The 121,896-nt window shown below is 40.7% G+C and overlaps 1 protein-coding gene and 1 pseudogene across 1 annotated transcript; one reads left to right on the top strand and one right to left on the bottom strand.

Moving 5' to 3' along the window:
- The first annotated feature begins 51,949 nt into the window (after nucleotides 1-51,949).
- rtf1 (RTF1 homolog, Paf1/RNA polymerase II complex component) lies at nucleotides 51,950-119,982 on the top strand. The gene is made up of 18 exons (XM_078233574.1): nucleotides 51,950-52,293; nucleotides 72,407-72,517; nucleotides 80,760-80,907; nucleotides 82,933-83,137; nucleotides 85,607-85,718; nucleotides 86,934-87,045; nucleotides 88,574-88,709; nucleotides 98,731-98,908; nucleotides 99,378-99,460; nucleotides 102,130-102,217; nucleotides 102,542-102,649; nucleotides 103,801-103,878; nucleotides 107,037-107,158; nucleotides 112,972-113,029; nucleotides 114,249-114,326; nucleotides 114,948-115,046; nucleotides 115,907-116,027; nucleotides 118,253-119,982. Exons 1-18 carry the CDS (start codon nucleotides 52,216-52,218, stop codon nucleotides 118,357-118,359), a joined length of 2,022 nt encoding a protein of 673 aa, XP_078089700.1. The 5' UTR covers nucleotides 51,950-52,215; the 3' UTR covers nucleotides 118,360-119,982.
- On the bottom strand, nucleotides 55,701-55,903 carry LOC144507436 (U2 spliceosomal RNA; annotated as a pseudogene).
- Nucleotides 119,983-121,896: the final 1,914 nt, after the last annotated feature.

Raw genomic sequence — 121,896 nt, forward strand, 5'->3', positions numbered from 1 at the left:
AGGGTCTGCTGGGGAGGGTGGGGCAATTGGCACTACGGGGGGCTGGAGATCAGGGCATTTCGGGTGGGGCCGGGGGGGGGGGGCTGCGATCATGCCGTGGTGGGCTTGGAAGAGCAGCACTGTGGGGGCTGTGGGGTTGGTCAGTGATCAAGCTGGCCAGTAAACAGGAGGCTGATAGTTCGCGGCCACTGTGCATGCACAGAATTCCGCTGGTTTCAGCCTCCCGGGTGGGAATAGGCCCCGTTCCCTTGTTTTTAATGTTATTCACGCTGATGGCCTCTGCAGTGCAGAGTGTGGGAGATTCTAGTCTGAACTCCCATTGAAAAAAACCAACCTAAATTATTCCAGTTTTCCCGCGAATTCAACACATAGAATTTCTTTGGGAGAATTCCACTCTAAATCTATGATGAATGGGTTAAATGTTAAATTCACTGGGTATTGTATAATTTAACGGGTTATCATTGCATAAAAAGACTTAGAGGGAGAGGGATGTAGGCCAGCATTTTCTCAAAAAAATTCTAAGTTCCCAATGCGCGGGAAAATGGAAGTAAATCCCGCCGGTCTTTTCAGTGTAGTTTCCAGAATGAATCTCCGACAGTCTGTCCATTACAAAGTGCCCTAGTGGGATTCCCTCTGGAAATCTGTGGGCAGGGCCTATTCCCACCTGAGAGGTTGGCAGCACCTCTGAGTGGGCCACTGCGCATGCGCTGACCTGTCAATGTGGAGATCGGCTCATGCGTACTGGAGCGCATTGCCGGCCTCCCTATCGCTGGTCAACCCGATAGCTGGCCTTCCCTGCAACCCCTCATCGCTGGCCTTCTGACACCCTCACCCCCCCGTCGCTGGATTCCTGGACCTCCCCGGCCTGCCCCGATCTCCCTGACCTCCCCCCCCCCGCCGATCCTGAGGATCAACCACCCCGCCCCCCAATGACCATCCCCGAACCCCCCAAGAGAGTGACCCCCTTCATCAGCCCAGACCCCTCCCCCACCCAGATGGCCAACCCCAATTGCCCTCTTCCCTCCCTTTGTCACCGATCCTTTCGCAGAGTTTCAGAGGGGTCCCCCCTCCCCTGCCCCCACTGATCGGCCTGGCCCCCAATAGGCCCCGCCCCTCTGGCCTCACCCCATTGGCACTGCCCAGTGCTCAGTGGGCATTGCCAGCTTGCCCCTTGGACAGTGAATCATAGAAGCATAGAACCCTTACAGTGTAGAAACATAGAAACATAGAAAAACTACAGCATAAAACAGGCCCTTTGGACCCACAAGTTGTGCCGAACATATCCCTACCTTCTAGGCCTACCTATAACCCTCCATCCTATTAAGTCCCATGTACTCATCCAGGAGTCTCTTAAAAGACCCTATTGAGTTTGCCTCCACCACCACTGATGGCAGCCGATTCCACTCGTCCACCACCCTCTCTGTGAAAAACTTCCCCCTAACATTTCCCCTGTACCTGAAGGAGGCCATACGGCTCATAAAGTCTGCACCGATCACAATCCCACCCGGCCCTATCCCCATAACCCCATGCGTTTACCCTAGCTAGTCCCCCTGACACTAAGGGGCAATTTAGCATGGCCAATCCACCTAACCCACACATCTTTGGACTGTGGGAGGAAACCGGAGCACCTGGAGGAAACCCACGCAGACACGAGGAGAATGTGCAAACTCCACACAGACAATGTCCCAAGCCAGGAATCGAACCTGGGTCCCTGGCACTGTGAGGGAGCAGTACTAACCACTGTGCCACTGTGCCACCCCAGTGCCAGGGGACCAGGTTGGCACTGTCCAAGGGGCATCCCCCCCTTAATCCCAACCTCTGGGAGGGGCCTCAATGGCCTATCTTCCTTCCAGCGGGCTCGGGCTGCCTGTTCCCTGTTAGTGGGGAGCAGGAGTAAACCTCGCTGGAATGAACCACTCCCGGCCAAGGGGAGATGTTAGCAGGCCTGGAGAATTCCGTCATGGGCCCACTAATTGAATGCAAATGCTGATTTCAATATTAAAATCAGCTCCCCGCTGATGTCTGACCTCTTTAAAGGTGAATTGTTTCATACCTAGCTGGTGAGCCAAAGTTATTTACATAAGTAAAAATTAATCGCCCAACGTAGGATTTGGGCTTAAATGGCCCATTAACTTCCAACTGAGCTAGCTAAGAGTTGCTTACATAAAGCCCAACATGCTTCAGACTGGTAAAACTGAAATCACTACTTCTATTTTGCATATCTGCAATGCAACAAGTTTATCCCCAGTCATAAAGTGGAAATCTGAAGTGGGATTTGATGCTCTGCAACCGTGTGTACAACATTGATGGCCCTGCCAGCAAGCAGAACGGAGTCCAGATCAGTTTGCATGTGTTGACAGGCCAAGTCCGCATGAGCAACTGTTCCTAATGCCTTTCCAATCAGAAACAGGAGTTACAGTAATTTAAGAAAGGAGGGAGTGAGGAGGGAATGAGAAGACAGTGAACTATGGGCTGATAAGCCTTACACCAATTGTCAAGAAAATGCAGGAATCTACTGTTAAGAAGTGGTATCAGTGCAATTAGAAAATTATAATATGGTTCAGTAGAGTAATAGATTAATGAAAGGGAAATTACCTTGACAAATCTGCTTGAGTTTCTCTATGGGTGTATCTAGCAGCGTAGATAAATTGGTATATTTAGATTTCAAAAGACATTGGATAAAGAGCCATACAGCAAGTTGTTGCACAAAGTTGTTCCTCTGCCTCATCAGTAAGGTGACTCAAAGTGTGATGCAGCTGGTGGACAAGTAGTCACTCGAAGGAGAGCTTCAGTGTCTTGGAAGCATTTTCTTTGTCCTCCCCTGGAACACTGGTCATTTGAGAGTTGAGAAAACAGGACCTGAAGATAGATTTGAAAAGTTGGACAGTTTTCCTTGGAGAGTAGAAGGCAGAGAGGAGACTTGATAGAGGTATTCAAAACCATGAGTGTCTGGACAAAGTAGAGAGGGAGACAGGATCAAGGACAAAAGAGTTCAGATTAAAAACAAGTGGAAAAAGAAGCAAAACCAACATGAGGAAAAACTTTTTCACAAACAAGTGGTTAAGGTCTGGAATGCACTGCCTGATAGTGTGGCGGAGGCAGGTTCAATGCAGACTTACTAAGGGAATTAAATTGGTATCTGAAAAGAACGAATATACAATGTTCCATGGAGAAGGTGAGAGAATGGCACTAAGTGGATTGTTCATTCAGAGAGCCAATGCAGACATGGCGGGCTGAAGGGCCTCCTTCTGCACTGAAGGAACTCATTAGTCTCCTTACACAACACCTTCCAAACCTATAGCCATGACCATCATGAAGGACAACGACAGCAGATACATGGGAACCCCATGACTTGAAAGTTCCCTGCCAAGGCGCACACCATCTTAACTTGCTGATATTGCCAATCCTTCATTGTTGCTGGGTTGGAATCCTGGAACTCCCATCCTAACAGCACTGTGGGTGTACTTAAATCACATTGACTGCAATGTTTCACGAAGACATCTCACCACCACCTTTTCAAGGGCAATTAGGAATGAGCAATGAATTCTGGCTGAGCCCACATCTCTCGAATTAATTAAAAAAATGTGATTCTGTGATTTTTTTTACCACCTCTATTTTTCTTTATCTATTTCTCACCCTATCTTTTCTGTCTGCTTTCTCTCTTTTTACTTTGCCATTTTCTTCTCTCTAATTTTTCTTAATATCTCTACTTTTTCCGAATTTTCTTTCGCTATTTGCAATCCCTGAATTTTTCTATTTCTCTCTAGTTTTGCCTCTTTTTGCTCTAATTTTTCTATCAATTTCCCCCTTTTTCTGAATTTCTGTATTAAATTTTTCTTCTTTCATGTATTTCTTCATTTTATTTTACCTATTTGTTCTCTCTATTTGTTTCTCTCACTATTCCCTTTCTCCATTCCCTCTCTATTTTCTGGATTATTTTCCTCTCTCTCTTCTCTCCCTCTCTTTATTCTCTATGTCCCTCTCCATTCTCTCTCACCATTCTCTCTCTCTCTTTCTATTCTCTCCCTCTATTTTCTGGATTTTTTTTCTCTCTCTCCATTCTCAATCTCTCCCACTTTATCCCCGCATTGTCTGGATTATTTTTCTCTCTATTCTTGGATTAATTTTCTCTCTCTCTCTCCATTCTCTCTCTCTCTCTATGCTCTCCCTCTCTCTATTCTCTCTCTCCCCCTCTCTATTCACTCCCACCACTCTCTCTCTCTTTCTATATTCTCTCTCTCTCTGTATTCTCTCCCTCTCTCTATTCTCTCTCTCCCTCTCTATTCTCTCCCACCATTTTCTCTCTTTCTATATTTTCTGTCTCTCTCTCTATTCTGTGGATTATTTGCCTTTCTTCCGCACCATTTTCTGTATTATTGTCCTCTCTCACTATTCTCTCTATCCCTTTCTCTATTCTCTCTCTCTCTCTCCATTTTCTCTATCTCTCTATTCTGTCTCTATTTAGATTATTTTCCTCTCTCTATTCTCTAGATTATTTTCCTCTCTCGCCATCCCTCTCTGTATTCTCTCTCTGTCTCTTCTCTGGATAAATTTTCTCTCTTATTCTAGTCTCTGGGTTATTATCTTCATTCTCTCCATTCTCTCTCTCACCCCCTCTACACTCTGCGTTATTTTCCACTCTCTCTCTCTTTTCTCTGGATTATTTTCTCTCTCTAATCTCTGGATTATTCTCTCTCTCTATACTCTGGATTATTTTCTCTCTCTATTCTCTGGATTATTTGCTCTCTCTATTCTCTGGATTATTCTCTCTCTATTCTCTGGATTATATTCTCTCGCCATTTGGATTAATTTATCTCTCTCTCAATTCATTGGATTATTTTCTCTCTCTATTCTCTGGATCATATTCTCTCTCTATTCTCTGGATTATTTTCTCTCGCTATCCTCTGGATTATTTTCTCTCTCTCTATACTCTGGATTATTTTCTCTCTCTATTCTGTGGATTATTTTCTCTCTCTATTCTCTGGATTGTTCTCTCTCTCTATTGTCTGGATTATTCCCTCTCTCTATTTCCTGGACTATTTTCTCTCTCTATTCTCTGCATTAATTTCTCTCTCTCTGTTCTATGGATTATTTTCTCTCTCTCTATTCTCTGGATTATTTTCTCTCTCTCTATTCTCTGGATTATTTTCACACTCTATTCTCTGGATTATTCTCTCTCTCTCTATTCTCTGGATTATTCTCTCTCTCTATTCTCTGGATTATTTTCTCTCTCCCTATTCTCTTGATTATTCGCTCTCCCTGTTCTCTGGATTATTTTCTCTCTCTCTATTGTCTTGATAATTCTCTCTCCCTTTTCTCTGGATTATGTTCTCTTTCTATTCCCTGGATTATTTTTTCTCTCTCTCTATTCTCTGGATTATTTTCTCACACTATTCTCTGGATTATTTTCTCTCCCATTTCTCTGGATCATTTTCTCTCTCTCCGTATTCTCTGGATTAATTTCTCTCTCTCTATTCTCTGGATTATTCTCCCTCCGTATTCTCTACATTATTCTCTCTCCCTATTCTCTGGATTATTTTCACACTCTATTCTCTGGATTATTTTCTCTCTCTCTATTCTCTTGATTCTTCTCTCTCACTGTTGTCTGGATTATTCTCTCTCTCTCTATTCTCCGGATTATTTTCTCTCTCTCTATTCTCTTGATTATTCGCGCTCCCTGTTCTCTGGATTATTTTCTCTCTCGCTATTGTCTTGATAATTCTCTCTCCCTTTTCTCTGGATTATGTTCTCTTTCTATTCCCTGGATTATTTTCTCTCTCTCTATTTTCGTAATTATTCTCTCTCCCTATTCTCTGGATTATTTTCTCTCTCTCTCTATTCTCTGGATTATTTTCTCCCTCTCTCTATTCTCTGAATTATTTTCTCACTCCATTCTCTGGATCATTTTCTCTCTCTATTCTCTGGATTATTTTCTCTTTCTCCCTATTCTCTGAATAATTTTCTCTGTCTCTATTCTCTGGATTATTTTCTCTTTCTCCCTATTCTCTGGATTATTTTCTCTGTCTCTATTCTCTTGATTATTCTCTCTCCCTATTCTCTGGATTATTTTCTCTCTCTATTCTCTGGATTATTCTCTCTCCCTATTCTCTGGATTAATTTCTCTCTCTCTATTCCCTGGATTATTTTCCCTCTCTCTATTCTCGGGATTATTCTCTCTCTCTATTCTCTGGATTATTTTCTCTCTCTATTCTGTGGATTATGTTCACACTCTATTCTCTGGATTATTTTCTCTCTCTATTCTCTGGATTGTTCTCTCTCTCTATTGTCTGGATTATTCCCTCTCTCTATTTCCTGGACTATTTTCTCTCTCTATTCTCTGCATTAATTTCTCTCTCTCTGTTCTATGGATTATTTCCTCTCTCCCTATTCTCTGGATTATATTCTCTCTCTCTCTATTCTCTGGATTATTTTCTCCCTCTCTCTATTCTCTGGGTTATTTTCTCATTCCATTCTCTGGATTATTTTCTCACTCTATTCTCTGGATTATTTTCTCTCTCTATTCTCTGGATTATTTTCTCTTTCTCCCTATTCTCTGAATAATTTTCTCTGTCTCTATTCTCTGGATTATTTTCTCTTTCTCCCTATTCTCTGGATTATTTTCTCTGTCTCTATTCTCTTGGTTATTCTCTCTCCCTATTCTCTGGATTATTTTCTCTCTCTATTCTCTGGATTATTCTCTCTCCCTATTCTCTGGATTAATTTCTCTCTCTCTATTCCCTGGATTATTTTCCCTCTCTATTCTCTGGATTATTCTCTCTCCCTATTCTCTGGATTAATTTCTCTCTCTCTATTCTCTGGATTATTTTCTCTTTCTCCCTATTCTCTGGATTATTTTCTCTGTCTCTATTCTCTTGATTATTCTCTCTCTCTATTCTCTGGATTATTCTCTCTCTCTATTCGCTGGATTATTTTCTCTCTCTATTCTGTGGATTATGTTCACACTCTATTCTCTGGATTATTTTCTCTCTCTATTCTCTGGATTGTTCTCTCTCTCTATTCTCTGGATTATTCCCTCTCTCTATTTCCTGGTCTATTTTCTCTCCATATTTTCTGGATTAATTTCTCTCTCTCTATTCTATGGATTATTTTCTCTCTCTCTATTCTCTGGATTATTTTCTCTCTCTCTATTCTCTGGATTATTTTCTCTCTCTCTATTCTCTTGATTATTCTCTCTCACTGTTGTCTGGATTATTCTCTCTCTCTCTATTCTCTCGATTATTTTCTCTCTCTCTCTTCTCTTGATTATTCGCTCTCCCTGTTCTCTGGATTATTTTCTCTCTCTCTATTGTCTTGATAATTCTCTCTCCCTTTTCTCTGGATTATGTTCTCTTTCTATTCCCTGGATTATTTTCTCTCCCTCTATTTTCGTAATTATTATCTCTCTCTATTCTCTGGATTATTTTCTCTCTCTCTCTATTCTCTGGATTATTTTCTCACACTATTCTCTGGATTATTTTCTCTCCCATTTCTCTGGATTATTTTCTCTCTCTCTGTATTCTCTGGATTAATTTCTCTCTCTCTATTCTCTGGATTATTCTCCCTCCCTATTCTCTAAATTATTCTCTCTCCCTATTCTCTGGATTATTTTCACACTCTATTCTCTGGATTATTTTCTCTCTCTCTATTCTCTTGATTCTTCTCTCTCACTGTTGTCTGGATTATTCTCTCTCTCTCTATTCTCTGGATTATTTTCTCTCTCCCTATTCTCTTGATTATTCTCTCTCCCTGTTCTCTGGATTATTTTCTCTCTCTCTCTCTATTCTCTGGATTATTTTCTCACTCCATTCTCTGGATTATTTTCTCTCTCTCTATTCCCTGGATTATTTTCCCTCTCTCTATTCTCTGGATTATTTTCTCTCTCTCTATTGTCTTGATAATTCTCTCTCCCTTTTCTCTGGATTATGTTCTCTTTCTATTCCCTGGATTATTTTCTCTCTCTCTATTTTTGTAATTATTCTCTCTCCCTATTCTCTGGATTATTTTCTCTCTCTCTCTATTCTCTGGATTATTTCCTCACTCCATTCACTGTATTATTTTCTCTCTCTCTCTATTCCCTGGATTATTTTCCCTCTCTCTATTCTCTGGATTATTTTCTCTTTCTCCCTATTCTCTGTATTATTTGCTCTGTCTCTATTCTCTGGATTATTCTCTCTCTCTATTTTCGTAATTATTCTCTCTCCCTATTCTCTGGATTATTTTCTCTCTCTCTATTCCCTGGATTATTTTCTCTCTCTCTATTCTCTGGAGTATTTTCTCTCTCTCTCTATTCTCTGGATTATTTTCTCTCTCTCTCTATTCGCTGGATTATTTTCTCCCTCTCTCTATTCTCTGGGTTATTTTCTCACTCCATTCTCTGGATTATTTTCTCTCTCTATTCTCTGGATTATTTTCTCTTTCTCCCTATTCTCTGAATAATTTTCTCTGTCTCTATTCTCTGGATTATTTTCTCTTTCTCCCTATTCTCTGGATTATTTTCTCTGTCTCTATTCTCTGGATTATTTTCTCTCTCTATTTTCGTAATTATTCTCTCTCCCTATTCTCTGGATTATTTTCACACTCTATTCCCTGGATTATTTTCTCTCTCTATTCTCTTGATTATTCTCTCTCACTGTTGTCTGCATTATTCTCTCTCTCTCTATTCTCTGGATTATTTTCTCTCGCTATCCTCTGGATTATTTTCTCTCTCTCTATACTCTGGATTATTTTCTCTCTCTATTCTGTGGATTATTTTCTCTCTCTATTCTCTGGATTGTTCTCTCTCTCTATTGTCTGGATTATTCCCTCTCTCTATTTCCTGGACTATTTTCTCTCTCTATTCTCTGCATTAATTTCTCTCTCTCTGTTCTATGGATTATTTTCTCTCTCTCTATTCTCTGGATTATTTTCTCTCTCTCTATTCTCTGGATTATTTTCACACTCTATTCTCTGGATTATTCTCTCTCTCTCTATTCTCTGGATTATTCTCTCTCTCTATTCTCTGGATTATTTTCTCTCTCCCTATTCTCTTGATTATTCGCTCTCCCTGTTCTCTGGATTATTTTCTCTCTCTCTATTGTCTTGATAATTCTCTCTCCCTTTTCTCTGGATTATGTTCTCTTTCTATTCCCTGGATTATTTTTTCTCTCTCTCTATTCTCTGGATTATTTTCTCACACTATTCTCTGGATTATTTTCTCTCCCATTTCTCTGGATTATTTTCTCTCTCTCCGTATTCTCTGGATTAATTTCTCTCTCTCTATTCTCTGGATTATTCTCCCTCCGTATTCTCTACATTATTCTCTCTCCCTATTCTCTGGATTATTTTCACACTCTATTCTCTGGATTATTTTCTCTCTCTCTATTCTCTTGATTCTTCTCTCTCACTGTTGTCTGGATTATTCTCTCTCTCTCTATTCTCCGGATTATTTTCTCTCTCCCTATTCTCTTGATTATTCGCGCTCCCTGTTCTCTGGATTATTTTCTCTCTCGCTATTGTCTTGATAATTCTCTCTCCCTTTTCTCTGGATTATGTTCTCTTTCTATTCCCTGGATTATTTTCTCTCTCTCTATTTTCGTAATTATTCTCTCTCCCTATTCTCTGGATTATTTTCTCTCTCTCTCTATTCTCTGGATTATTTTCTCCCTCTCTCTATTCTCCGAATTATTTTCTCACTCCATTCTCTGGATCATTTTCTCTCTCTATTCTCTGGATTATTTTCTCTTTCTCCCTATTCTCTGAATTATTTTCTCTGTCTCTATTCTCTGGATTATTTTCTCTTTCTCCCTATCCTCTGGATTATTTTCTCTGTCTCTATTCTCTTGATTATTCTCTCTCCCTATTCTCTGGATTATTTTCTCTCTCTATTCTCTGGATTATTCTCTCTCCCTATTCTCTGGATTAATTTCTCTCTCTCTATTCCCTGGATTATTTTCCCTCTCTCTATTCTCGGGATTATTCTCTCTCTCTATTCTCTGGATTATTTTCTCTCTCTATTCTGTGGATTATGTTCACACTCTATTCTCTGGATTATTTTCTCTCTCTATTCTCTGGATTGTTCTCTCTCTCTATTGTCTGGATTATTCCCTCTCTCTATTTCCTGGACTATTTTCTCTCTCTATTCTCTGCATTAATTTCTCTCTCTCTGTTCTATGGATTATTTCCTCTCTCTCTATTCTCTGGATTATTTTCTCTCTCTCTATTCTCCAGATTATTTTCACACTCTATTCTCTGGATTATTTTCTCTCTCTCTATTGTCTTGATTATTCTCTCTCACTGTTGTCTGGATTATTCTCTCTCTCTCTATTCTCTGGCTTATTTTCTCTCTCTCTATTCTCTTGATTATTCGCTCTCCCTATTCTCTGGATTATTTTCTCTCTCTCTATTGTCTTGATAATTCTCTCTCCCTTTTATCTGGATTATGTTCTCTTTCTATTCCCTGGATTATTTTCTCTCTCTCTATTTTCGTAATTATTATCTCTCCCTATTCTCTGGATTATTTTCTCTCTCTCTCTATTCTCTGGATTATTTTCTCTCCCATTTCTCTGGATTATTTTCTCTCTCTCCGTATTCTCTGGATTAATTTCTCTCTCTCTATTCTATGGATTATTCTCCCTCCGTATTCTCTACATTATTCTCTCTCCCTATTCTCTGGATTATTTTCACACTCTATTCTCTGGATTATTTTCTCTCTCTCTATTCTCTTGATTCTTCTCTCTCACTGTTGTCTGGATTATTCTCTCTCTCTCTATTCTCTGGATTATTTTTTCTCTCTCTCTATTCTCTTGATTATTCGCTCTGCCTGTTCTCTGGATTATTTTCTCTCTCTCTATTGTCTTGATAATTCTCTCTCCCTTTTCTCTGCATTATGTTCTCTTTCTATTCCCTGGATTATTTTCTCTCTCTCTATTTTCGTAATTATTCTCATTCCCTATTCTCTGGATTATTTTCTCTCTCTCTCTATTCTCTGGATTATTTTCTCCCTCTCTCTATTCTCTGGGTTATTTTCTCATTCTATTCTCTGGATTATTTTCTCTCTCTATTCTCTGGATTATTTTCTCTTTCTCCCTATTCTCTGGATTATTTTCTCTGTCTCTATTCTCTTGATTATTCTCTCTCCCTATTCTCTGGATTATTTTCTCTCCCTATTCTCTGGATTATTCTCTCTCTCTATTCTCTGGATTATTTTCTCTCTCTATTCTGTGGATTATGTTCACACTCTATTCGCTGGATTATTTTCTCTCTCCATTCTCTGGATTGTTCTCTCTCTCTATTGTCTGGATTATTCCCTCTCTCTATTTCCTGGACTATTTTCTCTCCCTATTCTCTGGATTAATTTCTCTCTCTCTATTCTATGGTTTATTTTCTCTCTCTCTATTCTCTGGATTATTTTCTCTCTCTCGATTCTCTGGATTATTTTCACACTCTATTCTCTGGATTATTTTCTCTCTCTCTATTCTCTTGATTATTCTCTCTCACTGTTGTCTGGATTATTCTCTCTCTCTCTATTCTCTGGCTTATTTTCTCTCTCTCTATTCTCTTGATTATTCTCTCTCCCTGTTCTCTGGATTATTTTCTCTCCCTCTATTCTCTTGATTATTCTCTCTCACTGTTGTCTGGATTATTCTCTCTCTCTCTATTCTCTGGATTATTTTCTCTCTCTCTATTGTCTTGATAATTCTCTCTCCCTTTTCTCTGGATTATGTTCTCTTTCTATTCCCTGGATTATTTTCTCTCTCTCTATTTTCGTAATTATTATCTCTCCCTATTCTCTGGATTATTTTCTCTCTCTCTCTATTCTCTGGATTATTTTCTCACACTATTCTCTGGATTATTTTCTCTCCCATTTCTCTGGATTATTTTCTCTCTCTCCGTATTCTCTGGATTAATTTCTCTCTCTCTATTCTCTGGATTATTCTCCCTCCATATTCTCTAAATTATTCTCTCTCCCTATTCTCTGGATTATTTTCACACTCTATTCTCTGGATTATTTTCTCTCTCTCTATTCTCTTGATTATTCGCTCTCCCTGTTCTCTGGATTATTTTCTCTCTCTCTATTGTCTCGATAATTCTCTCTCCCTTTTCTCTGGATTATGTTCTCTTTCTATTCCCTGGATTATTTTCTCTCTCTATTTTCGTAATTATTCTCTCTCCCTATTCTCCGGATTATTTTCTCTCTCTCTTTATTCTCTGGATTATTTTCTCACTCCATTCTCTGGATTATTTTCTCTCTCTCTATTCGCTGGATTATTTTCCCTCTCTCTATTCTCTGGATTATTTTCTCTCTCTCTATTGTCTTGATAATTCTCTCTCCCTTTCCTCTGGATTATGTTCTCTTTCTATTCCCTGGATTATTTTCTCTCTCTCTATTTTCGTAATTATTCTCTCTCCCTATTCTCTGGATTATTTTCTCCCTCTCTCTATTCTCTGGATTATTTCCTCACTCCATTCACTGTATTATTTTCTCTCTCTCTATTCCCTGGATTATTTTCCCTCTCTCTATTCTCTGGATTATTTTCTCTTTCTCCCTATTCTCTGTATTATTTGCTCTGTCTCTATTCTCTGGATAATTTTCTCCCTCTCTCTATTCTCTGGACTATTCTCTCTCTCTATTCCCTGGATTATTTTCCCTCTCTCTATTCTCTGGATTATTCTCTCTCTCTATTCTCTGGATTATTTTCTCTCTCTATTCTGTGGATTATGTTCACAATCTATTCTCTGGATTATTTTCTCTCTCTCTATTTTCGTAATTATTATCTCTCTCTATTCTCTGGATTATTTTCTCTCTCTCTCTATTCTCTGGATTATTTTCTCACACTATTCTCTGGATTATTTTCTCTCTCTCCGTATTCTCTGCATTAATTTCTCTCTCTCTATTCTCTGGATTATTCTCCCTCCGTATTCTCTACATTATTCTCTCTCCCTATTCTCTGGATTATTTTCACACTCTATTCTCTGGATTATTTTCTCTCTCTCTATTCTCTTGATTATTCTCTCTCACTGTTGTCTGGATTATTCTCTCTCTCTCTATTCTCTGGATTATTTTCTCTCTCTATATTCTCTTGATTATTCGCTCTCCCTGTTCTATGGATTATTTTCTCACTCTCTATTGTCTTGATAATTCTCTCTCCCTTTTCTCTGCATTATGTTCTCTTTCTATTCCCTGGATTATTTTCTCTCTCTCTATTTTCGTAATTATTATCTCTCTCTATTATCTGGATTATTTTCTCTCTCTCTCTATTCTCTGGATTATTTTCTCACTCTATTCTCTGGATTATTTTCTCTCCCATTTCTCTGGATTATTTTCTCTCTCTCCGTATTCTCTGGATTAATTTCTCTCTCTCTATTCTCTGCATTATTCTCCCTCCGTATTCTCTAAATTATTCTCTCTCCCTATTCTCTGGATTATTTTCACACTCTATTCTCTGGATTATTTTCTCTCTCTCGATTCTCTTGATTATTCTCTCTCACTGATGTCTGGATTATTTTCTCTCTCCCTATTCTCTTGATTATTCGCTCTCCCTGTTCTCTGGATTATTTTCTCTCTCTCCATTGTCTCGATAATTCTCTCTCCCTTTTCTCTGGATTATGTTCTCTTTCTATTCCCTGGATTATTTTCTCTCTCTCTATTTTCGTAATTATTCTCTCTCCCTATTCTCTGGATTATTTTCTCTCTCTCTCTCTATTCTCTGGATTATTTTCTCACTCCATTCTCTGGATTATTTTCTCTCTCTCTATTCATTGGATTATTTTCCCTCTCTCTATTCTCTGGATTATTTTCTCTCTCTCTATTGTCTTGATAATTCTCTCTCCCTTTTCTCTGGATTATGTTCTCTTTCTATTCCCTGGATTATTTTCTCTCTCTCTATTCTCTTGATTATTCGCTCTCCCTGTTCTCTGGATTATTTTCTCTCTCTCTATTGTCTCGATAATTCTCTCTCCCTTTTCTCTGGATTATGTTCTCTTTCTATTCCCTGGATTATTTTCTCTCTCTCTATTTTTGTAATTATTCTCTCTCCCTATTCTCTGGATTATTTTCTCCCTCTCTCTATTCTCTGGATTATTTCCTCACTCCATTCACTGTATTATTCTCTCGCTCTCTATTCTCTGGATTATTTTCTCTCTCTCTATTCTCTTGATTATTCGCTCTCCCTGTTCTCTGGATTATTTTCTCTCTCTCTATTGTCTCGATAATTCTCTCTCCCTTTTCTCTGGATTAGGTTCTCTTTCTATTCCCTGGATTATTTTCTCTCTCTCTATTTTCGTAATTATTCTCTCTCCCTATTCTCTGGATTATTTTCTCCCTCTCTCTATTCTCTGGATTATTTCCTCACTCCATTCACTGTATTATTTTCTCTCTCTCTATTCCCTGGATTATTTTCCCTCTCTCTATTCTCTAGATTATTTTCTCTTTCTCCCTATTCCCTGTATTATTTGCTCTGTCTCTATTCTCTGGATTATTCTCTCTCTCTATTTTCGTAATTATTCTCTCTCCCTATTCTCTGGATTATTTTCTCTCTCTCTCTATTCTCTGGATTATTCTCTCTCTCTATTCCCTGGATTATTTTCTCTCTCTCTATTCTCTGGAGTATTTTCTCTCTCTCTCTATTCTCTGGATTATTTTCTCTCTCTCTCTATTCTCTGGATTATTTTATCCCTCTCTCTATTCTCTGGGTTATTTTCTCACTCCATTCTCTGGATTATTTTCTCTCTCTATTCTCTGGATTATTTTCTCTCTCTATTCTCTGGATTATTTTCTCTTTCTCCCTATTCTCTGAATAATTTTCTCTGTCTCTATTCTCCGGATTATTTTCTCTTCCTCCCTATTCTCTGGATTATTTTCTCTGTCTCTATTCTCTGGATTATTTTCTCTCTCTCTATTCTCTTGATTATTTTCTCTCTCTATTCTCTGGATTATTCTCTCTCCCTATTCTCTGGATTATTTTCTCTCTCTATTCTCTGGATTATTCTCTCTCCCTATTCTCTGGATTAATTTCTCTCTCTCTATTCCCTGGATTATTTTCCCTCTGTCTATTCTCTGGATTATTCTCTCTCTCTATTCTCTGGATTATTTTCTCTCTCCATTCTCTGGATTGTTCTCTCTCTCTATTGTCTGGATTATTCCCTCTCTCTATTTCCTGGACTATTTTCTCTCCCTATTCTCTGGATTTATTTCTCTCTCTCTATTCTATGGATTATTTTCTCTCTCTCTATTCTCTGGATTATTTTCTCTCTCTCTATTCTCTGGATTATTTTCACACTCTATTCTCTGGATAATTTTCTCTCTCTCTATTCTCTTGATTATTCGCTCTCCCTGTTCTCTGGATTATTTTCTCTCTCTCTATTGTCTTGATAATTCTCTCTCCGTTTTCTCTGGATTATGTTCTCTCTCTATTCTCTGGATTATTTTCTCACACGGTACGGTAGCGGCACGGTAGCACAGTGGTTAGCACTGCTGCTTCACAGCTCCAGGGTCCCGGGTTCGATTCCCGGCTCGGGTCACTGTCTGTGTGGAGTTTGCACATTCTCCTCGTGTCTGCGTGGGTTTCCTCCGGGTGCTCCGGTTTCCTCCCACAGTCCAAAGATGTGCGGGTTAGGTTGATTGGCCAGGTTAAAAATTGTCCCTTAGAGTCCTGGGATGCGTAGGTTAGAGGGATTAGCGGGTAAAAATATGTGGGGGTAGGGCCTGGGTGGGATTGTGGTCGGTGCAGACTCGATGGGCCGAATGGCCTCCTTCTGCACTGTAGGGTTTCTATGTTTCTATATTCTCTGGATTATTTTCTCTCCCATTTCTCTGGATTATTTTCTCTCTCTCCGTATTCTCTGGATTAATTTCTCTCTCTCTATTCTCTGGATTATTCTCCCTCCGTATTCTCTAAATTATTCTCTCTCCCTATTCTCTGGATTATTTTCACACTCTATTCTCTGGATTATTTTCTCTCTCTACTCTCTTGAATATTCTCTTTCACTGTTGTCTGGATTATTCTCTCTCTCCCTATTCTCTGGATTATTTTCTCTCTCTCTATTCTCTTGATTATTCGCTCTCCCTGTTCTCTGGATTATTTTCTCTCTCTCTATTGTCTCCATAATTCTCTCTCCCTTTTCTCTGGATTATGTTCTCTTTCTATTCCCTGGATTATTTTCTCTCTCTCCATTTTCGTAATTATTCTCTCTCCCTATACTCTGGATTATTTTCTCCCTCTATTCTCTGGATTATTTTCTCACTCCATTCTCTGGATTATTTTCTCTCTCTCTATTCCCTGGATTATTCTCCCTCTCTCTATTCTCTGGATTATTTTCTCCCTCTCTCTATTCTCTGGATTATTTTCTCACTCCATTCTCTGGATTATTTTCTCTCTCTCTATTCCCTGGATTATTTTCCCTCTCTCTATTCTCTGTATTATTTGCTCTCTCTATTCTCTGGATTATTCTCTCTCTCTATTCTCTGGATTATTCTCTCTCTCTATTCTCTGGATTATTCTCTCTCTCTATTCTCTGGATTATTCTCCCTCTCTATTATATGGATTATTTTCACACTCTATTCTCTGGATTATTTTCTCTCTCTATTTTCTGGATTATTCTCTCTCTCTATTCTCTGGATTATTCTCTCTCTCTATTCTCTGGATTATTCTATCTCTCTATTCTCTGGAATAAAAACTATTTCCTCGGGTGGATGGAGCTATTACGAGGGGGCAAAACTATAGAGTTCGTGGTGGGACATACAGGAAGGATATCAGAGGTAGGTTCTTTACGCAGACAGTGGTTGGGTGTGGAATGGACTGCCTGCAGTGATAGTGGAGTCAGACACTTTAGGAACATTTAAGCGGTTATTGGATAGGCACATGGAGCACACCTGGATGATAGGGAGTGGGATAGCTTGATCTTGGTTTCAGATAAAGCTCGGCACAACATCGTGGGCCGAAGGGCCTGTTCTGTGCTGCACTGTTCTATGTTCTATGTTCTATTATTTTCTCTCTCTCTATTCTCTTGATAATTCTCACTCCGTATTCTCTGTCTTATTTTCTCTCTCTATTCTGTGGATTATTTTCTCTCTCTCTATTCGCTGGATTATTCTCTCTCCCTGTTCTCTGGATTATTTTCTCTCTCCCTGTTTTCTTGATTATTCTCTCTCCCTATTCTCTGGATTATTTTCTCTCTCTATTCTCTGGATTATTTTCTCTTTCTCCCTATTCTCTGAATAATATTCTCTGTCTCTATTCTCTGGATTATTTTCTCTTTCTCCCTATTCTCTGGATTATTTTCCCTGTCTCTATTCTCTGGATTATTTTCTCTCTCACTATTCTCTTGATTATTTTCTCTCTCTATTCTCTGGATTATTCTCTCTCCCTATTCTCTGGATTATTTTCTCTCTCTATTCTCTGGATTATTCTCTCTCCCTATTCTCTGGATTAATTTCTCTCTCTCTATTCACTGGATTATTTTCCCTCTCTCTATTCTCTGGATTATTCTCTCTCTCTATTCTCTGGATTATCTTCTCTCTCTATTCTGTGGATTATGATCACACTCTATTCTCTGGATTATTTTCTCTCTCTATTCTCTGGATTGTTCTCTCTCTCTATTGTCTGGATTATTCCCTCTCTCTATTTCCTGGACTATTTTCTCTCCCTATTCTCTGGATTAATTTCTCTCTCTCTATTCTATGGATTATTTTCTCTCTCTCTATTCTCTGGATTATTTTCTCTCTCTCTATTCTATGGATTATTTTCACACTATTCCCTGGATTATTCTCTCTCTCTCTATTCTCTGGATTATTTTCTCTCTCTCTATTCTCTTGATTATTCGCTCTCCCTGTTCTCTGGATTATTTTCTCTCTCTCTATTGTCTTGATAATTCTCTCTCCCTTTTCTCTGCATTATGTTCTTTTTCTATTCCCTGGATTATTTTCTCTCTCTGTATTTTCGTAATTATTCTCTCTCCCTATTCTCTGGATTATTTTCTCTCTCTCTCTGTTCTCTGGATTATTTTCTCCCTCTCTCTATTCTCTGGGTTATTTTCTCACTCCATTCTCTGGATTATTTTCTCTCTCTATTCTCTGGATTATTTTCTCTCTCTATTCTCTGGATTATTTTCTCTCTCTCTATTCTCTTGATTATTCGCTCTCTCTGTTCTCTGGATTATTTTCTCTCTCTCTATTGTCTTGATAATTCTCTCTCCCTTTTCTCTGCATTATGTTCTTTTTCTATTCCCTGGATTATTTTCTCTCTCTATTTTCGTAATTATTATCTCTCCCTATTCTCTGGATTATTTTCTCTCTCTCTCTATTCTCTGGATTATTTTCTCACACTATTCTCTGGATTATTTTCTCTCCCATTTCTCTGGATTATTTTCTCTCTCTCCGTATTCTCTGGATTAATTTCTCTCTCTCTCTATTCTCTGGATTATTCTCCCTCCGTATTCTCTACATTATTCTCTCTCCCTATTCTCTGGATTATTTTCACACTCTATTCTCTGGATTATTTTCTCTCTCTCTATTCTCTTGATTATTCTCTCTCACTGTTGTCTGGATTATTCTCTCTCTCCCTGTTCTCTGGATTATTTTCTCTCTCTATTCTCTGGATTATTTTCTCTTTCTCCCTATTCTCTGAATAATTTTCTCTGTCTCTATTCTCCGGATTATTTTCTCTTCCTCCCTATTCTCTGGATTATTTTCTCTGTCTCTATTCTCTGGATTATTTTCTCTCTCTCTATTCTCTTGATTATTTTCTCTCTCTATTCTCTGGATTATTCTCTCTCCCTATTCTCTGGATTATTTTCTCTCTCTATTCTCTGGATTATTCTCTCTCCCTATTCTCTGGATTAATTTCTCTCTCTCTATTCCCTGGATTATTTTCCCTCTGTCTATTCTCTGGATTATTCTCTCTCTCTATTCTCTGGATTATTTTCTCTCTCCATTCTCTGGATTGTTCTCTCTCTCTATTGTCTGGATTATTCCCTCTCTCTATTTCCTGGACTATTTTCTCTCCCTATTCTCTGGATTTATTTCTCTCTCTCTATTCTATGGATTATTTTCTCTCTCTCTATTCTCTGGATTATTTTCTCTCTCTCTATTCTCTGGATTATTTTCACACTCTATTCTCTGGATAATTTTCTCTCTCTCTATTCTCTTGATTATTCGCTCTCCCTGTTCTCTGGATTATTTTCTCTCTCTCTATTGTCTTGATAATTCTCTCTCCGTTTTCTCTGGATTATGTTCTCTCTCTATTCTCTGGATTATTTTCTCACACGGTACGGTAGCGGCACGGTAGCACAGTGGTTAGCACTGCTGCTTCACAGCTCCAGGGTCCCGGGTTCGATTCCCGGCTCGGGTCACTGTCTGTGTGGAGTTTGCACATTCTCCTCGTGTCTGCGTGGGTTTCCTCCGGGTGCTCCGGTTTCCTCCCACAGTCCAAAGATGTGCGGGTTAGGTTGATTGGCCAGGTTAAAAATTGTCCCTTAGAGTCCTGGGATGCGTAGGTTAGAGGGATTAGCGGGTAAAAATATGTGGGGGTAGGGCCTGGGTGGGATTGTGGTCGGTGCAGACTCGATGGGCCGAATGGCCTCCTTCTGCACTGTAGGGTTTCTATGTTTCTATATTCTCTGGATTATTTTCTCTCCCATTTCTCTGGATTATTTTCTCTCTCTCCGTATTCTCTGGATTAATTTCTCTCTCTCTATTCTCTGGATTATTCTCCCTCCGTATTCTCTAAATTATTCTCTCTCCCTATTCTCTGGATTATTTTCACACTCTATTCTCTGGATTATTTTCTCTCTCTACTCTCTTGAATATTCTCTTTCACTGTTGTCTGGATTATTCTCTCTCTCCCTATTCTCTGGATTATTTTCTCTCTCTCTATTCTCTTGATTATTCGCTCTCCCTGTTCTCTGGATTATTTTCTCTCTCTCTATTGTCTCCATAATTCTCTCTCCCTTTTCTCTGGATTATGTTCTCTTTCTATTCCCTGGATTATTTTCTCTCTCTCCATTTTCGTAATTATTCTCTCTCCCTATACTCTGGATTATTTTCTCCCTCTATTCTCTGGATTATTTTCTCACTCCATTCTCTGGATTATTTTCTCTCTCTCTATTCCCTGGATTATTCTCCCTCTCTCTATTCTCTGGATTATTTTCTCCCTCTCTCTATTCTCTGGATTATTTTCTCACTCCATTCTCTGGATTATTTTCTCTCTCTCTATTCCCTGGATTATTTTCCCTCTCTCTATTCTCTGTATTATTTGCTCTCTCTATTCTCTGGATTATTCTCTCTCTCTATTCTCTGGATTATTCTCTCTCTCTATTCTCTGGATTATTCTCTCTCTCTATTCTCTGGATTATTCTCCCTCTCTATTATATGGATTATTTTCACACTCTATTCTCTGGATTATTTTCTCTCTCTATTTTCTGGATTATTCTCTCTCTCTATTCTCTGGATTATTCTCTCTCTCTATTCTCTGGATTATTCTATCTCTCTATTCTCTGGAATAAAAACTATTTCCTCGGGTGGATGGAGCTATTACGAGGGGGCAAAACTATAGAGTTCGTGGTGGGACATACAGGAAGGATATCAGAGGTAGGTTCTTTACGCAGACAGTGGTTGGGTGTGGAATGGACTGCCTGCAGTGATAGTGGAGTCAGACACTTTAGGAACATTTAAGCGGTTATTGGATAGGCACATGGAGCACACCTGGATGATAGGGAGTGGGATAGCTTGATCTTGGTTTCAGATAAAGCTCGGCACAACATCGTGGGCCGAAGGGCCTGTTCTGTGCTGCACTGTTCTATGTTCTATGTTCTATTATTTTCTCTCTCTCTATTCTCTTGATAATTCTCACTCCGTATTCTCTGTCTTATTTTCTCTCTCTATTCTGTGGATTATTTTCTCTCTCTCTATTCGCTGGATTATTCTCTCTCCCTGTTCTCTGGATTATTTTCTCTCTCCCTGTTTTCTTGATTATTCTCTCTCCCTATTCTCTGGATTATTTTCTCTCTCTATTCTCTGGATTATTTTCTCTTTCTCCCTATTCTCTGAATAATATTCTCTGTCTCTATTCTCTGGATTATTTTCTCTTTCTCCCTATTCTCTGGATTATTTTCCCTGTCTCTATTCTCTGGATTATTTTCTCTCTCACTATTCTCTTGATTATTTTCTCTCTCTATTCTCTGGATTATTCTCTCTCCCTATTCTCTGGATTATTTTCTCTCTCTATTCTCTGGATTATTCTCTCTCCCTATTCTCTGGATTAATTTCTCTCTCTCTATTCACTGGATTATTTTCCCTCTCTCTATTCTCTGGATTATTCTCTCTCTCTATTCTCTGGATTATCTTCTCTCTCTATTCTGTGGATTATGATCACACTCTATTCTCTGGATTATTTTCTCTCTCTATTCTCTGGATTGTTCTCTCTCTCTATTGTCTGGATTATTCCCTCTCTCTATTTCCTGGACTATTTTCTCTCCCTATTCTCTGGATTAATTTCTCTCTCTCTATTCTATGGATTATTTTCTCTCTCTCTATTCTCTGGATTATTTTCTCTCTCTCTATTCTATGGATTATTTTCACACTATTCCCTGGATTATTCTCTCTCTCTCTATTCTCTGGATTATTTTCTCTCTCTCTATTCTCTTGATTATTCGCTCTCCCTGTTCTCTGGATTATTTTCTCTCTCTCTATTGTCTTGATAATTCTCTCTCCCTTTTCTCTGCATTATGTTCTTTTTCTATTCCCTGGATTATTTTCTCTCTCTGTATTTTCGTAATTATTCTCTCTCCCTATTCTCTGGATTATTTTCTCTCTCTCTCTGTTCTCTGGATTATTTTCTCCCTCTCTCTATTCTCTGGGTTATTTTCTCACTCCATTCTCTGGATTATTTTCTCTCTCTATTCTCTGGATTATTTTCTCTCTCTATTCTCTGGATTATTTTCTCTCTCTCTATTCTCTTGATTATTCGCTCTCTCTGTTCTCTGGATTATTTTCTCTCTCTCTATTGTCTTGATAATTCTCTCTCCCTTTTCTCTGCATTATGTTCTTTTTCTATTCCCTGGATTATTTTCTCTCTCTATTTTCGTAATTATTATCTCTCCCTATTCTCTGGATTATTTTCTCTCTCTCTCTATTCTCTGGATTATTTTCTCACACTATTCTCTGGATTATTTTCTCTCCCATTTCTCTGGATTATTTTCTCTCTCTCCGTATTCTCTGGATTAATTTCTCTCTCTCTCTATTCTCTGGATTATTCTCCCTCCGTATTCTCTACATTATTCTCTCTCCCTATTCTCTGGATTATTTTCACACTCTATTCTCTGGATTATTTTCTCTCTCTCTATTCTCTTGATTATTCTCTCTCACTGTTGTCTGGATTATTCTCTCTCTCCCTGTTCTCTGGATTATTTTCTCTCTCTCTCTATTCTCTGGATTATTTTCTCACTCCATTCTCTGGATTACTTTCTCTCTCTATTCCCTGGATTATTTTCCCTCTCTCTATTCTCTGGATTATTTTCTCTCTCTCTATTGTCTTGATAATTCTCTCTCCCTTTTCTCTGGATTATGTTCTCTTTCTATTCCCTGGATTATTTTCTCTCTCTGTATTTTCGTAATTATTCTCTCTCCCGATTCTCTGGATTATTTTCTCTCTCTCTCTGTTGTCTGGATTATTTTCTCCCTCTCTCTATTCTCTGGGTTATTTTCTCACTCCATTCTCTGGATAATTTTCTCTCTCTATTCTCTGGATTATTTTCTCTCTCTATTCTCTGGATTATTTTCTCTTTCTCCCTATTCTCTGGATTATTTTCTCTGTCTCTATTCTCTGGATTATTTTCTCTCTCTCTATTCTCTTGATTATTTTCTCTCTCTATTCTCTGGATTATTCTCTCTCCCTATTCTCTGGATTATTTTCTCTCTCTATTCTCTGGATTATTCTCTCTCCCTATTCTCTGTCTTAATTTCTCTCTCTCTATTCCCTGGATTATTTTCCCTCTCTCTATTCTCTGGATTATTCTCTCTCTCTATTCTCTGGATTATTTTCTCACTCTATTCAGTGGATTATGTTCACACTCTATTCTCTGCATTATTTTCTCTCTCTATTCTCTGGATTGTTCTCTCTCTCTATTGTCTGGATTATTCCCTCTCTCTATTTCCTGGACTATTTTCTCTCCCTATTCTCTGGATTAATTTCTCTCTCTCTATTCTATGGATTAATTTCTCTCTCTCTATTCTATGGATTATTCTCCCTCCGTATTCTCTACATTATTCTCTCTCCCTATTCTCTGGATTATTTTCACACTCTATTCTCTGGATTATTTTCTCTCTCTCTATTCTCTTGATTCTTCTCTCTCACTGTTGTCTGGATTATTCTCTCTCTCTCTATTCTCTGGATTATTTTCTCTCTCCCTATTCTCTTGATTATTCGCTCTCCCTGTTCTCTGGATTATTTTCTCTCTCTCTCTATTCTCTGGATTATTTTCTCACTCCATTCTCTGGATTACTTTCTCTCTCTATTCCCTGGATTATTTTCCCTCTCCCTTTTCTCTGGATTATGTTCTCTTTCTATTCCCTGGATTATTTTCTCTCTCTGAATTTTCGTAATTATTCTCTCTCCCTATTCTCTGGATTATTTTCTCTCTCTCTCTGTTGTCTGGATTATTTTCTCCCTCTCTCTATTCTCTGGGTTATTTTCTCACTCCATTCTCTGGATAATTTTCTCTCTCTATTCTCTGGATTATTTTCTCTCTCTATTCTCTGGATTATTTTCTCTTTCTCCCTATTATCTGAATAATTTTCTCTGTCTCTATTCTCTGGATTATTTTCTCTTTCTCCCTATTCTCTGGATTATTTTCTCTGTCTCTATTCTCTGGATTATTTTCTCTCTCTCTATTCTCTTGATTATTTTCTCTCTCTATTCTCTGGATTATTCTCTCTCCCTATTCTCTGGATTATTTTCTCTCTCTATTCTCTGGATTATTCTCTCTCCCTATTCTCTGCCTTAATTTCTCTCTCTCTATTCCCTGGATTATTTTCCCTCTCTCTATTCTCTGGATTATTCTCTCTCTCTATTCTCTGGATTATTTTCTCACTCTATTCTGTGGATTATGTTCACACTCTATTCTCTGGATTATTTTCTCTCTCTATTCTCTGGATTGTTCTCTCTCTCTATTGTCTGGATTATTCCCTCTCTCTATTTCCTGGACTATTTTCTCTCCCTATTCTCTGGATTAATTTCTCTCTCTCTATTCTATGGATTAATTTCTCTCTCTCTATTCTCTGGATTATTCTCCCTCCGTATTCTCTACATTATTCTCTCTCCCTATTCTCTGGATTATTTTCACACTCTATTCTCTGGATTATTTTCTCTCTCTCTATTCTCTTGATTCTTCTCTCTCACTGTTGTCTGGATTATTCTCTCTCTCTCTATTCTCTGGATTATTTTCTCACTCCATTCTCTGGATTACTTTCTCTCTCTATTCCCTGGATTATTTTCCCTCTCTCTATTCTCTGGATTATTTTCTCTCTCTCTATTGTCTTGATAATTCTCTCTCCCTTTTCTCTGGATTATGTTCTCTTTCTATTCCCTGGATTATTTTCTCTCTCTGTATTTTCGTAATTATTCTCTCTCCCTATTCTCTGGATTATTTTCTCTCTCTCTCTGTTGTCTGGATTATTTTCTCCCTCTCTCTATTCTCTGGGTTATTTTCTCACGATGTGGAGATGCCGGCGTTGGACTGGGGTAAACACAGTAAGAAGTTTAACAACACCAGGTTAAAGTCCAACAGGTTTATTTGGTAGCAAAAGCCACACAAGCTTTCGAGGCTCTGAGCCCCTTCTTCAGGTGAGTAGGAATTCTGTTCACAAACAGAACTTATAAGACACAGACTCAATTTACATGAATAATGGTTGGAATGCGAATACTTACAACTAATCCAGTCTTTAAGAACCACTCCCATTGTTTTGTTTCTTAAAGACTGGATTAGTTGTAAGTATTCGCATTCCAACCATTATTCATGTAAATTGAGTCTGTGTCTTATAAGTTCTGTTTGTGAACAGAATTCCTACTCACCTGAAGAAGGGGCTCAGAGCCTCGAAAGCTTGTGTGGCTTTTGCTACCAAATAAACCTGTTGGACTTTAACCTGGTGTTGTTAAACTTCTTACTTTATTTTCTCACTCCATTCTCTGGATAATTTTCTCTCTCTATTCTCTGGATTATTTTCTCTCTCTATTCTCTGGATTATTTTCTCTTTCTCCCTATTATCTGAATAATTTTCTCTGTCTCTATTCTCTGGATTATTTTCTCTTTCTCCCTATTCTCTGGATTATTTTCTCTGTCTCTATTCTCTGGATTATTTTCTCTCTCTCTATTCTCTTGATTATTTTCTCTCTCTATTCTCTGGATTATTCTCTCTCCCTATTCTCTGGATTATTTTCTCTCTCTATTCTCTGGATTATTCTCTCTCCCTATTCTCTGTCTTAATTTCTCTCTCTCTATTCCCTGGATTATTTTCCCTCTCTCTATTCTCTGGATTATTCTCTCTCTCTATTCTCTGGATTATTTTCTCACTCTATTCTGTGGATTATGTTCACACTCTATTCTCTGGATTATTTTCTCTCTCTATTCTCTGGATTGTTCTCTCTCTCTATTGTCTGGATTATTCCCTCTCTCTATTTCCTGGACTATTTTCTCTCCCTATTCTCTGGATTAATTTCTCTCTCTCTATTCTATGGATTAATTTCTCTCTCTCTATTCTCTGGATTATTTTCACACTCTATTCTCTGGATTATTTTCTCTCTCTCTATTCTCTTGATTCTTCTCTCTCACTGTTGTCTGGATTATTCTCTCTCTCTCTATTCTCTGGATTATTTTCTCTCTCTCTATTCTCTTGATTATTCGCTCTGCCTGTTCTCTGGATTATTTTCTCTCTCTCTATTGTCTTGATAATTCTCTCTCCCTTTTCTCTGGATTATGTTCTCTTTCTATTCCCTGGATTATTTTCTCTCTCTCTATTTTCGTAATTATTCTCATTCCCTATTCTCTGGATTATTTTCTCTCTCTCTCTATTCTCTGGATTATTTTCTCCCTCTCTCTATTCTCTGGGTTATTTTCTCATTCTATTCTCTGGATTATTTTCTCTCTCTATTCTCTGGATTATTTTCTCTTTCTCCCTATTCTCTGGATTATTTTCTCTGTCTCTATTCTCTTGATTATTCTCTCTCCCTATTCTCTGGATTATTTTCTCTCCCTATTCTCTGGATTATTCTCTCTCTCTATTCTCTGGATTATTTTCTCTCTCTATTCTGTGGATTATGTTCACACTCTATTCGCTGGATTATTTTCTCTCTCCATTCTCTGGATTGTTCTCTCTCTCTATTGTCTGGATTATTCCCTCTCTCTATTTCCTGGACTATTTTCTCTCCCTATTCTCTGGATTAATTTCTCTCTCTCTATTCTATGGTTTATTTTCTCTCTCTCGATTCTCTGGATTATTTTCACACTCTATTCTCTGGATTATTTTCTCTCTCTCTATTCTCTTGATTATTCTCTCTCACTGTTGTCTGGATTATTCTCTCTCTCTCTATTCTCTGGCTTATTTTCTCTCTCTCTATTCTCTTGATTATTCTCTCTCCCTGTTCTCTGTATTATTTTCTCTCTCTCTATTCTCTTGATTCTTCTCTCTCACTGTTGTCTGGATTATTCTCTCTCTCTCTATTCTCTGGATTATTTTCTCTCTCCCTATCCTCTTGATTATTCGCTCTCCCTGTTCTCTGGATTATTTTCTCTCTCTCTCTATTCTCTGGATTATTTTCTCACTCCATTCTCTGGATTACTTTCTCTCTCTATTCCCTGGATTATTTTCCCTCTCTCTATTCTCTGTATTATTTTCTCTCTCTCTATTGTCTTGATAATTCTCTCTCCCTTTTCTCTGGATTATGTTCTCTTTCTATTCCCTGGATTATTTTCTCTCTCTGTATTTTTGTAATTATTCTCTCTCCCTATTCTCTGGATTATTTTCTCTCTCTCTCTGTTGTCTGGATTATTTTCTCCCTCTCTCTATTCTCTGGGTTATTTTCTCACTCCATTCTCTGGATAATTTTCTCTCTCTATTCTCTGGATTATTTTCTCTCTCTATTCTCTGGATTATTTTCTCTTTCTCCCTATTATCTGAATAATTTTCTCTGTCTCTATTCTCTGGATTATTTTCTCTTTCTCCCTATTCTCTGGATTATTTTCTCTGTCTCTATTCTCTGGATTATTTTCTCTCTCTCTATTCTCTTGATTATTTTCTCTCTCTATTCTCTGGATTATTCTCTCTCCCTATTCTCTGGATTATTTTCTCTCTCTATTCTCTGGATTATTCTCTCTCCCTATTCTCTGTCTTAATTTCTCTCTCACTATTCCCTGGATTATTTTCCCTCTCTCTATTCTCTGGATTATTCTCTCTCTCTATTCTCTGGATTATTTTCTCACTCTATTCTGTGGATTATGTTCACACTCTATTCTCTGGATTATTTTCTCTCGCTATTCTCTGGATTGTTCTCTCTCTCTATTGTCTGGATTATTCCCTCTCTCTATTTCCTGGACTATTTTCTCTCCCTATTCTCTGGATTAATTTCTCTCTCTCTATTCTATGGATTATTTTCTCTCTCTCTATTCTCTGGATTATTTTCTCTCTCTCTATTCTCTTGATTATTCTCTCTCACTGTTGTCTGGATTATTCTCTCTCTCTCTATTCTCTGGCTTATTTTCTCTCTCTCTATTCTCTTGATTATTCGCTCTCCCTGTTCTCTGGATTATTTTCTCTCTCTCTATTGTCCTGATAATTCTCTCTCCCTTTTCTCTGGATTATGTTCTCTTTCTATTCCCTGGATTATTTTCTCTCTCTCTATTTTCGTAATTATTATCTCTCCCCATTCTCTGGATTATTTTCTCTCTCTATTCTCTGGATTATTTTCTCTCTCTCTAGTCTCTGGATTATTTTCTCTCCCATTTCTCTGGACTATTTTCTCTCTCTCCGTATTCTCTGGATTAATTTCTTTCTCTCTATTCTCTGGATTATTCTCCCTCCGTATTCTCTAAATTATTCTCTCTCCCTATTCTGTGGATTATTCTCTCTCCGTATTCTCGAAATTATTCTCTCTCCCTATTCTCTGCATTATTCTCTCTCTCTATTCTCTGGATTATTTTCTCTCTCTATTCTGTGGATTATGTTCACACTCTATTCTCTGGATTATTTTCTCTCTCTATTCTCTGGATTGTTCTCTCTCTCTATTGTCTGGACTATTCCCTCTCTCTCTTTCCTGGACTATTTTCTCTCTCTATTCTCTGCATTAATTTCTCTCTCTCTGTTCTCTGGATCATTCTCTCTCACTGTTGTCAGGAGTATTCTCTCTCTCTCTATTCTCTCGATTATTTTCTCTCTCTCTATTCTCTTGATTATTCGCTCTCCCTGTTCTCTGGATTATTTTCTCTCTCTCTCTTGTCTTGATAATTCTCTCTCCCTTTTCTCTGGATTATGTTCTCTTTCTATTCCCTGGATTAATTTCTCTCTCTCTATTTTCGTAATTATTCTCTCTCCCTATTCTCTGGATTATTTTCTCCCTCTCTCTATTCTCTGGATTATTTTCTCACTCCATTCTCTGGATTATTTTCTCTCTCTATTCCCTGGATTATTTTCCCTCTCTCTATTCTCTGGATTATTTTCTCCCTCTCTGTATTCTCTGGGTTATTTTCTCACTCCATTCTCTGGATTATTTTCTATCTCTATTCTCCGGATTATTTTCTCTTTCTCCCTATTCTGTGGATTATTTTCTCTGTCTCTATTCTCTGGATTATTTTCTCTGTCTCTATTCTCTGGATTATTTTCTCTTCCTCCCTATTCTCTGGATTATTTTCTCTGTCTCTATTCTCTGGATTATTTTCTCTCTCTCTATTCTCTTGATTATTTTCTCTCTCTATTCTCTGGATTATTCTCTCTCCCTATTCACTGGATTATTCTCTCTCTCTATTCCCTGGATTATTTTCTCTCTCTCTATTCTCTGGAGTATTTTCTCTCTCTCTCTATTGTCTGGGTTATTTTCTCTCTCTATTCTCCGGATTATTTTCTCTCTCTATTCTCTGGATTATTCTCTCTCTATTCTCTGGATTATTATCTCTCTCTCTATTCTCTGGATTATTCTCTCTCTCTATTCTCTGGATTATTCTCTCTCTCTATTCTCTGGATTATTTTCTCTCTCCCTATTCTCTGGATTAGTCTCCCTCTCTATTCTCTGGATTATTTTCTCTTTCTCCCTATTCTCTGGATTATTTTCTCTGTCTCTATTCCCTTGATTATTTTCTCTCTCTATTCTCTGGATTATTCTCTCTCCCTATTCTCTGGATTATTTTCTCTCTCTATTCCCTGGATTATTTTCCCTCTCTCTATTCTCTGGATGATTTTCTCTCTCCCTATTCTCTGGATTATTCTCCCTCTCTATTCTCTGGATTATTTTCTCTCTCTATTCTCTGGATTATTTTCTCTCTCTATTCTCTGGATTATTCTCTGTCTCTATTCTCTGGATTATTCTCCCTCTCTATTCTCTGGATTAAAGACTATTTCCTCGGGTGGATGGAGCTATTACGAGGGGGCATAACTATAGGGTTCGTGGTGGGACATACAGGAAGGATATCAGAGGTAGGTTCTTTACGCAGACAGTGGTTGGGTGTGGAATGGACTGCCTGCAGTGATAGTGGAGTCAGACACTTTAGGAACATTTAAGCGGTTATTGGATAGGCACATGGAGCACACCAGGATGATAGGGAGTGGGATAGCTTGATCTTGGTTTCAGATAAAGCTCGGCACAACATCGTGGGCCGAAGGGCCTGTTCTGTGCTGTACTGTGCTATGTTCTATGTTCTATTGTTTTCTCTCTCTCTATTCTCTTGATTATTCTCTCTCCGTATTCTCTGGCTTATTTTCTCTCTCTATTCTGTGGATTATTTTCTCTCTCTATTCTCTGGTTTATTTTCTCTCTCTCTATTCTCTGGAGTATTTTCTCTCTCTCTCTATTGTCTGGCTTATTTTCTCTCTCTATTCTGTGGATTATTTTCTCTCTCTCTATTCGCTGGATTATTCTCTCTCCCTGTTCTCAGGATTATTTTCCCTCTCCCTGTTTTCTTGATATTTCTCTCTCCCTATTCTCTGGATTATTTTCTCTCTCTATTCTCTGGATTATTTTCTCTTTCTCCCTATTCTCTGGATTATTTTCTCTGTCTCTATTCTCTGGATTATTTTCTCTTTCTCCCTATTCTCTGGATTATTTTCTCTGTCTCTATTCTCTGGATTATTTTCTCTCTCTCTATTCTCTTGATTATTTTCTCTCTCTATTCTCTGGATTATTCTCTCTCCCTATTCTCTGGATTATTTTCTCTCTCTATTCTCTGGATTATTCTCTCTCCCTATTCTCTGGATTAATTTCTCTCTCTCTATTCCCTGGATTATTTTCCCTCTCTCTATTCTCTGGATTATTCTCTCTCTCTATTCTCTGGATTATTTTCTCTCTCTATTCTCTGGATTGTTCTCTCTCTCTATTGTCCGGATTATTCCCTCTCTCTATTTCCTGGACTATTTTCTCTCGCTATTCTCTGGATTATTTTCTCTCACTCTATTCTCTGGATTATTTTCTCTCTCTCTATTCTAGGGATTATTTTCACACTCTATTCTCTGGATTATTTTCTCTCTCTCTATTCTCTTGATTATTCTCTCTCACTGTTGTCTGGATTATTCTCTCTCTCTCTATTCTCTGGCTTATTTTCCCTCTCTCTATTCTCTTGATTATTCGCTCTCCCTGTTCTCTGGATTATTTTCTCTCTCTCTATTGTCTTGATAATTCTCTCTCCCTTTTCTCTGCATTATGTTCTCTTTCTATTCCCTGGATTATTTTCTCTCTCTCTATTTTCGTAATTATTATCTCTCCCTATTCTCTGGATTATTTTCTCTCTCTCTCTATTCTCTGGATTATTTTCTCTCCCATTTCTCTGGATTATTTTCTCTCTCTCCGTATTCTCTCGATTAATTTCTCTCTCTCTATTCTCTGGATTATTCTCCCTCCGTATTCTCTAAATTATTCTCTCTCCCTATTCTCTGGATTATTTTCACACTCTATTCTCTGGATTATTTTCTCTCCCTCTATTCTCTTGATTATTCTCTCTCACTGTTGTCTGGATTATTCTCTCTCTCTCTATGCTCTGGATTATTTTGTCTCTCTCTATTCTCTTGATTATTCGCTCTCCCTGTTCTCTGGATTATTTTCTCTCTCTCTATTGTCTTGATAATTCTCTCTCCCATTTCACTGGATTATGTTCTCTTTCTATTCCCTGGATTATTTTCTCTCTCTCTATTTTCGTAATTATTCTCTCTCCCTATTCTCTTGATTATTTTCTCTCTCTCTCTATTCTCTGGATTATTTTCTCACTCCATTCTCTGGATTATTTTCTCTCTCTCTATTCCCTGGATTATTTTCCCTCTCTCTATTCTCTGGATTATTTTCTCTCTCTCTATTGTCTTGATAATTCTCTCTCCCTTTTCTCTGGATTATGTTCTCTTTCTATTCCCTGGATTATTTTCTCTCTCTCTATTGTCTTGATAATTCTCTCTCCCTTTTCTCTGGATTATTCTCTCTTTCTATTCTCTGGATTATTCTCTCTCCCTATTCTCTGGATTATTTTCTCTCTCTTTTCTCTGGATTATTCTCTCTCCCTATTCTCTGGATTAATTTCTCTCTCTCTGTTCTATGGATTATTTTCTCTCTCCCTATTCTCTGGATTATTTTCTCTCTCTCTCTATTCTCTGGATTATTTTCTCCCTCTCTCTATTCTCTGGGTTATTTTCTCACTCCATTCTCTGGATTATTTTCTCTCTCTATTCTCTGGATTATTTTCTCTCTCTATTCTCTGGATTATTTTCTCTTTCTCCCTATTCTCTGAATAATTTTCTCTGTCTCTATTCTCTGGATTATTTTCTCTTTCTCCCTCTTCTCTGGATTATTTTCTCTGTCTCTATTCTCTGGATTATTTTCCCTCTCTCTATTCTCTGGATTATTCTCTCTCTCTATTCTCTGGATTATTTTCTCTCTCCATTTGGATTAATTTCTCTCTCTCTCTATTCATTGCATTATTTTCTCTCTCTCTATTCTCTGGATTATTTTCTCTCTCTATTCTCTGGATCATATTCTCTCTCTATTCTCTGGATTATTTTCTCTCGCTATCCTCTGGATTATTTTCTCTCTCTCTATACTCTGGATTATTTTCTCTCTCTATTCTCTGGATTATTTTCTCTCTCTATTCTCTGGATTGTTCTCTCTCTCTATTGTCTGGATTATTCCCTCTCTCTATTTCCTGGACTATTTTCTCTCTCTATTCTCTGCATTAATTTCTCTCTCTCTGTTCTATGGATTATTTTCTCTCTCTCTATTCTCTGGATTAATTTCTCTCTCTCTATTCTAGGGATTATTTTCACACTCTATTCTCTGGATTATTTTCTCTCTCTCTATTCTCTTGATTATTCTCTCTCGCTGTTGTCTGGATTATTCTCTCTCTCTCTATTCTCTGGATTATTTTCTCTCCCTCTATTCTCTTGATTATTCGCTCTCCCTGTTCTCTGGATTATTTTCCCTCTCTCTATTGACTTGATAATTCTCTCTCCCTTTTCTGTGGATTATGTTCTCTTTCTATTCCCTGGATTATTTTCGCTCTCTCTATTTTCGTAATTGTTCTCTCTCCCTATTCTCTGGATTATTTTGTCTCTCTCTCTATTCTCTGGATTATTTTCTCACTCCATTCTCTGGATTATTTTCTCTCTCTCTATTCCCTGGATTATTTTCTCTCTCTCTCTATTCTCTGGATTATTCTCTCTCCCTATTCTCTGGATTATTTTCTCTCTCTTTTCTCTGGATTATTCTCTCTCCCTATTCTCTGGATTAATTTCTCTCTCTCTGTTCGATGGATTATTTTCTCTCTCCCTATTCTCTGGATTATTTTCTCTCTCTCTCTATTCTCTGGATTATTTTCTCCCTCTCTCTATTCTCTGGGTTATTTTCTCACTCCATTCTCTGGATTATTTTCTCTCTCTATTCTCTGGATTATTTTCTCTCTCTATTCTCTGGATTATTTTCTCTCTCTATTCTCTGGATTATTTTCTCTCTCTATTCTCTGGATTATTTTCTCTCTCTATTCTCTGGATTATTTTCTCTCTCTATTCTCTGGATTATTTTCTCTGTCTCTATTCTCTGGATTATTTTCTCTCTCTCTATTCTCTGGATTATTTTCTCTCTCTATTCTCTGGATTATTCTCTCTCCCTATTCTCTGGATTATTGTCCCTCTCTCTATTCTCTGGATTATTCTCTCTCTCTATTCTCTGGATTATTTTCTCTCTCCATTTGGATTAATTTCTCTCTCTCTCTCTATTCATTGCATTATTTTCTCTCTCTCTATTCTCTGGATTATTTTCTCTCTCTATTCTCTGGATCATATTCTCTCTCTATTCTCTGGATTATTTTCTCTCGCTATCCTCTGGATTATTTTCTCTCTCTCTATACTCTGGATTATTTTCTCTCTCTATTCTCTGGATTATTTTCTCTCTCTATTCTCTGGATTGTTCTCTCTCTCTATTGTCTGGATTATTCCCTCTCTCTATTCCCTGGACTATTTTCTCTCCCTATTCTCTGGATTAATTTCTCTCTCTCTATTCTATGGATTATTTTCTCTCTCTCTATTCTCTGGATTATTTTCTCTCTCTCTATTCTATGGATTATTTTCACACTATTCCCTGGATTATTCTCTCTCTCTCTATTCTCTGGATTATTTTCACACTCTATTCTCTGGATTATTTTCTCTCCCTCTATTCTCTGGATTATTCTCTCTCTCTCTATTCTCTGGATTATTTTCTCTCTCTCTATTCTCTTGATTATTCGCTCTCCCTGTTCTCTGGATTATTTTCTCTCTCTCTATTGTCTTGATAATTCTCTCTCCCTTTTCTCTGCATTATGTTCTTTTTCTATTCCCTGGATTATTTTCTCTCTCTGTATTTTCGTAATTATTCTCTCTCCCTATTCTCTGGATTATTTTCTCTCTCTCTCTATTCTCTGGATTATTCTCTCTCCCTATTCTCTGGATTATTTTCTCTCTCTTTTCTCTGGATTATTCTCTCTCCCTATTTTCTGCATTAATTTCTCTCTCTCTGTTCTATGGATTATTTTCTCTCTCTCTATTCTCTGGATTAATTTCTCTCTCTCTATTCTAGGGATTATTTTCACACTCTATTCTCTGGATTATTTTCTCTCTCTCTATTCTCTTGATTATTCGCTCTCCCTGTTCTCTGGATTATTTTCTCTCTCTCTATTGACTTGATAATTCTCTCTCCCTTTTCTGTGGATTATGTTCTCTTTCTATTCCCTGGATTATTTTCGCTCTCTCTATTTTCGTAATTATTCTCTCTCCCTATTCTCTGGATTATTTTGTCTCTCTCTCTATTCTCTGGATTATTTTCTCACTCCATTCTCTGGATTATTTTCTCTCTCTCTATTCCCTGGATTATTTTCTCTCTCTCTATTCTCTTGATTATTCTCTCTCACTGTTGTCTGGATTATTCTCTCTCTCTCTATTCTCTGGCTTATGTTCTCTCTCTCTATTCTCTTGATTATTCTCTCTCCCTTTTCTCTGGATTATATTCTCTTTCTATTCCCTGGATTAATTTCTCTCTCTCTATTTTCATAATTATTATCTCTCCCTATTCTCTGGGTTATTTTCTCTCTCTCTCTATTCTCTGGATTATTTTCCCTCTCTCTATTCTCTGGATTATTTTCTCTCTCTCTATTGTCTTGATAATTCTCTCTCCCTTTTCTCTGGATTATGTTCTCTTTCTATTCCCTGGATTATTTTCTCTCTCTCTATTGTCTTGATAATTCTCTCTCCCTTTTCTCTGGATTATTCTCTCTTTCTATTCTCTGGATTATTCTCTCTCCCTATTCTCTGGATTATTTTCTCTCTCTTTTCTCTGGATTATTCTCTCTCCCTATTCTCTGGATTAATTTCTCTCTCTCTGTTCTATGGATTATTTTCTCTCTCCCTATTCTCTGGATTATTTTCTCTCTCTCTCTATTCTCTGGATTATTTTCTCCCTCTCTCTATTCTCTGGGTTATTTTCTCACTCCATTCTCTGGATTATTTTCTCTCTCTATTCTCTGGATTATTTTCTCTCTCTATTCTCTGGATTATTTTCTCTTTCTCCCTATTCTCTGAATAATTTTCTCTGTCTCTATTCTCTGGATTATTTTCTCTTTCTCCCTCTTCTCTGGATTATTTTCTCTGTCTCTATTCTCTGGATTATTTTCCCTCTCTCTATTCTCTGGATTATTCTCTCTCTCTATTCTCTGGATTATTTTCTCTCTCCATTTGGATTAATTTCTCTCTCTCTCTATTCATTGCATTATTTTCTCTCTCTCTATTCTCTGGATTATTTTCTCTCTCTATTCTCTGGATCATATTCTCTCTCTATTCTCTGGATTATTTTCTCTCGCTATCCTCTGGATTATTTTCTCTCTCTCTATACTCTGGATTATTTTCTCTCTCTATTCTCTGGATTATTTTCTCTCTCTATTCTCTGGATTGTTCTCTCTCTCTATTGTCTGGATTATTCCCTCTCTCTATTTCCTGGACTATTTTCTCTCTCTATTCTCTGCATTAATTTCTCTCTCTCTGTTCTATGGATTATTTTCTCTCTCTCTATTCTCTGGATTAATTTCTCTCTCTCTATTCTAGGGATTATTTTCACACTCTATTCTCTGGATTATTTTCTCTCTCTCTATTCTCTTGATTATTCTCTCTCGCTGTTGTCTGGATTATTCTCTCTCTCTCTATTCTCTGGATTATTTTCTCTCCCTCTATTCTCTTGATTATTCGCTCTCCCTGTTCTCTGGATTATTTTCCCTCTCTCTATTGACTTGATAATTCTCTCTCCCTTTTCTGTGGATTATGTTCTCTTTCTATTCCCTGGATTATTTTCGCTCTCTCTATTTTCGTAATTGTTCTCTCTCCCTATTCTCTGGATTATTTTGTCTCTCTCTCTATTCTCTGGATTATTTTCTCACTCCATTCTCTGGATTATTTTCTCTCTCTCTATTCCCTGGATTATTTTCTCTCTCTCTCTATTCTCTGGATTATTCTCTCTCCCTATTCTCTGGATTATTTTCTCTCTCTTTTCTCTGGATTATTCTCTCTCCCTATTCTCTGGATTAATTTCTCTCTCTCTGTTCGATGGATTATTTTCTCTCTCCCTATTCTCTGGATTATTTTCTCTCTCTCTCTATTCTCTGGATTATTTTCTCCCTCTCTCTATTCTCTGGGTTATTTTCTCACTCCATTCTCTGGATTATTTTCTCTCTCTATTCTCTGGATTATTTTCTCTCTCTATTCTCTGGATTATTTTCTCTCTCTATTCTCTGGATTATTTTCTCTCTCTATTCTCTGGATTATTTTCTCTCTCTATTCTCTGGATTATTTTCTCTCTCTATTCTCTGGATTATTTTCTCTCTCTATTCTCTGGATTATTTTCTCTGTCTCTATTCTCTGGATTATTTTCTCTCTCTCTATTCTCTGGATTATTTTCTCTCTCTATTCTCTGGATTATTCTCTCTCCCTATTCTCTGGATTATTGTCCCTCTCTCTATTCTCTGGATTATTCTCTCTCTCTATTCTCTGGATTATTTTCTCTCTCCATTTGGATTAATTTCTCTCTCTCTCTCTATTCATTGCATTATTTTCTCTCTCTCTATTCTCTGGATTATTTTCTCTCTCTATTCTCTGGATCATATTCTCTCTCTATTCTCTGGATTATTTTCTCTCGCTATCCTCTGGATTATTTTCTCTCTCTCTATACTCTGGATTATTTTCTCTCTCTATTCTCTGGATTATTTTCTCTCTCTATTCTCTGGATTGTTCTCTCTCTCTATTGTCTGGATTATTCCCTCTCTCTATTCCCTGGACTATTTTCTCTCCCTATTCTCTGGATTAATTTCTCTCTCTCTATTCTATGGATTATTTTCTCTCTCTCTATTCTCTGGATTATTTTCTCTCTCTCTATTCTATGGATTATTTTCACACTATTCCCTGGATTATTCTCTCTCTCTCTATTCTCTGGATTATTTTCACACTCTATTCTCTGGATTATTTTCTCTCCCTCTATTCTCTGGATTATTCTCTCTCTCTCTATTCTCTGGATTATTTTCTCTCTCTCTATTCTCTTGATTATTCGCTCTCCCTGTTCTCTGGATTATTTTCTCTCTCTCTATTGTCTTGATAATTCTCTCTCCCTTTTCTCTGCATTATGTTCTTTTTCTATTCCCTGGATTATTTTCTCTCTCTGTATTTTCGTAATTATTCTCTCTCCCTATTCTCTGGATTATTTTCTCTCTCTCTCTATTCTCTGGATTATTCTCTCTCCCTATTCTCTGGATTATTTTCTCTCTCTTTTCTCTGGATTATTCTCTCTCCCTATTCTCTGCATTAATTTCTCTCTCTCTGTTCTATGGATTATTTTCTCTCTCTCTATTCTCTGGATTAATTTCTCTCTCTCTATTCTAGGGATTATTTTCACACTCTATTCTCTGGATTATTTTCTCTCTCTCTATTCTCTTGATTATTCGCTCTCCCTGTTCTCTGGATTATTTTCTCTCTCTCTATTGACTTGATAATTCTCTCTCCCTTTTCTGTGGATTATGTTCTCTTTCTATTCCCTGGATTATTTTCGCTCTCTCTATTTTCGTAATTATTCTCTCTCCCTATTCTCTGGATTATTTTGTCTCTCTCTCTATTCTCTGGATTATTTTCTCACTCCATTCTCTGGATTATTTTCTCTCTCTCTATTCCCTGGATTATTTTCTCTCTCTCTATTCTCTTGATTATTCTCTCTCACTGTTGTCTGGATTATTCTCTCTCTCTCTATTCTCTGGCTTATGTTCTCTCTCTCTATTCTCTTGATTATTCTCTCTCCCTTTTCTCTGGATTATATTCTCTTTCTATTCCCTGGATTAATTTCTCTCTCTCTATTTTCATAATTATTATCTCTCCCTATTCTCTGGGTTATTTTCTCTCTCTCTCTATTCTCTGGATTATTTTCTCACACTATTCTCTGGATTATTTTCTCTCCCATTTCTCTGGATTATTTTCTCTCCCTCCGTATTCTCTGGATTAATTTCTCTCTCTCTACTCTCTGGCTTATTCTCCCTCCGTATTCTCTACATTATTCTCTCTCCCTATTCTCTGGATTATTTTCACACTCTATTCTCTGGATTATTTTCTCTCTCTCTATTCTCTTGATTATTCGCTCTCCCTGTTCTCTGGATTATTTTCTCTCTCTCTATTCCCTGGATTATTTTCCCTCTCTCTCTTCTCTGGATTATTCTCTCTCTCTATTCTCTGGATTATTTTCTGTTTCTATTCCCTGGATTATTTTCTCTCTCTCTATTTTCGTAATTATTCTCTCTCCCTATTCTCTGGATTATTTTCTCTCTCTCTATTCTCTTGATTATTTTCTCTCTCTATTCTCTGGATTATTCTCTCTTCCTATTCTCTGGATTATTTTCTCTCTCTATTCTCTGGATTATTCTCTCTCCCTATTCTCTGGATTAATTTCTCTCTCTCTATTCCCTGGATTATTTTCCCTCTCTCTATTCTCTGGATTATTCTCTCTCTCTATTCTCTGGATTATTTTCTCTCTCTATTCTGTGGATTATGTTCACACTCTATTCTCTGGATTATTTTCTCTCTCTATTTTCTGGATTTTTCTCTCTCCCTATTCTCTGGATTAATTTCTCTCTCTCTGTTCTATGGATTATTTTCTCTCTCTCTATTCTCTGGATTATTCTCTCTCCCTATTCTCTGGATTATTTTCTCTCTCTCTATTCTCTTGATTATTTTCTCTCTCTATTCTCTGGATTATTCCCTCTTCCTATTCTCTGGATTATTTTCGCTCTCTATTCTCTGGATTATTCTCTCTCCCTATTCTCTGGATTAATTTCTCTCTCTCTATTCTATGGATTATTTTCTCTCTCTCTATTCTCTGGATTATTTTCTATCTCTCTATTCTCTGGATTATTTTCACACTCTATTCTCTGGTTTATTTTCTCTCTCTCTATTCTCTTGATTATTCTCTCTCTGTATTCTCTGTCTTATTTTCTCTCTCTCTATTCTCTTGATTATTCGCTCTCCCTGTTCTCTGGATTATTTTCTCTCTCTCTATTGTCTTGATAATTCTCTCTCCCTTTTCTCTGCATTATGTTCTCTTTCTATTCCCTGGATTATTTTCTCTCTCTCTATTTTCGTAATTATTATCTCTCCCTATTCTCTGGATTATTTTCTCTCCCATTTCTCTGGATTATTTTCTCTCTCTCCGCATTCTCTGGATTAATTTGTCTCTCTCTATTCTCTGGATTATTCTCCCTCCGTATTCTCTAAATTATTCTCTCTCCCTATTCTCTGGATTATTTTTACACTCTATTCTCTGGATTATTTTCTCTCTCTCTATTCTCTTGATTATTCTCTCTCACTGTTGTCCGGATTATTCTCTCTCTCTATTCTCTTGATTATTCGCTCTCCCTTTTCTCTGCATTATGTTCTCTTTCTATTCCCTGGATTATTTTCTCTCTCTCTATTTTCGTAATTATTCTCTCTCCCTATTCTCCGGATTATTTTCACACTCTATTCTCTGGATTATTATCACACTCTATTCTCTTGATTATTCTCTCTCTCTATTCTCTGGATTATTCTCTCTCCCTATTCTCTGGATTATTTTCTCTCTCTATTCTCTGGATTGTTCTCTCTCCCTATTCTCTGGATAAATTTCTCTCTCTATTCTCCTGGACTATTTTCTCTCCCTATTCTCTGGATTAATTTCGCTCTCTGTATTGTATGGATTATTTTCTCTCTCTCTATTCTCTGGATTATTTTCTCTCTCTCTATTCTCTGGATTATTTTCACACTCTATTCTCTGGATTATTTTCTCTCTCTCTATTCTCTTGATTCCTCTCTCTCACTGTTGTCCGGATTATTCTCTCTCTCTCTATTCTCTTGATTATTCGCTCTCCCTTTTCTCTGGATTATGTTCTCTTTCTATTCCCTGGATTATTTTCTCTCTCTCTATTTTCGTAATTATTCTCTCTCCCTATTCTCTGGATTATTTTCTCTCTCTCTCTATTCTCTGCATTATTTTCTCTCTCTCTATTCTCTGGATTATTCTCTCTCCCTATTCTCTGGATTATTTTCTCTCTCTTTTCTCTGGATTATTCTCTCTCCCTATTCTCTGGATTAATTTCTCTCTCTCTGTTCTATGGATTATTTTCTCTCTCTCTATTCTCTGGATTATTCTCTCTCTCTATTCTCTGGATTATTTTCTCTCTCTATTTTCTGGATTTTTCTCTCTCTCTATTCTCTTGATTATTCGCTCTCCCTGTTCTCTGGATTATTTTCTCTCTCTCTATTCTCTGGATTATTTTCTCTCTCTATTTTCTGGATTTTTCTCTCTCTCTATTCTCTTGATTATTCGCTCTCCCTGTTCTCTGGATTATTTTCTCTCTCTCTATTGTCTTGATAATTCTCTCTCCCTTTTCTCTGGATTATGTTCTGTTTCTATTCCCTGGATTATTTTCTCTCTCTCTATTTTCGTAATTATTCTCTCTCCCTATTCTCTGGATTATTTTCTCTCTCTCTATTCTCTTGATTATTTTCTCTCTATTCTCTGGATTATTCCCTCTTCCTATTCTCTGGATTATTTTCGCTCTCTATTCTCTGGATTATTCTCTCTCTCTATTGTCTGGATTATTCCCTGTCTCTATTTCCTGGACTATTTTCTCTCCCTATTCTCTGGATTAATTTCTCTCTCTCTATTCTATGGATTATTTTCTCTCTCTCTATTCTCTGGATTATTTTCTCTCTCTCTATTCTCTGGATTATTTTCACCCTCTATTCTCCGGATTATTTTCTCTCTCTCTATTCTCTTGATTATTCTCTCTCACTGTTGTCTGGATTATTCTCTCTCTCTCTATTCTCTTGATTATTCGCTCTCCCTGTTCTCTGGATTATTTTCTCTCTCTCTATTGTCTTGATAATTCTCTCTCCCTTTTCTCTGCATTATGTTCTCTTTCTATTCCCTGGATTATTTTCTCTCTCTCTATTTTCGTAATTATTATCTCTCCCTATTCTCTGGATTATTTTCTCTCTCTCTCTATTCTCTGGATTATTTTCTCACACTATTCTCTGGATTATTTTCTCTCTCTCCATATTCTCTGGATTAAATTCTCTCTCTCTTTTCTCTGGATTATTCTCCCTCCGTATTCTCTACATTATTCTCTCTCCCTATTCTCTGGATTATTTTCTCTCTCTCCGTATTCTCTGGGTTAATTTCTCTCTCTCTATTCTCTGGATTATTCTCCCTCCGTATTCTCGAAATTATTCTCTCTCCCTATTCTCTGGATTATTTTCACACTCTATTCTCTGGATTATTTTCTCTCTCTCTATTCTCTTGATTATTCTCTCTCACTGTTGTCTGGATTATTCTCTCTCTCTCTATTCTCTGCATTATTTTCTCTCTCTCTATTCTCTTGATTATTCGCTCTCCCTGTTCTCTGGATTATTTTCTCTCTCTCTATTGTCTTGATAATTCTCTCTCCCTTTTCTCTGGATTATGTTCTCTTTCTATTCCCTGGATTATTTTCTCTCTCTCTATTTTTGTAATTATTCTCTCTCCCTATTCTCTGGATTATTTTCTCTCTCTCTCTATTCTCTGGATTATTTTCTCACTCAATTCTCTGGATTATTTTCTCTCTCTCTATTCCCTGGATTATTTTCCCTCTCTCTATTCTCTGGATTATTTTCTCTTTTTCCCTATTCTCTGGATTATTTGCTCTGTCTCTATTCTCTGGATTATTTTCTCTCTCTATTCTCTGGATTATTCTCTCTCTCTATTTTCGTAATTATTCTCTCTCCCAAATCTCTGGATTATTTTCTCTCTCTCTCTATTCTCTGGATTATTCTCTCTCCCTATTCTCTGGATTATTCTCTCTCTCTATTCCCTGGATTATTTTCTCTCTCTCTATTCTCTGGAGTATTTTCTCTCTCTCTCTATTGTCTGGATTATTTTCTCTCTCTATTCTCTGGATTATTCTCTCTCTCTATTTGCTGGATTATTCTCTCTCTCTATTCTCTGAATTATTCTCTCTCTCTATTCTCTGGATTATTCTCTCTCTCTATTCTCTGGATTATTTTCTCTCTCCCTATTCTCTGGATTATTCTCCCTCTCTATTCTCTGGATTATTCTCTCTCACTGTTGTCTGGATTATTCTCTCACTCTCTATTCTCTGGCTTATTTTCTCTCTCTCTATTCTCCTGATTATTCGCTCTCCCTGTTCTCTGGATTATTTTCTCTCTCTCTATTGTCTTGATAATTCTCTCTCCCTTTTCTCTGGATTAGGTTCTCTTTCTATTCCCTGGATTATTTTCTCTCTCTCTATTTTCGTAATTATTCTCTCTCCCTATTCTCTGGATTAATTTCTCTCTCTCTCTCTATTCTCTGGATTATTTTCTCACTCAATTCTCTGGATTATTTTCTCTCTCTCTATTCCCTGGATTATTTTCCCTCTCTCTATTCTCTGGATTATTTTCTCTTTCTCCCTATTCTCTGGCTTATTTGCCCTGTCTCTATTCTCTGGATTATTCTCTCTCTCTATTTTCGTAATTATTCTCTCTCCCTATTCTCTGGATTATTTTCTCTCTCTCTCTATTCTCTGGATTATTTTCTCTGTCTCTATTCTCTGGATTATTTTCTCTCTCTCTATTCTCTTGATTATTTTCTCTCTCTACTGTCTTGGTAATTCTCTCTCCCTATTCTCTGGATTATTCTCTCTCTCTATTCCCTGGATTATTTTCTCTCTCTCTATTCTCTGGAGTATTTTCTCTCTCTCTCTATTGTCTGGATTATTTTCTCTCTCTATTCTCTGAATTATTCCCTCTCTCTCTATTCTCTGGATTATTTTCTCTCTCTATTCTCCGGATTATTTTCTCTCTCTATTCTCTGGATTATTCTCTCTCTCTATTCTCTGGATTATTCTCTCTCTCTCTATTCTCTGGATTATTCTCTCTCTCTATTCTCTGGATTATTCTCTCTCTCTATTCTCTGGATTATTTTCTCTCTCCCTATTCTCTGGATTATTCTCCCTCTCTATTCTCTGGATTATTTTCTCTCTCTATTCTATGGGTTATTTTCACACTCTATTCTCTGGATTATTTTCTCTCTCTATTCTCTGGATTATTCTCTCTCTCTATTCTCTGGATTATTCTCTCTCTCTATTCTCTGGATTAAAGACTATTTCCTCGGGTGAATGGAGCTATTACGAGGGGGCATAACTATAGGGTTCGTGGTGGGACATACAGGAAGGATATCAGAGGTAGGTTCTTTACGCAGACAGTGGTTGGGTGTGGAATGGACTGCCTGCAGTGATAGTGGAGTCAGACACTTTAGGAACATTTAAGTGGTTATTGGATAGGCACATGGAGCACACCAGGATGATAGGGAGTGGGATAGCTTGATCTTGGTTTCAGATAAAGCTCGGCACAACATCGTGGGCCGAAGGGCCTGTTCTGTGCTGTACTGTTCTAAGTTCTATGTTCTATTATTTTCTCTCTCTCTATTCTCTTGATAATTCTCACTCCGTATTCTCTGTCTTATTTTCTCTCTCTATTCTGTGGATTATTTTCTCTCTCTCTATTCGCTGGATTATTCTCTCTCCCTGTTCTCTGGATTATTTTCTCTCTCTATTCCCTGGATTATTTTCTCCCTCTCTCTATTCTCTGGGTTATTTTCTCACTCCATTCTCTGGGTTATTTTCTCTCTCTATTCTCTGGATTATTTTCTCTTTCTCCCTATTCTCTGGATAATTTTCTCTGTCTCTATTCTCTGGATTATTTTCTCTTCCTCCCTATTCTCTGGATTATTTTCTCTCTCTCTATTCTCTGGATTATTTTCTCTCTCTCTATTCTCTTGATTGTTTTCTCTCTCTATTCTCTGGATTATTCTCTCTCCCTATTCACCGGATTATTCTCTCTCTCTATTCCCTGGATTATTTTCTCTCTCTCTATTCTCTGGAGTATTTTCTCTCTCTCTATTGTCTGGATTATTTTCTCTCTCTATTCTCTGAATTATTCCCTCTCTCTCTATTCGCTGGATTATTTTCTCTCTCTATCCTCTGGATTATTCTCTATTCTCTCTCTCTCTATTCTCTGGATTATTGTCTCCCTCTATTCTTTGTATTATTTTCTCTCTCCCTATTCTCTGGATTATTCTCCCTCTCTATTCTCTGGATTATTTTCTCTCTCTATTCTATGGATTATTTTCACACTCTATTCTCTGGATTATTTTCTCTCTCTATTCTCTGGATTATTGTCTCCCTCTATTCTTTGGATTATTTTCTCTCTCCCTATTCTCTGGATTATTCTCCCTCTCTATTCTCTGGATTATTTTCTCTCTCTATTCTATGGATTATTTTCACACTCTATTCTCTGGATTATTTTCTCTCTCTCTATTCTCTGGATTATTGTCTCCCTCTATTCTCTGGATTATTTTCTCTCTCTATTCTCTGGATTATTCTCTCTCTCCATTCTCTGGATTATTCTCTCTCTCTATTCTCTGGATTAAAGACTATTTCCTCGGGTGGATGGAGCTATTACGAGGGGGCATAACTATAGGGTTCGTGGTGGGACATACAGGAAGAATATCAGAGGTAGGTTCTTTACGCAGACAGTGGTTGGGGTGTGGAATGGACTGCCTGCAGTGATAGTGGAGTCAGACACTTTAGGAACATTTAAGCGGTTATTGGATAGGCACATGGAGCACACCAGGATGATAGGGAGTGGGATAGCTTGATCTTGGTTTCAGATAAAGCTCGGCACAACATCGTGGGCCGAAGGGCCTGTTCTGCGCTGTACTGTTCTATGTTCTATTATTTTCTCTCTCACTATTCTCTTGATTATTCTCTCTCCGTATTCTCTGGCTTATTTTCTCTCTCTATTCTGTGGATTATTTTCTCTCTCTCTATTCGCTGGATTATTCTCTCTCCCTGTTCTCTGGATTAATTTCTCTCTCCCTGTTTTCTTCATTATTCTCTCTCCCTATTCTCTGGATTATTTTCTCTCTCTATTCTCTGGATTATTTTCTCTCTCTCTATTCTCTGGAGTATTTTCTCTCTCTCTCTATTGTCAGGATTATTTTCTCTCTCTATTCTCTGAATTATTCCCTCTCTCTCTATTCTCTGGATTATTTTCTCTCTCTATTCTCCGGATTATTTTCTCTCTCTATTCTCTGGATTATTCTCTCTCTCTATTCTCTGGATTATTCTCTCTCTCTCTATTCTCTGGATTATTCTCTCTCTCTATTCTCTGGATTATTCTCTCTCTCTATTCTCTGGATTATTTTCTCTCTCCCTATTCCCTGGATTATTTTCACACTCTATTCGCTGGATTATTTTCTCTCTCTATTGTCTGGATTATTCTCTCTCTCTATTGTCTGGATTATTCCCTCTCTCTCTTTCCTGGACTATTTTCTCTCTCTATTCGCTGCATTAATTTATCTCTCTCTGTTCTATGGATTATTTTCTCTCACTCTATTCTCTCGATTATTTTCTCTCTCTCTATTCTCTGGATTATTTTCACACTCTATTCTCTGGATTATTTTCTCTCTCTCGATTATCTGGATTATTCCCTCACTCTCTTTCCTGGACTATTTTCTCTCTCTATTCGCTGCATTAATTTATCTCTCTCTGTTCTCTGGATTAATTTCTCTCTCTCTATTCCCTGGATTATTTTCCCTCTCTCTATTCTCTGGATTATTCTCTCTCTCTATTCTCTGGATTATTTCCTCTCTCTATTCTGTGGATTATGTTCACACTCTATTCTCTGGATTATTTTCTCTCTCTATTCTCTGGATTGTTCTCTCTCTCTCTATTGTCTGGATTATTCCCTCACTCTATTTCCTGGACTATTTTCTCTCTCTATTCTCTGGATTAATTTCTCTCTCTCTATTCTATGGATTATTTTCTCTCTCTCTATTCTCTGGATTATTTTCTGTCTCTCTATTCTCTGGATTATTTTCTCTCTCTCTATTCTCTGGATTATTCTCTCTCACTGTTGTCTGGATTATCCTCTCTCTCTCTATTCTCTGGCATATTTTCTCTCTCTCTATTCTCTTGATTGTTCGCTCTCCCTATTCTCTGGATTATTTTCTCTCTCTCTATTGTCTTGATAATTCTCTCTCCCTTTTCTCTGGATTATGTTCTCTTTCTATTCCCTGGATTATTTTCTCTCTCTCTATTTTCATAATTATTATCTCTCCCAATTCTCTGGATTATTTTCCCTCTCTCTCTATTCTCTGGATTATTTTCTCACACTATTCTCTGGATTATTTTCTTTCCCATTTCTCTGGATTATTTTCTCTCTCTCCGTATTCTCTGGATTAATTTCTCTCTCTCTATTCTGTGGATTATTCTCGCTCCGTATTCTCTAAATTATTGTCTCTCCCTATTCTCTGGATTATTTTCACACTCTATTCTCTGGATTATTTTCTCTCTCTCTATTCTCTTGATTATTCTCTCTCACTGTTGTCTGGATTATTCTCTCTCTCTCTATTCTCTGGATTATTTTCTCTCTCTCTATTCTCTTGATTATTCGCTCTCCCTGTTCTCTGGATTATTTTTTCTCTCTCTATTGTCTTGATAATTCTCTCTCCCTTTTCTCTGGATTATGTTCTCTTTCTATTCCCTGAATTATTTTCTCTCTCTCTATTTTCGTAATTATTCTCTCTCCCTATTCTCTGGATTATTTTCTCTCTCTCTCTATTCTCTGGATTATTTTCTCACTCCATTCTCTGGATTATTTTCTCTCTCTCTTCTCTGGATTATTCTCTCTCCCTATTCTCTGGATTAATTTCTCTCTCTCTATTCCCTGGATTATTTTCCCTCTCTCTATTCTCTGGATTATTCTCTCTCTCTATTCTCTGGATTATTTTCTCTCTCTATTCTGTGGATTATGTTCACACTCTATTCTCTGGATTATTTTCTCTCTCTATTCTCTGGATTGTTCTCTCTCTCTCTATTGTCTGGATTATTCCCTCACTCTATTTCCTGGACTATTTTCTCTCTCTATTCTCTGGATTAATTTCTCTCTCTCTATTCTATGGATTATTTTCTCTCTCTCTATTCTCTGGATTATTCTCTCTCACTGTTGTCTGGATTATCCTCTCTCTCTCTATTCTCTGGCTTATTTTCTCTCTCTCTATTCTCTTGATTGTTCGCTCTCCCTATTCTCTGGATTATTTTCTCTCTCTCTATTGTCTTGATAATTCTCTCTCCCTTTTCTCTGGATTATGTTCTCTTTCTATTCCCTGGATTATTTTCTCTCTCTCTATTTTCATAATTATTATCTCTCCCAATTCTCTGGATTATTTTCCCTCTCTCTCTATTCTCTGGATTATTTTCTCACACTATTCTCTGGATTATTTTCTTTCCCATTTCTCTGGATTATTTTCTCTCTCTCCGTATTCTCTGGATTAATTTCTCTCTCTCTATTCTGTGGATTATTCTCCCTCCGTATTCTCTACATTATTCTCTCTCCCTATTCTCTGGATTATTTTCACACTCTATTCTCTGGATTATTTTCTCTCTCTCTATTCTCTTGATTATTCTGTCTCACTGTTGTCTGGATTATTCTCTCTCTCTCTATTCTCTGGATTATTTTCTCTCTCTCTATTCTTTTGATTATTCGCTCCCCCTGTTCTCTGGATTATTTTTTCTCTCTCTGTTGTCTTGATAATTCTCTCTCCCTTTTCTCTGGATTATGTTCTCTTTCTATTCCCTGGATTATTTTCTCTCTCTCTATTTTCGTAATTATTCTCTCTCCCTATTCTCTGGATTATTTTGTCTCTCTCTCTATTCTCTGGATTATTTTCTCACTCCATTCTCTGGATTATTTTCTCTCTCACTATTCCCTGGATTATTTTCCCTCTCTCTATTCTCTGGATTATTTTCTCTTTCTCCCTATTCTCTGGATTATTTGCTCTGTCTCTATTCTCTGGATTATTTTCTCTCTCTATTCTCTGGATTATTCTCTATCTCTATTTTCGTAATTATTCTCTCTCCCTATTCTCTGGATTATTTTCTCTCTCTCTCTATTCTCTGGATTATTCTCTCTCCCTATTCCCTGGATTATTCTCTCTCTCTATTCCCTGGATTATTTTCTCTCCCTCTATTCTCTGGAGTATTTTCTCTCTCTCTCTATTGCCTGGATTATTTTCTCTCTCTATTCTCTGAATTATTCCCTCTCTCTCTATTCTCTGGATTATTTTCTCTCTCTATTCTATGGATTATGTTCTCTCTCTATTCTCTGGATTATTCTCTCTCTCTATTCTGTGGATTATTCTCTCTCTCTATTCTCTGGATTATTCTCTCTCTCTATTCTCTGGATTATTCTCACACTCTATTCTCTGGATTATTTTCTCTCTCCCAATTCTCTGGATTATTCTCCCTCTCTATTCTCTGGATTATTTTCTCTCTCTATTCTGTGGATTATGTTCACACTCTATTCTCTGGATTATTTTCTCTCTCTATTCTCTGGATTGTTCTCTCTCTCTCTATTGTCTGGATTATTCCCTCACTCTATTTCCTGGACTATTTTCTCTCTATATTCTCTGGATTAATTTCTCTCTCTCTATTCTATGGATTATTTTCTCTCTCTCTATTCTCTGGATTATTCTCTCTCACTGTTGTCTGGATTATCCTCTCTCTCTCTATTCTCTGGCTTATTTTCTCTCTCTCTATTCTCTTGATTGTTCGCTCTCCCTATTCTCTGGATTATTTTCTCTCTCTCTATTGTCTTGATAATTCTCTCTCCCTTTTCTCTGGATTATGTTCTCTTTCTATTCCCTGGATTATTTTCTCTCTCTCTATTTTCATAATTATTATCTCTCCCAATTCTCTGGATTATTTTCCCTCTCTCTCTATTCTCTGGATTATTTTCTCACACTATTCTCTGGATTATTTTCTTTCCCATTTCTCTGGATTATTTTCTCTCTCTCCGTATTCTCTGGATTAATTTCTCTCTCTCTATTCTGTGGATTATTCTCCCTCCGTATTCTCTACATTATTCTCTCTCCCTATTCTCTGGATTATTTTCACACTCTATTCTCTGGATTATTTTCTCTCTCTCTATTCTCTTGATTATTCTGTCTCACTGTTGTCTGGATTATTCTCTCTCTCTCTATTCTCTGGATTATTTTCTCTCTCTCTATTCTCTTGATTATTCGCTCCCCCTGTTCTCTGGATTATTTTTTCTCTCTCTGTTGTCTTGATAATTCTCTCTCCCTTTTCTCTGGATTATGTTCTCTTTCTATTCCCTGGATTATTTTCTCTCTCTCTATTTTCGTAATTATTCTCTCTCCCTATTCTCTGGATTATTTTCTCTCTCTCTCTATTCTCTGGATTATTTTCTCACTCCATTCTCTGGATTATTTTCTCCCTCTCTATTCCCTGGATTATTTTCCCTCTCTCTATTCTCTGGATTATTTTCTCTTTCTCCCTATTCTCTGGATTATTTGCTCTGTCTCTATTCTCTGGATTATTTTCTCTCTCTATTCTCTGGATTATTCTCTATCTCTATTTTCGTAATTATTCTCTCTCCCTATTCTCTGGATTATTTTCTCTCTCTCTCTATTCTCTGGATTATTCTCTCTCCCTATTCCCTGGATTATTCTCTCTCTCTATTCCCTGGATTATTTTCTCTCCCTCTATTCTCTGGAGTATTTTCTCTCTCTCTCTATTGCCTGGATTATTTTCTCTCTCTATTCTCTGAATTATTCCCTCTCCCTCTATTCTCTGGATTATTTTCTCTCTCTATTCTATGGATTATGTTCTCTCTCTATTCTCTGGATTATTCTCTCTCTCTATTCTGTGGATTATTCTCTCTCTCTATTCTCTGGATTATTCTCTCTCTCTATTCTCTGGATTATTCTCACACTCTATTCTCTGGATTATTTTCTCTCTCCCAATTCTCTGGATTATTCTCCCTCTCTATTCTCTGGATTATTTTCTCTCTCTATTCTATGGATTATTTTCACACTCTATTCTCTGGATTATTTTCTTTCTCTATTCTCTGGATTATTCTCTCTCCCTATTCTCTGGATTAAAGACTATTTCCTCGGGTGGATGGAGCTATTACGAGGGGGCATAACTATAGGGTTCGTGGTGGGACATACAGGAAGGATATCAGAGGTAGGTTCTTTACGCAGGCAGTGGTTGGGTATGGAATGGACTGCCTGCAGTGATAGTGGAGTCAGACACTTTAGGAACATTTAAGCGGTTATTGGATAGGCACATGGAGCACACCAGGATGATAGGGAGTGGGATAGCTTGATCTTGGTTTCAGATAAAGCTCGGCACAACATCGTGGGCCGAAGGGCCTGTTCTGTGCTGTACTGTTCTATGTTCTATTATTTTCTCTCTCTCTATTCTCTTGATTATTCTCTCTCCGTATTCTCTGCCTTATTTTCTCTCTCTATTCTGTGGATTATTTTCTCTCTCTCTATTCGCTGGATTATTCTCTCTCCCTGTTCTCTGGATTATTTTCTCTCTCCCTGTTTTCTTGATTATTCTCTCTCCCTATTCTCTGGATTATTTTCTCTCTCTATTCTCTGGATTATTTTCTCTCTCTCTATTCTCTGGAGTATTTTCTCTCTCTCTATTGTCTGGATTATTTTCTCTCTCTATTCTCTGGATTATTCTCTCTCCCTATTCTCGAAATTATTCTCTCTCCCTATTCTCTGCATTATTCTCTCTCTCTATTCTCTGGATTATTTTCTCTCTCTCTATTCTCTTGATTATTCTCTCTCCCTGTTCTCTGGATTATATCCTCTCTCTCTCTACTCTCTGGATTATTTTCTCACTCTATTCTCTGGATTATTTTCTCTCTCCCTATTCTCTGGATTATTTTCTCTCTCTCTCTACTCTCTGGATTATTTTCTCACTCTATTCCCTGGATTATTTTCTCTCTCTCTATTCTCAGGATTATTTTCTCTCTCTATTCTCTGGTGTATTTTCTCTCTCTCTATTCTCTGTATTATTTTCTCTCTCTCTATTCTGTTGATTATTCTCGCTCCCTTTTCTCTGGATTATTTTTCTCTCTCTATTCTCTGGATTATTTTCTCTCTCTCTATTCTCTGGATTATTCTCTCTCCCTATTCTCTGGATTATTTTCTCTCTCTCTCTATTCTCTGGATTATTCACTCTCCCTATTCTCTGGAGCATTTTCTCTCTCTCTCTATTGTCTGGATTATTTTCTCTCTATTCTCTGGATTATTTTCTCTCTCTCTATTCTCTGGATTATTCTCTCTCTCTATTCTCTGGATTATTTTCTCTCTCTCTATTCTCTGGATTATTCTCTCTCCCTATTCTCTGGAGTATTTTCTCTCTCTCTCTATTGTCTGGATTATTTTCTCTCTCTATTCTCTGGATTGTTTTCTCTCCGTATTCTCTAAATTATTCTCTCTCCCCATTCTCTGGATTATTTTCTCTCTATTATCTGAATTATTCGCTCTCTCTATTCTCTGGATTATTTTCTCTCTCTATTCTCTAGATTATTCTCTCTCTCTATTCTCTGGATTATTTTCTCTTTCTATTCTCTGGATTATTTTCTCTTTCTATTCTCTGGATTATTTTCTCTCTCTCTATTCTCTTGATTATCCTCTCTCCGTATTCTCTAAATTATTCTCTCTCTCTATTTGGTTTATTTTCTCCCTCTATTCTGTGGATTATTCTCTCTCTCTATTCTCTGGATTATTTTTCTCCCCTTCACTTATTGTGATGACGTCATTCCGTATGCTAATTAGGGGCTCCGTCTCTCCCGCACATGCGCAGTGGCGGTCTCGGGTTATTGTGCGACTGGAGCCTGCGGCCTGCAGCGCGGCTCTGACAGCAGAGCCAGCGGCCCCAGTCCGGCCGTGCCTTGCCCTCTGATCGCGGGGCTCACTGTCGCAGTCCGTCGCCACCCTCTTTCCACAGCGACTCTTCGTCTGTCAACCCGGTTTCGCCGGATTTATTGTGTGGCTCCCGGCCCGGTCCGGTCCAAGTGTCCGCTACCGGGGCCCACTTCCCGTCCCTGCACCCGGCCCCGCCATGGTGAAGAAGCGGAAGGGTCGGATCGTCATCGACTCGGACAGTGACGACAGCGGCAGCGAGGAGAACCTGGACCAGGTGAGGGCCCGAGGTGGGCGGAGAGACATCAGGGACAGGGAGAGGGCAATGCTAGGGGAGGAGGGGGGGGCAGGGAGAGGGCAATGCCGGGGGAGGAGGGGGGGGGGCAGGGAGAGGGCAATGCCGGGGGAGGAGGGGGGGGGGGGCAGGGAGAGGGCAATGCCGGGGGAGGAGGGGGGGGGCAGGGAGAGGGCAATGCCGGGGGAGGAGGGGGGGGGCAGGGAGAGGGCAATGCCGGGGGAGGAGGGGGGGGGGCAGGGAGAGGGCAATGCCGGGGGAGGAGGGGGGGGGGCAGGGAGAGGGCAATGCCGGGGGAGGAGGGGGAGGGCAGGGAGAGGGCAATGCCGGGGGAGGAGGGGGGGGCAGGGAGAGGGCAATGCCGGGGGAGGTAGGGAGAGGGCAATGCCGGGGGAGGAGGGGGGGCAGGGAGAGGGCAATGCCGGGGGAGGAGGGGGGGCAGGGAGAGGGCAATGCCGGGGGAGGAGGGGGGGCAGGGAGAGGGCAATGCCGGGGGAGGGGGGGCGAGGAGAGGGCAATGCCGGGGGAGGGGGGGCGAGGAGAGGGCAATGCCGGGGGAGGGGGACAGGGAGAGGGCAATGGTGGGGGGTATGGAAAAGTAATTGAGGAAGCAAAGGGCGGTGGTGTGGTTGGGGGAAGGGAATGGTGGGTGTGTGGTTGGGGGAAGGGAATGGTGGGTGTGTGGTTGGGGGAAGGGAATGGTGGGTGTGTGGTTGGGGGAAGGGAATGGTGGGTGTGTGGTTGGGGGAAGGGAATGGCGGGTGTGTGGTGGGGGAAGGGAATGGCGGGTGTGTGGTGGGGGAAGGGAATGGCGGCGGTGTGGTTGGGGGAAGGGAATGGCGGCGGTGTGGTTGGGGAAGGGAATGGCGGGGGTGTGGTGGGGGAAGGGAATGGCGGGGGTGTGGTTGGGGGAAGGGAATGGCGGGGGTGTGGTGGGGGAAGGGAATGGCGGGGGTGTGGTGGGGGAAGGGAATGGCGGGGGTGTGGTGGGGGAAGGGAATGGCGGGGGTGTGGTGGGGGAAGGGAATGGCGGGGGTGTGGTGGGGAATGGAGTGGTGGGGGAAGGGAATAGGTATGGATTGGTGGGCATGAGGGGGAGATGGTGGGGTTGGAGGACGTGGGGAAAGGGAATGTGGGGAGTGGTAGAGGGTGACAGTTGTGGGAAATGAACCAGTGCAATTGATGATTGACAGGTGGGCGATGGGGGGTACATCTGGCATGACTGGCGTTGTGGTTTTTTGAGATCATTTAGAGGGACAGGCAGACGCTAGGGTAGACTGATTGTCGGATTGATTATGACCTTACCTCATGGTCCCTTTTGAGATTGAAGGTGTCCACCCATGAACTCTTGTTGTGAATGACCTACATTTCCTAGCGTTTGGAAGAAACACATCATTCACATGTTTGATCTAACTGGCTGTAGGTCAAGCAATATTTCTGTTTAGCAATTCTAATCCTTTTAAACCCCTCCATGGCCTCACCCCTCCCTATATTTCTGTACAAGCCTTTGAGATATCTACCATCATCTAATTGTGGGATATTGAGGATCCCTGATTCTAATCACTCTACCATTGCTGCCATCCTTCATCTGCTGTAGGCCCTAAGATCTGACATTTTCTCCCTTAACTTTTCCACCTCTATCTTGTTTTCCTCTTTTAAAATGCTCCTTAAAACCTGCCATCTGACCTATTATCTTCTTATGTGGCTCAGTGTCGTATTTTATTTTAAAATGCTCCTGTGAACAGTGTTGAGATGTTCAATTACGTTTAAGGTGCTGTTTAAGTATAAATTATTCTTGAATGAGCGAGATGATTGAATTAAAACATCAAAAAAAATGAAAGAAGTTTGACAGGGCAGATGCTGAGAAAATGTTTTCCTGACTGTGGAATCGAGAAGATGTGGTCACAGTCTGAAAAGAAAAGGTTGGCTATTTAAGACTGAGCTGAGAAGCAATTTCTTCATTGAGGGTTGTGAATCTTTGAAATTCTCTACCCAAGGAGGTTGTGGATGCTCAGTTGTTGTGTACTTAAAATAGAGGTTGATAGATTTTTTGGGACAGTGCAGGAAGATGGAGCTGAGGTAGGTCAGCCATTATCTTGTTGAATAGTAGAGCAAGCTCGAGGAGATAGAACAGTACAGCACAGTACAGGCCCTTCGGCCCACGATGTTGTGCCGAACCTTTCCGAAACCAAGATCAAGCAATCTTGGGGCAGCACGGTAGCACAGTGGTTAGCACTGCTGCTTCACAGGACCTGGGTTCGATTCCCGGCTTGGGTCACTGTCTGTGTGGAGTTTGCACATTTTCCTCGTGTCTGCGTGGGTTTCCTCCGGGTACTCCGGTTTCCTCCCACAGTCCAAAGATGTGCAGGTTAGGTTGATTGGCCATGCTAAAATTGCCCCTTAGTATCCTGAGATGTGTAGGTTAGAGGGATTAGTGGGTAAATATGTAGGGATATGGGGGTAGGGCCTGGGTGGGATTGTGGTCGGTGCAGACTCAATGGGCCAAATGGCCTCTTTCTACATTGTAGGGTTTCTATGATTTCTATCCCACTCCCTATCATTCTAGTGTGCTCCATGTGCCTATTCCAATAACTGCTTGAAAGTTCCTAAAGTGTCCGACTCCACTATCACAGCAGGCAGTCCATTCCACACCCCAACTACTCTCTGAGTAAAGAACCTACCTCGGACATCCCTCCTATATCTTCCACCACGAACCTTACAGTTATGCCCCCTAGTAACAGCTACATCCACCTGAGGAAATAGTCTCTGAACGTCCACTCTATCTATCCCCCTCATCATCTGATAAACCTCTATTAAGTCGTCTCTCAACCTCCTCCGCTCTAAAGAGAAAAGCCCTAGCTCCCTCAACCTTTCCTCATAAGACCTACCCTCCAACAGTGCTTTCACATCCTTACAGTGAGGTGACCAGAACTGCACACAATATTCCAAATGTGGTCTCACCAAGGTCCTGTACAGTTGCAGCATAACCCCACGGCTCTTAAATTCAAACCCACTGTTAATAAACGCTAACACACTCTAGACCTTTTTCACGGCACAGATAAATGGCAAGCTGTTCCAATTTCTTTGTGTTTTGTTTTGAGGGCCTCTCTTCTTACAGTGCATTTCTACCTGTGGATTTGTCCAAAGATCTATACTTGACCCTCTGCTTCTTCACCCACATGCTGCCCTTTGGTGACCTCTTTCCAACATATCAGTCACCCAGGTCTCTCTCTATGCCTCTGTTGCCTCTTATCAGACTTTTTAAAAATACTTTTCCAATTCAATCAAATCAAATCCAATTCAAAGTCTCAACAAGTTGAGACATTTCAGATCCAGGCTGACAAGACAGGGCAAGCGACCAAATCACCCTGTCCTGGGCCTGATCTCCATGAGCCAAGTTGATTGGAGGAGCAAAGCAACACCTCCTCCAAGACTTGAGCTCATTTGCATCTTAGCCAAAAGGCCGAGATGCAGCTTTTAAAAATTGCTTCATATGAAACATATGAAGCTTCAATGTAACCCAATGACCTCAACCAAGTGCAGCATCCAATCCATACTACACTTGATCTTAGCCAAAAGGCCGAGAAGTGAGATGCATAAATTCCTCCAGTGAAATAGTGGGACGACTGAAGCCATTGTCTTTGGCTCCACCACAAACTTTTAACCATTTCCACAAATTCCATCCCCCTTCTCTTGTTCCAGGTTAAAGCTGACAGTTTGCCATGTCTAAGTTGTATTTGATCCAGAGCTGAGCAGATCCTATACGCCACAGACACTGCCTGATTTCATCTTTTGAGTGGGCCTGGTGGCACAGTGGTTAGCACTGCTGCCTCACTGCACCCAGGGCCCAGTGACCTGGATTTGATTCCCAGCTTGAGTCACCGTCTGTGTGGAGTCTGCACATTCACCCCGTGTCTGCATTGGTTTGCTCCTGGTGAGCCGTTTTCCTCCCAGAGTTGGAAAGACATTCTGCTTAGGTGCATTGGCCATGCTAAATTCTTCCTCAGTATACCCGAACAGGTGTCGGAGTGAAGCGACTAGGGCATTTTCGCAGTAACTTCGTTTCAGTGTTAATGTAAGTCTACTTGTGACTAATAAATAAAAACTTAAACTTTTCCTCAGCCCATCTGCTGTTGAAACCTTCATTAATGTTTTTTGTCACCTCCAGACTTGACTAATTCCATCCTCCGTGCTCTGTCCATTTCAGTTCATGATGTGGACCTGTGTTTAACCTGTGCTTAACCCTCTCTCCACTCTCATTGTCTGTACCTTTAAGACTTGATTACCTGTAAAAACTCTCATTCCAACCATTATCTTGTAAATTGAGTTTGTGTCTATATATGCCCTGTTTGTGAACACAACTCCCGCTCACCTGATGACGGGGCGGTGCTCCGAAAGCTTGTGGCTTGTGCTACCAAATAAACCTGTTGGACTTTAACCTGGTGTTGTGAGACTTACCATTTCAGTTCAGCCAGTATCCTTCTATCCGTATCCTATCCTGCACCACGTCCACACAGTTGAGTCTTCACTGATGCTTCAAATTAATTATTTCTTGTGTTTAAAACCCTTCATGGCACCTCGAGCCTTACAACTCTCCTCCCTCCCAGACCTTTCAAGAACTTGTGTTCCTCTGATACCAGCCTCACCTACTTCCACACATTTTTTGCCCCACCATTGAGGCCAACTGCTTTGGCCTCAACCTTTGGAATTCCTTTCCTAAAACCGCTTAACTCATTAGCATATCTCATTAAAACTCACTTCTTTAACCAGTCCTTTACTTGTTCCTCTCAATCTCTCCTCCTTTAGCTTGGCACTCATTTCTTTCTTTATCCCTCTGAACATCCTTGGGATTTTTTTATGTTGAAGGTGCTGTATTAAAGGTTTTGTCTTGCTGTCTGTCAGATGGTATTAGATGAGCAGAAATCTCTAATTAAATATTGGGAGGAGTAGAACCATTATCTTTGTACCCTATTTCCTAGCCACTGACTTCATCTCTCTGCCCTGCTCATTGTCTTGGGGGTAAACCAGGCTGTTGCCTCGTTTAATAGGTCATCCTATTTGACCCTGAGCTCAGCTTCTGATCCCATATTCTCTCCACCAAGGCATGTACTCTCTAACATCACTTACGTATTCCTTTTTTCTTTAAATCCATCATTGCTGGTCTGTACCCTTCAGTCTAGGCATTAAGCATTAGAACTCCCTCCTAAATGCTCCTCCTTCGAGGGGCTTTTGGTCACCTGTCCTAATCTCTCTGTGGCTCCATGCCAAATTGTCTGATTACGCTCTATGTCCCAAGTGTCTTGGGACATTTTACTATGTTTAAAGGTGCGTGTTGTTTCAATGCAAGGTCCTTGCATTGCATGCAGTATTATGCCTCACATCTGTGGTGGGTAAGTTGTTGGAAGGTATTTTGAGAGACGGGATCTACAGGCATTTAGAGACGCAAGGACTGATTAGGGACAATCAGCATGGTTTTGAGTGGAAAATCATGTCTTACAAATTTGATTGAGTTTTCTGAAGGGGTAACCAAGAAGGTAGATGAAGGCAGTGCAGTTGATGTTGTTTACATGGACTTTAGCAAGGCCTTTGACAGGGTACCGCATGGTAGGTTGTTGCATAAGGTTAAATCTCACGGGATCCAAGGTGAGGTATCTAAATGGATACAAAATTGGCTTCTTGACAGAAGGTGGTTGTAGAGGGTTGTTTTTCAAACTGGAGGCCTGTGACCAGCGGTGTGCCTCAGGGATCAGTGCTGGGTCCACTGTTATTTGTCATTTATATTAATGATTTTAATGAGAATATAGGAGGCATGCTTAGTAAGTTTGCAGATGACACCAAGATCAGTGGCATAGTGGACAGTGAAGAAAGTTATCTCCGATTGCAATGAGATCTTGATCAATTGGGCCAGTGGACTGACGAATTCTGGTCACCTCACTATAAGAAGGATGTGGAAGCGCTGGAAAGAGTGCAGAGGAGATTTACCAGGATGCTGCCTGGTTTGGAGGGTAGGTCTTATGAGGAAAGGTTGAGGGAGCTAGGGCTGTTCTCTCTGGAGCGGAGGAGGCTGAGGGGAGACTTAATAGAGGTTTATAAAATGATGAAGGGGATAGATAGAGTGAACGTTCAAAGACTATTTCCTCGGGTGGATGGAGCTATTACAAGGGGGCATAACTATAGGGTTCGTGGTGGGAGATATAGGAAGGATATCAGAGGTAGGTTCTTTACGCAGAGAGTGGTTGGGGTGTGGAATGGACTGCCTGCAGTGATAGTGGAGTCAGACACTTTAGGAACATTTAAGCGGTTATTGGATAGGCACATGGAGCACACCAGGATGATAGGGAGTGGGATAGCTTGATCTTGGTTTCACATAAAGCTTGGCACAACATCGTGGGCCGAAGGGCTTGTTCTGTGCTGTACTGTTCTATGTTCTAATAGGGAGTTGATATAATTGCGCAGTTGGTGTTACGTGAGATACATAAATCCAGTTTGAGGCTGAATTTGTATTTATTGTAGCTTTGGAAATGTGTTGAAAGTGATGCTGTGTGGTTACTTTGGGTTCATTTGGTAATATTTGAATGCACAATGGTAACTAACCCATCCACAATGCTGGAAGTAAAGGTGACAAGTGTTTTTTTTATTGCCACCCTGTTCTGATTTTTCTTTTCTGAAGAAATTATTGCTTTGGAGAACTGCGGTTTTCTAGCACCTCTTACACATGAGCTTTGCTTGACCCGTGAGAGGGTTGTTGGTTCCTGAGTCATATCTGATGTCCATATACACATACACTGGACTTACATGTGTAATGATAACAGGAGCCCATTGTACCAATTACATACCATCGGCACTTGTGAAATCTATGCGGCATTGGCTCCAGATTAACTGTTTGATCTGAATGATCAGTCGTTACCAGCTGTTTGTGAGTTAGAGATGTGTTAGCTTGCTGAGTTCTCTCATGGAATCTGCAGCAACTGATTGTGTATCAGAAATAGCTGATGAGGTATTACAGCTGATAGCTTAGGAAAGATTGAAAAAGTTGTTTCTTTGGATAAAGGAGTCTTCAGATTCCTAGTGTAATGGGGTGTTAATAAACTCTAAGACTTGTTGTTGTATCTGCTGGAGGTTTTGGGCTTGGTTCAGTTGCCTCAAATCATGTCGAGAGTTTGCGCTCCAGTCCAAGATCCAAGAGCAGTACCAAGAGGGTGCTGTGGGGTCACGGATGCCACCTTTTGGATGAGATGTTTATGGTTGAGATCCTGTTTCCCTTTGAGCAGTTCAAGTGGATATTACAGATCAAATTGGTGTTACATGAAGAGCTAAATGCTCTCTGTTGTGGCCTTGTCTTTTTCTTTCATAACCAACAAAACCAGATTAACTGGTCATTCATTCATTGTGGGTATTTCCTGTTTTCTGCTAATTCTTCTGTTTCTAGGAGACATAAGCCATCAGATTTCCTATGCTCACTGTTAATGGTCAATTGACTGAACAAGGGACACCCACATCATTAGGGAAATGTGACATTACACTGTACCATTGGGACTTTTTTTTCAGGCAACTTTCCTCATTGTTAATTCCCTACCTCTGATTAATTAAAGTGTTTGACTCAGTTAACAAATGGTGTCAGCAGTCAGTGTTAACATCACTAGCACATCTCCTGTAATGTTGATTGTACACTGTTCCCTAACCATGTTCCCAAAAAGTAATACCGGAAGCATGTATGGCGCATGAGGAAAAATCAGACAACTTCACCATATGATAGGCCATTCAACCCATCATTTCAGTGCTGGCTTTACGGCAACAACCTAATATTCAGAATCACAGAATACTACAGTGCAGAAGAGGCTCTTTGGCTCATCAAGTCTGCACTGACGCATGAAAGGCCCTGACCTGCCCACCTAATCCCACTTGACAGAATCACAGAATACTACAGTGCAGAAGATATTTATCCAGCCTTTCCTTAAAGGATCTCTGCCTAACCACTCAAAACATTCCAAGCTGCCAAAAACCCTTCAGTGTAAAGAAATCTCTCTTAACTTATCGCCTCACTCTGTGGTAAATTTCAGTAGATGACACCATCACCAGAGGAAACTTGTTCACTACCAAAACTGTTGATCAATTTCCTCTTTGTTTGTTCAAGTGGGAACAGTCTTGTATCTCAAGTCTCTCCTCTTAACAATAATTTCTCATCCCTGGAATCAACCTGGTGAACCTATACTGTCCATGCTCCATTGCTTTGACTTGGTTTTTAGGTTGGAAGTACCCAAAACAGCACCCTGACTATTACCAAGTGCAAATTTCTTGCTCCCTCTTTGCTCTTGTGCTTTTTGCCCCTGTTTTTATATAAATAGATGAAGTGGATGAAGCAAAACTCTTAATATCACTTGCAAATTTCCCTTGACACAATACATTTAGAATGTGGTCTATCGCGCTTTCAATATTTTTCTGTTGCTCTTTGTGTTTTTCAATCTCTCTTTAGCCTTTCTTTCTGTGTGTCTTTATTTCCCCACTTCTAAAAAGGAACAGAGTAGATCTTTCAGCCCCTGACACCTGTGCCAGGAGAATAGAGTCCAGGTGGTTGGTAATGGGCCCTGCTCTCCGCTGCTTAGACCTGGCACTAATTCTTACTTTCCTTTAACCTTTTCCCTCTTTCATTCTGCTTTCATTTCACACTCAATAAAACAACGTAAATACTGTCTAGATAAAGGTTTTCAATTCATCTTCTTGCTTTTCTTGATTTTGGGAAATAATAGCAGAAACTGCTAGAATCAAAAGGAAAACATTGAACTGATTGAAGGTTAAAAGATAAAGCTTAATCTGAAAGCATGTCAAAGTTTATGAAGGGCACTGAATAAAGGTACTTCATAAATAACATTGTGGAGTCAGTGTAGGCAAATATAACAGCTAGTTACATACTCCACAAACAGCAATGAGATAATTATCAGTTGATATGTTTTGTTAATGGTAATTGAGGGAAGAATGTTGGCTGGGACCTGGAGAACGTCATCTACCGCTGTTGGTTATAGTACACCTGCCCAATCACCGACTTTTCAGAGAGTCTGACATCTTCTAATAACTTTAAGGGATCAAAAGAAAATGGATAAATGTTATCAATTTTGAATGCGATTTCAGAAACTGAAGAGATAAAAACTCAAGTTTCAGCTCGCTTTCATAGAGTTGAATAGAATGTCTAGCACGGAAAACAGGCCATTCAGCTCCAATTCCAAAGATGTCAGCCTTTCACCACATCTTTCTGTTTCATTTACTCTCATGTATTTCTCTAGTTTCCTTTTGAAAGCATCTAAATTGTTTTCTTTCTGCGATAGCAAATTCTGCATTGTAACTCCTCTAAATAAAAACATTTCTCCTTATTGAATTCGTTAGTATCTATCTTGTAATTATGGACCCTAGATTTGGACTCACATCTATTCAACCTGTTCACAATTTTAAAGACACCTAAGAGGTCAACCCAGGCCTTCTCTTTTCTAAAGAAAAAATGCCCAGATATGTTCAATCCCTCTGCTTTCATGCCATCCCTGTAAATCTTCCTTGCACTTTCCCCAGTACTTCTAGTAATATGGAGACCAGAACTCTGTTTAATACTGAATACAGTGTAACCAGGATTGAATAAAAGTTTAACATTTAAATCCCATACTCTTGAAATAAACTCCAGTACTTTGTTAATTGCTGACCTGCAATGCTGCTTTTACAAACAAATGAGTTAGGAGCAAGTGTAGGCTATTCAGCCCCTTGAACCTGCTCTGCCGTTTAATAATGGCTGATCTGACTGTAAGCACAACCCTACATTTCTGCCTAACCCTGAGAACTTTATGCACTCTTGTTAATCAAGAATCTATCAAGTTCTGACTTAAAAACATTCATAGGTTCTGCTTCTACCAGCTTTTGAGGAAGAGTTCTAAAGACACTCAAACCTCAGAGAAAAAAATTCTTCTGATCTGTCTTAAATGACTGATCCCTATTTTTAAATAGTGACCCCTTGTTCTAGATTCTCCCACAAGAGGAAACATCCTCTCCACATCCACCCTGTCAAGATCCCTCAGGATCTTAAAGGTTTCAATCAAGTTGATTCTTACACTTCTAAACTCCAGCAAATACAAGTCCTAACCTGTCCAACCTTTCCTCATAACACAACCTGCTCATTCCTGGTATCAGTCTAGTAAACCTTCTCTCTAAACTGCCAATGCATTCACGTTAAATAAGGAGACCAGAGCTGTAAAAGTACTCCAGAAATAGTCTTCACCAGTGCCCTATTTCTGTAATAAACTCTTCTCACAATAAACAATAACAGATAATTGGATTTCCCAGATCCCTTTGCATCTGAGTTCTGCAAACTCTCACCACTTAGATAAGTTTTTTTATTCTTCCTGCCAAAATGGACCATTTTATATTTGCCCACATAATACTCCATTTACCTGATCAATGTCCTCTTCACAAGTTACTTTGCTACCAATCGTTGTGTTGTTAGCAGATTTTGCAAACATATGTTCAGTTCCTTCATCCAAGTCATTTATATAAATTGTAAAAAGTTGAGACCCCACACTGATCCCTGTGACACACCATTCATTACGTTCTACCAACCAATTACCCATTTATGCCAACAGTTTCCTGTTAGCTGGTTAATATCCATCCATGCCAATGTGTTACCCTCTACACCATGAACTTTTATGTTCCACAATAAAATTTGATATGGTGCATTATCAAATGTCTTCTTGAAATCTTAAGTACAGTACATCCACCCTTTATGTGCAACACATGTGACCTGTTCAACAAACTCCAATAAATTGGTTAAATATGGCTTCCTTTTCACAAAACCACTATGCCTGATGGTCATTAATTTTTCTGAGTACATCTTTAATAATAGCTTAAACATTTTCCCTATGACAGATGTTAGGCTAACTGACCTGTAGTTTCCTGCTTTCAGTATTCCTCCCTTTTTGAGTAAAGGAATTACGTTTGCTATTTCCCAATCGAATGGCACCTTCACTGAATCTAGAGAATTTTGGAAAATTAAAACTAATGCATCAACTATTTCACTAGCCACTTCTTTCAAGAACCTAGGATGAAGTCCATCTGGGCCTAGGGATTTTAATTGTTCACCTATATCATTAAGTCCAGTTTTTGATAATCAGCTTCTTGTTTTTGAAAGAATAACTGGCATTTCTGTTATTGAATTGCATCACATCACATTTATCTGTTAAAGTTCAATTGTTACTTAACTGTTCAGCCAACAAATTTCTTGTGTCCCTAGCCACACTGGCTATACTACCCAAGCTCTGAGTTTTTGATAGTTACTTGTTCCTGATTCCCAAACAATTAATGTAGATTATGAATAGCAGTTTATTAATAAAATAACAGCTGGCCCATGTGGAATGCTGCTTTCTACCTTTATCCAATCTGAATACTGTAACAACTCTTTACCCTTTAATTTTGGCCAGTTTCCTATTCATTCAGCTGTTTGTTCCCACATTTGTTCCCCTGATCCCACATGCCCTAATCTTAGTCATGAGCCAACTGTATGGTACCTTATCAAGGGTCTTTGATTCATGGGACACATAATACCTGAGGTCTGGAGCTTATAATTACTGAAAGATTGCTTAAAAGTAAATGAGAAATGCAAACATAGGAAAATACCACAAGTACATGCAGACAAGACACAATATAATATATTGAGTAATATATGATTTAATATATTGATCAATTTCCTGTGGTATTGCCACAAGGAGTGAAGGTTAATTACTGTCATAAGGTGAAGCAAGGTTAGAGGGTGGTATAATTGGATCAAGGCATTGCATGGATTCAATTCCCATTCTAAAGTCGTACCCTCAGTCATCTTTGCGTAATACTTCAATTTTACTTTAAGTTAAATATGAAGGCATTTGGGAAGCAGAGAGGTGAAGTAGAGGAGGACACATTGAAGATCTGGTAACCTGCAGGTGGAAGTGTGACCAGTTTACATGGACAGCTTCCATTCTAAATATGGACATGGTGTGCGAGTAGGATAGAATCGTAGTAGTGAGCTAACAAAAGTATGACATTAGGAAATGAGGTTTTGCAGATAGGCGATGCATGCAGATTTAAGCTTTTTAATATTAAACATGGATCGATGGAGATAATTTTGTACTTTTAAGACATAAATGAAGTTGAATGTAATGTGGTCTGTGGCTGGTTGAGGAGGCATCAAGGAGAGGACTGTAGGCTTGTCATTTTGTGGGTAGGGGCTTTTGGAACAGTGTGATTCTGTAAAATATGCTGTAGGTCTCTATCCTTTCTGTTGGGACAGATGTCAGTTGCTAGATTCACATTGCAATATTAACACAGAGTCTGTCACATTTTTATATTTTTGACTTAACTGAAAGTTCTGAGCTGTACCATTCTAGATTTTGCCTTTCCAAACCAAGATTGTGTCTGCAGAAAGCATTGAGTTGTGTTACATTGAAGAATGGTAATGGTAGATATCACACTGTCACTTTCTAATAACAACCCTGGTGTGTGCAGCTCTGTAAGAAGTTTAACAACACCAGGTTAAAGTCCAACAGGTTTATTTGGTAGCAAAAGCCACACAAGCTTTCGGAGCTCCAAGCCTCTTCTTCAGGTGAGTGGGAATTCTGTTCACAAACAGGGCATATAAAGACACAAACTCAATTTACATGAATAATGGTTGGAATGCGAATACTTACAGCTAATCAAGTCTTTAAGATATTGTTTATATCTTAAAGACTTGATTAGCTGTAAGTATTCGCATTCCAACCATTATTCATGTAAATTGAGTTTGTGTCTTTATATGCCCTGTTTGTGAACTCACCTGAAGAAGAGGCTTGGAGCTCCGAAAGCTTGTGTGGCTTTTGCTATCAAATAAACCTGTTGGACTTTAACCTGGTGTTGTTAAACTTCTTACTGTGTTTACCCCAGTCCAACGTCGGCATCTCCACATCGTGTGCAGCTCTGTCACTGTATGAAATGAGCGCAGTACCAGTGGGTACAAGTATCTCAGTGGACAGTACTAAGGTACAATAGTGGTGGGGGTATAGGTCTGTCCATGTTTTTACTGAGTTTTGGTCTGTTACTATAGATGCAAGTGTAGTTTGGTAATTACAGGTCTTGCCCATGCAATACTGTAGGATCTGTGAACCCTGTTCCACTGTAACACCATATTATCAGTGTGAAAGGAAGTATTGAATTTATAAATGCAGGAAAAGCTCCCCAAAGGCTTGGTTGTTTTGTGGATTGAAATGAGCGATACAGACCAGACTAGCATGTGCTGACTTCTGGTGTCAGCTGGCACCGTTGTGGTGTTGTAATTAACTGAGGGAAAATAAGCAGAGTTCCTGTGCTCCACAGTCTGGCCTCACATTAATATGCACCTTGGTGACAAACCACATGCAACTTATCATCCTTGAACTGTAGCCCATCAACGATGTGTGCCAGCAGTTCGGAGAGAAGAAACTTGGAACACTCACCTATTTTCAAACATATAGGGAAGCGTTGGTGCGAGTGCTTATTCATTGTTAGAACGTTGGAGCTGTTGCTAGGTTTCTATGAATGGCTGACTATTCTGCTTGGTAAGAGTTTTAACAACAGGTTAAAGCTTGGTAAAACTCTTACTGTATTTACCCCATCCAACGCCGGCATCTCCACATCATATTCTGCTTGGAGCAGCAAAGGTTAATGGAAGTGTTCAAAAGAGACCTGTTTCCACTGACAGGTGGGCTGACAACCAGAGGATGCAATAGGTAAATAAATGTATAGATAAAGGAACCAGGGAGATGATGAGTATTTTTTTTACATGGTGTTGTTATGATCTGGAATACAATGCCTTAAAAGGGTAGAAGAACCAAATTTATTAAATTCTTGAAGGATAAAAAACTCAAGACTGTGGGAGGCAAGATCAGGGTAGTGGGACTAATTGGGTAGCTATTTCAAAGAACTCCAATGGTTCGAATGGCCACCTTCTGTGCTGTTTGATTGTATACTGGTTTAGCTCTGAGACATCTGTTTGTAATTTTCTCAAGCTGAGTGTGTTTTTGATTCTAAACTGCAGGTTATACCACATGTACAAAGCTGTTTCCTGCCATAGCTATAGGCTAATAACTGTCACTGTAAGAAGTAAAGTCTTTATGGCACTGATAGCTGAACTAGTAAACAACAACTCCAGGGATCATTGCTGTCGACAGTACTGTCAAGTGACACTTGCACCACAATAATTTGCTCACAGATGCTCAGTTGGGTTCCACGGGGGCCACCCGGTGCATTACAGCCATGGTCCAAATATGGACAAAAGAGGTGCGAATGATTGTCCTTGACATCAAGGCAGCATTTGATTGATTGACGGGGCTCCTTGATGCCACTAAATTAAAGTCAGTGGGAATCAGGGGTTTGTGAAAACTCCACTGGTTGGACTCCTAGCATAAATGTTGTGGTCATGGAGGTCAATAATCTCAATCCCATGATATTACTGTAGGAGTTCCTCCAGGCAGTACCCTCCACCCAACTGTGTTCAGTCACTTCATCAGTGCCTATCCCTCCGTCATAAGGTCAGAATTGGGGATGTTCGCTAATGAGGTTCACCATTTGCAACTCCTCAGATACTGAAACAGTCTGTTCAAATGCAGCAAGACCTAACAACAGTCAGGCTTGGGTTGATAAGTGACATCCGTGTTACACAAGTACACAAATGATCACCTCCGACAGGAGATAATCTAACATCTCCCCATGACATTCAATGTCATTGCCATTGCTGAATCCCCCATCAGCATCCTGGGGTTGTCATTAATCAGAAACTGAACTGGACTAGCCTCATAAATACTGTGGCTATAAGAGCAGGTTAGAGGCTGGAAATTCTGAGGCGAGTAACTCCTTGACTCACCAAAACCTATCCAGCATCTACAAGGTACAGCTCTAACAAACTCGAGAAGCTTGACCCCATCCAGGACAAAACAGTCTGCTTGATCAAGACACAATTCACCAATCTAAACATTCAGTCCCTTCAGCACAGTGTGTACTATATTCAAGATACTATCAAGGCTTGTTTGACAGCATCTTCCAAACCCACGACCTCTACCACCGAGAAGAACAAGGGTAGCAGATGCTTTGGAACTGTATCACTGTTCCTTTTTAATGTCACTGGATTGAAATCTTGGAACTCCGTTTAATAACAGTGGGTATACTTGTGTCATATGGACTCCAGCAGTTCAAGAGCTCGCCATCACTTTCTCAAAGATAATTAGGGGTGGCACGGTGGCGCAGTGGTTAGCACTCCTGCAGGGATCCGGGTTCAATTTCGGCCTTAGATGACTCTGGAGTTTGCATGTTCTCCCCGTGTCTGCATGGGTTTCCTCCTGGTTCTCCGGTTTCCTCCCAAGGTCCAAAGACATGCAGGTTAGGTGGATCGGTCATGCTAAATTGACCCTTAGTGTCCCAAGATGTGTAGGTTAGGGGGATTAGTGGGGTAAATGTGTGGGGTTACAAGGAGAGGCTGTGATACTCTGAGTTGGTGCAGACTCGATGGGCTGAATGGCCTCTTCTGCACTGTAGGAATTCTATTATTCTATGAATTAAAGATCAGAAACAAAATGCTGGCCATGTGACCAGCATTCCAAGAACCATGAAAGAATGAAAAAAGTAACTGGACCTCAGCTATATACAATCTTTAATAATTTAGATGAAGGTACTGAATGTAACATATCCAAATTTTCTGGTGATACAAAGTTAGGTGGGACAATAAGCAGTAAAGAGGATGCAAAAATCTGCAGAGGTTGAGTGAGTGAACAAGAACGTGGCAAATGGAATGTCATGTAAATTGTGAAGCTATCCATTTTGATAGGAAAAATAAGAAAATAGTATTTTTTTAAATTGAGAGAAATTGGAAAATGTTTGCATTTGGATGGAGCGTTATATCCAAACTGCAGAATTAACTTGGAGATGTGGCAAGCAATTAGGTAGGCAAATGGTGCATTAGCTTTTGTTGCTATGGATTGCAGTACAAGCGTAAATAAACCTTCCTGCAATTATACAGGGCATTGGTGAGGCCACACCAGGACTACTGTTTTGTTCTTGTTACCTAAGGAAGGACATCCTTGCCCTAGAAGGGGTGCAAGGAATATTCACTATACATTCAAGAATTTGGAAGAATTAAAGGTGATCTAATTGATAGGTATGAAATTCTGAAGGGCTTGATTGGGTAAAGCTGAGAATATTTCCTGGTTGTTGAGTTTAGAATGCAGGATCGTGGTGTCAGAATAAGGAGTTGACCATTTAGGACTGAGATGAGGAGTAGTTACTTCATTATGGATTTTTTGAATTTTCTGTTGAGGTCTGTGATCCTCAGTTGTTGAGTATATTCAAGAGTGAGATCATAGAGTTTTATGGTAAAATTGAATTAAGAGATATTGGGATAGTGTAGGGCAGTGGATTGGAGGTAGAAAATTAACTATGATCTTACTGAATGGCTTGAAGGACTAAGTGGCCTATTGCATCTATTTTCTGTGTTCCTATTGTGGCTTAATATAAAAATAAATCATTGGCTGTTACACAGGTGGTGTAAGCACCAACCAGTCTGGAAAGGAGAGAATGGATAGGGTGAACATTTTTTTCTATGAACTAACGCCTTGATAAACAAGATTTTGAGGAGGGTTGAGGTGAGAGAGAATTCTAGAACTAAGAAATCGGATGGGCCTGTCATGGTCAGAAAGGCAAGGTTGGTACAGGACTGGAGGAGGTTATGATAATCAGATGAACTAAGACCACAGGATTTTAAAGATGAGGAAAAGAAGGGGTTGGGAAGCCAGTGAGAATAGACTGGTTGAGTTGAATTTAGTGCACTACACGGTATGGTCAGCAGAAGTTAAGGTGATCGAGGAAAGGCTAGTGAAGATGGTGTTGGAATACACAAGTCTGGCAGTGATGAAAGAAAGGTCTTGGGTTTCTGTAGCGTCTTGCATGTCGTCTCTTTCATACGGCAAATTAAGTAGTTTGAAGTGAAGTCATTATTGTAGTGTTGGAATGTGCAGGATCCAGTTTGTGCACAGCATTGTTCCACAAGCAGCAATGACATAATGAACAGATCATTTCTTTAGATGTTGGAGGAGAGAGAGATATTGGTTACCATACCATGGAGAACTCTGTCCTTCAAATCTGTCATGGGATTTTTACACCCTTTTGAGTGGGCAAACAATGCCTCTGTTTAACCTTGTTCAGGAGGAAATAAGCAGTTGGTCCAGGGTAACAATATTAAAGAGCTTCTGAGGTGTCATCAGCCAGCTGAGTTCTGCCTCTATAGTGGCGGCTTGTAAATGTCTAAAGTCTGAGAAATCTAGGTGATGGGGTAAGGTCCATAGAGCAGGGAAAGGTTGAAGTGAATAGGAGAGAAATTTTAAACGATTGGAGATTTCGGAGGGTGGAGCGCTAGATAGGCAGTTGTGTTGATTTAAGTTCTTGCGAAAGAGTTAATGCAGGAATCTTAATTCCCACGCAGTGAGGCTAGAGGGAGGAGCCCTGGAAACCTAAGAAACAAGAGGGAAGTTCAGAAGTCCAATTTACTCTAATATTATCATTAAACATCCTTTAAAAATAGGGGAAGTGGGGCTTTTGTGTGGGATGGGGGGAGGGGAGCTTCACTAAGTCTTCTGTCACTGGGGAATATGGAGAACTCGGTTGAAACTTACATGATTATATCATAAAATCCCTACAGTGCATTCAGCCCATAAACTCTGCACTCATTCACCAACAGTGCATCTTAACCAAGCCCTGTCCCCATAACTCCAGATATTTACCCTGCTAATTCCCCTAACCTAGGGGACACTAAGGGACAATTTATCATTGCCAGTCAGACTTAGCTGTATGTCTTTGGACTGTGGGAGGAAACTGGAGCACCTGGAGAGAACACAGGGAGAACATGCAAACTCCGCACAGTTACCCAAGGCCGAAATTGTACCCGGTTCACTGACGCTGAGGCAGTAGTGCTAAAACCACTATGCTACTGTAACATTTTTACAAAGTGCTTTAAAAATCCAGATTTTTGTATTGTGATATATGTGCACTTTAATAATTATAGACTGAATGTTACTAAATAGCCAAAGTACTAGTGGCAGTCAAATAAATGTAACCACTTTGGCATCACTTAAACAGATGAGCTGGAATGGTTTCAAGTACTCAAAGTCAATATATCCTTTTGGATGGGCACTGTATATCGATTGGACTGTTAAGTGAATCAAGATAAAACTCATTGAAGGAATTGATGGATACAGGGAGGTCCTGCTGGGCTGAAAACAAGCCAAAGATCGTACTTTCAAAATCAAAAATGAAACAAAACAAGCCAAGGCTGTTGTTACAGGCCCAATTGCTATTTGTCAGTAACTAGCAATTAGCAAATTATAGGAATCAATTTAGAGATATATCTACATATGAAAATGAAGCTATTTTAAGTAACAGCCAGCATGGTTTTGGAGGATCTGTTTTCTATAGCAGCCTCTTATTTCAGAAAGTGACATCCCAAGTGGGCATTGGGAATGTACTGTCATTACCACTGCCCCCTACCACAGCTCTAACCCACTTAGTCTCCATAACTGCTGTTACTGAACAAATCCCTGTCTCGGGGCGTCTTAACGTAGTGACCTATGCATAAAACCTAGAACTAAGAGTCATTTACAACACACGGAGACCATTTGATCCATCAAATTCATGCTGGCTCTCTGTAATGCAATTTCGTCAGTCCCATTCCCCTGATCAACCTTCGTAGCCCTGCAAATTTATTTCCTTCAAGTACCTATCCAATTTCCTTTTGAAATAATTGTTTCCACTGTTGCCACCCTTTTAGGCAGTGTTCCAAGTCATAGAATCATAGAAACGCTACAGCACAGAAAGAAGCCATTCGGTCCATCGAGTCTGCGCCGACCACAATCCCACCCAAGCCCTATTCCCATTTCCCTATATATTTACCCACTAATCCCTCTAACCTACGCATCTCAGGACACTAAGGGCAATTTTACCATAGCCAATCAACCTCACCCGCACATCTTTGGACTGTGGGAGGAAACCGGAGCACCCGGAGGAAACCCACGCAGACACGAGGAGAATGTGCAAACTCCACACAGACAGTGACCCAAGCCGGGAATCGAACCCAGGTCCCTGGAGCCGTGAAGCAGCAGTGCTAACCACTGTGCTACCGTGCCGCCCATTACCACACTGCGTAAAAAAAATTCTTCCTCTGATTTCCCCTGCATCTCTTGTCCAAAATCTTACATCTGTGTCCTCTGGTCTTTGTACCATCAGCTAATGGGTCTACCTTATCTAAACCTGTCATTATCTTGTACTCCTCTATTAGATGCCCTTCAACCTCCTTTGCTGTAAGGAGGAGAACCCCAGTCTTTCCAACCAAACCATGTAACCAAAACTCACTATCCCTGGAACCATTCTGGTAACTCTCCACATCCTGTCAAGGGCCTTCACATCTTTCTTAAAGTACACTGACATGGAGACACTATGGTCTACCACTCCAATCCAAAAAAAAACGCCCCTAGCATGACTTGCTGCCATAGAAAGGTTATGGCACAGAAAAAAAGCATCCAGCCTATTGTGTCCGTGTTGCCCAAAAGAGGGAGGAAAATGAAATTAGCAGCTCATTTTACTCCCACTTTCCAGCACCTGGTCTGTAGCCTTGCAGGTTACAGCACTTCAGGTACAGGTCCAGTTCCTTTTAATTTGGGCAGTGATTTCCAGACGCACACCATCCTCTGGGTGAAAAAGTTTTTCCTCGTCCCCTTTAATCCATATATCAATCACCTTAAATCTGTGCTCCCTGGTAATTGGCTCCTCAGCTGGGGAAATGGGTGTTGGAAATAGAGTCTGTTGAGTCAGTTGGGGAGAGAGTGTGGGTGAGGCATGTTAGAAGAGGGGCTTGTGGGGAGAGGGGCTTCACTCAGCCTTCTGTCACCAGAGGATACAGAGAGCTTGGCTGAAATTTTTGTATTTATATGATATATGTATACATGCACTTTAATTATAGACTGAATATTACTACACTCTTTTATTGCTCTTTTGTTTTTGGTACTGTTAACTGATTTAATGTGACTCTTGACTCAATCAGGAGCTGCTGTCATTGGCTAAGAGGAAGCGGAGTGAGCCAGAGCAGCAGGAGCAGCAAGCAAGCAAACCGTCGGCATCATCAGATTCAGAAACCTCGGACAGCGGCGATGAGGTGAGACATGTACCCTTAATAACCCTGTCAAATGCTGAGAGAGATGTAAGTTACTAGATGTGAATGTTTGTAGCCTTGCAGGTTACAGCACTTCAGGTACAGGTCCAGTTCCTTTTAATTTGGGCATTGATTTCCAGACGCACACCATCCTCTGGGTGAAAAAGTTTTTCCTCGTCCCCTTTAATCCATATATCAATCACCTTAAATCTGTGCTCCCTGGTAATTGGCCCCTCAGCTGGGGGAAACAGGTGTTGGAAATAGGGTCTGTTGAGTCAGTTGGGGAGAACGTGTGGGTGAGGCATGTTAGAAGAGGGGGGAGGGGTGGTGGTGGGAGGTAATTCCTTTGTGTGTTACAATAAAACCATGTGAAAGAGAGAGGTTCAGAGCATCTGTCCCAGTGTGCTGATCCCATCTAGTACAACCTTCATCCTTTCTCTCCCTCCCTGCTATTAGAACTGAAAAGACAGTACATTCATGACTTTGATCTTCATGTGGATTGGGAAAACCTAATTGGCAGAGGTAGCCATGAGAAATAAAGCTTAGTGTATTTGGGACAGTTTCCCAGAACAATATATTGTGGATCACCAGAGATCTGGCTATTTTGTATCTGGTGATTTGTAATGAAGTGAGTTTAATAAACAACCTCAGAATAAAAGATCCTCTTGGAAACAGTAACCATAACATGGTAGAATTGGGTATTCAATTTGGGTCAGATATAACTGCTAAACTTAAATTAGGTTAATTACAAAGGAATGAGGGCAGAGTTGGCTGGAGTAGACTGGGAAAGGAGTTTAGCATAAAAGACAGTTGATCAGCAATGGGAGACGTTTATGAAAATAGTTCATGACTCAAAACAAATATATATTGCAGTGAGAAAGAAGGATTCCAGGAAGAGGATAAGTCAACCGTGGTTAACCAAGGAAGTTGAGAATAGTATTAAACTGATAGGAAATAAAACATCTAATGTGACAAAGATTAGTGGTAAGCCAGAGGATTGGGAAAATTTTAACAAGCAACAAAAAAAGACCAAAAAATAATGAGGGAGAAGATAAACTGAGGCTAAACTAACAAGTAATATAAAAATGGACAGTGAGAGCTTCTTTAAGTATATAAAAAGGAGAGAGGCCAAAGTGAACATAGGCCCTTAGAGAAATAGATTGGGGAAATAATAATGGAGAACCAGGAAACAGCTGAGGAGCTAAATAATGGTGGAAGACACTAATGGCATTCCCAAAATAAATAATCAAGGGCAGAAGTGGGGGAGGAAATAAATACAATTACTATCACCAGAGAAAAAGTACGAGGGAAACTAATGGGCTATAGGCTGATAACTTCCCTGGACCTGATGGGTTGCATCCTAGGATATTTAAGGAAGTAGCTACAGAGATAGTGGATGTACTGAGTAATCTTTCAAGAATCCATAAATTCTAGTGAAGCCCTAGAAGATTGGAAAACTGCCCATGTAACACCCTTATTCAAAAAGGGAGGAAGTCAAAAAAGGTAACTATAGGCCAGTTAGCTTAACATGTGGCATTGGGAAAATGTTAGAGTCCACTATAAAGAATATAATAGCAGAGCATTTAGAAATGCATAATATAATCAAGCAGAACGAGCATAGCTTCATGAAGGGGAAATCATGTCATAGGGACATAGGAATTAGGAGCAGAAGTAGGCGAATTCAACCTTTTGAGCCTGCTCTGCCATTCAATCAGATCATGGCTGATCTCCCTGTCTGATCAACTTATTAGAATTCTTTGAGGTGGAGCAGAAGGGGAACCAGTAGATGTAATATACTTGTATTTCCAAAAGATTCTCTAAGGTACCTCATAAAGGCTACTTAAGATAAGAGCCCATGGTGTTGGTAGTATATTAGCATGGATAGAGGATTGGCTAACTAATAAAATGATGTGGAGATGCCGGCATTGGACTGGGGTAAGCACAGTAAGAAGTCTCACAACACCAGGTTAAAGTCCAACAGTCTAACTCCAACAAGAAGGAGTGACATTTCGAAAGCTTGTGTAACTAATAGAAGACAGAGTTAGGATAAGAGGGGCATTTTCAGGATGGCAACCTGTAACTGCTGGATTGCCACAAGGATCAATGCGAGGGCCACAATATTATTAATAGCTTGGGTGAGGGTAGTGAATGTCCTATTGTCAAATTTGACACAGAGAGGTGGGAAGGCAAGTGGTGAAGATTCTACAGAGGGATACAGACAGGTTAGGTGAGTGGATGAAAGCTTGGCAAATGGAATATAATGTAGGAAAATGTGAAGGTATGCACTTTGGTAGGCAGAATAAAGTAGTTGAATGTTATTTATTGAAAAGTGTTCTGCAAGCTTCTGAAAACTCTATATCTAGCTGAAAACTCCAAAGCTGTCTGTACTCTTAGCAAGTATCTTTGTGATTGCTAACTATTTAAAAGTGAGTTTAAAAGTAAGAAGAATGTTGTTTATTTGGAACTGTAATAGTAAGAAGTTTGAAATTAGTTGTTTTGTTTCAACTGTTGAGAATTAAGCTGCTTGATTTTGTTGGAGTTATACTTAATCTATGTTATAAATAAAGGTTGTTTTGACAAAAGATTCCATATTTGTCAGTAGAATTACTCCTGGAGCAGAGTATCCTTTCCTCGCATTTATGCCAAAATAGAAAAATTGTTGGGATCTAGTCCAGTTTCCTAATAAACCTTGGGGTTCTGGTCCCGCACCCTAACAATGCAGTCCCAGGCTGCTCTGACCAACCAACTGACAGCTCTGATGGAAATCTTAATGCAGGTCTCTCCTGAATTGGGAGTATCTCTGAAAGATTTTCTGTACCTTCCTCTTCTCAAAGAGAGATACAGAAAAGTTCCCAGAGATATTAGAGAACCAAGAGACTTGTGAAAATTAGGAACTGAAAGAAATAGTATTAATAAAGATTTGGTACTGGATAAATTAATTGGGTTGAAGGTTGAAACATCCCTGGACCAGGTGAGCTACAACCCAGAGTGTTGAGTGAGATGGCTATAGCAATAGTGGATTCACTGGTTGTCTTTCAAAATTCTATAGATTCTGGAAAGATTCATGCAGACGGGAAAGTAGCAAATGTAGTCCCACTATTTAAGAAAGGAGGAAGAGAGAAAACAGAACTACAGACTTGTTTGTTTGACATCATTAGTGGGAAGAAAGATGTGATAACTAGACACTTGGAGAATAATGATTGGGCAGAATTTAGGAAAGGGAAATCATGTTTGACAAACTTGGAGTTTTTTGAGGATGTTACCTGTGAAATGGATGAAGGAGAACCAGTGAATCCACTATTGCTATAGCCACCTCACTCAACACTCTGGGTTGTAGCTCACCTCGTCCAGGGGATGTATCAACCTTCAATCCAATTAATTTATCCAGTACCAAATCTTTATTAATACTATTTTTTTCAGTTCCTAATTTTCACAAGTCCCTTGCTTCTCTAATATCTCTGGGAACTTTTCTGTATCTCTTTGAGAAGAGGAAGGTACAGAAAATCTTTCAGAGATACTCCCAAGTCAGTGTTTAGATTGTCAGAAGGCTTTTGATAAGGTCCCACATAGGAGATTAGTAAATGAAATTAGAACTCATGGGATTGGGGGTATACACTGGTATGGATTGAAAATTGGTTAAGACAGGAAATAGTAGGAATAAACGGGCCATTCTCAGAATGTTGGGTTGTTACTCGTGGGATACCACAAGGATCAATTCTGGGGCTACAGCTGTTCACCATCTATATAAATGATTAGGATGTGTGGGCCAAATGTAATGTTTCCAAATTTGTTGTTGACGCAAAATTAAGTGGGAATGTAAGTTGTGAGAAGAATGAAGTAGACTTCAAGGAGATTTGGACAGCCTTAGTGAGTGGGCAAGAACATGGTGAATGGAATCAAGTTGGTGGAGTGGCCAGATAGGTAGCAGATGATGTTCAGTGCGGAGAAGCGTGAGGTAATGCATTCTGGTAGGAAGAACATGGACAGGCAATATAAACGAAAAGGTACAATTCTTAAGGGGCTGCAGGAGCAGAGGGACTCGGGTGCATATGTGCATAAATCATTGAATTGGCTGGGTTGGTGGAGAGAGCAATTAATAAAGCATATAATATTCTGGGATTTATTAATAGGGGCATAGAGTCCAAGTGCAAGGAGGTTATGCTGAACTTATACAAGATCTCAGAACTTAGATCTCAGCTGGCGTATTGTGTACAATTCCGGGTGCCATACTATAAGAGCGATGTGAACGCATTGTAGAGAGTGGATAGAACCATTGAATGCCTACAGTGCAGAAAGTCTGCACTGACTCTCCGAAAGAACATCTCAGCCAGGCCCTTCCCTCCTATCCCTAAGGATGCTAAGGAACAATTTAGCATGGCCAGTGCACCCAACCTGTACATCTTTGGACTGTGGGAGGAAACCAGAGCACCCGGAAACAGGGGGAGAACATGCAAACTTCACACAGTCACCCAGGTTTGGAATCCAACCCAATTCTCTGGCACAGTGTAACCACCAGTGCTAACCACCATCCCTCCATGCAGAAGAGGTTTACAAGAATGGTTCCAGTGATGAGAAGTTCCAGTTATGAGGACAGATCAGAGGGGTTTGGACTGTTCTCCTTGGAGAGAAGAAAGCTGAGAGGAGACTTGATAGAGGTGTTCAAGATCATGAGGGGACTGAACAGAGTAGCAGGCAGAAACTGTTCCCTTTAGTAAAAGGATCGAGGAAGAGAGGGCACAGATTTAAAATGTTTGCAAAAGAAGCAAATGCGATTTGAGAGAGAAAAAACATTTTCACACAGCGAGTGGTTTGGGTCTGGAATGCACTATCTGGAAGTGTGTTGGAGGCAGGTTTGATCGAGGCATTCAAGAGAAAATTAAATGATTATTTGAATAGAAATAATGTGCAAGGGTATGGGGAAAAGATATGAAACTGTCACAAAATCATAATGCCCACTTGGAGAGCTGTTGCAGACACGAAGGGTCGAATGACCTCCTGCGCCATAGTGATTCTGTAGAATATGTGAATAAGTGTGAAGTTATCCACTTCAGAACAAAAAAAGGCAGAATGTTTCTTAAATGGTGAGAGATTGGGAAGTGTAGAAGTTCCAAGGACCTTGTTCAGTCACTAAAGCCAGCTTGAAAGTGCAACAAACAATTGGTATGTTGGCCTTCATCACAAGGGGGATTTGAGTATAGGATAAAGATCCCTTGCCGCAACTCTGTAGAGCCATAATGAGATTGCACCTGGAGTATTGTATATAGTTTTGGTCTCCTTATTTAAGGAAGGATATACTCACCATAGAGGGAATGCAATGAAGATTGACCAGGCAAATCCCTGAGTTGGTGGCATTGTCTTATGAGAGAATGAGGAAGCTGGGCTTGTATTCTATAGAGGTTTGAAGAATAAAAGGTGCTCTCATTGAAACTTGCAAAATTCTTCCAGGGTGTTACATGGTAGATGTGGATAGGATGTTTCCCCTGACTGGTGGGTTTAGAACCAGGAGACATAGTCTCAAAGTAGGGGGCAAGCCCTTTAAGACTGAGATGAGGAGGAATTTCTTCACTGAGCGTGGTGAATCTTTGGAATTTTGTACCCCAAAGGGCTGTGGAAGCTCAACCATTGAACGTGTTCAAGATAGAAATTGATAGACTTCTGCATATTAGTGACATCAAACGATATGGGATCAGTGAAGAGAAATGGATGATTTGGATGAGAATATAGGAGGCATGGTTAGTAAGTTTGCAGATGACACCAAGATTAGTGACTTTGTGGATAGTGAAGAAAGTTATCTCTGATTGCAACGGGATCTTGATCAATTGGGCCAGTGGGCTGACGAATGGCAGATGGAGTTTAATTTAGATAAATGCGAGGCGATGCATTTTGGTAGATTGAACCAGGGCAAGACTTACTCAGTTAATGGTAGGTTGTTGGGGAGAGTTACAGAACAAGGAGATCTAGGGGTACATGTCCATAGATCCTTGAAAGTGGATTCAGAGATGGACAGAGTGGTAAAGAAGGCATTCAGCATGCTTGGTTTCATCGATCAGAACATTGAATACAGGAGTTGGGACGTCTTGTTGAAGTTGTACAAGACATTGGTAAGGCCATACTTGGAATATTGTGTATAGTTCTGGTCACCCTATTATAGAAAGGATATTATTAAACTAGAAAGAGTGCAGGAAAGATTTACTAGGATGCTACCAGGACTTGATGGTTTGAGTTATAAGGAGAGGCTGGATAGACTGGGACTTTTTTCTCTGGAGCATAGAAGGCTGAGAGGTGATCTTATAGAGGTCTATAAAATAATGAGGGGCATAGATCAGCTAGATAGTCAATATCTTTTCCCAAAGGTAGGGGAGTCTAAAACTAGTGGGCATAGGTTTAAGGTGAGAGGGGAGAGATACAAAAGTGTCCAGAGGGGCAATTTTTTCAGTGGCTGAGCAGGCTTGACGGTCTGAATGGCCTACTTCTGCTCTGATGTTCCTATGACTTATTTCCCTGAGCATGGGATGGGGGACTTGTATAGGTGATTCGAGTGGCAGGCAAGAAAGCGCTTGGAATCGAAGTCTCCCTGCGAAGCATTTCTTGGCTTCTAGCCACTGCATTAGTTCACTCATACAAAAGGGACAGAGGAATTGCAGAGTCCACATGAGGTCACAGGATGTGCAGGATTTCATGATGCTAAACTATCTGTATGTGCCATGTGGTCACAGCTGAGCACAGAAGGTACTCCTCTGTACCACTGGTTGGCTCTTGTTTGTCTCCTTTTAACAGTCCTTGCACAAAGTTGCATAAAGAGAAGTGTAGAAATTCATTAGAGGTCTGCAGTTAATCAAATTTCAGTTGTCAAACAGCAAGTGGTGAGCATTGAAGAGTAGTCACTTTGGGGTGTAATTCCAATTAACAAGTGAATATTAGCTCAGCATGCTGAGAGCACTGGTTTCAGTATAATGTACCTTTTCCCATTCTGAGTTTCAGCAACTGGTACATTTGTATAAGTACTGGGACTTGGCAGCGTTTCACCCAAGGGGCTAATGGAATTCGTGTTTTGTCTGACTGCTGCCTGTAGGATCTTGCAGACACATTTGACCACTCCCGGTCCACTTCTGAGTTTATGCCATGTAAGGCCACAAGATGATTGGAGTCAGAAATGAAGAAATGTCTTTGCCTAGTCAACATATTCCTGTCTAAATGTTGAAACACATTGTTAATATAGAGGGAGCTTTACTCTGAATCTAACCTGTGCTGTACTTGAGCAAAGAGAATATTTGGACATGGTGTTCTTGCCATTTTTAAGACAGAAAAATATAGTTTTAACCTGTAAAAGTTTACACAGGCCCTGGTCCCCCCATGCCAACCCTATAGTTAAAAAAGTCCACCAACGCCTCTACTTTCTCAGAAGACTAAAGAAATTTGGCATGTCAGCTACAACTCTCTCCAACTTTTACAGATGTACTATAGGAAGCATTCTTTCTGGTTGTATCACAGCTTGGTATGGCTCCTGCTCTGCCCAAGACCGCAAGGAACTACAAAAGGTCGTGAATGTAGCCCAATCCATCACGCAAACCAGCTTCCCATCCATTGACTCTGTCTACACTTCCTGCTGCCTTGGCAAAACAGCCAGCATAATTAAGGACCCCATGCACCCCGGACATTCTCTCTTCCACCTTCTTCCATCGGGAAAAAATACAAAAGTCTGAGGTCACGTACCAACCGACTCAAGGACAGCTTTTTCCCTGCTGCTGTCAGACTTTTGAATGGACTTACCTTGCATTAAGTTGATCTTTCTCTACAACGTAGCTATGACTGTAACACATTCTGCACTGTCTCGTTTCCTTCTCTATAAACGGTCTTAAGGCCATTAACAGGAACATTACAAAACCAAGTCACATGTTTTGTCTGAATAGCGCGCAAGAAACAATACTTTTCACCATGTAAATACATGTGACAAATTAAATCAAACCAAACAGAGCAGAACACTGGAATCTAATAGTATGCTGTCATGATAGCTCTTAACTAAATCCTCCATTACAAATTGCAATGAATCTTAATGTTGCAGCTGTGATTTCAAGCTAGTTTTAAGTTAAGTGGAAGATCCCAGTAGCAGAAAGTTAAAGCCTATTTTCTACATAGAAATGGTGTTTTCCATGCATCTGCAAGGGCTGCACTGCCTGGGACCTGTATCAGAGGGTGCTTATATCACTAACTGGTGTTTACGTTAACAGTGCATTTTTCATTTCAGTGGACAGTGGGAGGCAGCAAAACCAAAAAGAAGGGAAAAGGTAAGGGTGTGGAGAAGAAGCCGGCCACCAAGAGAGCGGTGAACAAGGCGGCATCATCTGGCAGCTCAGCTGAAGACAGTTCTGGTGATAGCTCTGCACCAGAAGAAGGTAAGCCATTAGAATTCTTCAGTAAATTACACCCACATTTGGCCATAATTAATGGCTGTCCACTGCAGGCAACCCTGTTTGCTACTAAATAGTCCATTTTAAGCTACAATTAATGAGAATAATTCATATAGTGCAGCAGTGCTGCTGACTTGTGGAAATTTCCATTCCTGCACTGTTGTAGGTACATACATCGCTTTTAGCTTGTTGGTCTGGTTACAGGAGGGTAGTAATGAACTAATTTCTGACCCTTTATCACTCATGCAGAGATGGCACAGGGGCATGGGATTGAGTGGAAATGATTAGAGCTTAGTAGGGTGCAGGGGTATGGATGGAAAGGGGTAGAGGCCAGTGGAATACATTGACGATGGCAATTCACCAAACCAAGGGAGAGCCCACCTTTAATGTAAAAGTAAAATACTGTGGTGCTGGAAATCTGAAATAAAAACAGAAATGCTGGAAAATCTCAGCAGCTCTGGCAGCATCTGTGGAGAGAGAAAGAGTTAACATTTCGAATTCATATGCCTTCAGAGCTGAGCTTAACAACAACAACATTTATATAGTGCTTTTAACATCTTAAGGCCATGAACAGGAACATTACAAAACCAAGTCACATGAGGGGATGATATCAGCGACTAAAAGTCTGATCAAAGAGGTAGGTTTTAAGTAGCATCTTAAAGGAGGCGCGAGAGACAGAGAAGTTTTGGGAGGAAATTCTATGACTTGGGCACTAGGCAGCTGCCAGTAGTGGAGCAATGTCGGTCTGGGATTTGCAAGAGGTCAGAATTGGAGGAACTCAGATGTGGGGATAGTTGTCGGGCTAGCTGTGGTTACGGGGTGAAGATGGTCTGGATTTTGTAGCCAGCAATGAAGGCATGTGTTCAAAAGTGAGCTCTGAAAGCTAACAAAGATTTGGCAGAATCTAGAGGGCAGGCATCCTCTATTCTGATCATTCAAATGTTGTACCTACTACAGGTGATTTGAATTTAACACCAGGATAAGCAGCACACAATCACAAACCTTAAAAAAAGGCACAGCGGTTAGCACTTCCGCATCACAATGCCAGGGACCTGCGTTCAATTCTGGCCTTGGGTGACTGTCTGTGTGGAGTTTGCACGTTCTCCCCGTGTCTGTGTGGGTGTCCTCCAGGTGCTCTGGTTTCCACCCACAATCCAAAGATATGCAGGTTAGGTGGATTGGCCATGCTAAATTGTCCTTGGTGTCGGGGATCAGCAGGGTAAATACTTGGGGTTACAGGAATAGGGCCTGGGTGGGCTGCTCTGTCAGAGTCAGTGCAGACTCAATGGGCTGATTGACCTCCTTTTGCACTATAGGGGTTCTATTCCATGATTTCATGTTTATGAAATTAGTTTTTCAGGCTCAGAGTGCTTGTGACTTAGTATGAAAAATTGAGTAACTTTTGATTGAACAAGTTTAACCTTATATAATATAAAAACAGAGTTAATGTTTCGAGTCCGATGTGACTCCTGTTCAGAAATGAGTCAGATTGAACTTAAAACATTAACATTTCCTCAATCCATGGACACTGCCAGATCTGCGGAGTTATTTCTCAGCACTTGCTGTTTTATTTCAGATCTCCAGCATCTGCAGTATTTTGCTGTTATTTAAGTTTAACCGTAATGGTCTCCACAGCAAGAAAAGTGATAAATAGTTAAAGTTCACAACAAAGTAGAGATTTCTAAATGATTCAGTCTGTGAAGACTGCAACAGCTCACATTGCAGGGCATCACCAACGTCAGCTTCCAGATTTCCACATTTAACTACGCTTGTATGGACGTCACAAATGCTGTCACTTCTACAAAGTAATAACTGAGTGTGTTGACAGCCTTGCTGTTATTATTGCAATTCTGAGCCATTGCTTTTCCACACTGAAGTTGCTATATAAATGTAGGATTTTATTCCACCACACCCTCCACTCCTCCCCACCCAACTGAATCCCACCTCCATCCTTCTACTTCACTTGTGTAGATGGTCCTCGGAGACTGAGTCTTGTGTTTGAAATTTCAGGGGAAGTTTCTGATTCAGAGAGCAGTAGCTCATCTTCAAGCTCTGAGTCTTCGTCCTCATCAGAGGAGGAGGAGTTTCACGATGGCTATGATGATGACTTCATGGGCGATGAAGAAGACCGAGCAAGATTGGAACAAATGACCGAGAAAGAAAGAGAGCAGGAGCTCTATAATCGGATAGAGAAAAGAGAGGTGCTGAGGAGGAGGTGAGATTTTGTACCAGAGATTCTGATTGACTACATGGAGTAATGTGTTTTGGTACAGGCACTTGATTATCTCAGAATTTCTGGAACTTCTAGAGTTTGCTTTCTTATTCAATCGCAGAACACAGTTTTTGTGGTTGTACAAACCTCATAGTTACTAGGGTGTCACGGTGGGTGGCATAGTGGTTGCCACTGCTGCCTCAGCACCAGGAACCTGGGTTCAATTCTGACTTTGGGTGATTGTGTGGAGTTTGCATGTTCTCCCCATGTCTGCATGGTGGGTGCTCCCTCAATCCAAAGATGTGCAGGTTAGGTGGATTGGTCATGCTAAATTAGTGTCCCAAAATATGTAGGTTCAGGGGATTAGCGAGGTAAATACGTGGGGTTACAGGAATAGGCTGGGAGAAGGGGAGGTAAGATGGTGAGTTGGTACAGACAAGATGAGCCTGCATCGTAGTGATTGTGATTAATTAATGTTAACTCCTTAAGAGGATTCAAGGTTGTTTTGTGAAGTTTCCTAAGGAAGTAACACATGGTAGTTGCAGCAAGTGCTCGCACAAGCTGGGTTATGAGAATATCTTGCCGAAGCATTTTGTGTAATGACTCATTCAGCTGACTGACAGTTTGGGTATGTGGCAAATGGTCTGTGTGGCATTAAATGCAAGTTCCAGCTACCATCCTCTGTTTGTGCTGAGTGAGCTAATCTCACCCAAGCAGCAGTTAACAAAGAACAATACAGCACAGGAACAGGCCCTTCGGCCCTCCAAGCCCGCGCTGCTCCCTGGTCCAAACTAGACCATTCTTTTGTATCCCTCCATTCCCACTCCATTCATATGGCTGTCTAGATAAGTCTTAAACGTTCCCAGTGTGTCCGCCTCCACCACCTTGCCTGGCAGCGCATTCCAGGCCCCCACCACCCTCTGTGTAAAATATGTCCGTCTGATATCTGTGTTAAACCTCCCCCCCTTCACCTTGAACCTATGACCCCTCGTGAACGTCACCACCGACCTGGGGAAAAGCTTCCCGCCTTTCATAATTTTATACACTATGCCTTTCATAATTTTATACAGTTGGAGCTTTACACTTGGCCAAAGCGCCCCTATGTGGGAAGAGAGCAATTTGGCTTTGCATAGTGCCCATGTGTGGGCATTGGGTGAAAATATGGTTATTCAGTGCACCAGTCACATATGTACTGATTTATCCCTCCACTGCTGTGATGTTGAGACCAACTGTAAAACCACTATACCCAACAACTACTTGCATTTGTATAGCATTTTTAATGCTATAAAAATTTGTAAGTGCTTCAGAGGAGTGGTATGAAACAAATTGACAGAGCCATATAAGGAGATATCGGGCAGCTAACCAAAAGTTTGGGAAAGAAGGTAGGTTTTAAGGAGGAAAGTGGAGAGATTTAGTAAGGATTTTCCAGATCTTGGGGCCGAGAGAGCTGAAGGCACAGCCACCAATGTTGAAGCAAAGAAAATCTGGGCTGCACAAGAGACCAGAATTTGAAGGTGCATGGAGATCTTGGAAAGTGGATGACTGGAGAAAATTAACAAGGGACAATCCCACAGACGATTTTGGGAATCGGGATGAGAATATTAAAATTGATGTATTGTCAGAAAGGGAGCCATTATAGGTCAGGGAATGGGATTTGACAATAGTCAGGGTACAGGGAACACTGCTTTTTGGGAGCTTAATTTTATGGTTGGTGCCTGGTGGGAAGCCAGCCAAAACAACATTCGATTGGTCAAGTCTAAAGGGAACCGACGGGAGTGAGGATTTCAGCAGCAGATGTGCTGAGGATGATAAGCAGGTCATCTCGGTGACCTTGGATAAGCTGGACTGTGCGTTTTGGTTATATCCCATCTACACCAATGATATCAGACATCAAAAGTTAGCCCTTTCAACCAGTGCTTTTTCTATTGATAATTGCTAGATAAAATGTGGGGCGGCACGGTAGCACAGTGGTTAGCACTGCTGCTTCACAGCTCCAGGGACCTGGGTTCGAATCCCGGCTCGGGTCACTGTCTGTGTTGAGTTTGCACATTCTCCTCGTGTCTGCGTGGGTTTCCTCCGGGTGCTCCGGTTTCCTCCCACAGTCCAAAGATGTGCGGGTTAGGTTGATTGGCCATGCTAAAATTGCCCCTTAGTGTCCTGGGATGCGTAGATTAGAGGGATTAGCGGGTAAAATATATAGGGATGTGGGGGTAGGGCCTGGGTGGGATTGTGGTCGGTGCAGACTCGATGGGCCGAATGGCCTCTTTCTGTACTGTAGGGTTTCTATGATTCTATGAAAATTGCATACTAATTGAGTTGGATTGAAACTGAGCGGGAGAGAGAGTTATCACCTTGGCTGTTGTTGAGATTTGTTTCATATCCTGTGCTGTGCATGGTACAGATTAGCTCGGTTTAGTTCGGTGTGAAGTTGGAAATTCAGCTGTTATTCAAATGGTTCTTCAAATTTGCCAGGTTTGAAATTGAAAAGAAGTTGAAGGCAGCAAAGAAGAAAGAAAAGAAAGAGAAGAAGAAGAAGATGGAGGAAGAGCGGGAGAAGAAGATGCAGCAAATTCAAGAGTCTCAGGTATTCTGATTTTAGTACTGTCCACTTTGTGTTCTCCCTCCAATTTTTCTGCAACCCACTACAAAAGGAGGTTGGGCCCCCACTTTATCTCCTTGGGTTCACTGTGATTTGATCTCTGGCTCAGCACTGTCCATTTAACCACTCTTCCTACAGCTGATGCCCACGCATTTTTTCATACGAAGTACCACCCTCCCTCCCAGCATCCTGTCACCAGATGGTGCTTGCTACTCCATTGTTTTGGTGCTTGGGTGTGTTTTAAGAGAACATTGCTAAATGTGTGGGGTGGGTCATTCTCTATGTGTGAAAGAGGACAGTGAGGGATTTTTCTTCGCTGACAAATGACGTACTTCAAAAATTGTTATATTTTGAGAGAGCAACTTGACATTACATAATGTGAGCATCGTTCGCATTCATTGTTTATCCATTGTTGTCCTTAAGATGATGATAATGACCTGCTGTCTTGAACGCTGCAGTCTCTGTGGCATAGGGAGATCTAGGATTTTGACCCAAGGACAGTTAAGGAACAATTATGTATTTCCAAGTCAGGATAATGTGCGACTTGTAGATAATCTTGCAGGTAGTAGTGTTCCCATGCACTTGATGGTTTTGTCCTTCCAGGTGGCAGCGCTCACTGGCTTGGAAGGTGATGTCAAAGGAGCTTTGCTGCAGTGCATCTTGGAGATAGTACACATATGCTCAGTGGTAGATGGAGTAATGTTTAAGATGATGGGTGGAGTGTCAACCAAGCAGACTACTTTGTACTAAGTTGCACCCATCTAAGTGAAGTGTAACTGCTTCAGTTCCCTCTGATAACTGTTCTGAACCATTTGGGTCAGGAAGCCCTAAGCTCTGTGATCTTAACATAAGAGATTGCACAGCACTGGCCTCAAGTGTCTGGAAGGAAGCAAGTTAGCTCAGGTTACCTGCCCTGCGGCTGCAAGATCTATTCCTTCATGGTAGAGCAGCCCGCAATTACTATCCGGATTCGCAAATTGAGGATGGGCACGAGGACAAACGTTTGAGGATGGGTGAGCATCTTTGGGACTGTTAACTAGTAGGAGGCAGCAACTTCAGGGAAGAAAGGACTATTTTAATTTATAGTTTTAAGGATATGGAGCTGCTGAAGATTTGCTACTCAGTAAAAGTCAGTACCATTGACAGATAAAGAAATGAGTGTGTCTCATGCACCAGACTGAAATTTTTTTGTCACTTCAGGTGATGTCACACAATAAAGAGCGGCGGTCAAGAAGGGATGAGAAACAGGACAAGAAGTCTCAGGCAATGGAGGAATTGAAAGCTGAACGAGAGAAAAAGAAAAACAAAACAGGTGAGAAATGCAGTGATTACAGATGAGCAGGCTGATAATCCAGGATGAGATTCAATGGGCCAGAGGTTTTGATGAAGGCTGAACCGTGCAATCTTTTATTTTTCAGATTTATTCTAAATTACCTTGAATGTGTTGCTTCAAATTATAACATTCTGTGGAAGGGAGTCCAACTCAATCTCGTTCTCTTTCTGTCCCTCCCTTATGCGCACAATTTTTAAAATCCAACTTTAAGGATCCTCTGTGCAATTTTATTTTGTTCAGCTTTAGTGAGCAGCTCCATTCATCTAAGGGGAGCTGTAAGCAGCCTAGCCAGCTTGTTCTCCATCACTGGTGGAGCCTAAGTAAGATAGGACAGTTTCTCTTTCTCTTTCCATCCCCTTCCCCCCACTATTAAGTACTTCCGTAGAGCTGCCTTGCTATTGCTGAATTCCAATAGCAATTTAAATTTATTTGGCTCTAACAGGGGTGAACATCCCTGACCACTTCAGTGATAGACAAAAAATCTAGCATGATCTAGTGATGGATAACAATCGAGTTGTGCCCTTGGCCTTCAGGAGGCAAAGTTGGGGAGAGTGAAGGTTTTGCTTCTGGCCAAGCATATCAGAGGGAGTAATTAAGCCGTAGGTGTATTGTAGCAAATGGAGGGGTTAGCTGTGATCATGAGTAGGAAACTATAGAGTGAGACGAGTTTGGGGAAAGAATTCTGATGAAAGAACAAAAGGCATCAAGTAGATATTGAATTCATTGAGGACGAGAAATTGCTTAGTGCAAAGGCTTGGGAGGGGTAACTTGTGGAGAAGCCTGGGTGGGGTACAGAAGAGAAGGATTCTGAGGAAGCGAGTGGGACATGTGGGCATGAGAGTGAGTGTCAGAGGAGTAAAGGATGAGATGATGTGTGATTTGATGATGAAAACCATTGCAGCAGTTTGGGTAGGGCAGATGATAAAGCAAAGGACTTGAATTTATATCCTGCCTCACACAACCTTTGGTCAACCCAAAGCAGTTTCCTGACTATTAAATGATTTTACAGTATGGTCACTATTGTAATGTAGAAAAGTATAGCCAAGCAGGGAGAAGTCAGTCAGAGAGAAGGTGTCACCTTCCACAACCAAGTTTTAATCAAGATCAAAAAGTCTGTGCAATATTCCGTAGTGAGGTTGAGGGGTCCAAGTGCATCATTTGTCAGGTAACAGACACTATGGAGGGAGATGCAAAGAAGGATAGTAATTGTTGATCCATTGGTAGAGCCTGGGTGATAGTGGTGGAAAGGAAGTTAGTGAATTTAGTCCCCAGCGGGCATTCTACATGGAAAGATGGGTGAAAGGAGGGTAGGGCACCTGTTTCAGTTGGGCCATCAAAGAATGTTGAGAGGCATATCCAGGGGCATCTTGTGACACAGTATCCGAGAAGAGAAAGAAAAAGACGGGGTGACTATGACAAAAGTGAGCACCTGCAGGAGAGTAAACTGTTCTTCTGAAAGTTAGTGCCAAAAGTGAGTCTGGAGTTTGAATAATCTTGTTTATTTCAGCTGAACTGTTGGCCAGGAAACAGCCGTTAAAAGCCAGCGAGGTTTATTCTGACGATGAAGAGGAGGAGGAGGAAGAACAGTCCAGTGTGAAAAGTGATCGGTCGTCTAGGTCGTCGTCTTCTGATGAGGAGGAAGAGTAAGTTCTTAATATGACTGCAATTTATTTGCAATGAACATCTTTGTGTAACTAGGATCTTAAACTGAATTATTGTGGGTGATTATATTCTTCAGGGCAAGTTTCACTGCTCTGTAATGAAGTTGACCACTGCATGGAATGAACATTGCCCCTTCGCCTGAAGTTTTGGAATGGGAGGGCATGTAAATCAATGGAGCAGGGGCCAGTTCTGTTGCCCAGCAAGATCTGGTGATAAATGGCTTCAATAGTTGTGTACCAGATATGTTTATGTTTATATAAGTAGCCTTCTGACTTGACAGGGAACATGTGTCCTGGGTGGTGGGTGTGAGTGTTGGTGAATATTTTGCTGGGGGCAGAATCATCAGAGGTTGAAATGTGGAAGAGCTTCATGAAATCATCACTTGCAGAGAAATTGTGGTGAATGGTTGGTGATAGAATGGGAAGTTAGTTGTTTGAAAGTTGCAAGGGACTTGGTGGGAGAGAGATTTTTCAAGGTAGATGGAGTTGGAGGGAAGGGGGGAGTTGCATGGGATTGATGATTGTGTACAATCAGAACCATGGGAATGAGGAGGTCAAGGGGATGTGCCTGAATATAGATGGGAAGGTTTTATAGAAGTTATCATGTCATAGAGGTTTACAGCATGGAAACAGGCCTTTCGGCCCAACTTGTCCATGCTGCTCTTTTTTTTAAACCCCTGAGCTAGTCCCAATTACCTGCATTTGGTCCACATCCCTCTATACTTATCTTACCCATGTAATTGTCTCGACACTTTTTAAAAGACAAAATTGTGCCTGCCTCTGCTACCTCTGGCAGCTTGTTGCAGACACTCACCACCCTCTGTGAATAAATTGCCCCTCTGGACCCTTTTGTATGTCTCCCCTCTCACCTTAAACCTATACCCTCTAAAACAAAGAACAATACAGTTTTAGATTCCCCTACCTTTAAGAAAAGATATTGACTATCTAGCTAATCTATGCCCCTCATTATTTTATAGACCTCTATAAGATCACCAGTCAGCTTCCTACGCTCCACAGAAAAACGTCCCAGTCTATCCAACCTCTCCTTATAACTCAAACCATCAAGTCCCGGAAGCATCCTAGTAAATCTCTTTACTCTTTCTAGTTTAATAATATCCTTTCTATAATAGGGTGACCAGAACTGTACACAGTATTCCAAGTGTGGCCGTACCAATGTCTTGTACAACTTCAACAAGATGTCCCAACTCCTGCATTCAATATCCTTACCAATGAAACCAAGCATGCCGAATGCCTCCTTCACCACTCTGTCCACCTGTGACTCCACTTTCAAGGAGCTATGAACTTGTATCCCTAGTTCTGAACTCTCCCCAACATCCATTAACTGAGCAAGTCGTGCCCTGGTTCGATTGACCAAAATGCATCACATCGCATTTATCTACTTTAAACTCCATCTGCCATTCGTCAGCCCACTGGCCCAATTGATCGAAATCCCATTGCAATCCTCCTTCATTGTCCACTATGCCACCAATCTTGGTATCATAGAACATAGAACATTACAGCGCAGTACAGGCCCATCGGCCCTGTATGTTGTGCCGACCTGTGAAACCAATCTAAAGCCCATCTAACCTACACTATTCCAATATCATTCATATGTTTATCCAATGACCCTTTAAATGCCCTTAATGTTGACGAGTCCACTACTGTTGCAGGCAGGGCATTCCATGCCCTTACTACTCTCTCAGTAAAGAACCTACCTCTGACATCTGTCCTATATCTATCACTCCTCAATTTAAAGCTATGTCCCCTCGTGCTAACCATCACCATCCGAGGAAAAAGGCTTACACTGTCCACCCTATCTAATCCTCTGATCATCTTGTATGCCTCTATTAAGTCACCTCTTAACCTTCTCTCTAATGAAAACAGCCTGAAGTCGCTCAGCCTTTCCTCATAAGACCTTCCCACCATACCAGGCAACATCCTGGTAAATCTCCTCTGCACCCTTTCCAATGCTTCCACATCCTTCCTATAATGCGGCGACTAGAACTGTACGCAATACTCCAAGTGCGGCCGCACCAGAGTTTTGTACAGCTGCAACATGACAATCATGGCTCCGAAACTCAATCCCTCTACCAATAAAAGCTAACACACCGTACGCCGTCTTAACAACCCTATCAACCTGGGTGCCAACGTTCAGGGATCTATGCACATGGACACCGAGATCTCTCTGCTCATCCACACTACCAAGTATCTTACCATTAGCCCAGTACTCTGTATTCTTGTTACTCCTTCCAAAGTGAATCACTTCACGCTTTTGCATGGTAGCACAGTGGTTAGCACTGCTGCTTCACAGCTCCAGGGTCCCGGGTTCGATTCCCGGCTCGGGTCACTGTCTGTGTGGAGTTTGCACATTCTCCTCGTGTCTGCATGGGTTTCCTCCGGGTGCTCCGGTTTCCTCCCACAGTCCAAAGATGTGGGGGTTAGGTTGATTGGCCAGGTTAAAAATTGCCCCTTAGAGTCCTGGGATGCATAGGTTAGAGGGATTAGCGGGTAAATATGTGGGGGTAGGGCCTGGGTGGGATTGTGGTCAGTGCAGACTCGATGGGCCAAATGGCCTCCTTCTGCACTGTAGGGTTTTTATGATTTCTATGAAACTGATAGCCAAGTTCCGCACACATGAGGACGGCCTAAACCAGGATGTTGGATTTATGTCACATTATCAGTAACCCCCACAGCTTGCCTCCTGGACTTGCAGGCTGTCCTGTCAGGAGACAATACACATCTCTTTAACCTGTGCTCAATGCTCCCTCCACCCACATTGTCTGTATCTTTAAGATCTGGCTGGTTGTCGGGATTCGCATTCTAATCAGTATTCTGTAACTTGATTTTTGAGTCTCTGTGCCCTGCTTGAGAGCACATTTCCACTCCATCAGACGAAGGAGCAGCGCTCCGAAAGCTAATGGTGTTTGCTACCAAATAAACCTGTTGGACTTTAACCTGGTGTTGTTAAAACTCTTATTCTGTCATCAAGCCAATTTTGTATCCATTTAGCTACCTCACCCTGGATCCCTTGAGATTTAACCTTATGCAACATCTACCATGTGGTACCTTGTCAAAGGTCTTGCGTCCACGCAGACAACATCAACTGCACTGCCCTCATCTACCTTCTTGGTTACCCCTTCAAAAAACTCAATTAAATTTGTGAGACATGATTTTCCATTCACAAAGCCATGCTGACTGTCCCTAATCAATCCTTGCGTCTCTAAATGCCTGTAGATCCTGTCTCTCAAAATATCTTCCAACAACTTATCCACCACAGATGTGAGGCTCACCGGCCCGTAGTTCCCAGGCTTTTCCCTGCAGCCCTTTTTAAACAAAGGCACAACATTTGCCACCATCCAATCTTCAGGTACCTCATCTGTGACTATCGATGATTCAAATATCTCTGCTAGGGGACCCGCAGTTTCCTCCCTAGCCTCCCACAATGACCTGGGATACATTTCATAAGGTCCCGGGGATTTATCTACCTTGATGCGCTTTAAGACTTCCAACACCACTACCTCTGTAATATGTACACTCCTCAAGACATCACTATTTATTTTCCCAAGTTCCCTAACATCCATATTTTTCTCAACAGTAAATACTGATCAGAAATATTCATTTAGGATCTCACCCATCTCTTGTGGATCTGCACATAGATGACTTTGTTGATCCTTAAGAGGCCCTACCCTCTCCCTAGTTACTGTTTTGGCCTTAATGTATTTGTAGAAGCTCTTTGGATTTTCCTTTGCCTTCTTTGCCAAAACAATATCAAAGAACAAAGAAAATTACAGCACAGGAACAGGTCTTTCGGCCCTCCAAGTCTGCACCAACCATGCTGCCTGACTGAACTAAAACCCCCTACCCTTCTGGACACCATATCCCTCTATTCCCATCCTATTCGTGCATTTGTCCAGATGCCCCTTAAAACTCACTATCGCATCTGCTTCCACTATCTCCCCCGGCAGCGAGTTCCAGGCACCCACCACCCTCTGTGTAAAAAACAAAACTTGCCTCGTACATCTCCTTTAAACCTCGCCCCTCGCATCTTAAACCTATGCCTCTGAATAATTGACTCTCCCACCCTGGGAAAAGCTTCTGACTATCCACTTTGTACATGCCCCTCATAATCTTGTAGACTTTTATCAGGTCACCCCTGAACCTCCATCATTCCAGTGAAAACAAACCAAGTTTCTCCAACCTCTCCTCATAGCTAATGCCCTCCATACCAGGCAACATCCTGGTAAATCTTTTCTGTACCTTCTCCAAAGCCTCCACATCTTTCTGGTAGTGTGGCAGCCAGAATTGAACACTATATTCCAAGTGTAGCCTAACTAAGATTCTATAAAGCTGCAACATGACTTGCCAATTTTTAAACTCAGTGTCCTGGCCGATGAAGGCAAGCATGCCTTCTTGACTGCCTTCTCACCTGCGTTGCCACTTTCAGCCACCTGTGTACCATCCCTCTGCCTATCAATACTTTGAAGGGTTCTGCCATTTACTGTATATTTCCTGTCTGTATTAGATCTTCCAAAATGCATTATCTCTCATTTGTCTGGATTAAACTCCATCTGCCATCTCTCCGCCCGAGCCTCCAACTGATCTATATCCTGCTGTATCCTCTGATGGTCCTCATCGCTATCCGCAAATCCACTAATCTTTGTGTCGTCCGCAAACGTACTAATCAAACCAGTTACATTTTCCTTCAAATCATTTATATATATTACAAACAGCAAAGGTCCCAGCACTGATCCCTGAGGAACGCCACTTGTCACAGCTCTCCATTCAGAAACGCACTCTTCCACTGCTACCCTCTGTCTTCTATGACCGAGCCAGTTCTGTATCCACCTTGCCAGCTCATCTCTGATCCCATGCGACATCACCTTCTGCACCAGTCTGCCATGAGGGACATTGTCAAAGGTCTTACTGAAGTCCATGTCGACAACATCCACTGCCCTACCCTCATCAATCATCTTAGTCACTTCCTCAAAAAACTCTATCAAGTTAGCGAGACATGACCTCCCCTTCACAAAACCATGTTGCCTCTCGATAATATGTCCACTTATTTCCAAGTGGGAGTAAGTCCTGTCTTGAAGATTCCTCTCCAATAATTTCCCTTCTACTGACATAAGGCTCATCAGCCTGTAATTACCTGGATTATTTTTGCTACCCTTAAACAAAGGAACAACATTGGCTATTCTCCAATCCTCTGGGAACTCCCCTGTAGCTAGTGAGGATACAAAGATTTCTCTTGGGGCCCCAGCAATTTCCTCCCTTGCCTCTCTCAGTATTTTGGGGTATATCAGGCCCTGGGGACTTGTCTACCTTAATGTTTCTCAAGAACCTCAATACCACCTCCTTTTTGATCTCAATATGACTCAATCTACACACCCTTTCCCAGTTTCGTCATCCACCAAGTCCTTCTCTGGTGAATACTGACGCAAAGTACTCATTTAATATCTCGCCCATTTCCTCTGGCTCCACGCATAGATTCCCTCCCCAGTCTGTGAGTGGGCCAACCCTCTCCCTAGCTACCCTCTTGTTCTTTATATATGTATAAAAAGCCTTGGGATTTTCCTTAATCCCGCTGGCCAATGATTTTTCGTGACCCCTTTTAGCCCTCCTTACTTCCTGCTTAAGTTTCTTTCTACTTTCCTTGTATTCCACACTTGCTTCGTGTGTTCCCAGCCTTCTACCCTTGACAAATGCTTCCTTTTTCTCTTTGACTAGGCTCACAATATCTCGTTATCCAAGGTTCCCAAAACTTGACATACTTATCCTTCATCCTTACAGGAATGTGCTGGTTCTGAATCCCTAACAACTTACACTTGAAAGCCTCCCACTTGCCAGATGTTGATTTGCCCTCAAACATCAGCCCCCAATTTACATTCTTCAGTTCCTGCCTAATATTGTTGTTATTAGCCTTCCCCCAGTTTAGCACCTTAACTTAAGGACTACATTTTTCTTTATCCATCAGTACGTTAAAGCTTACTGAATTGTAGTCACTGTTCCTGAACTGCTCTCCTATTGAAACGTCGACCAACATGGCTGGACTCATTCCCCAATACCAGGTCCAGTATGGCCCCTTCCCTAGTTGGACTATCTACATACTGTTTCAAGAAGCCCTCCTGGATGCTCCTTACAAACTCTGCCCCATCCACGCCCCAGCACTAAGTGAGTCCCAGTCAATATAGGGGAAGTTAAAATCTCCCACCACAACAACCCTGTTACTTTTACACCGTGCCAAAATCTGCCTACATATCTGTTCCTCTGTCTCCCGCTGGCTGTTGCGTGCCTTGTAGTAAACCTTGTAGTTCATTGTGACTACACCCTTCCTATTCCTGAGCTCTACCCATATTGCCTCGCTGTGTGACTCTGCGAGGTGTCCTCCCGCAGTACAGCTGTGATATTCTCCTTAACCAGTAGTGCAACTCCCCCACCCTTTTACATCCCCCTCTATCCCGCCTGAAACATCTGTATCCTGGAATGTTAAGCTGCCACTTCTGTCCTCTTAACCAAGTCTCTGTAGTAGCAATAACAACATAGTTCCGAATATTAATCCAAGCTCTAAGTTCATCTGCCTTACCTGTTACAGTTCTTGTATTGAAACAAATGTACTTCAGTCTACCACACCCTCTTTGATTAGCAACCACACCCTGCCTGCTCTTTCTCTGAGTCTTAGTGGCCCTACTCTCTGGTTCCCCTTCAGTTAATTCACCTTTGCTTTGGCTCCCACCCCCCTGCCAAACTAGTTAAGTCCTTCCGTGACATTAGCAAGCCTGCCGGCCAGAATATTTATGCCGTTCCAGTTTAGATGCAACCCGTCCTTCTTGTACAGGTCCCACCTGCCCCGGAAGAGACCCCAATGGTCCAGATATCTGAAACCCTCCCTCCTGCACCAGCTGTTTAGCCATGTGTTGAGCTGCACATCTTCCAATTCCTAGTACAGGGAGTAATCCCTAGAGGTCCTGTTTTTTAACTTTCTACCTAACTCCCTAAACTGCATTCCCCTTTTTGCCCTCCTGATTTCTCTCTTAACTCTACTCCTGTACCCCCTATACTCTTCAAGGGATTCACTTGATCCCAGCTGCTCTATGCACGTCATGTGCCTCCTCCTTCCTCTTGACCAGGGCCTCTATATTCCGAGTCGTTCAGGGTTCCCTACTTCTACCAGCCTTGCCCTTCACTCTGAGGAATGTGCTTACCCTGAACCCTGGTTAACACACTTTTGAAAGCCTCCAACTTACCAGACGTCCCTTTGCCTTCCCACAGAGTCCCCCAATTAACTTTTGAAAGTTCCTGCCTGATACCATCAAAATTGGACTTGCCCCAATTTAGAATTTTAACTTTTGGGCCAGACCTATCAGTCTCCATAGTTATCTTGAAACTAATAGAACTATGGTCACTGGTCCCAAAGTAATCCCTCACTAACACTTCTGTCACCTGCCCTTCCTTATTACCCAAGAGGAGGTCAAGTTTTGCCCCCTCTCTAGTCAGGCCATCCACATACTGAATGAGAAATTCCTCCTGAATACACTCAACAAATTTCTCTCCATCCAACCCTCTACTACTATGGCTGTCCCAGTCAATGTTGGGAAAGTTAAAATCCCCAACTATTTTTCTTGGAGCTATCTGTACTCTCCTTACATATTTGCTCCTCAATTTGCCGCGGACTATTTGGAGGCCTATAGTACAACCCTATCAAAGTGATTTTCCCCTTATTTCTCAGTTCTACCCATATAGACCCTGGATATTTGCCCCCTCAGTACTGCTGTGATGTTTTCCTGAACCAAAAGTGCAACTCCCCCTCCCCTCTCACCTCTTGTTCTATCTTTCCTATAGCATCTGCACCCTGGAACATTGAGCTGCCAGTCCTGTCCCTCTCTTAGCCATGTTTCAGTAATTGCTATAATATTCCAGTCCCATGTACCCATCCATGCCCTGAATGCATCTGCCTTGCCCGTCAGGCCTCTTACATTGAAATAAATGCAGTTTAATCTGGACTTCTCTTGCCCCCTGCTATGCTTTTGCCTGATCTGTGGTGCTAGGATTACTGACACTGCCTTTACTATTTAATGTGCTCTCTTTAACTTCGGTGCTGTCCTCAACCTTCTCTTCTGTCTCCCTACTGCTTTGGGTCCCACCCCCCCTACCAAACTAGTTTAAACCCTCCCAAGTGGCTCTAGCAAATCTCCCCACCAGGATATTAGTCCCCCTCCAGTTCAGGTGTAACCCATCCCTATTGAACAGGTCACCCCTTCCCCAGAAGAGATCCTCTGCACCAGCTCTCAAGCCACGCATTCATCTGCCTAATCTTCCTATTCCTACTCTCACTAGCAAATGGCACCAGTAGTAGTTCAGAACTTACTACCTTCGAGGTCCTGCACTTTAGCCTTCTACCTAACTCTCTCTATTCACACTTCACTACCTCATTCCTTTTCCTACCTATTTCGTTGGTACCAATATATACAATGACCCTGGCTGCTCATCCTCCCACTTAAGAATGTCCTGCAACCGCTCAGAGACGTCCTTAATCCTGGCACCAGGGAGGCAACACACCATTCTGGAGTCTCAATCACGGCCACAGAAATGCCTATCTGTGCCTCTAACTAGCGAGTCCCCTATTACTACTGCTCGCTTGCTCTTTGCCCGATCCTGCTGTACAGCAAAACCAGGTGTGGTGCCACAGGCCTGGCTGCTGCTGGTATCTTCCCCTGACAGACTATCCCCCTCAAAAGTATCCAAAACGGTATACCTGTTTGAAAGGGGAATAGCCACAGGAGACACTCGCACTACCCGCCTACCTCTCCTGGCGGTCACCCATCTACCTGACTGAACCTGTGGTGTGACAATCTCACTGTAACTAGTGTCTATCACACTCTCTGCTTCCTGTATGCTCCACAGTGCATCCATCTGCCGCTACAACCGAACAATGCGGTCTGAGGAGTTGTAACTGGCCACATTTCCTGCAGACAAAGTTGTCAGGTAGACTAGATTGCTCCCTAATTTCCCACATCTGGCAGGAGGAGCATACCACTGCCGTAACTGCCATACCTCCCTTACACAGGTAAAAGGATAAGAGAATCTCAACTCACCTTTCCCTTGCTTGTGGTCCTCCTGACGTCTTTTTTTGGTTAGAGAAGGAGGTAGGGAGGGAAACACTGAAGTAGTGTTTGGGGTTTAGCTGTCCCTTTTCAACAGCTCCTCCATGCCCTTGATGGGAGGGCAGTGAATTTGGACGAAAGACAGCCAGGGAGTAAAGATGAAAATTGAAATCAGCGACAATGGGTTGGCACCCAATGCAGAGCCTAATGGAGGAAAATAATAAAGATATCTTGGTGTTGGATCTGACAAATAAAGGAGAGTTGATGGAAGGTAGCTGGGGAGACTTCCGTGAAGGCCATGGCTAGCCAAGCTTCATTTCACATCAGCAGTAAGGCTGGGGAGATTGTAAGAGCCTTGTTCACAAGGGAGTCGCACTTGATGATCTTCCCGCGGATCCAAGGAACCTGTAGTGTTTGGGGTGAGGAGGATGGGAAAGAGGTTGTTGCGGGCAACATCCAGCAAGTACACTGGATGGGAATGACAGTGCGAGGAGGGGACGGGCTGGTCAGCCCTGTAGAGTATGCAAGAGAAGCATGGAGCATATCTGAGCTCTTAATGAAAGGGCCTGTGATGGTGACAGGAGAGAAAGAAGAAGGAACTCTAGTGATGCTTCTATTATTTTGTGCACATCTTTGAGAAGTAGTGATGTGGTTTTGTTAATCTAGATTTGTATACTGACAGTATAGTGGTAGGACAATTTCAAACCCAGAAGCGATGTGAAGCTGAACCTGATTCTACCCTCACCACGCACATTTAATGGATTCAAGGGAAGCAGTTGGAAGAGGCAACCTGGTTGATATTCTGTGATTGGAAATGGTGTTGTGATACTTGCTGTGTCGAGTGCTAATATGAGAATTTCAGTTCATTGTTGCTGAGATTAACTTTGTTTTTATTTGGACAGAAAAGAGGAAGTTCCAGCCAAGTCACTTCCGGTCACTTTGCCAGAGGAACTCAATAAAATCAGACTTTCACGATATAAGCTGGAGCGATGGTGTCACATGCCCTTCTTTTCCAAAACAGCAGTTGGTTGCTTTGTCCGCATTGGCATTGGAAACAGCAATGGGAAGCCAGTATACAGGGCAAGTATGGAGTTGTAGCTGATGGTGTATTACATCAATGTGGTGCTAAGATGAATGATGGTCAACGTCTAGGGTCAGTATGCAGCAGGATGTAGTCGCTGCCACACACCTTTCACCCTTGTACCACTCCGTGCTTTCTCAATTTTTATGTCACTGTTTCATTCATTTCATGGTCATGCTTCTCTGAATTTTCCTTCTGGACTCTTAAGTAACACATGCTTCCTTCCTCCTGTCAGCATCGTCACTCAATTGTAGTCAAGACTTATTGCACCATGTCTGCTCTATCTTACTTCTTACTGAAACTGAAAAACTCACTTTAACATTCCCTACAGGCTTTTGAGATGCAAGCTTGGCATTAGTTAGTTCATCTCTTTTACTGTTGTCTACCCTGGTGTACCCTGCAATTAAGATTCCTGACATACGCTAGTACATGCGTGGTTGGTAGTTGTAAATATATCTTTGTTTCCAGGTCGCAGAAATCACTGGTGTTGTAGAAACTGGAAAGGTCTATCAACTGGGCAGTTCAAGAACAAACAAAGGCCTGCAGTTACGGTAGGTACCAGGAAGGGAATGGTCCCTTCATTCCTATTGAACACATTTTATTCTGCCAGCTTCTTTCCAGTGCTGCAAATTGCTGTAAATAATTGCTGGTAGAGTGTGGTTTGATGGATAGAATCAACTCTCTGATCCTGTAATAGAGTAACCACTCCTCACAAATCAGCCAAATCACTTTAGGGCAGCCTAAAAGTAAATTTGGTATTGCAGCCAAACTGAAACCGATCCTTCACCAAAAATAGGCACAGATTCTTTGCAGCTGAGATGAAGGAATAATGTAATGGGGTGGTTAAGGTAATTAGAGTTAATAAGGTAGATGGCGAGAAATAATTTCTTCTAAGAAAATCCAGAACAACAGGGCGTAACCTTAAAATTAGAGCTAGGCTGTTAGGAAGGAACTTCACACACAGGATAGTGCCCCCATTATCACCCATAAAAAGAGCTTTTGAGGCTGCAGAGCAATTGAAAATGATGGAATGGGGCTTGAGGGGGTGAATGACCACTTCCTGTTTATGTCACAAAAATCAGAATCTGAAAACAAATCTGTAAAGTAATTAGTTACATTAAATATAAAAATACAATGAGCACTGATCCTTGTACTTCAAACCAAACTTCTTAACTGAACCTTCTTTGTACATCCATTTAACTCAAGTTGGTTACTTATCAGAAATTGGAAGATTAACCACTTGGGCTGAGTACTATTTCAAAGATTTGTATAAGGGTTGAGATTTTTCGTGCTCTCTGCTTCTGTCAAGGATTTCCCTTAAAATCTTCTCTTACTGGAGTACTACATCTAAAACTCTCCCTGAACAAAGAAAAGTACAGCATAGAAATAGGCCCTTCGGTCCTTCCAGCCCATGCCAATCATGATGGCCCTAACTAAACTAAAAGAAACCTTCTGCCCTTGCTGGGTCCATATCTCTCTATTCCCTCCATATTATGTACCCATTCAGATGCCTCTTAAGTGTTGCTAATGTGCCTGATTCCACCATCACCTCTGGCAGTGTATTCCAGGCACCCACCATTCTGCATGAAAAACCTCCCTTGCGCATCTCGCTTGAATTTTTCCCCTCTCCCTTGAACATGTGCCCCCTTGTAATCCCTGGGGAAAAGCCTCTGACTATCCACCCTGTCTATGCCTCTCATGATTTTGTAGACCTCTATCAGGCTTCCCCTCCGCCTCTGTCTTTTTAGTAAAAACAATCGTAGTTTATTCAACCTCTCCTCATAGCCAATGCCTTTGAGATCAGGCAACATCCTGGTGAACCTTCTTTGCACTCTCTCCAAAGCTTTCATGTCCTTCTGGTAGCGTGGTGACCAGAACTGCATCAATACACCAAATGCGGTCTCACTTTTAAGAGTCATTGAAACTCTTTTAGCCTGCACAGAATTTCACCTGAACCTTTGCACGAAAGAGATGTTTTCTGCAGCAAGCTTTTTCTAAAACTAAAATTCTGTTCGAGACCAGAGCCACACCCATTATCTGCTCATCCTTGTAATTGAATCCTGTAACCCTTTTCTGATTGTTTATCTCCCAGGCAACTTGGCCATATGATCAGTTATTGGAAGCAAGGTGCTTTCACAGAAATCATGGAGAGGAACCTAATTCTTAAAGGGCACATCCCCATGACATGAAATGTAGTTCTTTTTCCCCTCCAAAAGCACATGGATCAACACACATCCCCTCTCAAAAAAAGACATGGCTGAAGTAAGGGTTTAAAAAAAATACTGCGCATTTTAACATCATAAACTCATGGCACCTATCTTGTATGCGATCAACACAATAATCCCCTCTCCATAGTTCGTTCAATTGTGATCCCAGGTCCTAAATCCAAAGGTGATAACGTCTAAGCAGATGGAGAGATTGACCAACACTTGTAGCATATAAATAAAGTTTATAAGTTTCGGTGTTCTACAGCAGCTGTACATATTTTTGACAGTTTCTCGGAACTTGGGACACAGGCAGAGAGTAAATTCCTCCTCTTGATCCATAAATTTATCTTTTATATATACAAATAGTCTTTTTACTTCAGGCCAATAGACTAACTCAAAGGGACCGAAACCTGTTGATTCATGACTTGCATCCCTAATTGCAAACAATAAAAATGAAATTCATCTATCCAAGTCCTTTGGATATTCAAGGGAATAAGCTTTGATCTTTGTTTTTAAAGTTTGATGGCATCTTTCCAATGCCCTCGTCATTGTGGGTGCAGTTGATTTAAGTTGTTTTATTCTTAAACTGCACAGAATTTCTTGGAATACCCATGAAACAAATTTTGAATCGTGGTTGGATTGAATTTCGCTGGGAAATCTATACTTGGTGAAAAACTGAATTCACCTTTCATTTACCATCCTCGCAGTAATATTTTTTAAGGGAGGGATCTCTGGGGACTTTATGGTCAAATCCATGATAGTGTGGTTTCGGGCAAGGATCCCACAGATTCACTAAATGATTCATTGAAACTGAATATAGGGATCAGTGGAACTGGCTTAATTAATGGCTGGAGTTTTCCAACCATTTGACATGTGTGACAAGTCTTGCAGAAGTCAACCGCACCAATTTCAGTACTTCCCGGATTAACTGCAAGTAGCAGTGATACAAGTACAGTGATACAAGTCCACCTACTTTTGCCTCTTTTGATAAGTGTGTTTTTTGTCTTTTGCAGACATGGCTCAGATGAACGGGTGTTTCGTCTCGAGTTTGTGTCAAACCAAGAGTTCACAGAAACAGAGTTCATGAAATGGAGGGAGACGGTGAGTTGTGGGGGATTTGTTAGTTTTGGTTTTGTGTATCTAAAATGAAGAATGTGATGGAATTGTCGCAGTTGGTGAGCTGCAAGACCAATGTCTTAACACAACCTTGTGCGCTGGTACTGGAAAGATTTACATGCAAGATAGAAATTGCTTAATGACATTAGGGCCCCTGCTACAAAAGCCTTTGGAAAGTATACAGGGTAACTGCTGGTTTTCAGCCCTGCTTATTGCTCAAACCGGGTTGGAGGAATTATGTTATGTAGTCCCAGGGCAGCAAGTCCAGAGTCTCATCAAGATAGCTTAACTTGAGTCCCATTATTACAGATAATGATGGGAGGAATGCAGTTACCAACCATGGATGAAGTCAACAAGAAGGAGCAGCAGATCAAACAGGCACTGGAGTACAAATTCAATGACCGTGACATTGAAGAGGTATGTTACTTATCAAGAGCCAACTCGGCGGGCAAAATCATTAAATGCCATTTTCAATCCCCGTTATTATTTGGTTTGTGGTTAAATGCATTCCACTCAGGTGAAATCCACACTTTACCCATTATCCCCATCAAAGAGATTACTAACCACTTAATGATTCCTGGTCATTTTATGAAAGGGTGCAGCAGAGTGCATTGCCAACGTTGTGTCTGACCTTGTTCCATATTTCACAGTATCTACTGTAGCCTCTGAGATTGCAAACCTAATGCTAGAGTTAGAGCATTTCATCCTGTTGGTGTGAGTGGTTCATTTCAAGTTGGTCCCATACAACCAGAAGATGGTATAACCTCCATTGGTCTGGGCTTGATTTGACTCTGAGTCAAAAGGTGACTGACCAATGTTTAATGCATAAGTTCTTGGGGTTGCTACTGCAACATTAAACTATTTGAACACATTGTAAAACATGTGGACCGCAAATAACAGTCAGATTAACATGTTTTATTAGACTTGACAGAAAAACAGGGATTATGGAATTCTCCTGGTTTCTATACCTCAATACTAATACAGGTACTGAATTTACGAACACAAGGCTCAAAGGTGGCACGTTGGCATAGTGGTTAGCACTGCTGTCTCACATCGTCAGGGACCCAGTTTTAATTTCCGACTAAGGTTACTGTCTGTGCGGAGTTTGCATGTTCTCCCCGTGTCTGCATGATTTCCTCCGGATGCTCCAATTTCCTCCTACAATCCGAAAGACGTACTGGTTAGGTGCATTGGCCTTGAAAAATTCTCCCTCTGTACCTGAACAGGTGCCGGAGTGTGGTAACTAGGGGATTTTCACAGTAACTTCATTGCAGTGTTAATTTAAGTCTACTTGTGATACAAATAAATAATAAATTTTGTGAGGAATGAAAAAGTGTTGGAAAAGCTAAGCAGGTCTGGTAGTATCTGTCGAGAGTGTTAAATTTCTGAGTCAAATTTGAAACTTCAAATTGAAGTGTTGTGGGGAATTGACTATTATGAGAGACTATTTGGACAATGGAGATTTTGACAATATTTAGAGAAGCTTAACACTTGGTGGAGCTGTCAAAACTGAGAGTAATAGTCATGTTTTTGCCCTTGTTGAGCAGTTCTGTTCTGTTCTGTTGCAGATTGTGAAGGAAAAAGACCGATTCAGGAAAGCACCTTCCAATTACGCTATGAAAAAGACTCAGCTTATGAAAGAAAAGGTGAGTGACATGATGTATATGTGGATGTGTGTGTTACTTTTTGTACATGGTATGTCACTCAGTTTGTCTGGGGTTTGGGGATGCAGGGATAATTGGGTTGTGGAGCAAAGGATGAAAACAGGAAAACTAAGTGGGGTGATGTGAGGATAGATGAGATGGAGGGGAGGAAAGAGTAGAGGATGTAGAGAAGAGGAACTATCTTCTAAAGGGACCATCTGGATTGATAGTACCTCAGCTTGAGAAGTTTGTTTGGGATGTGAGTTGACCAAGGCTAAGAAGGTCAGAATAAGAGTATAGACAATTTTTAAAAAATCGTTGCTGGAAAACTCATCAGAGACTGGGGGTTAAGGGGTGGAAAAGATCTGTAGGGCTTCCAAACCCAAGTGTTGTAATCATGTAAAGTTGGGATTAGAGGTCGGACTAGGGGCACATAATTTGGTTTGAACTTTGAAGTCATTTATCTATTTTTATACTCCATTATATATTTTCATTATAAACGTCTGCCCTCGCCCTCCATTGCATTAAATTTAAAAGCTTCATCTTTGAATCTCTACACAGCCCCACTGTTTTCCTTCTCTAACCTTACACCTCTCCCAGCACTTTTGTCTTCCGATCCTGCCCTTAGTTTCATTCTTTGGAACTCCTTCCCTAAACCTCTTCGCGTCTGTTTATTTCTCTCTCAACCTTTCAAAACTTTTTCAAAGCCCTCCTTTCTAACCTGGCGTTTGATCACCCTGTCCTCATGCCTTGCACTCTGGTTTGCATTCCCCTTCCACTCACTTTAGTTTGTGCAATACCTCAGGACATTGAAGTATTGTGTAGATGCAAGTTATAATTTGCTTTTACACCAGAATTGTGTGGTTTTGTAATGATGAGTGTGTTACAAATGTAACTTTGTATTAAAATTCAGGTAATGATGGCCCCTTCTTGCCCCCCCACCCTTGTCACTTTGGATGACAAACTGTTTATTTTTACTGGAGGCTGAGCTGTACTCGCGCGGCAGTACCTTTGGTGATCCACACAATGTGTTGGTAAATTAAACTCTCTCAAGATTCGCTGTACATCTTTTGTCAGGTGGTTTGTGAGAAATTATCTTTTCTTTTTGTGCCTTACTTTGTGCAGTGCCACATTTTGTCACTACTGTTGCACCAGTTCCTCCGGGTAAGTTGCAAATAGTTATGTACAGGAAAAGACTAAAGCACCGCAGACAGGCTTTCCCTGAGATGTTTGTTGTCTCTCTGTCTTCACCTTCTGCCCAAGATTGTGGCTCATCATTTCTAAGGAGCTCAAGCCTCTGGCACAGATATTCTACAATCGTAGAATCCCCAGCTCTTGAGTTATTTGCTCTCAACCCCCGAGGTTAACCACTCTTTCGTAATGAACTGTTTGCTTTATTGGTATTGGGGTGGGGAGAGAAAGAGGCCTGTAGGAAAATTGTGGAAATGAAGTCAGATTAGCTTGACTACTTTGTGTTGGCACCGTCAAACTTTTATCCTGATGTTTTCAGAAAACTCATTTTCTCAAAATTGCATGTGCTAGTGTTGATACGTTCAGATGCCTCAGTTATCAGGGAACTAAGCTGAGAGACAGGAGACGAGGCTATTAAACCAGGTCAAGAGCTATCTTGGGAACCAAGCTGAGGGGCATAAAATGGCCTTTTGCAGTCTAACAGATAATTTGTGTTACACTGCTTTCCTTGGATATACCTGTCCAAAACACGGCTCCTTATGGCAAGTTCAGTTTGTTGAAGTGAATCTTTTGCAGAGAATGACAAAAGACCCCAAGTCGCACTCAAATCAGGTCAGTGGTGCTGTAAGATGTTCCATTGATTAAGGTTTGCACATGACAGAGAAGTTTTTCGGGTCTATTGGATAGAATCACAGATTACTACAGTGCAAAAAGAGGTCCTTCGGCCCATCGAGTCCGCACCGACACATGAAATGTCCTGACCTGCCCACCTAATCTCACTTAACAGCACTTGGCACATGGCCTTGAATGTTATGGTATGCCAAATACTCATCCAGTTACTTTTTAAAGAATGTGAGGCATCGTGCCTCCACCACCCTCCCAGGCAGCGCATTTCAGACTGTCACCATCCTCTGAGTAAAAAGGTTTTTCCTCAAATCGCCCCTAAACCTTCCACCTCTCACTCTTAACTTGTGTCCCTTCATAACTGACCCTTCAACTAAGGGAAACAGCTGCTCCCTATCCACCCTGTCCATGCCCCTCATAATCTTGAACACCTCAATCAGATCGCCCCTCAGTCTTCTCTGCTGCAATGAGAACAACAGAAGCCTATCCAACTTCTCTTCATAACTTAAATGTTCCATCCCAGGCAGCATGCTGGTGAATCCCCTCTGTACCCCTTCTAGTGTGTTCACGTCCTTTCTATAATGTGGCAACCAGAACTGCACACAGTATTCCAGCTGTGGCCTCACCAAAGTTCTAAACAACTCCATCATGACCCCTCTGCTTTTGTAATCTATACCCCGATGGATAAAGGCCACCCTATTCACCTGCCTTTCTGCCTTCAGAGATCTGTGGACAAACACGCCATGGTCCCTTTGTTCTTTGGAACTTCCCAGTGTCAGACCTTTCATAGTATACTTCCTTGTCAAATTTCTCCTTCCAAAGTGCGTAGGTTGTCAAATTGCACAGAATTATCAATTCTGTGAAGCAATGTTCCTTGTAATTTTTTTGTTCCTTTCATTTCAGTGCGAGGCAAGTTTAATTTTTTTTTGCATGGCTGCACATATCTGTTATCTAAAATGGGGACATCTTGTGAGCAGCTTGCGCGATGCTTGTGCATCCAAGCATGTGCACATCTTAGAGGAGACTGGAATCCCTTTTGCAAAATAATGAATAGACACTCATTTTAAAGCCATGGTGAGAAGGGAAGCTCCATGGCTGATGGGGAGATTAGCCCCCCTCGCACTGTAGCACAGAAATGCATTCAGGCTAGTTTCCCCAACTGATGCTCCTTTATGTTCTGAGCACATCTTTGTTTGTTTAGATAGCCATATGATAGTTTCCCTGCCAATTCATGTTACAGCTCTTGGTCAGAGTCTGTCTTTAGTTTGGAGTCTTACAGTACCAATATATACCGATACCCATTATCTCCACTCTAGTAATCCCTCGTTCCCTCCTTTTCTCTTAAGGCAATGGCAGAAGAAGCGGGTGAGCCAGATAAGGCACGACAAATCCAGGATCAGCTGAATGAACTAGAAGAACGGGCAGAGGCCCTCGATAGACTTCGCACCAAAAACATCTCTGCCATCAGGTGTGCCTTTCACAACCTCAATCAGGATGTCCCCAAAGTGTGCAGTTGTACTGTAGGAAATATGGCAACCAATTTGTATACAGTAAGCTCCCACAAGCGCAAGTTAAATAATTGACCAGATAAGATGTTTGTTATATTGGTTGAGGGATAAATGGTCTGGACAACCAGACTCCTCTCTGAATAGTGTCATGTGTTGTTTTACACCCACCTGAGAAGGCAGACAGGGTCTGGCTTTTAACGTCTCATCAAATGACCTCATTTCTGACAGTGCAGCACTCACTCAGTTCCTGCTCTGGGATGTCTACCTAATTTGATTTTTTAAATTTGTTCTTGGGATGTGGCAATACCAGTATTTATTGCTCGTCCCTAATTGTCCCCTAGATTTTGGTGGTGAGTTCCAGAACTTTGACCCAGCAGCAGATGCATTTCCAAGTCAGGTTGGTGAGTGGCTTTGAGGGGGAACTTACAGGTGGTGGTGTTTCCATGCATCCACTGCCCTTGTCATTCTAGATGGTAGAGGTTGCAGATTTTGAAGGTGCTTTTGAAGGCAGCATAGCGAGTTGCATCTTCTAGATGATGCACGCTGCCCCAGTGGTGGAGAAAGCGAATGTTTAAGTTACTGGATGTGACGTCAATCAAGAGGACTGCTTTGCCTTGGATAGTGTTGGACTTCTTGTGTTGTTGGAGCTGCACTCATTCAGGCATGTGGAACATATTCTATTACACTTTTGATTTGTGTTCATAGATGACTGGGAAGTCAGGAGGTGAGTTACTGCAGAATCCCAAGCCTCTGACCTCTTGTAGCCACAGTATTTAATTAGCTGGTCTGGATCAGTGCCTGGTCAATGGTAACTTGCAGGATGTTGATGGTGGGGATTTGCTGATGTAAATACCAGTGGATGTCAAGAGCAATGGTTGGATTTTCTCTTGTTGAAAATGGTCATTGCCTGGCGCTTGTGCAAAATGTTACTTAACAGTCCAAGTCTGAACATTATCCAGATCCTGCTGCACATGGCTTCAGCATCTAAGGAGTGTGGATGATGCTGAACACTGATATCATTATTAATCAAACCATCGATAACCTCATGTTTGAAGGAAGGTCGTTGATGAAGTAGCTCAAGATGGTTGGCATAGGGCACTATAACCATAGAATCTCCACAATGCAGAAAGAGCCCATGTGGCCTATCGAGTCTGCACCAACTCTCCAAAAGAATATCTCACCCAGAACCTCCCTTCCATTCTATCCTTGTAACCCAGCCACGGCCAACACAACCAACCTGCACATCTTTGGACTGTGGGAGGAAACCCATGCAGACATGGGGAGAACGTGCAAACTCCAAACAGACAGTCTCCCGAGCCCGTAATCGAACCCAGCTCCCTTGCACTGAGTGGCAGCAGTGCTACCCACTATGCTGCCTATCTTGAGGAACTTCTACAGTGATGTCCTGGAGCTGAGATGAATAGCCTCCATCTTTCTTTGGTCATGACTTCAACCAGTGGAGAACTTTCCCCCGATTCCATTAGCTCTCGTTTTCTTAGTGTTCCTTGATGCCACGCTTGGTTTAATGCTGCCTTGATGTCAAGGCAGATACTGTCACCTCACCTGCTCAAGTCTGTGGAGAGGGGCTTGAACCACACAATCTCCTGACTCAGCCGGAAGAGTGCAGCTCATTGAGCAATGACTAACACCTGAACTGACACTGACTGCACTGGAGGAAGTTATTTAGAAATGGAATGGCTCCAGGCCTCTCAAACATTGTGAGCAGCTGATACATACAGAACAATAAGGACCTAGCTTGTAACCCTCACCTGTAGCTCAAATCAAAGTTCGTTAATCTCCATGCTAGGTTACAGAAAGGATAAATCAGCCGCTATACTCAGTCCTGATTATCTAATGAATCCTGCAAGGAGGTCTATGTGGGGACATTGGACAAGGACAGTACGGGGCTTGACTGTGATGGCCTTGTCCCCAGTTATTAAACCCAGAAGCACTTGCTGCTTAGGGTACTAGTCTGTGACTAAGGATTATGAAATCATACCCCAGCATCAGCCAATGTATTCACAGTAGAAAAAGAGAATGAATTAAGTGTCAAAAATTCAGTATTTTCTATGAATAGTCCATGTGAACTCATGTCCAGTTAAATTCATCTGCACTTTTGTAACATAGTTACCTATTTAAACCTACTTCCTTTAATTTGTTGCAGTTTTCCTGAGTATTGACTACCCACTGCCCCCCACCCACCCAAATTTGGTGTTGTCTGCAAATTTAGAAATTGTGTTTTTAGTCCAAACTTCAGATTGTTGATGTAACTTGTGAACAGCTGTGGTCCCAGCACTGATCCTTTTGGAACACCACTTCCCACCTTCTGACAATCTGGAAAAAACTATTCTACACTCCCATTCTCTGCTTTCTGTCTTGAACTAGTCAGACTCCACATTCTCTGACCTTTGTTAGGCACTTTATGAAGGTTTTTTGAAAATCCAGGTAAATTACATCAGGATAACTATTGTTTATTCTGTTATTTCAAAAACACAGGTTTGGTTAAGTAAGATTTTTTTCCTTTTGAAACCCACGATTTTCGTTATTTTTCCTCATTTGAGGTATTCTTGTGTTCTGTCAATTAGCAGGAATTCCATTATTTTTCCTACCACTGAAGTTCAGCTAACTGGTCTATAACCAGGCTTAGATCTTCCAAATAGCGGTAATGCTGTCCTTGAGGTTTTTCTTGATCTGACGATACTACCCATTTCTTCAGGGATCTTCTCTCCGGCTGCAGCTGGAATGGGCTGCGCAGCATCTCCTGGGAGCATAGTCCAGTGAGCGTAGTAGAATTGGGGGAAAAGAGGCTGTGCCTCCTTTTTATTGCAGTAGTTCTGTACTCAAAGTCCAAGTCCTTTTAATAAATGAATGAATGGGCTAGTGAGTGGGTGAGTAAAGGGAAACTATGTGGATGAGGGAGGGCTAGTCAGGTCTGGTCAAGAGGGGTAGTCAGGTGATGGTAAGAGGGGATTAGTTGTGGAGCTGTCCAGCTGTTAGACCAGGTTATAAACTGAGACATTTCCCTAGTAAGTACTCAGGTAAATTGTGTGTTGCTAACCCAAGTGTCTACCCATCAAGGCTAGGCAGCAGGGAATCGGCCTTTCGGAATTTTAAACTTCCCAGGCAATTCCCCTGTAAGACTGCATGCTGGGCCATAGGATCCTGACATGCATCTCCTGACATATATCCTATCTCCGATCCAGCGACAGGAAGATTTGGGCTGCTCTGCCCCTTTGTATATAAGAATTAAGCTAACTATCCACCAATCCTCTGGCGCTATATCTTTTTCCAATAAATTATTAAATATGATTAGTAATGCCTCTACTTTCTCTTCCCGAGATTCTTTTAAAATATGTGGAATCAATCCATCTGCACCAGGGGCTTTTTATTCTTTGAGTTTTGTGTATTTTATGCAATATATCCCCTTTTTATTTTGGATGCACTTATCTCATTGCTCGTCTCATCATGCACTACCATGTCTCCTTTTTGCATCTTCCTGGTAAATATCAGAAAATTATTATTTTTTTACCGTCTCTTCATTGTCAGAATGACATCTGGGCTCAAAAGGGCAGATTATGGGGACAGGTTGCTTAGATTAGGCTTTATTTGAGAGAATTAAGGGGTGATTATAGAATGCTACATCAAAGAAAAAGGACATTCGCTCCTTTCCACTGTTCCTGCCCGTTAGAAAGGTTTTAATAAATGTTCTCATCAAAACCCTTAATTTTGAATATCTATCAAATCTCTTCATAACCTTCTCTGTTCTAAAGAGACAGCTCAACTTCTCGTGATGGAATTGAGATCTTGCACATTTAATTGAAGTGTTCAAAACAATTAAAGGTTTGTCACGATCTTGGATGAGAGCAGTTACTTTTTTTTACAAAGAAGAAATCTGGTTATTTACTGAAGAATGAAGCCACAAGATTTCTCAGTTTAAAACAGAAGAATTTTTATTATACAAACAAAGCAAACACAATATTATCTTGGGTATTCTCCAATGCTCTAAAATCCAGTAGGTTAAAGATGAATTAAAAGGTAAATTATGGTTAATTATGTTATACATTAAATGGCAGGTACAACTAAGACACATCTTGAGAGTTGGCTGAGCAGTCTGCTCAGTGTATCAAATGCAGACTTGGAGTCCTTCAAAGTTTTGTTTTCCTCATGAAGAATTTCAGCAACTCTCCTAGGAGTTACCTTGATCCCCAGCCAACGTGAATGCAGAACCAACCTGCATTCTATGGGCACAGACTTCACCAAAAATGGCACACACTTGCAGAACCTCAACTTTGTGTGGATGGCGTAGGTGGTCCAACACTAGATTCAAATAACACAAAAACAGCTGCAGTGACTGAGTATTTGCTTATTCTCAATTTCTGGATCTCGCTTCTGTCGTCTTCAGCTTGCCTGTACTGCATCACTGTAATCATCAGCCTCGACTGAGCTTTGATGGCTCTTGTCTCCTTTTATATAGTTTCAACCACAAGTTTCAGTTTCCAATCTTAGATTCGGTCTTAATTTCCTTCGCAATTGGGAAATGCTGCTTCCTGTTGTTGCTTCCTGTTGCTTGATACTTTGTATATTTTGATTGTAGTTGGCCTAAGTCTTGGTTATGCTGGAAAAGCGGCCTGAAAATCCTTCTATTTCTGTTTCTCATTTCTTCCAATTGGTAGAACTGAACTGAGGCAAACCTTTTCAGGATACCTATGGTTCTTGGCAAAATTACATTGGCCAGCAGACAGTGATTCAAGAATTCAATCATGTTTGTGCTGGCAATATCTTGAAGGAGTCTTAATTATGAGGTATGGAATATAAAAACTGAAAGGTCACACTGAACCTTTGAAAAAAAACCTTGACCTCAATTTGGGTGTTGAGTGCAGTTTGTGGTTCTATGTCCTTGGAAGGAATCTGAGGCTTTAGGGAGGGTAGATGTATGTGTTAATGTTTGGTTGATTATGTTGGTAAGAGTACACAGATGATGGGCATTATTTGATTAAGGACTGAGAGCACATAGTCAACCAGGACACTGGGTAATTTGGAAGCAGAGGTCTGTAATGCTGCATCCAGTGACTAAACCTACTAACAAGGAAGGAGCTGAAACAAAAACAAAGTTCTGGAAAAACTCAACAGGTCTGGCAGCAGCTGAGGAGAGAGAAATGTTCTGTGTCCGTATGATCAAATCAAAGTGAGGGAGAAATGAGAGAATGGTGCAGCTGGAGCAGAGTACAAGGTCCGTGATTGGTGGGAGCTTAGATTGACACAAAGGCAAGATATCAGAATGTGTTAGTGGGAGAACAAAGGTCAACGCTCAGTGAAAGCAAAACTAAAGAACAAGTGGCAGATGGCCCAGAGGAGGGAGGGGGAAGCTTGCTTTGGGACAAAATATTTTGGATATTGTTCTTCCTTTAACACATTCTGATATCTTATTTTACTAGCACCTTCTATTTTGTTTCAGATTTCCAGCATCTGCAGTATTTTGATTTTATTTTGGGGAAAGAGGCATCTTCTTTTGTACTTCACCATCTGTCTTGAATCCATGTAAGAGCCTATTTCACAGGCCAGATGTTGATGCGCAAGGCTTAGTGTCCCAGGTTTTGGGTTGCTGAGCCCAGTTGAACGTGAGGATACATTTTCATCTGGTGGCAAAGCCAACCTTCATTCCAGCCAGTATTTGAAGCAGGCCTTGGAGGTGAATGCACGCCATGCAGAACAGCCAAGTGTTGATTTGTTTCACGAATATCTTCATTAAAATCTTGTTGTTCCTTTCCCCTAGTTACATAAACCAGAGGAACAGAGAATGGAATATTGTAGAGTCTGAGAAGGCTTTGCTGGTAAGTGATGTTCTTGTGTAATTATTTGCTACTGATTCAAAAGCATTTAGTCAAGATGCATTGAAGGCCAGGTGGTCTCTGGTTTAACCCCCCACAATGTGCTGAGATAGCTGATTTCCCATGGGTTAAAGAGTTGGCTTAAGTGCCACTGGATTCTGGGGAGAAAATTAGCCAGGGCTGTAGCTCCAGATCACTGTGATGTTCCTTCATAATTAAATGCTTGTTATTTAAACTCGCTCTTGAAAGATGACCACTTAGTTGAGGGATAAAGGGCAATGAGTACCCCAGATATCCCTGTACTACCAACATCATTTTCAACCAAGGGATGAAAATTATTGATGGTTGGGTTAATTATATTTTGCGTAGACATTGTAATTCTGAAGTAGCACACCAGTTTGAGACAGTGAGAGTTCAATAAGACAATAAGTAAACATTCGTACATGAATGGCTTATTTCAAGTGGCCTGGGAGCCATACCTAGGAGGGCATGGTAGTTTCATTGGATTTGTGACTGACTAGTGCTCTCACATGGAGAGCTGAGAGATGGTCAGCAGTTAAACTTCAGATCAAATTAGATTTACCTCATGTTGGTTCACTCACCACCCACCACAGACCCCGTCTGGCAGGTATGTCCTTCAAGACTCAGCCAACTCAGTCAATTGTGTATATCTGAAGCATTAGTCAGGCTTCTGGGCGGCATGGTTGCACAGTCCAAAGATGTGTGGGTTAGGTTGATTGTCCAACCTAAATTGATCCTAGTGTCGGGGGATTAGCAGGGTAAATGTGTGGGGTCACAGGAATAGGGCCTGAGTGGGATGTTGTTTGAACAGACTTGATGGGCCGAATGGCCTCCTTCTGCACTGTAAGCATTCTATGTAACAGCACCACTGCTGTTTCTGGTTGGAGGGGAGAGGGCTATTGTAAGGCTGGAAAAGGTCAAAGAGACTAAGGGGAGAGACAATGGAGACATTTTAACATGACGATGTCAGTGTTAAGTCTGAGCTGTTGGAGGACCAGGAACCAAGTTGGGTCAGCAAAAATAGTGTGATGAGTGTGTGGGAGTGACTAGTGCTGTGTATGGAATGTGAGCAGCTGTAGTTTGCCAAAATACTGATCAAAAGAAAGGACATGCTATGCTGGTTGCTTTTCACATGAGGAGGTGACTGTTTCATGGAAGGCAGCAGGACTCTTGTTTTTACTACAATCTTCCTTCTTTGCAGGCTGAGGTCCAAAGCGAGAGAACCAAACAGATGGACCCGTTCACCAGGCGCCAGTGTCAACCCACCATTGTCTCCAATGTAAGGTCTCTTTGCAATGTTGTCAGTGGTTATGATTTACGATGCCATCCCTTTGTAGTGCTGTCTGAGCATGAGGCTTTACAATGCTCATTGAGAACTTGCAATGTCTGGTCAGGGAGGGTTAACAATAGTGAATAGTGAGGTTTATTTTTTTTATTCATTCACATGATATAGATGTCACTGGCAAGGCCAACATTTATTCCCACTCCTAATTACCATCCCTCATTGCCCTCAAAGTGGTGACTTGTTTTCTTGAGTACAACTAAGTGGCTTGCTGGATCATTTCAGAGGGCAGTTAAGAGTGAGTCTAGAGTTACATAGGCTCAACCAGGTAAGCGGCAGATTTCCTTCTCTAAAGGATATTAGTGAATGAGATGAGTTTTAACAGCAATCCAGTTTCACATTGCTGTTACTGTTTCAGCTTTGAATTCCCGATTTATTTATTTAATTAGTTACATTTCTCAATTGCCGTGGTGGGATTTGAGCTCATGTCTTTGGATTATTAGTCTAGGCAAGTTGATAACGGATCCAGTACTGCTGCTCGCTCTCTGCTGGGGAAGGGTTTATCATGCTGCCACTTTACACTGGGAAAAGTTTATGATGCTGCTTATGTTTTCTCAGTCGCGGGATCCTGCTGTCCAGGCTGCGATCATTGCTCATCTGAATGCCAAGTACGGATCCGGATCCCAGACAGAACTGCCACTGGAGCTAAACAAACCGGTAAGAATGAGAAGTAATAGGTCACCGTGTGGGGCATATCAGTCAGGGAATGTGGCTTTGACTCTCCATAGTTAAGAGCATTTATAGTTTTGTGATCTGGCAGTTGCTGGGGACTAGTTGAGTGATTGTTTGGACCTTACAGGAGCGAAAGTAGCCCATAGGGCCCCTAGACCCTGTTCTGCATTTCAGTGAGATCATGGCCGATCTTCTATCACAATTCTTTGTTTCTGCCCTATCCCCATATCCTTTGATTCCCTTTGTGTACCTTTAGTTTTCAGTCTCTCCAGTGGCTTTTTCAATCAATGGTGTTATGCTCTATGGGAGCACTACACCCTATTCTGTCAGCCAATTATCCGATGTTGTCACGGTAAGTTGTATCTCCCTCAAAATCACAAGCTGATTATTTGAGACGTTTCTCTCATCAGTACTCTCCTCTTAAGGTGTTGATTCTTCAGGAGCAGTTCCACTGATGCTGCCTTACAATTGGAAGATGCATAATTTTTTGAAAAGGATAGGTAGATCAGAGATCCATAGAAGTAGTTTATGAGAGGCAGTTCTGATGACATTTTGGAATCCAGTATTTCATTAACTTGAAACGTGATGTGTTAAGAGTTGCATGCTTGTGAGGAGCAGATGATTTCGGACCCATGGTTCCCAAAGCATTCCATCATTGGGATTTTCCTCACTTTGTGTCTGTGCCTGCTGAAGACTCATTGATAGAGATTGATTACAATGATTAGTCAATAACTCTCAATATTGTATCCTATGACTAACAGAATGGTAGAAGATGCACTAGATGGATCTTGGACTAATTTTGTCCAGCAATTTCTGTATTTGTAACTGATGTTTGTTCCTTATAGCAGGAGCAGGGAAGCAGTAAGAAGGAGGACAGTAACAATAAATCCAATTCTGACCTCTCTGAGGACCTTTTCAAAGCACACGACTTTGACATCAAGATCGATCTGCAAGTACCCAATGCAGGTAAGTTTCTGTGAGACTTATATATATATATGCTGCTGTGTGGTCAGTTTTAACTTTATTGCTAAATGTTCAAATGAAAATGTCTCCAATCCAAACTGAAAGGGCTGCCTATCATCTGCTTGAAATCTCATTTATGTTGAGTTGTACTGTATGCGATCTTCTAAAGCCACCTGAGAGAACAGTTTTTAACATCTAATCTGAAAGACAGTGCAATGTGTCCCGACAGTGCAATGTGTCCCAACAGTGCAGCACTCCCTCAGAGCTACTTTTGTAGATGATGACCTCAAGAACTGGAATGGAACATAATCCCCACAATACTCTTGACTTGGAAATTATTACCACTGGCAAAACTGCATTTAAATTCTCAGATAACTATAAGATTTGAACTTGCGCTCTCTGGCTTATGAGTTCAGGCCTCTGCATGTTAAATCTGTGTCATAGCTACTGCACAACTTTCGCCTTGGGGTAGTCAAGGGAGTAGGAGAGAATCTGTCTTGGGAGTGCTTCATGGGACGTAAGCAGCTTTAGTTGATCTAATCCATGCCCTTGAGTGCTTGATGAAATAGTGTAAAGGAAACTTTAATAAAAACAGAAAATGCTGGATAAACTCAACAGGTCTGGTAGCATCTGTGGAGTGAGAAACAACTAACTTTTCGTGTCTAAATTACCCTTCTACAGAGCTAAAGAGCAATAGAAATGTAACAAATTATATACTTGGAGGGAGGTGGGGGTGGGTAGACTGGAAAGTCGGTGATAGGTTGGAGCTAAGGAGCGATTAACAAAGATATCATGGACATGAGACAAAGGGGCTGTTAATGGTGCCATTAGGGACTGAAAAATGTTCATTGTGGCAAAGGTAGGATAGTAGGATGTGTTAATAGAACAGAGGTCAGTGCTCATTGGGAGTAAAACTGAACAATAAGGGACAGTGGCATGTGGGGGAGGGATGGGGTTGTGTTGAGACAAGCAGGGGAACCGAGTAACAAAACAAAATGGGGGAGCCAAGACAGAGAGGAAGGTTTAGAGTCTGAAGTTGTCGAACTCAATGTTGAGGTTGTAATGTGCCTAATCAGAAAATGAGGTTTTGTTTGGACAGAGAACGGACATGTGATCATGAGAGCAAGGTGCTTAGTTGAAATGGCCATTGACTGGATGGTTGGGGGTCATGCTTGTGTTCGGCAAATTGGTCACCCAGTCTTCATTTAATCTCCCCAATGCGGAGAAATAGTATTGCTCCTCTCTCCAGTGGGATTTCTGTTTTTCTCTTTTACCGTATTATTCCTTTTCAATTCTGTAGAAGGGCCATAGGGACAAATGCTAACTGTTTCTCTCTTCACATATGTGTGGGTTAGGTTGATTGGCCATACTAAATTGACGACCCTAGTGTCGGGGGATTAGCTGGGTAAATATGTGGGGTTACTGGAATTGGGCCTGGGTGGGGTGTGGTCGGTGCAGGCTCGATGGGCCAAATGGCCTTCTGTAAGGATTTTATGATTCTATTCTATGAGATGATGCCAGATCTACTAAGTTTACTCAGCATTTTCTGTTTTTATTTCAGATTTCCAGCATCTACAGTATTTTATTTTTATTAGAGGGAGTTTTACTCTGTTTCTAACCCATGCTATGGCTGTCCTGGGAGCCTTTGGTGGGTCCATGCAGAAGTAGCTTTACCCTATGTTGCATTTGAATGTGAGAACCCTTGGAGTCCCCATTTCCAGTGCCCACCCCTACATGAGCATAAAATTCACACTAAACCGAAGATCTGCTTGGTCCCAACCTCTTAAATCATGTTCACCCTACTTTGGTCTCTGATCTGCTAATGCCTCAATTTTTCACTTCTCCTCTTCCTTTCAAACCCCTTAATAGCCTGGCCAGTCCCTACCCTGTAACATCTACCAATCCTCCTACGTTCTTGAGATCTCTGTGCCTCTCCAAATCTGGCCTCTGAGCATCTCTGATTTTTATGGCTCTTCCATGGGTGGCTGTATCTTCAGCTAAGTAGATCCTGCGCACTGGAATTCCCGTCCTAAATCTCTCCGCCTCTCTCTCCTTTCTTAGGACGTGCCTTAAAATCTGCCTCAACTGCCCTCCTATCTCCTTATGTGGCTTAATGTCAAATTTTATTTGATAAAGCTCCTGTAAAGTGTCTTGTGACATCTTTACTAGATTAAATGTGCTCAAAAAATATAAGTTGTTCAGTGATTTTATTTCCTTTCTTGGCGTAGAATCCAAGTCATTGTCAGTGAGTTCGAAGACTCCGTCCGTTAAAGATGGAACTCCAAGACGATCCCTAAATCTGGAGGACTACAAGAAGCGCCGGGGGCTGATTTGAGCTTGGCCAGATTGCTGCTGCTGCTGCATTTCTTTGCATGTGTCTCACTGGCAGTGGATGAGTGCAGCAAGCGGACATTGAAAGACTGAGCCCGGCTGCCTGACTCTGTTCAGGCAGGACGGTCATTGTATAAAAAAACCAAACTCCTGGTGATTTTTATTTTTTTTCTTTAGTAAAAGTAAGTTGAGTGCTGCTTTCTGTCATTCTTTAGTGCTTGGCTGCAAAGTGATCCCACTCAGTAGATCTACAGTCTTTTTTTAATTCTTAACAGGGATTGAGATGAGTTTGTCTGAGGGGATGGTTTGATTTATGCATTTGGCGAGCTCTGTTTTAAACAGCGTTCTCCCACTAGAACATCTTGTATACAGGAAACTTTTTTTTCTACAGCTGTTTTGTACATGTACACAGTAGTTTTAAGTGCCTAGCAGAAGAAAACATCTGGTGGCCAGCTGCATTTATGATCAGCTGGATACAGAGCACCATCCCGCCACATCTGTTCTGGCTGCTAGGTTGTTTAGTGCATGTGGCCTATAGGCTACTGTAAATGATGGTAAGTAATTGTTTTCCTCCCAGTTTCAGTGTCGATTTCCGTCGCCGATAAACCCACCCTGTGAGTTGCCTGGCAGTTTTCTTTCAGGAGTCTCCACATGTTGGCTCATCAGTCTATAGAGAAGGCGTTGGTCCCACATAACCAAGGGCTCCAGGCAGCAGCCAATGGGGCAGTTTCTGTCGTTGAGGAAACTGGCTCAAGCAAGTCAAGCTAGCCCTGGGCTCTGCTTCTGATCGAAGTGCCGGCTACCTTTGTCTTGCCTCGTGGTTTCAAACAGTGACACCTTCACTTGGACTCACTTTGGCTGCGAGCACTTTTCTGCTCGATCTCTGCGACAGGAACCCAGTGAGCTGAGGTCCATTGCTGCTCCCAGGGCTTTGTTAGTACTATATCACTTCAGCCCTGTAAATATTTCCTTTGTGTAATTAAGGCACCCCAAGAATTGAACCCTGTAACATCTGGCTACTTAAATCAATTTGGATTTTCATTCATTTCAAGTCCTTATTTAAAAAAAAAAGTAATACAAGCAATACCTGGGAAGCAGCAAACTTTAATGTATTGTCAGCATCTGAAAGAGAAACCCAGGTGAGTGTTTCAGCTGGAATGAACATGGTCGTGTGCTGCCTGAATCGTAAATCTTCCTCCTTCAAATTATCTAATGTGCATTTCCATCAGTTTTGTGTTTAGTTCTGCGGCGAATCTCTTGTTTGTGTTTAAACCTCAAGAGACTGGAGCTACATTGAAGTGTGTCTGCCCTGCCCAGCCCAGCAACCCAGACACTATTTAAATCATTGGCTTGGTTTGTGTTTTGAATGGGGGGAGGGTGGGGTAGGGTGGTCCACAGTAGGCTGCAGGCATTCTCCAGATTAAACCAGCAAAATATACCCTGTACTGGGCAGTAATTTCATTCGAGGGTGGAGCGTGGTCGCTTCAGATGTTGGCAGGGCAGTTGTATTGTGAATGTGCTCCGAGTCAATTAAACAGGAAGATATATGAAAGTGAAAACAATGTACTCTTGTAGTACTGTATTCCTGCCACTACATGGTAGTGTTGTTAATAAAGTGCTAATCCACCGTCTGGCTGGGCATTTTTAATCCAGTCTCTGTTCAATTCTAATTTTATCCTTGCTAGAAATATGGCGTCTTTTTTTTAAAAAAGGTGCCAGGAACTTTTTCTGCTTTTTCCCAATTTGTTCTGGGGGCATGGGTGTCCCACAGGAGGTGGTAGGCCACTTTCACAAACTGGTGGTGTCCATGTTTGCTGCAATTGAGTAGCTAATTGGACCATTTAAGAATAGCAGTTAAGAGTCAATCACATTAGTCTGAGACTGAAGTTTGTATTTCAGTGAAATCAAGTTTAAGAATAGCAAGTTTCCTCCCCTAAAGGATGCCAATAAACTTGTTAGGTTTTCACAACAGTCTGACAACTTCATGATCACTTACTAGTTGAGACTTTTTAATTTCAGATTTTCTTTCAAACTGGATTCAAAATTTCAAGCTTCTGTGATGGTATTTGAATTTAAGCATTATTATCCCAGAAACATAACCACTACGCTATCATAAATAGAATTGCATCTCATTTACAATATAGAAATATGCCATTCACCCCAATTCTCTCTGTTGGTGTTTGTGCTTCACTCAAACTTTCTCTCCCACCCTGTTTCACCTAACTATACGTGCAAACCTTTCTCCCTTGTATTTTTGTCTAGCTTCTCTTTAATTGCATGTTATTTGCCTCAACTACTCCATACTTCCACATTCTGACCATTCTTTGGTAAAGAATTTCCTATTAGATTTATTAGGGAACTATCTTATTTATTGCTCATAGTTTTGGTCATCTTGCAAGTAGAAACATTTTTTTCACATCTACCAAACCTTTTCATCAATAGAGCTTTCTCTTTTCTAGAGAAGGGATCCAGAGCCTGTTCAGTTTCTCCTGATGAGTACATCCTCTCAGTTCTGTTTGTTCAGGACATGAGAAGCATCTTGGAGTTCCCACATGGCACAGGATGTGTGGACGACACAAAGATAAGTAGGAAAGTGTGTTGTGAAGGAGAGCTACAGAGTTTGCAGATGGGTATAGATAGGTTGCGAGTGGGCAAAATCTGGCAGATGGAGTAAAATGTGAAGTTGTTCAATTTGCCAAGAATTAAAAAAGTTTCATAAATGAAGAATAACTGCAGAATGCTCAGCTACAGAGGGATCTAGCTGTTTTTGTGCATGAATCAAAGGTTTGTATGCCAATGCAGCATGTAATCAAGAAGGCTAGCAAAAAGCTATTCTTTATTGCAAAGAGGAATTGAACATTAAAAGTAAGGATGTTATATCGCAGTTATACAGAGAATTGGTGAGATTGCATCTTGAATACTGTGCAGTTTTGGTCTCCTTATTTAAGGAAGGATGTAAATGCATTTGAGGCAGTTCAGAGGATATTTACTGGATTGATACGTGGAATGAATGGTTTGTCTTAAGGGGAAAGGTTGGAAAAACTGGGCTTGTATCCACTAGAGTTTAAAAGAATGAGGGGTGACTTGATTTAAGTATTCAAGACCCTGAACAGTTTGACAAAGTGGACATGGAAAAAAGGATGTTTCCTCTTGTTGATGAATCCAGAACATTTTTAAAATTGGGTGTTGTCCTTATAGGACACTTGAGAAATTTTTTCTGAGGGTTGCATGACTTTGCAACTCTGCTTCAGAGGGCAATGAAAGTGGGTTCATTGAATACTTTTAAGGCAGAAATAGATTGATGATCCTTAGGAAAAGGAATCAAAGGTTATTTTGGTGTAGATGGGGAATGCAGAACTCAACACAAACAGATCAGCCATGATCTTGTTGAGTGGCAGAGCAGGCTCAAGGGGCCAAATGACCTAATTCTGCTCCTATTTCACATGTCCGTACTTTATGGGACTGGTATCTTGGCTTCCAATGCAGCAAGAGCAATGTCAGTGTTGCAATGGAAGCTCAGTTATCATGAAATCTCAAATTG

Source organism: Mustelus asterias, chromosome 18 (assembly GCF_964213995.1).
Source record: "Mustelus asterias chromosome 18, sMusAst1.hap1.1, whole genome shotgun sequence".
NCBI lineage: Eukaryota > Metazoa > Chordata > Chondrichthyes > Carcharhiniformes > Triakidae > Mustelus > Mustelus asterias.

Excerpts from the sequence above, each read along its gene's own strand:
- rtf1 (XM_078233574.1), top strand. The coding sequence starts at position 52,216 with ATGGTGAAGAAGCGGAAGGGTCGGATCGTCATCGACTCGGACAGTGAC. Across the intron at positions 80,908-82,932 it reads TAGCTCTGCACCAGAAGAAG|GGGAAGTTTCTGATTCAGAG; the intron begins GTAAGCCATTAG and ends TTGAAATTTCAG. Across the intron at positions 88,710-98,730 it reads TCTTCTGATGAGGAGGAAGA|AAAAGAGGAAGTTCCAGCCA; the intron begins GTAAGTTCTTAA and ends TTATTTGGACAG.